The sequence below is a fragment of the Salvia splendens genome, chromosome 3 (genome assembly GCF_004379255.2).
Source record: "Salvia splendens isolate huo1 chromosome 3, SspV2, whole genome shotgun sequence".
In the NCBI taxonomy this organism is placed as follows: Eukaryota; Viridiplantae; Streptophyta; class Magnoliopsida; order Lamiales; family Lamiaceae; genus Salvia; species Salvia splendens.
Window position 1 is genome coordinate 27485467 of NC_056034.1, and position 144179 is coordinate 27629645.

At 37.9% G+C, this 144179-nt stretch overlaps 4 protein-coding genes, 3 long non-coding RNA genes and 2 pseudogenes across 7 annotated transcripts; 5 read left to right on the plus strand and 4 right to left on the minus strand.

Annotated features, from left to right (window-relative positions):
- Positions 1 to 6605: 6605 nt before the first annotated feature.
- LOC121795184 lies at positions 6606 to 8605 on the plus strand (annotated as a pseudogene).
- On the plus strand, positions 8569 to 9522 carry LOC121796808. The gene has a single exon (XM_042195588.1). It carries the CDS (start codon positions 8569 to 8571, stop codon positions 9520 to 9522), a length of 954 nt encoding a protein of 317 aa, XP_042051522.1.
- A 17907-nt stretch (positions 9523 to 27429) lies between these two features.
- On the minus strand, positions 27430 to 31387 carry LOC121795585. The gene is made up of 4 exons (XR_006049582.1): positions 30426 to 31387; positions 28970 to 29036; positions 27649 to 28781; positions 27430 to 27564 (listed from the first exon to the last, which is right to left on the minus strand). It is a non-coding gene; the product is annotated as an uncharacterized LOC121795585 (long non-coding RNA).
- Positions 31388 to 36031: 4644 nt separating this feature from the next.
- On the plus strand, positions 36032 to 37086 carry LOC121796809 (serine/arginine repetitive matrix protein 1-like). Its single transcript, XM_042195590.1, has 3 exons — positions 36032 to 36460; positions 36653 to 36949; positions 37054 to 37086. Exons 1-3 carry the CDS (start codon positions 36032 to 36034, stop codon positions 37084 to 37086), a joined length of 759 nt encoding a protein of 252 aa, XP_042051524.1.
- A 12254-nt stretch (positions 37087 to 49340) lies between these two features.
- On the minus strand, positions 49341 to 50655 carry LOC121796810 (annotated as a pseudogene).
- A 16005-nt stretch (positions 50656 to 66660) lies between these two features.
- On the minus strand, positions 66661 to 68086 carry LOC121796811. The gene is made up of 4 exons (XM_042195591.1): positions 67583 to 68086; positions 67373 to 67501; positions 67068 to 67268; positions 66661 to 66756 (listed from the first exon to the last, which is right to left on the minus strand). Exons 1-4 carry the CDS (start codon positions 68084 to 68086, stop codon positions 66661 to 66663), a joined length of 930 nt encoding a protein of 309 aa, XP_042051525.1.
- A 1314-nt stretch (positions 68087 to 69400) lies between these two features.
- LOC121796812 lies at positions 69401 to 70039 on the minus strand. The gene has a single exon (XM_042195592.1). The coding sequence runs from the start codon at positions 70037 to 70039 to the stop codon at positions 69401 to 69403; it is 639 nt and encodes a 212-aa protein (XP_042051526.1).
- A 22449-nt stretch (positions 70040 to 92488) lies between these two features.
- LOC121793817 lies at positions 92489 to 94487 on the plus strand. The gene is made up of 2 exons (XR_006049172.1): positions 92489 to 93290; positions 94313 to 94487. It is a non-coding gene; the product is annotated as an uncharacterized LOC121793817 (long non-coding RNA).
- A 31766-nt stretch (positions 94488 to 126253) lies between these two features.
- Positions 126254 to 127263, plus strand: LOC121794949. Its single transcript, XR_006049378.1, has 2 exons — positions 126254 to 126439; positions 127063 to 127263. It is a non-coding gene; the product is annotated as an uncharacterized LOC121794949 (long non-coding RNA).
- Positions 127264 to 144179: the final 16916 nt, after the last annotated feature.

Sequence of the window (144179 nt, forward strand, 5' to 3'; positions counted from 1 at the left end):
CCCATGATCAAGATGTCATCTACATATATGATAAGGTATACGACGTTTCCATTTTCGCGTTTACTATAAACCCATGAATCCTCTTTGCTTCTGACAAAACCAAACGATTTAATTGTTCTGTCAAAACAAATATTCCAACTCCTCGAAGCTTTCTTAAGTCCATAGATGGACTTCTTTAGCTTGCACACTGCATTTGACCTTTCTTTCGATACAAAACCTTCAGGCTGTGTCATATAGACATCACCTTCTAATTCTCCATTGAGAAATGCGGTTTTGACATCCATTTGCCAAATGTCAAAATTGTAGTATGCAGCAATTGCAAGTAATATCCTAATGGACTTGATCTTAGCAACTGGTGAAAAGGTTTCATCATAGTCAATGCCTTCGCGCTGACTATAACCCTTTGCCACTAACCTAGCCTTGTAGGTTTGTACTTTGCCATCTGCATCTCTCTTCTTTTTGAAGATCCATTTGCAACCTATGGGGTAAACCCCATCTGGCAAGTCAACTAGTTCCCAGACTAAGTTGAAGTACATCGAGTCCATTTCAGATATCAAGGCTTCAAGCCACTTCTCTCGATCGGTGTCTGACACCACCTCGGTATAGGTCTTAAGCTCATCATCATCTAAATCAACTTCATCATCTTGGTTCTCAACCATTAGATTCAGTCTCTCAGGTGCACGGCGAATCCTTCTAGGCCTATTGAGTTGGTTTTGCTCTGGTTCAGGCTGTTCATTCTGAAAGTGAGTAGGTTCAGGAATATTACTGTGATCTTCTTGAGGTAGAGGTGATGCAACTATTGTATCATCTTGTCTTTGATGCATCTCATTGTCTTGAGAAGGTTCTTCGAGACTCCCTCTAAGGTCTCCTCTAATAGTAATTTCCCCTTCCAATAGATCATCAAAAACTCCCACTGAGTTATTGTTCAAACCATTTGATAATACCTCATTTTCAATGTTATCTTGTGGTTCTTGAATTTCTGCAAGATCTACAATGTTGTGACTTTGTTTCTTTAAGACATAATTGTTTTCAAGAAACTTCACATTCCTAGAGATTATCACCTTGTGATCTCCAGGGCAGTAGAATTCATATCCTCTAGTTTGTTTAGGATATCCCACAAGGTAACACTTCTCACTTTTAGATTCCAACTTATCAGTCATTTATTTCTTAATAAAAGCTGGACAACCCCAGGTCTGCATATAGTTAAGACCAGACTTTTTGCCATACCATAACTCATATGGTGTTTTCTCAACTGATTTAGATGGAACTCTATTCAGAATGTAAATAGCAGTCAATAAAGCATGACCCCAGAGAAATAAAGGAAGACTAGCTAAACTCATCATGGATCGAACCATATCTAATAATGTTTGGTTTCTCCTTTCAAATACTCCATTCATTTGTGGTGTACCAGGAGGTGTCCAGTTTGACTGAATTCCATCTAATTTCAAGTAATCAAGAACTTCTCGGCTCAAGTATTCTCCTCCTCGATCTGGTCGAAGAGTTTTGATACTTTTCCCAAATTGTTTCTCAACTTCACACTTAAACTCTTTAAATTTCTCAAAGGCCTCAGATTTGTGTTTCATAAGATACACATATCCATACCTTGTCAAATCATCATTGAAAGTAATGAAGTACGAATAACCACCTTTTGCTTGAGTTGGAAATGGTCCGCACACATCTGTGTGGATCAACTCTAGTACATCATTAGCACGCACCCCTTTCCCAGAAAGTGGCTTATTAGTCATCTTTCCTTTGAGACAGAATTCACAAGCACCATATGATTCAAAATCAAATGAATTTAGATAGTCTAACTTTCTCAATCTCGCTATCCTTTTTTCATTGATATGACCAAGTCTACAATGCCAAAGATAAGTAGCATTATCCGTATTACATAACTTAAGTCTTTTATTTTGCACATTGAGAATATCCCATTTGCATTCAAGCATATATAATCCATTTTCTAAAGAGGCATTTTCATAAAACAATCCATTATTAGAAAACGAGCATCTGTTGTTTGTAAAATGGAAGGAAAAACCTTCGATGTCCAACATCGGAATGGAAATAATATTCTTTGAAATAGTTGGAACAAAATAACAATTATGTAAATCTAGTCTATGTCCTGAGGGAAGATCTAATATATAAGTTCCCACGCGTTTGGCAGCAACTTTTGCTCCATTTCCAACACGTGGTCTAGTTCCCCATGCCTCACTTTCCTGTTGTCAATTAAACCTTGCACATTATTACAAATGTGTGAACCACAATCGGTATCCAATACCCAGGATTGTGAGTTATTAATAGACATATTTATTTCAATGACAAACATAGCTGAGCTCCCACTCATTGCACCTTGTGCCTTGAGTTTTGGGCTGTCGCTCTGCCACTCCGTGAAATTTGACCTAGTCAATTTGTTTGTTTCCATCATACACTCGTAAGATAAGTTTGACATATTATCTAAACAGAAAATAAAACGAAAAACAAATTAGAAAAGCATACAAAAGATCACATTCACATCACTAATCAAACAAAGGTTTATTGTATTGATTAGCTCCCACTAATTTTAACATATATTATGCCCCCAAACATAAAATACGAAATTTATATCAAATATAAATTTTAGTGGTCCAAGATCCAAGTTTATATAGTTGTAGCTTCTGCGAGAGCTGATGACTACAATAATATCACCAGGTAGGCCTCCAAGCCAATTGTAACGACAATTTTACAATTCTTGGTTTATTAATCTAATTGATATACGTCCATAAATTATTTTGGTTGCGAGGGCTACTCAAAATAATTTAAGCAAGTCAACCCCATCACACGATGCCAAATATGCATCTATGAATGAGCCTTAACCTTGTGGATTTAGAGTAAACACGAGGGCGCAAAACTCATGGTAAAAAAGGCTAGGAGCATCAAACAATTGTGATGGACGACGTGTTTGTTTCAAAAACAAGACTTATATTTTGTGGGGAATAATTTTGTGATACTACTTGTCAATTTAATATCTAATATTAAAATCTTAAACAATTACTGGGCGCCGCCTACCCAGACATAGTATAACACAGACTACAAATACTGGGCGCCGCCTACCCAAACATAATATAACACGGTCTCTAACTACTATAGTTAAATAAAACAAGCATAAATCAAATAACATGCTTATCACATAGGATATCAAATAATGCTCAACAAATAAAATTAAATTTTATTCTTTAATTAAATGTGGATTTAATTATATTAATTCTAAATTAATATAATTACACATATTTAATATTAATTCCAAATTAATATTGTGATGTGGAGTATATATTATCATTTCCAGATGATAACTATGTCCCAAATTGTTAATCTAATTAACGAAATTAATCCAATCTATATTAATTCTAAATTAATAAATTTGTAAATCAAGTAATAACTCCAAATCATCATCAAACATATATATTATTTATTATTCCAAAATAATAATATTAACAAATTCTTGCTCATTAATCCATTAATCTAATTAATAAATTTATCATCTGATCTATATCAATTCCAAACTACTATAAACAGATATTTAATATTAATTCTAAAATAATATTAAAACACATTTATTATTATTATTCAAAATAATGATAGTAAATAATTTATTGGCTTGATTAATATTATTAATTCTAAATTAATAATGTGATTTACGGTGACCAAAATCACTATTCGGATCCGACCCGGATCTTCAAAACCCGCTAGGGTTCAAAAAGAACTGTCGCCACCTCCGACGACGCCACATCCATGACTGAAGGGGCTGAAACCGGAAGAGAGAGGATTGTATCTGATCCATCTACTCCTCAACTGCTCCAACTTCGTCGCCGCTGGCAACCATGAGAGCGTGAACAGTGCCCTCGATCAAATCTCCGGCCTCGCCTCGCCACAAGGCGACATGATGCAGCGCATCGCCGCCTACTTCTCCGAAGCCCTCGCCGACCGGATCCTGCGATCCTGGCCCGGCGTGTACAAGGCCTTCAATTCGACTAGGATTCCGGCAACGGTGACAGAGGAGATCGCGATAAGGCGGATGTTCTTCGAGCTGCTTCCGTTTATGAAGGTCGCTTTTGTGATCAGCAATCAGGCGATCGTCGAGGCAATGGAAGGGTAGAAGGTTGTCCATCTGATCGATCTCAATGCTGTGAATTTGAGGCTCCATCCTCTCATCAATATTTAAATAATATTGGTGAATCATCATAACCATTTTGTCAAAATCGTGGATTTTAAATGTCCCAACAACATTCTAGTAGTACAAATCCAGAAGCTGATCAAACACATGAAAATCCCGTGGAGGGCTACGAAACTCCGACGTCGAAGGAGCACAAGATTTTGTAAGAATTTTGAAATCCAATTTCAGAATTTTGATTTCCAAAATCATGCACAAATTAATTAGGAAACAAAATTAATTATGAATCAAATACCGGGCTCTGATACCACTGTTAGGAATTCTTGTATTCATCTAATGAGCGCAGCGAAAATTGCAGTCAAGAATAACAGATCTAGATTCATAATTATATTGTAAGTTGAGCACGTAATACACAACGAAACTAAATCTTACTTGTTGTGTTGTTTTCTTCTACGATTGTGTCCTGCAAGTTGAATCCACTGCTATCGAGGTCCACGTGTATTCTGATCCGATGCGGGAACAATCCCTCGGTACAATCGCTCCGTAGAAGAAAGCTAAGAATTCTCTCTATAAAGCTTTGCGTATTTTCTCTTTAATGTTACGCTATTTCTCCTCTCCCACAATGGAGAATAAATAACCATTATATAGATAGTGAGTCACTAGGGTTCCATGAATGTTGGGCTTATGGACAATTATAATTGTAGCCCAACAATAATTATTTAATCCATATTAATCTAATCTAGCCCATATCATTCCATAAAGGAGTGTGCTTGGGGAAATTGTGGTTTACGTTTTATGCTTCTAAAGATGAATCATGAAAGAGAGAAAAAAGAATGTGATTACTGAATTCATCTAGGACTTAGCATGCTTTTTAAGACTTCTAAGTTTGGGTTAGCGATTCTTGTTCACAGAAAGTCTCTAGAGTCCTCACTCACTCCCTCTGAATTTCTAATTGAATTGTTGAGGTAAAGGAGTGAGACTAGGTTTGGAAGGAAAATCTGGTTGGTCAAAGATTTGGCAAGCTGATAACTTTCAGCTCTTGGTCCTTTGTTGAGGATTCGATGGCAGCTTACTTGTAGAACATGGTGTGTACTCGTGGTAATTAAGTTTAACTTAATGCAGTTTGGTGTTTAGCTTGGGTTTGAAGGACTCCTCATTTACTCATTTTGTTTGATTGTGCAAGTAGATACAGGTGAGGAGAATAACGTGGCTGTTGGTAGTGGATTTCAGGAGCTGACTTGCCATTTTTGGCAAAGCTTTAAGGTATTGTTGTCCCTTTCCTTAAGAGTAGGCTGTTGTTTTACTTGTACCTTGAGATAACTAAAGGCTTTGTTTTCTTGTTGCAGGTGTCGATATGAGAGAGTGAGAGCATCCTTAGCCACGGCCTAGATCCAGACCCAAGTCCCCTCCACGTTATTATTCCTTTAATTTTCTGTGTCAGGCCATAACTCCTATAACTCTACAGACCCCAACAACTATTAAATTTCCCTACAGGCCCCATCCAGACACCAACTATTAAATTGCACTATTCACAACTACAACCTATTTTACTCGTAGAATAAAACACACTGAACATTTAGAACACATAATAAAATAAATTGACCAACTGATTGGAATCAATAAAAAAGTTTATTACTATTAATTAAGAATTAATCTACATCATCATCTCTTCTATTTTAATATGGATTCATCTTACTTCTAATCTCTGCCAACCTTTTTTATCTGATTGTCTCTATCTCCAATAGCCTCCTTTACCGTTCATCATCTCTAGCACTTTCATCGTCGTATGCCGATGTCATCTTCTCCATCATGTCGGATTGCCTCCAGCTATATAAGAACTTCAAAAAAAATAACAAAAATCACCTTTTATAACCCTACCATTTTGTCATGGAACACACACCAATGGCAATTGATTTGTCATCGGGCTTGGCCATCTAAAAAATGCGTACATATCTCACTTTGATGACCGATGGAGTATTGCTAGGCTATATAATTCATTAAGGAATTTGATATTCATATGGAAAACAATGTCTTGTTGGAGAAAATCCAATAATGGAAGAAAAAGTGAGCAAGAAGGTAGCAAATTAGACATATTTAGGGGCGGATCTATTGCATATAGACAAGGGGCAATTGCCCCACCTCAACATTTCATTTATACATAGGTATAGATATAATATTATTATAAAATGTGTATTATGTAATAGCTTTGCCCCCTTAGTTTGTTAATAGAAAAATCTTTATTGCCCCACCTTGAAAAAAAAAACGGAAGTCAAACATGTATTTTAAATAATATTTAATAAAACTTACTAGTTGTGTTTTAGATGGAAGATAAAAAGTCATTTGATTGAGTGTTGAAGAAGCCAAACGTGAGTCTCTCTATCTGCTCTTGAACTTGCAGAGAAAAATGAGAAGAAAGTTATACAAAAGAAATATCACAATCCAAATAGATATTATAGAAAGTTCTTGCCGGTCGTGACTTGGCTCTTGGAGGAAACGAAATTCATTCAATCTAAATCCAAACAGAGATTGACCCGCCGTCCACCGCTGCTGGATTGTGGGAGTGGAGGAGAAGCTGCTCAGCTCCCGGAGAAGAAGCCGAGAGGCGAGAAGGTATATATATTTAATATAATAAAATGTCATCTCTTAGTTTAATCGTTGATCTGCAATAGTGCTGGTTGAATTATTTTTTTCATCCTCCTTATAATTTTGTGAAATTTAGAGATTGAGATTTACTGTTGATCTGATCCGAGTTTGTGTAAATTATTTGTGGTAACAAATCTGAGTGTTCATTGTAGGAATGTTGTTTATGCGGATAAATTTATGTGTGGTTATGCTGTAAATCTTATTGAATTACTGTCTCTAATTTATCATACTTTATCATACACTGCACAAATACAATCCTAAATTCTTTAACTTTTCTTGTTCTCTATTAGAGTGTTAGTTATTAGTAATATTCATCATTTGATTAAACCTATGACTGAATCAATTTTAAAATTTGATTTTCAAGTAACAGATGGAGAAATTTCTCAAAAGAAAGAATTTAATAGTAGAAGGAATACCATCAATTGGAGAAGGAGCAAGTGATGATCACTCTAAAAGAAGACACGTGGAAATCAATTTGGAAGGACTTCCTTCTGATCCTGGGCTTAGAAAGAATATTTTCAGTTATCATCCTAATGACCGTGATAGAATTAGAAGACATTATCTGCAACAAGGCCCGTGTCAACCTAAGGGACACGATTTTCCTCAGAAAAAAATTGGCAACATATATCGACGCTTTGTTCCAAAATGGTTTGAGGAACATGGAAATTGGATGGAATATAGTGTTTCAAAAGATGCTGCATTTTGCTTGTGTTGCTATCTTTATAGGCCTAATACTAGAGCACAATCAAGTGGTGAAGTGTTTGTATCAGATGGATATACTAATTGGAAGAAAAAAAATTCAACGAGCACGTTGGAGGTCCAGATAGTGCCCACAATAGAGCATGGAGAAGTTGTGAGGATTTGATGCAGCAACAATAACATATCCAATTTGCTTTTGCAAAGCAATCAACACAAGCACGAAAGGATTATCGCATTCGCTTGACGGCTTCACTTGACTGTACCCGTTTTCTTCTATCTCAAGGTATGGCATTCCGTGGTCATGATGAATCAATAGAGTCTACAAATCAAGGCAATTTTCTTATGCTCCTACGTTTTCTTGCTGGTCATAATGATGATATAAAGAAGGTTGTCTTGAATAATGCTCCGGGAAATCAAAAAATGATAGCTCCTGATATTCAAAAAGATCTTGTCCGTGCTTGTGCTATGGAGACAACTAATGTTATTCTTCATGAGGTAGGTGGTGAATACTTTTCTATATTAGTTGATGAATCTCGTGATATATCAGTCAAGGAACAAATGGTGCTTGCTATAAGATTTGTCAATTCAAAAGGATGTGTGGTTGAACGGTTTATTGGTATTGTTCATGTGAGAGACACCAAAGCTTCCTCATTAAAAGTGGCTATAGAAGTTTTGTTTTTGAAGCATAATTTGAGCTTGTCTAAAGTGCGAGGGCAAGGTTATGATGGAGCAAGTAACATGCGAGGTGAATTTAATGGACTCAAGGCATTGATCCTGCAAGAGAACTCTTCTGCCTATTATGTTCATTGTTTTGCTCATCAATTACAACTAGCTCTTGTTGCTGTGGCAAAGAAAAACCACAAGTTGCTGCTTTTTTTAACTTGGTGAACAATATAACTACTATAGTTGGAGCTTCATGCAAGCGCAAAGATTTACTTCAGGAGAAGCAAATAGAAAGACTTTTGGGAGCATTTGATTGTGGTGAACTCTCAACGGGCACAGGTTCTAATCAAGAAAGAAGTCTTCAAAGAGCTGGTGATACACGTTGGGGGTCTCATTATAGGTCACTGATAAATTTGTCGATGGTGTTCACTCCAGTTATTGAGGTTCTCCAAATCGTTGAAGAAGATGGTTTTGCAGAACAAAGTGGTGACGCATGTTTGTTATTAGGTGTTGTGCCAACTTTTGAGTTTGCATTCATTTTGCACTTGATGACGATAATCTTGGCAATCACGAATCAACTATCTTTGGCATTGCAAAGGAAAGATCAGGATATTGTGAATGCGATGGCCTTAGTTGAAGTAGCAAAACAACATCTACAAGATATGCGGGATGAAGGATGGGAGTCTCTGATCAGCGAAGTATCTATATTTTGTGAGAAAAATGATACTGAAATCTTAGATATGAAGGACATGTATAAGACTCCTGGTCGAGGTCGTCCTCGAAGGAAAGGTGAAGTTTTGACGAACTTGACTTATTTCAGGTTTGAGCTTTTTAATGGTGTGATCGATTGGCAACTACAAGAACTCAACAATCGCTTCAATGAGGCTAACACAAATTTGCTTCTTTGCTTGTCTTGCTTAAGCCCAAAGAGTTCCTTTACTGCTTTTAACAAATCCAAATTGATTGAACGTGCTCATTGTTATCCTTTGGAGTTCTCTGAAGTTAGTTTTCGGTTGCTTGACAAACAACTCGAGACTTATATCCGCGACATGAGATCACATGAAGAGTTCTCAAATCTTGAAAGTATTGGAGATCTTTCTCAAAGGTTAGTTGCTACAGGAAGACATATTGTCTATCCATTGGTTTATTTGCTTGTGAAGTTGGCTTTGGTTCTACCTGTTGCGACCGCATCATTTGAAAGGTATTTTTCGGCTATGAAAATTGTGAAAAGCCGTCTTCGTAATAAGATGGGAGACTCTTGGATGAATGATTGTTTGGTTACATATATTGAGAGAGATATATTTTGTAAGATTGATGCTGAAAGAATTTTGCGTAGTTTTCAAGTCATGAGACCTCATCGGGAACAATTGTAATTGTTTTGTCCATGCTTAATATATTTTAGTATCTTTTTGTTTTATGTCTATTCATTTATTTGTATATATTTATATTTTTGCCCCCTTTGGTACAATTTTCTGGCTCCACCCCTGGTTTAGGGTAGGTGTTCACGGTTCACCATTTTCATGAACCGGAACCGGCCAGCCAAGGGTCCCGGCGGTTCCGGTTCAAAAAACCGCCGGATCACGAGGCGGTTCGAAACCGCCAGTTCGGCGGTTCAAAATTTTTAATTTTTTTTTCTTCTCGTTTTAGTGTTTATTTTAACGAGACTACAAGTCACAAGTCACAACTTATAAGTTACAATTTACACTTAATGTTGGACTTGAGCCTTTGGGTTGAAAGAGAGTGTATTGGATGATTCTCTTTTATAGTTACATGTTCTTGGATGTGTTGCTCTTTCTTTCAATGTGGGATAAAACTCCTTATTTATAACTACATGATACATTTTCATCATCTTTGTTTATATTAGTTTATATCTTAACTATCTTCTATTATTACAACTTAACAACAAATATAATTACATAAAGTATTATTCTTTAATTCTTTATCATTATCGATTTGTTTGTGTATAAGTTTATGTGTATGTTAACTAATAAATACCATTATACACATTAAGAAGATAATTATTATACAAATTGTATTAATCTAGTGATAACTATAATATGAATAATTATTTATCTATATACAAATCATATTACTCAATAATTGTTTATTCTTATCTATCTTATATTCACAAATAATAATTTTATTTATATAAATAATAATTTTATTTATATAAATAATAATTTTATTTATATAAATTATAAATTTATTTGTATAAATTATACTACATCTATTAGAATAACAACTATTATACAAAATCATACTATTAGTCTACTACTAATATATAAATATATAAACTATATTATACCACTAAACAAATCATTCTTTTGTTATCTATTTTTATCATTATTATACCAATTATATTAATTGTTATTTTTTTCACATTTTAATCAATATATTGAGAAAAATTAGCAACATGCTTACATTTAAATCCAATTATTTGAACACGTTCACATTCTATAAATATACAAATTATTAGCAACATGCAACATTCAAATTTAATTAAACTAATGTAGTTGATGCTATTATTATCTATAAAATTGTCTTAGAAAAAAAATCATAACAAAAATAAAGATAAAGTTAGTGAATAATAAAATTAGTAAAAAATAAAGAAAAGTAGAAAATAAAAGAAAGTTTTGTATCCCACATTGGAAAAAGATGAATGAATGATCTAAACATGTAGTTATAAAAGAAAATACTTCAACATATTTTGTCTCACATTGAAAGTGAAACAAAAAATATTCAAGGATGTCTCTATAAAAGAGAAACAACCAAGAATGGTTTCTTAGAATTCTTAAAAGTGAGCACATTTAAATCCAATTATTATTATTATTTGAACACATCCACATTCTATAAATATACAAATTATGAGCAACATGCAATATTTAAATTTAATTGAACTATTCTATTGATTCTATTATTATCTATAAATTTGTCTTAGAAAATGAATCATAACAAAAATAAAGATAAAGGTAGTGAATAATAAAATGTAGTAAAAAATAAAGAAAAGTAGAAAGCAAAAGAAAGTTTTGTATACCACATTGGAAAAAGATGAATGAATGATCTAAACGTGTAGTTATACAAGAAAATATTTCAATATATTTTGTCCCACATTAAAAGTGAAACACAAAATATTCAAGGATGTCTCTATAAAAGAGAAACAACAAAGAATGGTTCTTAGAATCATATGCCTAACAAATAAATATGAGTTATTATGAAATTATTGTATTTATTTATTTGTGAAAATTGATTTTTATATATATAAGTTGATTTTTATAAATAATAATTTTTTTTAATGTTATGAACTGGTGGTTTGAACTGGCGAACCGCCGGTTCCGGTTCGCGATATTTCTGGACTTGAACCGGCCAGCTTGAACCGCCGACGCCGGTTCCGGTTCCGATTCATGAACCGGCGCCACCTGTTTGTGCATGCCTAGTTTAGGGTAATTAGGCTAATGAACTTATTTGGGCATTTCACTAATAATTAGTTACTTTACAAAGTCTTGATTTGAATTAAATTAAATTAAATTAATTTTCATGAATGGAATCATTGTGTAATTGCTTACTCATTGATACACACTATAATTTGTACAATAATTATAATAAATTCACTTAATTTAAATTAGTGCCTAAAATTGTATAACTTCCCATTAGTAACAGCATTACTTGAAATTAAATTGAGTAGTAATAGTACTATTATTCTTTATGATTCTTTCAACACAATTAGTAACGTCTATATATATGAATTTCAAACCCTGATACTATGATTCTTTTAAGAGTAGTGATTTAGAGACATAATGTCTCTATGACATAATGCCCCTATGTCACTTTGCCATAACCTTAATTTAAATATGTACTAATATACCCTTATTTTAGATAAAAGGAATATTAGTAGTTATGTATAATTGATTATTAGGGAAGGGAAGTCAAATCTAATCAAATTAACTATCTATAACTAATTAATACATAGTAGTATCAATTAAGATTCACGTTTATTAGCAAAATTTTAACAAAATTTCAACTATTTTCACTACTTAGTTTCTTATTGATATCCAACAAAATAATATTTATATTCAATTATTTTATTATTAAATAATTCTTAAAATTCTAAATAAAAAAACTAAATTTAATTTTATCAAAATTAGAAGTAAATTATAATTATACTAGTCACTGTCATCTAATTATTTTATTATCAAATATTTATAAAATTTGCAAGTTATAAAAAATACTTCATGTCTAATATAAAATAAATTAAAATGATACTCCATTAAATAGTAACATTTAAATTTTAAGTCATATAAACGATTATATAAACTCTATGATTTTATCCACCATTTTCGGATGGTAAGATGTAAACTTTTGAAACTAATGCATTTGTCAAATTAATTCACTAGTATTGTAAAGATATGAACATTTCAAATCAATGCTCTAATTTTGCAATTGTCTATATTTTCTGATTCTAAGCGCTAGCCAATAAATTGGTAAGATACTCCATATCATAAATTGACTTTCTACAAAATTTGCATTATATAAAAACATTTGAATTCAATCATCTAATAGTCATATAGGAATACTTAATTTCTTAATATTATCCTCCAATGAAATAAAAATATTCATTCGCATCCAATTATTTTATTATTAAATAATCATTAAAGTTCTAGAATGTAAAAAGTATATACGTACAGAAATATATTTAATTTTTAATTAGTATTAAATAATTACTAAAATTCTGAATCGTAAAAATGATTGCATGCATATACATACTTAATTTCTTAGTGTTATCGTTCAACGAAATAGTAATTGTCACCCACATCAACTTTTTTTTCTTCTATAACAATGTTTAAATTTCTAAATTGTAAAATAGTACTCCAGTAGTATACATATGTTATATACTTAATTTATACTTGCACCATCTAATGAAAGGATAAAGTCATTTGCGTCAAATTATTTTATTAGTATTAAATAATTACTAAAATTCTGAATCATAAAAATGATTGCATGCATATACATACTTAATTTCTTAGTGTCATCGTTCAACGAAATAGTAATTGTCACTCACATCAACTTTTTTTTTCTTCTATAACAATGTTTAAATTTCTAAATTGTAAAATAGTACTCCAGTAGTATACATATGTTATATACTTAATTTATATTTGCACCATCTAATGAAAGGATAAAGTCATTTGCGTCAAATTATTTTATTAGTATTAAATAATTACTAAAACTCTGAATCAGAAAAATGATTGCATGCATATACATACTTAATTTCTTAGTGTCATCGTTCAACGAAATAGTAATTGTCACTCATATCAACTTTTTTTTTCTTCTATAACAATGTTTAAATTTCTAAATTGTAAAATAGTACTCCAGTAGTATACATATGTTATATACTTAATTTCTACTTGTACCATCTAATGAAAGGATAAAGTCATTTGCGTCAAATTATTTTATTAGTATTAAATAATTACTAAAATTCTGAATCATAAAAATGATTGCATGCATATACATACTTAATTTCTTAGTGTCATAGTTCAACGAAATAGTAATAGTCACTCACAACAACTTTTTTTTTTCTATAACAATGTTTAAATTTCTAAATTGTAAAATTCTAAAACACATTATTTTGACACCATGTAACAATTTAATTCTAGTATACAAATTTAAATTGTTGTTCCCTAACATTTTGTCCATTAATAAAATAAAGCATAAATAAATTTCGAATCTTTATTTGATGCTATAAGAACTCAAGCAATTAAATTGATTTATTAATTTTATAAATAGCTAAAAATGGATAAACTTTTACTTATACATTCATTAATTTATTTTTCCAGCAAATTAAAAAAAAATCAACTACTTATAAAAATTACTCCCTTAGACAAATAATCTTCGAACTTATAGGAATGTATTTGAATATTAATCCATATCTTCCATATACATTTCCCATAATGAAGCAATCTTATTGATATCATACGTAATTAATACCCCTTATTCAAAATTTCCATTTTCTAGATGTAAGGGGCAAAAAGGTACCTTTATAAAATTCAAATTTTATTAAAAGTAGAATATAATGTAATATTACTATTTAACCCTCATTATGTCTTAGATATTATGTCTCCAAAACATTTTTCTTCTTTTAATTCATTCAATCAGTACGTGTATATATATTATGATAAATTCATAAGGTCCATAACAAATAACTATTTGAAATCTTGCCTCAAATTTATAAATATTTAAAATAATGACCAAAACTTGCTTTTTATATATGCATAGATAGATTACAAACCCTAGAAATAAAAAATTGCAAATTCTAGAAAATAAAAATTAAAAACCGTAGTAATCAAAGATTACAAACTCCCCCCAACAAAAAAAAAATAGATAGGATAGAGAGAGAATATAGAGCTAGAAATTATTGGAAAAATGTTTAAGATATGGTATATAAATAGGTAAAAAAACTGAAAGTAATAAAAAATAAATTGGTTAGGGGTTCTGGGTCCGGCCCGAACACCCCATAACCCTAGGCTGGGTCGTAACCCATCGCGTCCTGGGAGCCTTAAACCCAGGGTCGGGACTCAACCGGGCGCAACCCCGGAACTCTCCCCAGTCCTCAGGCGCGGCCTGAGCCGGAACTCCCTCCCCTCCAACGCTGCAGGCTGCAGGCGGGGACCCAGGTGCGGTCCAGCCCGCAGCGTTAAGGATGCTCTGAGAGAGATGGGCTGCTATGGGTGGGAAAATTGGCTTTGCCCTTTGGGTAAGGTCCTTGGTCTCCATTGTTAAAGAAGGGTGTCTCTTTTCTTCTAATTCTCCTCTACCTATTAGTACATTAGGATTTAATTTGCTTTGTTTCATATTGCAGGTCCTAGAGAAAAAGAGCTGGGCTGCCAAGCAAGCTGTCCGAGACTTGAGTTGATTGCCCTTAGAGCATCCACTATGGGACCGCCGCGCCTATAGCCCCGGCGGGGGCGGTCCCGAGGCGGTTTATAGTGGGGGAGATGTCCGCCCCCAGGGTGGACGAGGAACAGTGCGGTGAGAGGCGGCGGACGAGCATCAGGCGAAAGGAGGGAAAGGACGCGTCGGGCGTCCTTTCGCAGCGCCTATAGGCGCGTCGGTGGTCCTCGGTGCAATTATTTTTTTTATTACCTCTATAAATACCACTCTCCACCACCTATTTTTTCACCATTTTCACACAATCCCTCATTCACTATCTACACTTTCACTCTAAAAAAATGCACGGTGGAGATGATGAATCACCCGACTCGCAGAAATCGGGTTACGGCGGCAATCCTTCACACCCATCGGGATATGGCTGCTATCCTTATCAGCTGTCGGGATACGGCGGGCCTCCGTCCCAGCCGCGGATTTGGAGTCAATCTCCCCCGCCGTGAGCATCGAGTTCAACCCTTCCTCCATCTCAGTCGCGGAGGTCTTCTCCAACGCCTCCACCTTTTCAGCGGAATCTGAGTCGCTCCGCATTTGGAGATTACAGACCCAACCTCGACGTGCTTAACCAGCCACGTCCGGAGTCCTCTTTCCAATCCAGCCAATCACCTTTCACCGAAGCAGATCAAGACGCATTGGATACTATGATGGGTCTGCTCAGTTCTGGCATCCCGGATACGCCGGCAGCACGGGCGGAACGCCTGTTCTAACCCGAGGCATTGGCGGCAGAGGCAGAGGTGGCGGCGGCGTCAGTGGTATGGGCGGCAGCCGTGGCTCGGGCAGCGGCGTCGGCAGTGGCGTCGGCGGTAGCGGTGGCTCTGGCTCCAAACGGGGCAAGCTCTACACCAAAGCAGAGCCAATTGCCGTGGCGAGGGCGTGGGATGCCATCACATCAGACCCCATAATGGGCACCGATTAGACTGAGGGGAGCTTTTGGAGGCGCGTCATGATGGTATACGACGAGTTTAAACCCGCTGGCGCCGATAAGCGCGACCCAGAACAGATCTGCAAAAAATGGGGTAGGATTCTGCTGGCTACCAAGCGGTTCGCGTGCATATACCAGAACAACCTTCTCCACGCTGAGAGTGGCCGATACGGGACAGACGTGATTGCCCTGTCGATGGGCCAGTACCACACGGATGGCTGGCCGAAGTTCACAATGTGAGAGGAGTATCAAATCCTCGCGGATTGTCCGAAATTCAAGGCCATCTGCGCGCAAGAGGTCAATACAGCTCCTGGTCCGAAGCGTACAAGGCACAACCTTGCCGGGGACTACAGCAGCGGAAGCGGCTCGCACTCATTCGAGCAGCCCGACGAGCAAGTCGAAGAGTCAGCCGCTACACACACTAGGCGAGGACGGCCCCTGGGACAACATGCCTCTATCCGCAGCGCCGGAGGGGCTAGAAGTGCCTCCCCCAGCCTGCCCCAATCCCACAGCACATGGTGCAAGATCCCCACGAGGTCTTGAGGGATAACATAGATGTGCAGTTGATGCAACAACTGCAAGACGTATGCAGCAAATACGTAGCCACCGATGACCCGTACGTCAGGAACATCTACAAGAAGCTCATCACTCGGTATGAGCGTCGGCTAGGGTTGGCTGATAACGCTCCTGGGGAAACCGCGGCCGGCAGCAGCGAGGGAGGAGGAGGAGGAGAAGAAGAAGAAGAAGACGACGAGAAAGCCGACTCCGACACCGAGTAGACGGTGGCGGAGTTTTTAGCTGTATTTTATTTTAAATATTCGTTGTATATTTTTACCCTTTTGCAATATAACGAATATTCGACCCCAATTACCTCGTCTTCTAATTATTTACATTTTATAATGAAAATTGATTATAAAATTTGGGGGCTATTGGAAGTGTCCACCATAGTGGCGGAAATAAAATTTGGGGCTATGGACAAAAACTGGGGCGGGGCTATTGAGGTGTCCGCCTTATAGTGGACACTCTTAGCCAAAGGGGCTGAACTAAACGGGCAGTGAAGGGTGTGGCGTGGGCTTGCGAAGAAGAGGCCCAAAAGCAGGATTTTTATAAATTGCCTTCTTAAATTCTTTTTTCTAAACTATTAAATATAGATTCTAAAATGAGATGTGCACTCAGTATTATTTTATACCGTGCATCGTGTTTATTAATCGTATATGCAAACATAAATCATTCGTCGTTCCCTTTGCCTTTGTACTCCTTCGGTCCAACCGAAAGATGATCTACTTTTCATCCGTCCCAACCAAGACGAGCCATTTCTTATTTAAGAAATAATTTAAATATCCAATTATCTTTTTTTCTTACTTTATTCCCCCTGCTACTTTTAAATACCCAACAACTTTTTCTCTCTCCTACTTTTAAACATTCAACAATCTTTTATCTCCATTTTAAACACTTTAAAATAAATATGCATAAAATCCCGTGTCATCCCAGGAAGGGGTCTTCTTCCCTAGAACGGAGGGAGTAGTTCGCAGATTAACATTACTAAGGCAAGTCGACACAAATAGCAACAAATTCCCTTGATTCAAACGTAACTAGATAGTGATGTGCGTTCTTTAGTTCGATGAAAACCTTAAAAGAAGATAATTAAAAGAGGAGGAATGATATGTTACATATCTTATATGGGCTCTTTATGTGAGCATTACTCTTGTTTGACACACATTTAAGATTGTTCGTTTCCATTTATCTATTTAGTTTGACTCTAATACATTAAAAAATGTTATTATAATTTTTAAATTTACAAAATTCATAAAAATCAAAGCTCGATTTGCTCGTTTTCTCTATAATTTCAAATAAATAAATAAAATAATAAATCAAGCTTTGATTTTTATGAATTTTGTGAAATTAAAAATTACAATAACATTTTTTAATGTATTAGAATTAAACTAAATAGATAAATCGAAACGAACAACGCTAAACGTGTGTCAAACGAGAGTGGTGCTCACGTAAGGAGCTCACATAAGATATGTAGCATATCATTCCTCATTAAAAGAGTGGGTATTACATATCATCATTTGCTGTTATCTTTGTCATTATGTTGTATAATAAAGTAAAAAATAAATCTTGCAACCACATTAAGAATTTATACATATATAAAATGTGAGTTTTAGGCCATTTTTAAAAATATTTATGAAGTCTGGGCATCGTTTTAAATATTTATAATAGTATATAATCAATGTATCATTATACGTTTTGCATAGTTTGAATTGATCTTAGGTATTTTTCTTACTCTTCGTTAATATTGCTTTAACATGAAACCAGTTTTCTATATGATGATTGATACGCTCGGATTTTGCACTATTTAAAGGCCATTTTGTGGTCCGTTTTGAGTGTCAAAGTTGCATTACATATTCCTCTATTTGCCTGATTCTATCTTATTTGTTTTATGCTTTTACTTTATTTATTTTTGTTTAGTTTCAAACCCAAAACTCTTGTTTCTGTAGATAGTATATGATACTTAGTACATGATAGCCAGTTGCAATTCTATTCCCTAAGTTCAATATCTCGGTACTGACCTACAACTATATTATTTCTGCCTTGTATACTTGCAAGTAGTTGTAGTGCTAAAAAATAGTGCATCAAGTCTTTGGCTCCGTTGCCGGAGAATATTCTTGCTTTAAGCTGATATTGTAGAAATGTTGATAATACTAATTTAGAGTGTAATATTATTTAATTTTAGTTTTCTTTCTTTTGATTTTTTTGAGGTACTTGAGGAGAGCAAGGAGCGCAACAACGGAGGTGTTCCAATATTACTTTAATTTTCTTTTTTTTAGGTTTTAATTTTTGTTTTTGGTTTTCTAAAAAAATAATTTTTTCTGTTAAGTTTATTTTTGTTTTTCTTAAAAAAAATAAAAAATTTACTGGAGCAGGGTCAGCGGTCCGCTGAGTTATTTTCAGTGGCCCGCCAAGAGAAGAACGATGAGGATAGACCATCCACAGTGGTCCGCTGAGGCGAGTCAGACTTGGCATTTTACTTAAGGTATGTTTCCTCTTTTCCTTTTTTCATTCTTTTTCTTTCTAACCCTAGCATCCACTTCTCCTCTCTCTTTAAATTTTATATCTCCACATTATTCACAAACCCACACTTCAAATTTGCTCACTTACTCAAATTCTTTGGATTCTATCAAATTGTTATTGTGCTCAACTGTCAACCAATGCAAGGTACGTTCTTCTTGTAATTTCTGTGTATTGATCTTGAATTCTTCCATTGAATGATTTTGTTGTTGGTATAAATTTTGGTAGTTTGAATTGGAGTTTGATGGGGGATGATATACTTGTGATAAATTGTTGAATTGAATTTGTTGGAATTAATCATTGTTGTGTATCATTGTTGGGTGTGCTTGAATTAACCTCTTTTTGTGGATGAAATTTGAACACCCCGTTGACTTGATTGTTGATAGGCATAGTTCATGTTCAGAGCATTGTGAGGCTATTTTATCTTGCATGGCTTGTGTATATTCTTGAGCTTATATTGTTTTGCATGATCTTGGTCTATTATTGAAAATTCCTGTAAATTACACCTTGATTTAGTTCAAGTTTGGGGGATTGCCAAATATTTTGTGTTGTATCATACTACAATTTTCTTCATTCTATGCTCACATTGCGAATTTGTAGGTACAAAGGCATCCCAACGGAATTCCCACGATGGGGGATAACTCATGAGCTTCAAAGAACGTCAAGCTAAAGACGAAAAATAAGTGCTTGTTGGGAGGCAACCCAGCCATTATTTCCAGTTTTTAAAGTACTTTTTATGTTTATTTTCGTTTTGTGTTGATTGAAAATTTTCGCAGGTTCTGGACTCTCACCAGCGACAGCTGCAGAGTGCCCAGCGGCCCGCTGGGCACTCACTGGAAAAACGTTCTGACTCGTTGCCAGCGACCGCTGGAGGGCTCCCAGCGGCCGCTGCCCAATTGCAGATTTCCAGCGTGAATTTTCAAATTTTTCTAATTTTTGCCCCGTCTAGCTACTATGCGAAAAATTTCCAATGTATTTTTTTTAGTAATTTACTCACGTCCCTACTGACTCTACAAACTTATTTTACACTTTGTTGTTGATATGTTTGGGGGATGAAGTGGTGGACAATGAGTTTAGGTTTTAGGTTTTTGTTTTTAGTTTTTGTTTTTGTTTTTAAAACCCGAGGTGAATTGTGTCATGAGCATAACATGAAGACCTTAGAAACACGTATGTTTAGGGATACATTAGACCGAGTTGCCAATATTATTAAGTTCTTTTCATCTTTGATTAAGTATGGCTTGTCATTTTAATTTGATGGTTTGGTGAAAAGGTGCATAATTAGTGAATTGCTTGTTCGCCTTGAATCATGCTTATACCTTGTGAGATTTGAGCCGAATTTATTTCTTGTGTGATTTATCTGCATGCATGTATATGTTTCTAGAACTTGCTCATCGTCTGCCTAAGTTTACATAGTGTTTAAGTTGATAAGGGAAGATGTTAGGCCATCTTTTCATAGCCTACTTTTATATCCAAAATTTTTGACCATTTCTCAAAAATCTCTTTTACCCCTTGGAGACAATTTTGAGCATTTAATCCTATTCTTTGGAAGCCAAATCAATGGGGACAATTAATTGAGTTAGTATAGTTATTTTATTCTATATTTTGTAAAGAAATTGGAGAGATAAAGGAAATTTATGAAAATTGAAAAGTAGTGTGCTTAAAGTTGTAAAAGTGCAAGTTGTGAAATAGAAGATTCAAAAATGTACTTGATCTAGAAAGGATGCTTATAAAAAAAAGAAAAGAAAAGTTGTGAAGAAAAGAAAAAAAAATGAAAGGATTGGAAAGTGAGTTGAAGGAGAAAAATAAGTGTTAAAAGTGTCTTGGTTTATAAGAAAAGTGGAGCCTATTTTACTCTAATTGAGATATTTTTATCTTTGAGTCACTTCTTAGCCAAATATTCCTCACCTACCAAAGAGCCTATATTACAACCATAGATAAAGACCTTTCGGACTTTTGATGTTTAATCACATCTAGTAGATGAGTGATTAGACTTTGAGCAAGCCTATGTAAACTTTGCATGATGCATGATTTGAGAGCTTATACACATTAACCTTATACACTTTGAGAGTGAGAGACAAATCACTTCCCATCTTTGGAAGTTTGTCACATGTGAGTGCATGATTTCAAGGTGTTCCACGAGTTAGTAATGAAAGTGCACTAGTAAGCCTTGCTTGATTTGATTATGTTAATTCATGCTTAATCTATCTTTTTCATACTTTGAAGCAATTACGACGTCTAGTCCTTATGCAATCCGTGCGTCTATTTTATGTTTCTTTGTTATTTTGTTTGAGAACAAACAAATATTCAAGTTTGGGGGTATGATACGCTCGGATTTTGCACTATTTAAAGGTCATTTTGTGGTCCGTTTTGAGTGTCAAAGTTGCATTACATGTCCATTATATGCATATTTTATCCATTTTGGTATTTCGATGTGTTTTGTGAGAAATGTGTAAAATAGAGCAAAAAAAAGGCAAAAAACGTCAAAGTTCGGAAGCTGGAGCAGAAGGCAACCCCACGGACCGCTGGCGTGTGCCAGCGGTTGCTAAAAATCACTTCAGAAGGTTCTGACTCTCTCCAGCGCCCGCTGGGACCATGCCAGCACCCGTTGGGCATGTTTGCGCACGACAACCTCTGTTCAAACTCAATTTACTGGCGATCCAGAACTCCGATTAGGGCGATCTATATTTCATTCTCTTTGTCTTTGAAATTTCTTCGCGTTGGTACCTTGATCATCTCAATCGGAGTTCTTTGGAGAAATGTATGGTCGTTCTACCAAAGTCGCGTAAAGCTGTCAATTGCAGAATTTTAGGCGGAAATTCAAAGAAGGAAAGAAGACATTACCTTGTGAAGCCAAATCTTTTCCTTAACCTATGGGGCACGAAAATTCTATGTTTACTATTGCTTGGAGGAAACTTTTTACCAAATTTAAATCCTTTTCAAACATATATATACCCCATAACCTAATTCATAATATTCACCAATTCATAGCCCCCAAAAGGGGAGCCTCCAAGGCTCCTCCCTCTCCACTCCTTAACCTCATTCTTCCATCATTCTTGGAGATTGAAGCAAGACAAGAGGAACATGAATACTTCAAGATTCAATCTTGGGTTTTGTTTGTTTATTTCATGTCTCGTACTTTAATTATTATTTTAGTTCATCTGTCTACGGATAACTAAACAATAGAATTTTGAGGTTTGATAGTAATTAATATTTATGTAGTTCTTTTTATGTTTAATGTTCAGAACTCATTCCACTTGATTTTTCTTAAACTTTTGTTCGACTAATGGGTCGTTACCTTGATTATTGTCAATCTTTGATCGGTGATAGCTTTGATTGGTTTATCTTATATGTTCATACAATAATTGTGACATGAGTATTGAGAAATCGTGGTAAAACTTGAGTCGGATAAACGTAGAACTAATTAGAATAACAAAAGAGTTAGTGAAATCATTATCCTTGAAATTCCTCTATTTGCCTGATTTTATCTTATTTGTTTTATGCTTTTACTTTATTTATTTTTGTTTAGTTTCAAACCCAAAACTCTTATTTCTCTAGGTAGTATATGATGCTTAGTACATGATAGCCGGTTGCAATTCTATTCCATGAGTTTGATATCCCGGTACTAACCTTTAGCTATACTATTTCTGCCTTGTATACTTACAAGTAGTTGCAGTGCTAAAAAATAGTGCATCAATGATATTGCTTTAACATGAAATCAGTTTTCTATATGATGATATTTTTTTTCCATTTGTGTATTAATAATGTTTGTTTTGCAACCCCAATTCATCCATTTTTTCTAATTTTTTATGATTGGAGAATTGTTTTTTTCTTTTGTTTTATTAATAGTATGCTTTTTGCTATTCTAAATTCACAATGTCTCCTTTAATTTCCCAATGACTTTATGCACTCTTTATTTTATTTTTTTAATAATGTATTTGATGATGTTGCTGAGAATTTTGATCTTATATCTTTAAATCTACTAATTTTGAGAATTTTAATTTTTTTTAATCTCTTTCAAACCTACTAATTTTAGTAGATTATATTTAATATAGTCTATGAGTTTCTTCTTTCGATTTTCCTTGACAATTGTAGAACTATAACTATGTTTTATCTTACAAGAAATCGAAAGATTTTTATATATACAAGCTCTAACGGTTGGTTAGGGTGTAAAATATCATTGGATGTTCTGTAATCTTTACACTCTTCTATTTCAGGAATAAAAATCACACCTCTAAGAAATGGTATACTAAAAAGTTGAAGAAGCGAAAAAAAATCTAACCTGCTGTACGAGGAAGAAAAACAAGCGTGGATATAGGGAAAACAAAAATATAGCATTAAACATTTAGTTTATTATTAGTTTATATTTCTTTATTTAAGTGTAGTGAGCTAAAGGTTATTTTTTTTAGCTTTAACAATCTGCTTTGATATAAAATATTGTTATATTCTTATTGATTTTTTTTATAAAATTAATTTGTGATATATTTTGACTATTTTAATATTTATCACTAATTTAAGTTTGGCATGTTAAGTTCAACTTTAATTTTATTAATTTTGTATTTTTATCTTGATGTTCGCTTGGAATTTTTACTAATAACTATTTTATTAATACTAATGAGGAGCTTACGAAATAAAGTAATTTTAAAGTAAATAACCAATTTGCCTTTTCAGTGTTTAATTGTGTTCATTTGTTTCCTTACTATCGTTTTTACATATTTTATGATATTTTTGGAACTCTCATGAGCCATTTAATTTATTTTGTGAATGTACTCAAGATAGCCACAATGAACATGCTTAGAGGACTAAATTCGGTGAGAAAAACGGGGCCCCTTTCCTTCATTACAACTCCTTGTATGTAATAAGCAAATCCCGAACCAAATACACCCTGCAACCCACGCACGATAAATATATAGTTAGTTTTCACTCACTTATTTATGCATTACCGAGCGAATTATAGATGCATGGAGATAAATCATTATGTAAACTTAGACAGACTAGGAGCAAGTTCTAAAAACATATAGATGCATATAGATAAATCACACAAGAAATAATTATGGCTCAAATCTCACAAGGTATAAGCTTGATTAAAGGCGAACAAGCAATTCAGTTGAATATTTTTCCTTACTATCATTTTTACATATTTTATGATATTTTTGGAACTCTCATGAGCCATTTAATTTATTTTGTAATATAAGAATATTATAATATTATATCATTGAATATTTCAATGTGTAAAATAAAACTTAGGAGCTCCTACAATAAAATTTAGGAGCTGAACAATTATATTTTTCATATCTTGGTGTTGTGTTTTACTATTGAACTAAATATGTTCAGAGTGTATGTTAACTTTGTTAACATAATTTGATATAATTATAAAATAATACTCCCTCCGTCCCATGCTACTCGCACTTTTCATTTTAGGCCGTAAATTTGGGATTGATTTTTTTGTGTAATTAAAAAAGAATTTTAGGTGTAATGAGACATCACTTAATAAAAGAGCTCTTAACTTAAACTAACATATTAATTAAATGCATTAATTCTAACTTAAATTATAAATAGTGTAAGGACTTTGTGACGAGCCGAAAAGCAAACGTGCGAGTAGCACGGGACGGAGGGAGTATATATATATATATATATAGGGGTGTGATAAACTACAAACCTTCTATAATACAAATTATACAAACTTTAATGCTACTTACTTAATACAATTAATCAACGGTTAATATAAGAGATTTTTCTAATGTCAACATTTCCTACAATCTGTACACTCCGTTGACATCGAACAATCAGAATTTGTACACCCCCGTTAACATAATTTGTACACCCTATTGACATCAGCCCCCGTTGACAGAATTTGTACACTCCGTTGACATCAGCCCCCCGTTGACAGAATTTGTACACTCCGTTGACATCAGCCCCTGTTGACATTATCCCCCGTTGACAGAATTTGTACACTCCGTAGACATCAGCGCCCGTTGACAAAATTTGTACACTCCGTTGACCTCTCTATATAGGATTATATATATATATATATATATATATAGGATTTTGATCAAAACAAGAATCCCTTTAAATCAAGAAATAAAGGCCGAATGTCAACCATAGGATTAGGTGAGATCATCTTAAAATTAGAATATCTAATTGTTGGATTAATTTCTGAAATATTATTATTTTAATCACTAATAATCCTATAAGGTTACTTATGTCATATCATCTAATCGGCTGTTATGGAAAATCCTATAATGTTGCCTCTCACTAACAAATCATATGCGTGGGTGATGAATCAACATTCCATAACTTCAACTCCTTCATATCTTCTATATTCTTCACACAATCTTCCAGTCATCTTCCATTAAACTTAATTCCAAGGAGATTTATTATTCTTGAGCAATTAGTTTCCAAATTTCGTGGTTGTCGTGTTCCAGATCAATCTGTTCCATTTTCAATTCTATACCATCGTCGTTGGCAGATCCCACATTACTGTCATCGTTTCTCATATCATTTTTCATTTCAGCTGGCGGTCAGAATCGTAACCTACAATTCTACTTTATGAATCTTCATTGTTTTTGTTTAATGTTTTGATAACAAAACCCATTGTTTTTTGCTTTGTATAGATTTTCGTATCCTAACTCCAAAAATGGAATCCGACACACATTCTACTTCACACGTAGATAATCAATCATACTTCATTCTTGAGAATACAGGTTATGGTTATGTTTTTTATTTTCATTTGTTTGTTATGCTCCGATTCATATTTTTGTATTTGTGATTGTCACTGTCTTTTGTTTTATGAATCTTTTCACCTATATTATCTTATCGATTTTTTTGCTATGCTTCGATTTGTATTTAGTATGCCCCATTTTCATGGAAGATAGTTTGTACGCTTTGTATGCCGCGATTTATCTTTATTATGACATATTATCATTCTAAATCCAGTAGATGGAAACTTGTCTTTACTTCATCGTTAGTTTTTAGGAGTGTTCTAATTAAGAATTTTTACAGATTTAAATACACCAGAATGCCTTGTAGAGCTTAAACCATTTGTTGGTCGTAGCTTCCCAACATTGGACAACGCCATTGAGTTTGAAATCTCCTCTAGTTAAGGTTGTTCATGTTGTCCAATGCCAAGATGTAGCAACGCATGTTTATGTTGATGAGAAGAAGAAGGCACAACCAATTTTGTAGGGAGAGATTTTGGGTTTGTACCAGGGCTGTATGTGTCGATATTGATCAAATTCATGAGCTGACATCTATAGTTCGTGAAGCAAGACAAAAGATTTTCGCCGACGACGTAGTAACATCTACAGCCCAAATGAAGAAACTAATTGAGGAATTTTATGGGGCTGACGCACCCAAGGAAGTAGATGTTCAACCACTTGAAGTCGTCAGCACGAAGGGATCTGGTAGTAGACTCCCCTCAAGAGTGGAGAAGGATTTGAAGCTTAAGAACAAGCCTTTGCGTCAATGCAAGAAATGTCAGGAGTGGGGTCACCACGATTCAAGGAATTAGGACAAATTCAAAGAGAAAGAAAAGCGGCGGTCTAGAAGAAATTCTGAAGTTTGATACCATGTATTATGTTTTTTGATGTAACGTCAATTTTAGTTTTTTTTTGGAGTCCATTTTATTTGCAATGTCACGTTGTTTGAAATTACTCACTTCGTTCAGATTTGTATTAGGCATTCTGGTACTCAGTAGTTTTTTGTCATGGCTCGAATAATGGATTATTATGACTCAATTTACCCATAAGTTTCCATGACCCAAATATTCATCTAGTATGACCCAAAAGAATAGATGATGTTTTGGGCATTATAACGGTATTCTTGTACTCAGTAGTTTTATGTCATGTCTCGAATATTCGATTATTATGACCCAATTTACCCATATGTTTCCATGACTCAAATATTCGTTTAGTATGACCCAAAAACATAGATGATGTTTTAGGTTATTGTTTGTGTATTCTTCTGTCGTACTAATATTTGGTTTTTTTAATATGTTTAAAACATGAGAACAATCTTGTATTTGGTTTTTTTAATATGTTCAAAACATAAGAATATTCTTCAGTCGTACTAATATTCAGTTTGTTTGATACGAACATTTCGATCAAATTGTGTGAGACATTTTGGTACTCAGTAGTTATATTCCATGCCTCGAATGTGGGTATATTATGACACAAATTAACCTAACAATGCTATGACACAAATATTCATTTACTATGACCCAATGTATCGAGTAATGCTCATCACATGGGCTATCGTCTACAAGAAACAAGAGGAAAGCATTCCAAGGTCATTGTAATGGAAGTTTATCTCATCTTACAGATGAAATAATATATAGTAACAATGACATCCAGCCGACATATAAACATGGTTTAAAAAACGAGAATTACAAGCTCTAAACATCGTTTCATTAAAATAGTGGTAATCTAAAATCCTTTCGGTGCTTTTGGGATCGGCGGTATCTTCTTCATCACCGTCATTCTCTGATACACTACGTGACATCCAACCAATTGAAGTGAAAATTTTACCAGATTTTGTCAATTTTAAGTCAATCGTTGTACGAAATCTTACTAACCTTTTCCGTCATGCCTCGCCGATCCAGAAGCTCGAGTGTCGACCATTGTTGAAGTAGGCTTTTGGTTCCCCCTCCTCGTCGATTTCAGAATCGAAAATTAGGATGAAGGTTTTTGTAGAGTAGCCAATTTTGTGGAGTAGCCGCTTTGTGTGGAGGTAGGGATTTTCTTGATTTTGTGGAAGAAGAAGAAGATTTGAGGGAAAGTGGAAGAGTTTAGCGTGTGGAGTAATGACTCCCAATTAATCCGCACTAAAAAAATGGAACAACGGTTCCTAGTTTTTTTGATTCCTAATTTACCCCTCACATGACACAAATCCATCTTATTATGACCCAACAAAAACGAGGAGTCATTCTAGATCGTCGCCATTAATGTCCGAATCTAACGGTCCATATATGGTCTGTATTTCTATACTTAGGGACTTATTTTGGTAGATGAAAACCCTATATATATAAATATATCTTTTGTCACGATCGCATTTTGCTAAGGATAGCGAAAGCGGGTAAACCGCGAGTAATAAAAGGATTTAAAGAAATAGGGAAGAAATGATAATAGAACTTGCACATTGAAAAGTCAAACAATATCATAAGATATCATCCAAGTATTCGATTACAAGGATTTAAATGACAATAGCATTTCATCAAAATGAATCAGAGTTACGATGATGAGAGTTCACTATTCTCTCTTAACAAACTGCAGCGGAAAAAGTCCAGAAAACGACTTCGCGTATGAAGACACGAAGCATCAAAAGATCCACACTTATTTACTTAAGTAGCATCGACTCTGATCAGCATGCCTCCACCCATTTCTTAATTTGCACATTTATAAATACATGCAGGGATGAGTACAAGAGTACTCAGTGGACACTTGTCGAAAATCAAAACATACATCATATATATAGTTGTCATCCATCACAGTAACACACATGGGTTTTTCTTAAAAGTCCCGAGCTTACTAAATTCTTTTGTGAGCTAAAAGTTCATCTGCGCATACTATGTTCTTTCATCATTCATCATTCCATCGTTCATCATTCATCATTCATCATTCATCGTTCCATCGTGCCGGGAAGGTGGCAACCTTCCGTGGACACCATAGCCGGCCAACCCTCTTGGATGGCTCACAACCCTCGCGCGCTCTATTCCAAACGCAAAAACCAACAAACATATAGTCCAACAGATAGTCCTCAAAAACAAACATTTTATGGCATGACAACAACTTGAAAAATAATCACAACTCCATTTTGAGAAAAGATGGTATTTCATAATTTCACAAGTATTTGATTTATATCCACACTAATGTGCTGGATATTAAAAGAAAGCCCACCTGATACGTTTACTCCTCAATTAAAATTCTTGCGTCAGCCTTACTTTGCCTCCGAGCCAAAAATAGCCTTTTTAAAAAAACAGCGTAACACGCTCAATTAGTACTTGAAATATTTTTCTTGAGAAAAGAATGCATGCATCCTATTGGATAGCACCTATATCTTAGTCTCGGCTTATAGGATTTTTCTTAATCCTACCTCGGGCTTCACTACTCTACAGAATTTAATTATTCACTTTTCTAATTTCGAAGAACTTTTTATTTTCTCTAAAATAATTACCTGGGAACTTACTTAAAAACAATGTGGATTCTTGGAAAATTCCTTCTATTTCTTTCTTCGAATTTTATTAAGGTCAGCAAGATTCTCACAATTCCCCTTTGAAAATGAAACTATTTACTCACGACTTTACTTAGTTAAGCTCCCAACGCTCAACTTTTAAAAAAATTACCATTCGCAATCCATCTTCTCTTAATTTAATTATGAGGTCCAAGTCCTAATTAAATTAATTGGCTCAAACCCACTCAACACTTTAAAATCTCGGCCCAATCTCGAGAGGGACGGCACACAACTTTCATCACTAAAATCAACCCAAATTTCTCAATTAATTAAAAGGCCCAAATCAGTGAAATAAAATAGCCTACCTATTACTCAAATTGCCTTGAGTCCATTTTATTCCATTAATTCACTAAGACCCAACAACTAAAATGTATCCACTTTCTCCCTCAACTTCTTTATTTTCCTTTCCTCTTCTTCTCACTTCCAATCTACTTTCCCCCAAATCACATTCTTCACAAAACTCCCCTTTTCCATCGTCTCCTTCTTCTCCAGATCACCTTTCCTCTCAATTTCACATCTTAAATCCCAAATCTGAAAATCCTCAAAATTGAAGATGGAGAGGCAGCGCCTCCCTTCTTCTCTCTCGATTCAACGCCGCCCTACTCCCTCCGGCTGGTTTCTCAATGACTCTGCAGCCAGCCTCCGACGCCTTCCCTGCGGCGATTCCGTGCCGAACCAGGAGCCGCTGCCGCCACCGCCGTCGCACCCTTACGGCGGCAGGTTCCTTCTCGGTGGCATCGCTGTCTCCGTCGCTATGCTCAGCTCGGCATCGCACAGTCGGTTGGCGCTGCTCTCCGCCGCCTTTCTGCTCGTTGCTGCCGCCGAGGAGTCAGCACGGCTGCCCTCGTGGCTTAGCCGCTGTCGGAGGTCGTGGGGCAGCCCTTCGGCTTAAAGCTAAGCCCTCTAACTTCTATTAAAACTTTATTCTTTATGTTCGAGTTGCTGGCAGCAACTATGTGTGATCTCAGAAGCATGGCTATGGTTGTGATTAAAGGCTTGATCTTGATGTTGGTACTAACTGTTGATTGATGCTACTTCTATGTTCTCTATGTCCTATCTTACATTTGCTATGTTGGGATCTTTATGGATGCTATTTTCATAAATGATGTTGGGGAGAATTACCTTGCTTTGGTGATTCCTTAATTGTTGTGATGTTCGAGTACTTCCTCCATCTCCTCTCACTCCTTGCTGATTCTCCGATGAAATTTTGTAAGTGATAAAGAGGGTGAAGGAAATGTGGATTGGTGCTGTTTATATAGCCGATTCTTTGTCCTTTTGTGGCAAGTTTATGGGAGTATAACTTGCTACTTTGAGCTAGTTGTTCATCTTTCTTTTGAATTTGTTAAAAAGTCCTTCTTGCCTTCTTGATGAAAATCTTGGAAAGAGTTATACTTGATGATCTCGTTCCTTAATTGCTCATGTGGGAGAAAAGGACTTTCACTCTTTTGGTTAAGGAGATGATCTCACCATTCTCCATCCAATTGTCATTACTTCCACTTTGGAAAGATTTGGGATATCTCATTCCTTGTCTCCTTCTTGGCTTGCTTTGTAGGAGAGTAGTGACAGACACTCTTGCAAGATCTTAGATGGCTTCTTACCATTTTCTTGAATAACATTTTCCCTTGTTTTTGTTGAAGAAGAAATCTAACTATTTTTGGGAATTTCCTTGGCAGGTGGAAGGACAACTCATGCTATCTCTAGTAGACTACAAATTGACCTCTTGGCTATCTCTAGTAGACTACAAATTGACCTCTTGGCATAGAGTGGTGTATGGAATCGAGATGGGTGTGGAGAAAATCCTCAAGGATTTGTGTAGTTATGGCAATTGTTTCCTTGCCCCTTTATAGCTCTCTATGTAGGATAGCTTTTGTAAAGTAGATATGTCTTCTTTCCCAAAATTCTTATGTAACCTTTTTCCATGAAAGATGGACTTCTTCCTTGTAATGTGTGTCTCTAGAATTTCTTGTTTGGGAAAGAGTTAAATTAGGACTTGCAAATTCTCATGCATACATAAACATTATACACGTCCATACATTCCCTTATGTATATGTGTAGTATATCATTTGATAACTCTTAGCATCTTCTCTTATTTCTATTTACAATTGGAGATCCTTTTGACTTTCTTTCAATTGCAATTTATTGGGAATTTCCTCTCCCAACGTTTGTATTTTCCAAGGTGATATCTTGATTCACAAATTCCAAGTACTTTGTCCAACGTGATAAAATGAGATGCTACTTAAGTCTTCCTTTGAAATTGAATTCAACTAGTTGCTTGCTAAAAAAATCCATTGAGCTCCATGTCAAAAATTATTATTGTCTCCGACGCAAAAATTCCTTCATTTCCATAGAAAAAGAAATTTTGCTTCTAATCCTGGCGCGAAATTTCTGGGGCGTCACATTCCACCCTCCTTAAAAAAAATTCGTCCCGAAATTTGCGCGGCTCTACTTGTATGATTCGAGATAATCCTCCTCCACATTGCCCCTTATTTCCTCTATGGTGTTTCCCTAACACCTTCATCAAAAATAATACTTACTTCTCCATTATTGTATTCTTTGAAATTGTTTTTGACTCCTCCTTGCAATTCCTAGTCCATATTTATGATTATCTCTTCTTGATAGAATACACGTATTAAATTAAACTCGTACTTTCTGGACAAGGGCATGTCGTACTTTATGATCATCAGTTATTAAAGGATAATTATGAATTATAAATGTTATAGTATTGAGTATCATACCCAATTAACTATCTATATTCAAAATTGTGCCCAAAACTCATAAATATTTAAAATGATGGTTAAAATTTACCTTTTAAATAATGATGATAAATACTGGACTATTTAATTATTAAGGCATTCCTCATTAAACATCCAATATTATATAATTCGAAATTATCTTATCATATTATCTAAATGCACGACATACATATTATTAATTAATAAACTATTAAAGGCAAAAAATGAAATTGATCACAAAAATCATGAACATGCACTAAAATTGGTCAGAAAAATCATGAATTTTCACTAAAATTTGGTATTTCTGATAGTTTTTTAAAGTAGTCATAAAAATCATCATATTTTCAAATTGTGCTGATTTTCCCACACTAAAGTTTCAAGCGTAAATTTTACCTACGTTGAATGCCGATAATAATTCTAGAGCATCTATATCATCATCAGTTTCATCTTCCCTACAATATGGAATAAAGCTCTGACTATTTGATGAGTCTCGTTCTCGGCCTTGGTTACTGGTCAGTATAAGGTGCTTTATCGGATAATATCTGCAAAATAGTTGTTAAAGTGTGCAGGTTGAAGTACTAAATCAGGAGGAAAGGTTCAGAAGGAATTCGAGTGAAAAAGCTGCGAAAAGTGTGCAAACTGGTTAGTATGAGCAGAAAATACGCAAACTGGTCAGGATGGATGCTACAGAACTGGACACGAGAAGGAAGGACTTGCTTGGAATAATCACCTATCTAAAGAAGGGCAAAATTGCCATTCCACATGAAGAGAAAGCCCTAGAAATTAGGGCAAGCCACCCTATAAATAGGAGCTGAACATAAAGAAAATGAAGGAATTTTGACACCACTTCACTTAGGACTTATCATCACTACTACATCACTTTTGAGGAGAATAGCTCCACTAGCTCTTAATTCCATCTAAATCCAGCAACCTGACTTGAAGATTTCGGCCACCTGCCGACAGGGAGCATCATGCCTGATTCATTCCAGCCGCCGTAGTTCCAGAAATTCCTCCAGTTTCAGTTTCCGATGAGCTAAACAATCTTTTACTTGCTTTGTTTTTAAGATTTCTTAGTTTAAGTACTCGTTTTTGCTTGCCTTTGACTTGGATTCCAGTAGCTACTTAGTTGGAACATCTTTTGGGTGATAATCTTGAATGCAATGAAGTTTATTGTGGTTTTATTTTGTGTTTAAGCTTGCTTATTATCTCCTTCTGCATAGTAGCTAGATCTGGTAGTTATACGTTGATTTATGTTGTTTAAGTGCTTGAATCTGCTTTGCTTAGTTAGATCAAGTTTTTCCTCAAGTGCTTACAAGTTTTAATCGGGTTAAGTTCCTCAAAAAATGCATGTGAATCGTTTCTGCTTGCTTCTGTCACCTTGTCCCGCTGACCAGTTTGCGTAGATCTCAGTTTTCTTAGCTTTCGTTCTCAATTTCAAGTTAAATATTGCATTTATGAATTTTCAAGCTTGATCATTCATCAATGGAGTTTGTTAGATCTTGTTTGTTTAGCTTGGTGAAGAAGATAATGTCACAATCAAATAATGAGACCACTTGTGTTGCTTTTGTACTTCCACTTTTTCAGCTTTTCTGCACACCCAGGAGACAGTCTGCCAGTATGTCCTTTGATTCTCTTTACCTTTTGTCTAGCCATTTTTCAGCTTTTCTCACATGCACACTCGTACCCTAATTTACACACGCACTTTAATTTCTTTTAGCACGCAACATTTAGAGCCCACCCTGACCTACTGGTCAGGAGGGGTATAGGTTCCATTTCATTTTCCGACTAGGTAAAACTCAACCCCAAAAAAGCATGGTAGCTAACCAACCGCTCCCAGAATGTCATCGCAAGTGTATCTCGCCTACATCCATCTATGTGGGATTCGACCCTTACTCCACTATACTAGCCAGTAGAAGTGGGTTGAGGTATTTTTTTGTTGATAGGGAAGATAGACACAGACCCAACGACACAGCTAGGTCTAGGTACCCTCCTGGCCAGTTGACACGCACAAACAGAGTCATAGTCTCATCTTTTCCCTCCATCAAATGGCGCTGTTCCCGAGGATGGATGGCGTTTTTGCATACATTTGTTGCATGACACTTTGGTGTACATATAGTTAATTGTTTTTCTTTTCTTTTGTTTCTTAGTTTATGAGGAGTTTTGTTAAGAATTTTGGTGTGAATATTGTAGATAAACTTTTCTTTATTTTTTGTGTTCCGCAGTTAAATGAAACTGAGTCCAACTGGCCAAGGGAAGATGGGGTAAATCCAGTCACCACTCATTCAGAATTAACCACTGCCTTGCCTGTTGACTTGGATGCGAGCGGTGAGAAGGATCGCAACACAACCATCAAGAGTGAACCAAAATCAATATCCGCAAGTGAAGAGGAGAAAGCCAACATGGCTGACCAGGAAAATGATCCCGAGATAAGCTCGTTGTACGCTCACTTAGATGGCAATCGTCACGACCCTAGGACAAGAAGCAATCTACGTGGATCCCCACATTATGGCCATCTTGCTTGTGTTCTTGGGAAGGAGTTGTGACAGCCCATACTAGTTCTTGCATGAATTTTGCAAAATCTGCAAGGCTCTAAAGCGGCCAGCGGGGTCGAGCGAAGACGACTACAGCCTGAAGGCCCTTCCCTTTGCCCTTAAAGGGGAGACGAGTACTTGGTTCGAGAGGCTGCAACCAAATTGTATCAGAACTTGGTCTGACTTCAAGATGATGTTCTTGGATCAGTTCTTCCCAGCGGCCAGGACAAGTGCACTAAGAGATAAAATCCGAGGAGTTACACAAGGTTATGATGAGACCCTGAGTCAGTACTGGTCAAGATACATGGGTCTGCTGGACGCATGCCCAAACCACCACATGTTGGAAGTAGAAATTTACTCGATTTTCTATGAGAGGATGAATGCGGAGAGCAAGGACTTAGTGAACTCATCAAGTGGAGGAAGTTTTTCCAAACTACGAGTTAGTGAGGCCAAGAGAATCATGGAAAGACTTCTCTACGCGAAAAGAGCCTATGACAATCCACGTACTCTCCCGTCCAGAAGAGGTATGGCGAATGCTGCAGCAGTAGGAAATAATGATCAATTAGAGAGTTGGATTGACAAGCTCGAGAGGGCACTTTTGTCAGCAATTGAGAAGAGTAAACCGCAAGTTCCTCCAGTTAATGCCACCATGGTAACTGCCCAAGAGGATCACTATTCAAATACGATTGGGCTTTGGAATTCAAATAGGAACTGGAATCCTGAAAAGCAGGAGGACACGCCTTGGAGAGAACACCTAGACTTTAGATGGGGAGAGGGAAACTCTAACCAGCCCAACCCACCTCAAAATGCATACGATGGACCCCCAGCCCAAGATTCACAGCCGAACTGGTCAGGAAGAAACTAGCATAATCCGCACCCACCAAATCCATATCAAAATACCACATATGTGCCACAATATCAGATGGGAAACAAGAATTACCAATCCCACTCACCCCAACATTGCCAAAATCACCCATGCCCTAACCCTAACCAGCATCACCACCCCAACCAGTTCAGTCAGTACCCTTCACACCAAAATCAGCCAAACTACCCTTATAATCAAAACCATCCCATCTACCAGTCGCATCCCAACGGCCAGTATAACTCCCATCACCAGCAAAATCCCTACCTGCACCACCTGAATCCCAATCACAGTCAACCCCACAACTCTAACCAATTCGGCCAGTACCCCTCTCATCAAAATCAGCCAAGCTATACCAACCACCAATACCCTAACACCCAGTATAATCCCCACCATCAGCAAAATCCTAACTATTACCTACACCAAAATAAGTCAGGAAGATCTATGGAAGAGATGATGGGAGAGATGCTTGCTTACCAGCAAACCATGAGGGGCGAATTTCAGTCAAATAATGAAGTGGTGCAAGGTATGCAAAACGCCCAGAAAGAGCATAAGGAAAATATGGACATGCTGAATAAGCAACTGTCCTACCTGGCCAGTTCGATGAACGAGATTTGTGGGAATGCGAAAAGGCTCCCAGTTACGGTGCACATACCTGGCAAGGCTAATGTGAGCAAGGTGACATTGTGGTCAGGAACATCCTACAAGGAGCCTGAACGGAATGAGTCATTTGGGGAATCAAGCAAGACGAAGGATAAGGGGGACATACTGACCAAGAGGAGTGGTCCTGATGAAACTGAACCAGTTGCTGAACCTCAAATCAATCAAGGTTCGGAAGAGAATTCAAGGGAAACCACTAAAGAACCTGATGAAGAGGATATTGAAGAGACTATTTGTCAGAAGTCAAGATTCGCTAGAGCCACTAGGGCTCACCAACTGGCCGAGAAGAAGGCAGAGAGAAAACAAGGGCCGAAGCGCGCATCGAGGCGAATCATCGGGCCTAGGATTGAGAAAAAGAAGGGGCACAACAAGGTTCATGATCTTGTAGAGATCTCAAGCGAGGAGGACAAGACTCCTTGCAACAAAAAGAAGAGCAAGGACACTGATACTGGCCAGGAAGATAGTGGACCTCCTACAAAACCTGGGGAGGATCCAAAACATGCTACAACCAAGTCAGAGACCCCTGCTGTTGCTGGACATCCGTCATCGACCCTTACTATCCAGGAAGGGGGTTCTCCTACAAAACCTGGGGAGAACCCGACTGCAACTTTCTCCCAGCCAGTACAGGAGGCCAACATCGACAATCCACTTGCCATCCCTGCTGCCCAGAAAGAGACACCTGTACCGAAAACTGACTTACAGGAAAATCAAGACAAAGAAGGAAAATGCAACCAAGAAAGAAAGAGGAAAGACAATAGGGCAGCGAAGCAAAAGAAGGAGACCAAGAAGCCCAGGGTGGTCCTATCGGCGGCCATTATCATCAAGAAGCTGGGACAAGTGCCCAAACTGATCGGGAGCAAGGTCCCCAGCAACCATCATCTGCGGCCCATGGAAAAGAGGAAAATCAAGGGGACTTTCAAGAATCATAAGAAAAAGAGTGACACCCCTGATGTGTACCAACAAAGGAACCCGAGAAGGAAACTGCACAAGGCTCCTGACCAAAGAGGATCCAGAGGAGAAGATGACCGACCCTACCAACTGACCAGTTAGCTTTCTTTTTATTTTCAGTAAACTTGAGTTTTTTTTCTAGTTGTGTTGTCTCTATTTTTTTTGTACATGTTTTAGCATGCGTATACCCTCATTCATAACACTTAGCCTATTCCATAGTCTAAGTGTAAGAAGACGAGGGTTTACAACGTAATTGTGTTTAGGATGTTAGAAGTTGTCTTTGTTTTGTGTTTTTTTATGTGAGTCCTATACCTTCTCCCATTTAACCTATTGCATAGTCTAAGTGTGAAAAGTTTTTGTTGACATAGTATGTTTTTCATATTAGTTCTTGTTCCACATTGTCTATGTGTTCTCTATGTTCGTTATTCTTCTCCCACTTAGCCTATTGCATAGTCTAAGTGTGAGATGTTTCATATATAATATGTTTTCCATGTGTTATGTGTTTTCTGGTTTTTTGTGCGTCTATGTGTTGGATACTGGTCATCCTGTTTTCCACTTCACTAAACTTGCGTGAAGGCAAGCAAGGATGAAGTGGGAGGAGGAGATAATGGCCAGTATAATTGTATATGTGTGTTGTCATGTGTAGAGTCAGTCCCTAGTAAGTCAGTTTAGGTTAAGTTTTATTTTTTTAGGACATGTGTTAAAACACGGGCTTAAAACTCAACTGATCCAATCTTAAGGCGAGATGATCGATGGAAATAAAACACACCAAGAGTAGAAACCACCTTTCTTAGATCCAGGCTAGTCTAGAGGATGCAAGTATGAAAGAAAAACTCGATTAGAAGCCAATTATGAAAGCCCTCTTAAAATGGTGAGTTAAAAGCCTAAAGTGGAACTACTTTCCGCTAAACATTTAGAAAAAAGAAAAGAAAAGCGTGGCTGCCACATGATGCCTAGGGTAAGGTGACCGCGGGTAGCAAGTCCTGAAGGCATTAGGAAAACCCCCATCCTAAAAAAAAACCATCCCTTAGAACCTCTCTTTCTAGCCAAATCTATACCCAGATATAACCCACTAGCCACTGGACTGTGTGTGTGCGAGGAATAAGGCAAGAAGTCGACTGGCCAGGAGGACGTACAAGAAAAATCAACTGGAGAAAGAAATCGAGAGGTAAGGAGAAAATCGACTAGGAAAAATTCTGGGTCCAAAAAAAATAAGAAGGAATAAGGGTGGCAAAGCCACATTAAAAAAATATGTTGAAGAAAATGGTCGAAAACACTTGACCACAAAAAAGAAGGAAGAAGGAATAAGGGTGGCGAAGCCACAAAGAAGCTACTGACCAGTTGGAGGTCAATATCAAGAAACGCCCAGCCAAAGAGAAGCAACAACCAAAAGCCCAGATACACACAGTTCCCCCACATCAAAATAAAGTAGTAGTTTTTGAACCTTAGAGCCTTAGGAACACCCACCCCAAACACTACAAACCAATAGCCCCATTACAAGCCTTAAAGCCCTTCAGGAGCCGCACGTGAGATCTGAGTCTGAAGCATCTGTGGTTCAGCAATTTGAGAGAATAGTCCTAACATTTCTAGTGAGGAATGAGTGACTGAGCGAACCTAGCTTTTGGCTTATAAGAGTGGCGATCTTGACAAGCGGATACACTAGCTAGTGAAGGGGAGGGTGGTAGAATTTCGAAGTTGTTTACAATCGGATTAATTCAACCCAAGGGGGAGGATTGATTGAAAATATAGCCTGTGTAATGTGTTTATGAGTTTTTTTTTCTTTTATCCATTTTCTTGTTTTTTAATTTCTGTGAGTCATCTATGTGTTGAAGAGTCTTTTAAGTTTTAGAGTCTTAGGTCGGTGAAGGGAGGTAACCAGGCATGCGAACTCAACTCATTATTTTTATTTAGCTTGTTTCTTCATACTTGAGGAAAAGTATGTGTTAAGTGTGAGCAGTTTGATGAGTTTCGTTCTCGGCCTTGGTTACTGGTCAGTATAAGGTGCTTTATCAGATAATATCTGCAAAATAGTTGTTAAAGTGTGCAGGTTGAAGTACTAATCAGGAGGAAAGGTTCAGAAGGAATTCGAGTGAAAAAGCTGCGAAAAGTGTGCAAACTGGTTAGTATGAGCAGAAAATACGCAAACTGGCCAGGATGGATGCTACAGAAATGGACACGAGAAGGAAGGACTTGCTTGGAATAATCACCTATCTAAAGAAGGGCAAAATTGTCATTCCACATGAAGAGAAAGCCCTAGAAATTAGGGCAAGCCACCCTATAAATAGGAGCTGAACATAAAGAAAATGGAGGAATTTTGACACCACTTCACTTAGGACTTGTCATCACCACTACATCACTTTTGAGGAGAATAGCTCCACTAGCTCTTAATTCCATCTAAATCCAGCAGCCTGACTTGAAGATTCCGGCCACCTGCCGGCAAGGAGCATCATGCCTGATTCATTCCAGCCGCCGTAGTTCCAAAAATTCCTCCAGTTTCAGTTTCCGATGAGCCAAACAATCTTTTACTTGCTTTGTTTTTAAGATTTCTTAGTTTAAGTACTCGTTTTTGCTTGCCTTTGACTTGGATTCCAGTAGCTACTTAGTTGGAGCATCTTTTGGGTGATAATCTTGAATGCAATGAAGTTTATTGTGGTTTTATTTTGTGTTTAAGCTTGCTTATTATCTCCTTCTGCCTAGTAGCTAGATCTGGTAGTTATACGTTGATTTCTGTTGTTTAAGTGTTTGAATCTACTTTGCTTAGTTAGATCTAGTTTTTCCTCAAGTGCTTACAAGTTTTAATCGGGTTAAGTTCCTCAAAAAATGCATGGGAATCGTTTCTGCTTGCTTCTGTCACCTTGTCCCGCTGACCAGTTTGCGTAGATCTCAGTTTTCTTAGCTTTCGTTCTCAATTTCAAGTTAAATATTGCATTTACGAATTTTCAAGCTTGATCATTCATCAATGGAGTTTGTTAGATCTTGTTGGTTTAGTTTGGTGAAGAAGATAATGTCACAATCAAAGAATGGGACCACTTGTGTTGCTTTTGTTGCTTTTTGCTTTTTGTATTTGCACTTTTTCAGCTTTTCTGCACACCCAGGAGACAGTCATCCAGCATGTCCTTTGATTCTCTTTACCTTTTGTCTAGCCATTTTTAGTAAGTTTCGTCTAGTAGCTTCTCACATGCACACTCGTACCCTAATTTACACACGCACTTTAATTTCTTTTAGCACGCAGCATTTAGAGCCCACCCTGTCCTACTGGTCAGGAGGGGTATAGGTTCCATTTCATTTTCCGACTAGGTAAAACTCAACCTCAAAAAAGCGTGGTAGCTAACCAACCGCTCCCAGAATGTCATCGCAAGTGTATCTCGCCTACATCCATCTCTGTGGGATTCGACCCTTACTCCACTATACTAGCCAGTAGAAGTGGGTTGAGGTATTTTTTTGTTGATATGGAAGATAGACACAAACCCAACGACACAGCTAGGTCTAGGTACCCTCCTGGCAGTTGACACGCACACACAGAGTCATAGTCTCATCTTTTCCCTCCATCACTATTACACATAGGTTTTTTAGCATTCAACGTAGGAAAAATTTATGCTGAAAACTTTAATGTGGGAATTCCTCACAATTTGAAAAGTTGATGATTTTTAAGATAATTTTTAAAGCATGTGGAAAATACTAAATTTTTGTGAAATTTTTGTGAAAGTTCCCAAGGCAAAAAATGAAATAAACTAAGATAATATAGTCTCCAACATTTATGCATCATTTAGTTGTAGTGGTGTCTCTTCTTCCATGGAAGGGATTTATTGTCTTTTTGTTCGCCCCATTTCACAAAGTAAAGCCCTATTATGATTACAATCGCACTGCAATTATCATAATCATAACTATTAGTATTAAAATACATCATAGCAAACCAATTCTTATCTTTTACTATGTAAATACCTTCCTACATACATTATCTCAGAGAAAATGAATGTACTCAAGATAGCCACAATGACCATGCTTAGAAGACTAAATCCGGTGAGAAAAACGGGGCCCCTTTCCTTCATTACAACTCCTTGTATGTAATAAGCAAATACCGAGCCAAATACACCCTGCAACCCACACACGATAAATATATAGTTAGTTTTCACTCACTTATTTATGCATTACCGAGCGAATTATAGATGCATGTAGATAAATCACTATGTAAACTTAGACACACTAGGAGCAAGTTCTAAAAACATATAGATGCATGTAGATAAATCACACAAGAAATAATTAAGGCTCAAATCTCACAAGGTATAAGCTTGATTAAAGGCGAACAAGCAATTCACTAATTATGCACCTTTTCACCAAACCATCAAATCAAAACGTTAAACCATATTTAATCAAAGATGAAAAGAATTTAATATCATAGGCAACTTAGTCTAATGTGTCCCTATACATGCGCGATTCTAAGTTCTTCATGCTATGTTCATGACATGTTCTTAACCTTTGGGTTCATTTAAAACAAAACAAAACTAAAAACAAAAACAATCTAAACTCATAGTCCACCACGTCATCCCTCCAAACTTATTTACAAAAAAGTGTAAAATGAGTTTGTAGAGTCGGTTGGGACGTGAGTAAACTATGAAAGCAATAAAGATACCTTGAAATTTCGCGTTGAGGCTGGACTGGGCAAGTATTCGAAAAATTTGAAAAATTGCGGCTGGAGTGCGGTGAAAGGCCAGCGGGCCGCTGTAGATCTCCAGTGGTCGCTGGGAAAGGTCAGAACTGTTCTAGTGAGCAGCTAGCGGACCGCTGCTGTCACGACCGCCCATACAAGGGGTACCACAGACGCGGCGATCGTGACCGACATGCATGGATAACAATTTAAAAGAACAACTTAATTAATTTAAAGAAAGTAAAACAACTTAGTTTAAGGAGTTTAAGGTTATGATTTTTTTTTGAAGAGACATGAAGTAAAACAACAATTAATAACTAAAGCAAAACAACATTTAACTTAAATCTCGGAGAATACCATTTTCAAAAGGCAACGTAAATACTTGTTTAAAACCTATCACCACCATGCATGTTCAAACACAAAACATAAAGAAAAGATTAAGGTCTTGAGACATAGTTCAAATTATAGCAGCAGAAAAAAAAGGTTTAAGGAGAGTCAAGGATAACGCCTATGTATGAAGACACAACGCATCCTAGGTACTTAAGGAAGCTCAACATCCACCGCAACATCCCACTCAACCTGCACATAAGAAAAATAATATGCAGGACTGAGTACTTGTTGTACTCAATGGGCTCATGCCGAAAATATTTTAATAAGTTATGTCATCCATACCAGTGATCACGAGTTTTATGTAGTAAGAAAATATCACGAGAACACAAAAATATTCAAGTCTGGCCAGACAATTTATCTCCCCACTTTTCACATCAATCCATCAATAATAATCATCATATCACAGTGCAACGAAAGTGTGGCCACACTATTCGCCCACGAGACCGGCCGACTAGCAAGGACGGCTCACGATCCCACCAGTGTACACAGCCTGATAGGGTTTGCGGCCCTACTCAGACCCGAATTCGTTTCACAACACAACCCTATAGCCTAACGGAGCAAGCTTAGATGAACTAGGCATCAGGCAACAATCTCATAAACAAACACAATATGGCATGACATAACAAGTTAAACCACCCTTATAACGCCACATAGTATTTTCGTAAAATAAAGAGATTTGAAAAGAAAGCCCACCTCGTTCGCTTAGCAAATCACAACCCAACTTATAGCAACTCTCGATCCTCGAGTTCACGAATATACAACACCCTTGTCAACGACAACACAAGTCAGCTTTCCACAACAACATTTTATTATGCATGTCCTATCATTTTCTCTCTCATCGTTTTTCTCAAATTCCCGATCCAACATACGTCACAAAGATGGAAGGACACACCGTAACACATTTCAACTTATCCCACGTGATCCCATCATTTAAACACGTTCCTTGGACATACATGCATCATATAATACTTTTAAACTTGAAAATAAGTGTCATTTTAACAGGCAGAAAACTAGCAGAAAATTAGCAGAACTGCGCGACCGTTTTGTAAAAATCACTATAAATTTACCCGACCTCAAAAGAAGCTAAATTTTGGCCACAAAATAGAGGACACATTCAAGTTCATCCATAAAAACTTTCACACCGAAATCACGTCATTTAGTCAGTCATATCACACATTAAACTCTCTGGTCGGAACACACAATTTCTGACAGCACTGCGCAGTTCATTGGAAAAATTCACCATAAATTCATCCAATGCCCAAAAAGGCTGAAAATTTAACACGACTCAGAAGACACTTCAAATTTTCATATAGTTCAAGAATAACATCAATCGGAGGTCATTTGGTCGGTCAAACAGAAAACGAAACATTCTGGGCGAGAACACAAGTTTCTGACAGATTTGCGCAGTCAATTTCAAAAATTTATTAAAAAGTCATTTTTTGATAAAAAGGGCTGAAATTCCCACGAGACACAAGAAACACCTTGAAGTTTACTCAATAAAAATTTCTTATTGAAATCCGTTCGTTTGGTGGGTCAATTACAGATCATAATTTACTGGTCGTGCACCACAGATTTCAGGTTCATAGTTCGTAAATAGAGTTTTCATCTTCCATCAAACAAACACCGATTTTTCATGCTCGAAAACACATAATCATGCTTACAAGTTTCTCATACACATATTTGCACATAAACTCACATCATTCACCAATATTCCAATCCAATATCACATGATTTCGATCAAACACATAATACCATCCAAGTTCTTACGAAAACACACTTCCCCCCTGTTAAAACTTGCGATCTATCAATCCTACAACCACTACATGCATGTAGGACTCAAGAACATGGTTCAAACAGAAAAGGATGAGGAAAAGTGAGCAAATATACCTTCTTTGACAAAAATAAATCGGTAGAAGCAAAGAACGAAGCGATCCGTCGGAGACTCTAGAAAAATACCTTCAATGGTTGCAAGAATAAGCTTGAATGGGAGATTTTTGTAGATGGGAGAGTGGGAGAAGAGGGAAGACGTGTGGGAGAGAATGCGGGAGAGGGGGTGGCGAAAATTTGAGAGAATTAGGGCTAGGGTTTGTTTAAGTGGTAAATATATTCTAGGTTTAGGTCCATGAGTAAATTAAATAAATAAATTTTGGAGAATTAAAATATAGGCTAATGAATAAAAATTCCACAATTATAAGGGTCATGATTTTCGAAAATTATGGCTGCAAATTAACAAGGGATTATTTGATATTTACTTGGAGAGAAATAAATCCACAATTTAGGAAATAAGGAAAATGAATATTCCATAACCAAGGGAACAAAATAAATTAAATCTCCAAGTAGGAAACATGGGGTAGGGGCCGAAAATTTGAGGGGGAATGCACAAGGAAATTATTTAAATCCTCAATTAAATAGAACAGGATTTAAATTTGGTAATTTCTTTTATGGGAAAAGGCTCCCATAAAATAGGTAACAAATAATTAAATTCCCACAAAGAAAAATAAGGCATAGGGGGCGTGTGGGATTGAGACAAAAATAGAAGGACAATATTTCACATCCCCAATTAATTAGACATAGGTATTTATTTGAATAAAAAAGGATTCCACAAAATAGGAAACAATTAAATTATTCTCCAAAAATTAGTGAAGGGGCCGAAAATTATTAGGCTCAAATAGCCAAGGAAATATTTCAACTCTCCATTTAGTTTAGGTGAAGAAATAATATGTGACATGATTTAATTGGATTTAATTCACAAGAGGGGAGTCAACAAAGCACCAATTAAATCAAAGAAAATAATTCATTCTCCTAAAATAGGAGATTTTCGAAACTCCCAAAGATAATAGGCTAGAGTTCGAATTTCATGTAGTACCACTTATGGGTCATTTGGTTTTGATTTAATTTGGATAAATACCCCAAAACAATTAATTAAATCCATGAAATGAAATACTATTTCAATAATTAAGAAGAGCCGAAAATTTCCACGAATAGTTTGAAAAATATAAATGCATGACCCTATTGATTATTTCCCCACATTGGAAAATATAAAATATCAAACACTTCCTTCCACATCACTCGCGATAATTATTTCGCGCAATTCACTTAATCACAAAGAACAAAAGTTTCATAATCGAAATTTCACATAAACATACAAAAAGAGTCACAAAAAAAATTTGGGATGTTACAGCTGCGCGAGCGCCAGCGGTCACTGGGATTGGTCCAAAAGCTGCGAAATTTCAATACTAACAAAAACAGAGCAAAAATAAGTTTAAAATAAGTTAGAAAACAAAATAAAACATGATAAAGTGTTGGGTTGCCTCCCAACAAGCGCTTGTTTTATGTCTTTAGCTTGACATCTCTTTCTTGCTCAAGGTGGTCTTGTGGAAGTGCATGTGTGCTCTTGAATTTTTCCAATTACCACTCCCATTTTTCCTTCAATCTTTTTCATCCACCATTCAGCCATGTCTAAATGTTGTCCCACCAGAGTTGTTAGCATCTTTTCTTTGCTCTTTTTCTTAGCCCTTCTCTTTTTCTTCGGTGGTTCCTGCATTGAAGCACAATTATTAGAAACATTCAAGTCATGCACAATGTGGTTAACATCTGAAACTACTAGTGAAGGGTCAGAGTTTATTGGATTTGTAATACTTGACTTTCGTAGTCTCTGATCCTCTTTCCAGGTCCTTCTTCTTGCATCTTTTCATGTTCTATCATAACCCTTTGAATGCGGCAAATGTACTTTTCCTCTTTCTCACTTATTGGAATCTTTTCTTGCACTCTATCAATTACTTCTTTGCACATGTCTAAGAAAGGTTTCCCAAGGATAAGTGGAACACTCTTGTGTGCCTGCATGTACCACCAAAAAATCTATAGGAAAAATAAAATTGTCAACTTTTACCAAGACATCTTCAACTATACCAACATTATGCACAATTGTTTCATCCCCCATTTTCAGCTTGATTGTTGATGGTTTTAGATTCTCTATGTTAAACTGCACAAAAACAGACAAATGCATTAAATTAATCTTCTCACGTAAAACACATAAAGCCTTATATGTTGGTGTTTCCCCAAGTGAACACTGTCACGACCACACTTTGCTAAGGATAGCAAACGCGGTTTATCGCGACTAGGGGAGGATTAAAGAAGCGGGGAAGAAAGGAGAATCTCGAAAAAAAACTGAAATTTGAATGAAATCAACTTGGGATAGCTTGGAAAATATATCAGAGTGTGTAATACAAAAGAACATAAGCTCGTTATTTACATTGCAGTGGAAGAGTCAAGAGAGAATGACACCATGTATGGAGACACAATGCATCCAAGCATTTATCAAATAGAAACACATTTGCCATCTCTGCTCAACATCGCCCCTCGTCGTCACCGCTTAACCTGCATATTTAGAAATATATGCAGGGCTGAGTACAAAGGTACTCAGTGAACACATTGCTGAAAAATACACATATACATTTGAAAATATTGTCAAGCCATCATCACAGTAACACTTAGGGGTTTTATTGAAAAGACCTGAGCTTACTAAAAATCTTTGGTCGACGGCACAGTCTAAGTTATTTCTGTACTTAGCCATATCTGAACATCTTGTGCCACAGAGATGGTGTTCTCCTACGGTCACCTTCTTTGCCCATCATGTTAGAGGTATCCTTGTTCCGGGAAGGTGGCTGCCTTCCACAGTCACCTTCTCTGTCGTTCACGGTCAGAGGTATCCCGTGTACACTAGTCCGAGCAGGGACACCACCCTCACTGGGACCCGAATTTGAATTATATATCATCATTCATAATTCACTTGGCCTTAGCCAACAGATAGGCATCATACACAAAACATTTATGGCAAGACAACATCATTAAAATCACGAACATGTGTTCGAGTTTTCACAAAATATAATTTGTATTTTAAGTATAAGAAAGCTCACCTCATTCGTTTAGTTTTCTTAAATTGAAATTTTCGCTCCAACGTTAACTTGCAAAGATAACCTTTTTGGAAACATCAAAAATATAATATAATATACTAATCAGACTTCAAGAAATTCTTAAACTTTAATAGGAATGCATGCCTCCTAGTTAATGCCTTTTATTTTCCACTTATCCTTAAAAAATTTCAAAAAGTATATATTATTATTTAGTACTCCTTTCGCTATTCCCGAACTCCGACTAAATTGGTACTCCATACATTACTAGAAATGTTACGCAAAACTATAGCAACTTGGATCACAACTAATTATTCTAGCTTACTTAACCAATTTATTTTAAGCCCCAAGTAATTAAATTCGGAATTGGGCGGTTCTAATTTATATACTTTTAGCACCAATTATTTAAATAGCAGTTGGGCTCAGATTATTTACTCCACTCCTTAGCTCAAACAAATAAAATGTTAGCCCAACAACAAATTAAAAAAAAATAACCCACACAGATTATTGACTAGTCATTAAAGTGTATGCTTCCTTCCTTTCATCATTTGTCTTACTGTTATGGATGGCTTAGTGGTGGAAGATGATGTTAAACTTTCTTTGTATTTTTGTTAATGTTACTTGGGCAGATTCTACTTTCAAATTATATATGCATATGCTTGTACATATATGAAAGAAAAGAACAAAGTGTTGTTGGATTGGGGGACTTGATCCTACAATTATCTGCAACTCTCCCTTCTCGTACCCCTTTTATTCTATGTGGGTGTGAAGAGAATGTTTGATGGTGATGGTTGCTTGAAAGTGCAAAGAGCTAGGGTTTATATACATGTCGATCCTTTGCAAGTTGCTATGCAAGTTGGATAAAGGTTTATCTTGGGGAGGTTGGATGTATGTCAGAGATATTTTGTTCTTCTTGATGATCCTATGGCCAATATGAGTTTTGAGAATTGAGGGACTATCTGAGACGTTAATTATTCTTGGTTGAAATCTGCTCAAAGATTTGATCTGATGTGGAGATAAATCTCCTCTGTTACTCATATTTGTATTGTGATCTTAGTTTGATTTTCCCACATTTTAGTAATAGTTTATTGTATATATATATATCTATTATTTTCTCTAATTACCATTTTATGTAGGAGAACTCATTTGGAGAACATGGGACCTATTTGGAGAGCATCCGCGGTTCACATGATGTATTGTACTTCCTTGGAGCGCGAGCACAAAACATTGAGCGAGCTGCCCGAGACTTGCACGTCTCTCTCTAATTGTACTAGATTAGGAATTTGATAAATTTGTATAATAGTACTTTAGCGGACTTCGGAGAGGTGCCGGACGTTATAAACTTTTATTTGGTGTTACTCTTTTAGTCGTACTTGAAATGTTCGTTTGAGAACAAATCAACTATTATTTATAATTCCAAAATCGATTATTATAAACGTAAAGGGATGGTTTCGAATAATACAACGATCGCTTATATTTTTTTTTGGCCAATAATAATAATAATAATAATAATAAGGTTCGAAAGGAATTTGAAGTGGGTGCCTTTACAATGAGGCAGATTCATCTGGTTCTAAAGAATTAAGCTCAACTCATTGTTCTTATTGCCTTTAGTCCTTGCTAGCTTATGTCATTTCCCTCTAAGCATCAATGACAGCCTCTCTATTTTTTATTTCAACTGACTTTTAACTCACATTTTAGAGAGCTTCACAGAGGGATTAGATTAAAGATACTTCTATCTTCCTCACATCTTCCAAGCAGATTTTGGTTTATTAAAGAAGGGAAACTCACAAATCAACATGTATCATATCTTCAATCACTCTTACTAAGGAAATCTTGCCTTTATTTTCTTAAACCAATTCATATCTAAAAACACATAAAGCAAAACAACTAACAAAAGATTCCTAACTAATTGACACATAACTTTGACACTAAGGCCATCTCCAACCATTTACACCAAACCCAAACCCATTTTTCCAGTTCGGTCACATCAAACAGTAATTCTATTCCAACCATTTACACTAAACTCAAAATCCAAAAGAATATTCCATATTCACCTACTTCTTTTACTTTTTCAATCTTAACTACATATTTATTTAAATTACACATTCACCCCACAACACTTTGTCAATAATTTTCTAAATATAATTAAATAATTTGATACAATTATTTATAATAATATATTTATATCTATATATTAAATATATTATTCATTCAATAAAATATACTCTAACTTCAAATTATAATACATCAAACGTACTATAATAACATTCAAATATAAATTAAAATACATTCAAAGACACCATGATGATATAAAACATAGGACAATACAGAAAAAGTAGCTAAAATTCAAGACTGCGTATTTGAGAAATTTTCCCACAAATGATCAACTATTGCATTTCGAAGTTCTAGATGTGCATTTTAATTTCTTATTGCGGCATACCGAGTCAAGTACTCTTGAAATCGAACATCTTCATTTGTCGTCATCTCAACTTCTGGTTGCGGTGCGTGTCTCGCAACTTCGATTGGAGAACTCAGGTAACGCTCATCTTCAACTATCATATTATGCAAAATTATACATGTAATCATTATGTCATGCAACACTTCTTTATCCCAATACCGCACTGGTCATGCTTCAATTGAGAAACGTGATTGGAGAACACCAAATGCACGTTCTACATCTTTTCTACAAGCCTCTTGCCTCATAAAAAAATATTTATCTTTTGGGTACTAGGCTCATGAATTTTTTGCACAATACTAGACCATTTTGGGTATATTCCATCAGCTAGGTAATAACTCATATTGTATTCTTTGGCTTGAATAACATATTGAGCAGGAGGAACAATACCTTGAGTGAGATTATAGAAAAGATGAGAGGAATCTAACACATTGATGTCGTTGTTGCTGCTGGGAAATCCAAAATAAGCATGTCATATCCAAAGATCATAATCGGCCACAACTTCAAGGATAATTGTAGGACTTCCACTACGACCTGAATATGAACCGCTCCACTCTGTAGGACAATTTTTCCATTTCCAATGCATACAATCTAAACTACCTAGCATCCCTGGAAATCCACGTTGTTCACCAATATATAAAAGTCTAGCAATATCATTAGTTGTCGGGCTTCTCAAATATTGCGTTGAAAAAACTTCTATTATTGCACGACAAAAACGTTTTAGACTTTTGATCGCACTGCTCTCACTTATTTTTACATAATCATCACAAGCATCAGCTGGTACACCGTATGCCAATATACGAATAGCAGTTGTTACCTTTTGAAGAGATGATAGTCCGAGCCTTCCGGTTCCATCTGGTCGTTGCACGAAGTAGTCATCGTGTTCCTTAACTGCATCCACAATACGAAAGAACAATGGACGAGACATCCGGAATCTCCTACGAAACATGGTTTCATTATACAATGGATTATCAGCAAAATAATCATTGTACAATATAGCGTGAGCACCCTCTCGGTCACGGTTGATGACAATATGCCTTGGAACTGATCCACGATATATTTGTGGACTTTGATGGTCACGAAGGTATTGAATCAACATGTTGTTGTTGTCGATTCTACGTTGCATATCTTGCATAAATTTGTTGTAAGTGTATATCATATAAGAATCTTCATCGTCTTCATCAGAAGATGAAGAACTAGAAATAAAATTGGGATTCATGGTGAAAGATAGATGAATTTGAGTGATTGATTGATATGATAAATGATCAAAATATGCCTTCAATTTATAATGATTTTACAAAAGCACAATCCGTGTGCTTTCAATCTTAGCCACTCATCGCAAAAGTAGATCTAAATCCTAGCCATCCATTCAAAATCCGAAAACAAAAAAAGCACAATCCGCGTGCTTTCAATCGTAGCCACCCATCGCAAAAGTAGATTTAAATCCTAGCCATCCATTCAAAATCCGAAAACAAAAAAGCACAATCCGCGTGATTTCAATCACAACCACTCATCGCAAAAGTAGATTTAAATCATAGCCATCCATTCAAAATCCGGAAACAAAAAAGGCACAATCCGCGTGCTTTCAATCGTAGCCATTCATCGCAAAAGTAGATTTAAATCCAAGCCATCCATTCAAAAAGTAGAAAAATCATTTCATATCTATAAATATAAGAAACCACAACATCACAATTATCTCATCTCAGTTTTCATCTTTATCTTTTCCTCAAAAAATGTCAGTTCGTAAAGAAAGTTATACAGAGAATGAAGACATACTTTTGTGTAAAGTTTATATGGAAATTTCACAAGATCCTAGCATAGGCACATCACAATCAGCACAACGATTCTGGCAACGCGTGGAAGATGGATTCAATCAAGCTGAAGAAAGAGATCCGACTTGGCCAGAGCGTACGCAAAGATCTATGCAGGCTCATATTCAAGCCATCGAGAAAGCAACAAAAAAATTCCATGGATGTATCTGAGCTGCTGAAGCAAGAAATCGAAGCGGTGCTTCAAATGCAGACATAGTGAGTGTTTAATCATATTTTAATGTTTCATTTTCCTTTGTACGTGCGATTAATTGATTATAATTATTTGTAGATGAATGAAGCCATGCAAATGCTCAAGACAGATTCTAAATACAAATCGGGTTGGAAATTTTCTCATGTTTGGGAAATGATTAAAAATTTTGAAAATTTTAAAGATTGTGCAGGGAGCTCTAGACAACAAGCATCACGTGGGATGCAAAGTTCTGATTCGGAAAGTCAGGCTCATACTTTGCATGGCTCACAAACTTTGTCTTCATTTCCTATGAGCTGTGATGATAGCGAGGAACAAATCCTTGGCGGTTCTTCTTCATCAAGGCCTATAGGGGTGAAGAGGGCTAAACTGAAGAAAAAACAGTCGAATAACTCGGAATCAATTATTGCTACTCTAGAAAAATAAAATGAGCAATATACTGCAGGCATGAAACAAGCAAATGATAATATGTCTATGTTTTTGAAACAACAAAAGAATAACCATGATCTCAAAACTATGAAGGAAGAAAATAAAATCATGGCTATGGACTTGAGCTCCATAGTCGATCCTGATAGTCGTGCTTATTTTCAAGCCGAGAGAAGACGCATTTTACAAAAAAGAGCTCAGCAACTAGAACAACCAAATGACTATGAAACTGGAACATATCCCTCGTACTTCGATAATATAGGAGGTTCTGGTTCTGGTTTACCGGATTATTAGATTATGTTTTTCATTTTGTTATTGTAATTTGTCGTTTGTCTTTATTTTAGTTTTATGTCATTGTAACGTAATTTCCATTTGTCGGACATGTTATGTAATAGGAGTACTTTTATTACTAAATATTGTACTATTATTGTATTATAATATTAAATACTACTAATACAATTCATACTCAATAAAATAACTAATACTCAACAAATTATTTTCAATCTTACCTACATATTTATTTAAATTATATATTAAACTCACAACATAATGATTTAATAAAATAAAATAGACTTATTGATATATTATAAATATACTAACATATTTATTTAAAAAATACACTAACTTCAAAAATTAACATACATTAATTGTACTATGAAAACATTATAGTATAAATTAAAATGTATTTTTTTTCAACAAAAACGCCCTTTGTGGGCGGGAGGTTTAGGCAGACCTCCAACCCGTAAATAGAATCAAAATAAAATGTTCTAACAGCATGATTTTAGCCCACAGTTCCGCCTCAAAGCTCGATGATGCGGCTATTGGAGCACAGAAGGCACACAGAAGTCCTCCATCAGAGCCTCGAACCAATCCTACCTCCCCCACCTCCATTGTCGATGTAGAGAAGGCACCATCAGTGTTTAGCTTCACCCAAGGGGCATCAGGTGGATGCCATAGGACCATGAGTGACCGCAGAACACGCTGTCTGGGGGAGAAAGACATGAAATCAACCGACGGCGAGCATCCCCTCCAGTGGGTCGGGGTGATCTTGCCGGCCAAGACAAGCACGTGCAGGTGGTTGGTGACCTGCCAAATAACATGAGAATGACGAAAAGGACGACCGCCATGCTTGCAGCCGTTCCTCTCCGTCCAAAGAAACCAAGCAATCAAACAGGGAACAAGAAAACTAATATGTAAGGCGGGAGCCCTCTGGAAAGAGGACCTCCGCCAGTGACCTAGTCTAAGTACAATATCAGTGCTCGTGTGAATCGGTGTGTGCGAGGAAGGAAACCAGGCATCAAAATACTCCCATGCAGAAAAAGCCGATTGACTCAAGAAAAAGACATGACTAAGAGACTCGACTGAAGGAGACCGACAGCACTGACATCTAGACGCTAACTCAATCCCTCTCCTCTGCAACTTTTCATCCACCGACAACCTACCAAATAACAACCTCCAAATGAACACCGAGATGGTAGGGGTCAACCCTTGGTTCCAGATAAGCCCTAAAATCTCCCTCTTCGGCAATCTAGTCCGGATGCTTTCCCAGGCTGAGGTCATAGAGAACTCGCCATGGCTAGTCAGACTCCACCGCCTCACATCCTTCGCCCCCAACTCGATCGGCGTGGCTCTGATCTGGTCGTACGCCAAACCTGAAAGATAAACTATGCAGCATATACTCATCCCATGCATAATCACGCCAATATGATGCAATGACCTGAGATTGAGGATGATCATTTCCCGGTACGCACAGACTTCGAATGGGGCTAGCCCCAAGCCAGACATCATCCCAGAAGTTGATCTTTCCCTCACCCCAAGGACCAACGGATAAACTCATGCATGTATGACCAAATACGTCACAAACGATGAAATTTCTGTTTAGAGGGGAAGGATGTAACATCCCAAACTTTTGTGACCCTTTTTATTATGTTTTTGGAATTTTGGAATTTTGAAACGTTTGATTTCATGTGATTAAGTGCCTTGCGTGGAATGAATTATCGTGTTTAATGTGATTGATGAGCTTGAGTTTTATATTTTTCCAATGATGGGAAATAACTAATAAGATCATGCATTTATTCTTTCACGAGTCAATTCATTGAAATATACGGCCCTTCCTAATTATTGAAATAGTACTTCTTTTGTGGATTTAATTAATTATTTTGGGACTTTAATCCAAATTAAATCCAAACTAATGACCCCTAAATTGTACTACATGAAATTCGAACTCCATTTTATTTTTCCTTGGGAGTTTTCGAAAATCTCCTATAGGAGAAAGAATTAATTCCTTTGATTTAATTGGTGCTTTATTGACTCCCTTCCTTTGAATTTAATCCAATTAAATCATGTGATAATTTATTTCTTCACCCAAATTAAATAGAGAGTTGGGATATTTCTTTGGCTATTTAGCCTTGCAATTTTCGGCCCTCTCCAATAAATTTTGGAGAATATTTTATTTGTTTCATAATTTGAGGAATCCCTTTTTATTCAAATAAATTCCTATGTCTAATTAATTGGGGATGTGAATACTTTTCTTCTATTGTTCCTCCATATCACACGCCCCCTATGCATTATTTTCCTTGTGGGAATTTAATTAATTATTGCCTATTTTATGGGAGCCTTTTTCCATAAAGAAATTACCTAATTTAAATCCTATTCTATTTAATTGGGGATTTAAATAATTTCCTTGTACAAATTCCTCTTGAAATTTTCAGCCCCCACCATATTATTTCCTACTTGGAGATTTAATTTATTTGTTTCCTTGTATCCATTATTTTATTTCCTAAGTTGTGGATTTATTTCTCTCCAAGTAAAAAAAATCAAATAATTCCTTGTTAATTTTCAGCCATAATTTTCAAAAATTTGGCTCTTCATAATTGTGGGATTTTTATTCATTAGTCTATATTTTAATCCTCCACAATTTATTTATTTAAATTACCCATGGATTAAACCTAGCAAATAAATAGCACCTAAACAAACCCTAGCCCCCATTTCCCTACAATTTTCGCCCCCTCTCTTCTCTCCCTCTCCCAAACGGTTTTCTCTCCTCTCCCACTCTCCCATCTCCAAAAATCTTCCATTAAAGCCTATTCTTGCAACCATTGAAAGTATCTTCAAGAGTTTCCGACGGATCGCTTCGTTCTTCGCTTCTACCGATTCGTTTTGTGTCAAAGAAGGTATATTGCTCACTTTTCTCATCCTATCCGTTTTAACCATGTTCTTGAGTCCTACATGCATGTAGTGGAGGTAGGATTGATAGATCGCAAGATTTAACGGGGGGAAAGTGTGTTTTCGTAAGAACTTGGATGATATTGTATGTTTGATTGAAATCATGTGATATTGGATTGAATTAATTGGTGAACAATATGAGTTTATGTGAAAATATGTGTATGAGGAACGTGTAAGCATGATTAGGTGTTTTCGAGCATGAAGAATCGGTGTTTTCGTTGTGGAAATTTAAAAGCCCTATTTTCGAATTTGAACCAGAATTCTGTGATGCTCGACCAGTGACTTATGATCTGTATTCGACCCATCAAACGAACGAATTTTGCTACGAAATTTTTACTGAGTAAACTTCAAGATGATTTCTGTGTCTCGTGTGAATTTCAGCCTGTTTTATCGAAAAATGAATTTTAAATAAATTTTTGAAGTCGACTGCGCGAATCTGCCAGAAACGTGAGTTCTCGCCATGAATGTTTCGTTTTCTGTTTGACTGACCAAATGAACTCCGATTGACGTAATTCTTGAACTATATTAAAATTTGAAGTTTTCTCTGAGTCGTGTTAAATGTTCAGCCTTTTTGGGCATCGTATGAATTTATGGTGAATTTTGCAAATGAACTGCGCAATACTGTCAGATATTGTATGTTCCGACCAGAGAGTTCAATACGTGACATGACTGACTAAATGATATGATTTTGATATGAAAATTTTCATGGATGAACTTGAATGTGTCCTCTGTGTTGTGACCAAAATTTAGCATGTTTTGAGGTCGGGTGAATTTATAGTGATTTTTACAAAACGGTCTCGCATTTCTGCCAGTTTCTGCCTTGATTTAAATGACACTTACTTTCAAGTTTAAAAGTATTGTATGATGCATGTATGTCCAAGGAACGTGTTTAAATGTTGAAATCACTTGCGATAAGTTGAAATGTGTTACGTGTGTTTTATACCCTTGTGATGTATGTTGGGTTTTGGGATTGAGGAGAACGATGAGAGTTAAACGATAGGACATGCATAGTAGTATGTTGTTGTGTGAGGCTGACTTGTGTTGTCGTTGACAAGGGTGTTGTGTTTTCGTGAACTCGAGGATCGAGAGTTGCTAAGTTGGGTTGTGGTTTTGCTAAGAGAACGAGGTGGGCTTTCTTTCAAACCTCTTTACTTTTTCGAAAAATATCATGTGGAGATACAAGGGTGGTTTAACTGTTATGTCATACCATGGACTGTTTTTGTTATGAGTTTGTGTGCCTGATGCCTAGTTCGTATGAGTTTACTCCGTTAGGCTACATGGCTGCGTTGTGAAACGAATTCGGGTCCGAGTAGGGCCGTAAACCCTATCGGGCTGTGTACACTGGTGGGATCGTGAGCCGTCCTTGCAAGTCGGCCGGTCTCGTGGGCGAAGAGTGTGGCCACACTTTCGTCGCACTGTGGTTGTGACTGTTGGATTGATGTGAAAAGTGGGGAGATTATTTGACTGGCCAGTCTATGAAACATTTTTTTGGTGTTCTCGTGATAATTTCTTTACTGCGTATAAAACTCGAGATCACTGGTATGGATGACATAACTTGATAAATGTTTTCGGCATGAGCCCATTGAGTACAACAAGTACTCAGCCCTGCAATTTCTTTTAAAAATTTTGCAGGTTGAGCGGGATGTTGCGGTGGATGTTGAGCTGGCTAGAGACCTTAGGATACGTTGTGTCGTCATACATAGGCGTGATCCTTGACTCTCCTTGAACCTTATTTATCCGCTGCTATGTTTTAATTTATGTCTTAAGACCTTAAGCTGTTCGTTTTGGTGTTGGAACATGTATGGTGGTGTTAGGATTTAAACGTGCATCTACGTTGTCTTTTGAAAATGGTATTCTCTGAGATTTAAGATAAGTGCTTGTTCTACTTTAGTTTTAGTTGTTATATTTCTTAAGTCTAATTTTTCCCATTATATTTTTAAAAGTATTTTATCTTATGTCTTTTCAAAAAAAATATAACCTTAAAATCTTTAAACTAAGTTGTTTTCCTTTCTTCAAATTAATTAAGTTGTTCTTTTTAAATTGTAATCCATGCATGTCGGTCACGATCGCCGCATTTGTGGTACCCCTTGTATGGGCGGTCGTGACAGAGTGGTATCAGAGCTTTGTTCTTTCGCTCTGGTCCGAGAGTCTTCTTTCACTTTAAGTCTAAGTAGTAAACTGTTATGGACTAGAAATGTCACGAAGGCTCAACATCCAAAGCATCACGCTCAACCGATGAAAGTGAGGTATGTGTACATTGTTGGAAGTATGCGAGATTGATGTATGAAATGTATGATGATATGATATGACGTTTGACTAGTTTATGTATGTGAATGAATGATATGATGAGGATGGTTTGGGCAAATGAATGCATGAGCATTTAATTACGTGATGCTGTGATGTGATTCTCATGTTGAAATTCGTGAATAAATGATGTGATGACATAAAGAAGTTGAATGTGAGCATGAGTTGCGTGATGATCTAAACGCATGCTTTATGTGGAAATAATGTTGTGATAGTATGATTTTGTTGAGTATGAGCATGATTGTCAAGATGACCTAAACATGTGTTGTATGTAAGAATGTGATATTGTTCTGGTATGCTTATGTGAAACATGAGCATGAGTGACATAATGTCGTAATTATGTGTTATGTGTGAAAGTTCTACGATGTAAGCATGCGAACATAGGAAGATGGAGTGTTTTACATCAAAAATGGAAATTGATGAGTTGTTTTGTGAATGTTGGAATTTTTGAAAAAAAAAGAGTAATCTAAAAATGTTGTTTCAAACACATATGTGAAGTGCATGAGTGTTTTGTCTGGAATACAAATGCGTTATGAGTTTTGAAAGATTTGCATGGTGTTTGACATGTAGAAAAAAAAATGGGAGAATGATTTTGAGGTTGATTGTTTTGCGATATTAATGACTATTTGTTCTAGTGGAGTTTGATTAAGGAAAAAAGTTTATGTTGTAGAAAGTTGTCGGAATTTTTGAAAAAAAAAAATATCTTTGAACTTTAAATGAAAACATGTTAGTTCTTGCTTTTGGGAAAATTTATTGATCAACGGAAAATGCTGTGTTTATGAATGGTTCAAAAAAAAATTTTGAGTTTCGAAAAAAAATATAATTAACTTTTCGTTTGGAAAATTTAGCTACGAAAGTGTGATGTTATGTATGCTATGAGGTGCGAAATATGATGCGTTGTTCTACGGTTTGTTTTATACGCATGATGAAAGTTGATGCAAAAGTATGTTTTAGTTTGAGTCAAAGCTTTTACTTTAAAAGTGAGATGCAGAAAAAAATTTGGGGAACATGTGAAAGTTTAAAGAAATTTTGTTTCTAAAGTTTTGAATATAATTGTGAAGTTCGAAAGTGTTTTGCGATGGAATGTGAAAATATGGTGTGTTTATCTTGAGGTATGAATGACGTAAATTGTGGTAGATGATGATCTATGAGATGATGAATTGTGTTGTGAACTTAGAGTACCTAAAATATAAGCCTAGTTGACCGCGCGAATCGTAGTTCTAAGTTGAAAACTTAACTATTGCTTCTCTGAGCAATGAAACGTACGAGAATATGAAAGTTAAGGCAAACCCTTAAGTCAAGGTGCGAGACAAGAAGAGCTGAAGCTAAGTGATATTTTCATGCAACGACGAGCGATCATACTCGCGATTTAAATTAGTATAGTTTAATCTTGCGTAAGTGGAAGCACGATGGAGATGATCTCCATACCCTGCTAAGGAGCACGAGGATGATAACCATGTCCTACGAGGATAGTCATTATGACAGGCAAAGAATTTTATGAAGATATGGATTCCAACTATCGTTATTAGCGGCAATGACACGAAGAATCTCAGCGTGGAATCCACGGTTCTTAGAGCGATGTTACCAGTTTCGGCTTGCGAATGATGAACAAGGAGGTGCGACTTTAATAGCTGGAACAAACTATTCTAATCTACAGTTCTTACTTGGATTATAAGAAGTTATCTTTCAGGACCTTTCAAATAGCCGTGAGCCATTGTCTATTTAACAGCTTGTTTCATTCACCCCTTGCAAGTGATGTATATTGTTTCTTTTCCTCCATTGAGTCATAACTCACTTTCAGTTCTTGGAAAGTGGTGTTGCCTTCATAACTTTGGACACTTGGGTTGATTGTAGTCTTCTTTGACCTATTATTTATACGGATCATATTTTGACTTTGTGAGCCTTTGCTATTGACCTTCATTCCTAAGATTGCTTGCAGTTATGTCCTTCAATACGATCACGTTTCGTAGACATGTTTTTTCTGTGGGATATTTCTCTTGGAACTTTTGTTCAACTTTTATTTTGTCACCATGTTTGTGTCAAGTTCTTTCTTACAGAGTGAAATTCTTTTTGGTTCAGTTCATGTATCCTTTCCGTAATAGAACCTTTCTTTCTACAAAATGAAGTTAAGGCCTATATTTTGTTCCTTGCCTTAACAAACTTAATCCACTTGATTTTTGTTTTCAATAGCCCATTTGACTTTGATTGCCTTTCACAAACTTATGAACCCATTGATGTTATTCTATCAATCCATATTATGATTTTCGTTGAACCATGATCAGTACCGCCTTGTGACAAATGCCTACATTTCTAACTCCTCATGCAACTGATCATTTCTTTTCCCTCAACCCTTTAAGTCATTATCCATTGATGTGTGGACCTTTCAAATTTGGTCGAGCAACTGAATTGTCTTTTGGTAGCCTACTATGAGAGTTGACATTAATTTGATTTCATCCCATATTCATGACCTATCTTATGTTCTTTCAAGCTCCGAGGGGATGATCATAACCAATTGTTACAATTCAAAAATCGGTTCATATCCAAGTTAAGACTGTTTGACTAAAGTTTGTGTTAGGAGAGTTAGGAGTAGTAGCTCGACTTTTACACGTCATGCCTTTGGGGAATGTAGACATAATCTTGGGAACGGATTGGCTTACCGAGAACCACGTAACGATTTACTGTAAAGAGAGGCAGATTTCCTTTCAAGCCCCGGGCGAAGAGTCGACTATCTTGTATGGGATCTCCATGAACCGACGAACCTCCAAAATCTCCGCATTGCAAGCAATTACAATGATAAGGAAAGGACGTCCGGCGTATCTGGTATACTTGAATGGGGAAGAAAAGAAAGAATTGAGGGTGGAAGACGTGGCAGTGGTGCGAGATTTTCCCGAGGTGTTCCCCGAAGCTTTACCAGGACCGTCACCCCACAGACAGGTGGAGTTCACCATTGATTTAGAACCAGGATCAGCGCCAGTATCAAAGGCGCCATACCGAATGGCCCCTAAGGAGTTGGCCGAGTTGAAGGTCCAGTTGCAGGAACTGTTGGACTTGGGTTTCATTCGACCCAGTGTGTCACCATGGGGAGCACCAGTTCTGTTCGTTAAGAAGAAGGACGGAACGATGAGAATGTGCATCGACTATCGTGAGCTTAACAAGATGACTTTGAAGAATAAGTACCCACTGCCAAGGATTGATGACTTATTTGACCAGCTACGAGGAGCGGGCGTATTCTCGAAAATGGATTTGAGATCAGGGTATCATCAACTAAAGGTCCGACGAGAGGATGTGCCTAAGACTGCTTTTCGCACTCGTTATGGCCATTATGAGTTCGTCGTGATGCCGTTTGGTCTGACCAACGCCCCAGCCGTTTTCATGGACTCAATGAACCGAGTTTTCCACGAGTATCTTGACAAGTTTGTGTTAGTCTTCATCGACGACGTGTTGGTATACTCGAAGAACGAGGAGGAGCATGGACAGCACCTACAAACAGTGTTGGAAACGTTGCAAAGAGAGAAACTTTATGCCAAGTTTAGTAAGTGTGAGTTTTGGTTGACTCGAGTGAACTTCCTTGGTCATATTGTGACGGCAAATGGGATTCAAGTAGACCCAGCAAAGGTCGAGGCCGTACAGAATTGGAAATCGCCGAAAATGCCAAGTGAAATCCGCAGTTTCTTGGGATTGGTGGGATATTATCGACGCTTCATTGAAGGATTCTCTAAGATTGCGAGACCGATGACGCAACTACTAAAGAAGGGAATCAAGGTAGTTTGGACGCCAGAGTGCGAGGCGAGTTTCCAACTGTTGAAGGAGAAATTGACTATAGCACCAGTCCTAGCGGTACCAGAACCCAACAAGGACTTCGCCGTCTACACGGACGCGTCGAAAGTAGGACTAGGATGCGTGTTGATGCAAGATGGGAAGGTGATAGCATATGCTTCCCGACAGTTGAGACCAAATGAATTGAATTTTCTGACGCATGATTTGGAGTTAGCTGCAGTGGGTGCAAGATTGGCGACCCTAGTGATTGAGCCAGATTTGAGAACCAAGCTCATAGAAGCCCAGCGACGTGATGGAAAGTTGGAGGAATTACGTGCGAAGGTAAGAGCCGAGAAGCTTGATCATTACCGTGAGGAGGCGGATAATGCTTTGACGTATGATGGACAATTGTGTGTGTCGAGCGATGAGGTGCTAAAAGAGGAGATTTTGAGTGAAGCGCACGACACGCCTTACACCGCACACCCCGGAAGCACGAAGATGTATCGGGATTTGAAGCAACGGTTTTGGTGGAATGGAATGAAAGGGGACGTCGCGTCATTTGTGGAACGATGTCTAGCACGCCAACAAGTGAAGGCCTTACACCAACGGCCATATGGGAAGTTACAACCGCTAGAGATTCTCGAGTGGAAGTGGGAGCATCTAGCTATGGATTTCGTGACGGGTTTTCCAAAGTCACAAAGGGGCAACACCGCAATCTGGGTAATCATTGATCGACTTACTAAAAGCGCGCACTTCTTACCGATTAAGATTACTTATGGCGCGGACAAACTGGCAAAGCTCTACGTGAGCGAGATTGTGCGATTGCATGGAGTGCCAAAGACCATCGTGTCCGACCGCGATACGAAGTTCACATCGAAGTTTTGGATGAGTTTGCAAAGGGAATTGGGTACACAGTTGAACTTTAGTACTGCTTATCACCCGCAAACAGACGGGCAATCGGAGAGGACGATTCAGACACTTGAAGATATGTTGCGAGCCGTTGTCTTAGATCGAGGGGAAAATTGGGAAACGGTTCTACCTTTGGTTGAATTCGCCTACAACAATAGCTATCAAGCGACGATCGATATGGCCCCGTACGAAGCTTTGTATGGCAGGAAGTGTCAATCCCCACTTTTTTGGGATGAAGTCGGCGAGAGGAAGATGTTAGGACCCCGATGCTATAAAGGAGATGACTGAAAGTGTGCATCAAATCCGCGTAAGGATCAAGGAAGCTCAAGATAGACAGAAGTCGTATGCCGACGTGCGTCGAACGGAAATCAAATTCAACGTTGGTGACAAAGTGTTCTTGAAAGTGTCCCCGACAAGAGGAGTTGTGAGATTTGGAGTGAAGGGCAAGCTGAAACCGCGTTTTGTAGGACCGTACGAGATCATCGACGAAGTAGGTCCTGTAGCGTATCGTTTGGCGTTACCTCCCAGCTTTGGGAACGTGCACAACGTGTTCCACGTGTCGCAGTTGCGCAAGTACGTGTTTGACCCCAAACATGTGATTCACCAAGAGGAAGTGATCCTAAGCCCCGACATGAGCTATGAGGAAAGGCCCGAAGCAATCCTAGATCGGAAGGTACAAGAGCAACGAAACAAGACGATAGCGTCTGTGAAGGTGTTGTGGAAGCACCATGGTCCCGAGGAAGCTACGTGGGAGTTAGAAGATAAGATGAAAGGAAAGTTTCCCGAGTTGTTTGTGTGAGACGATTAAATTTCGGGACGAAATTTCTGTTTAGAGGGGAAGGATGTAACATCCCAAACTTTTGTGACCCTTTTTATTATGTTTTTGGAATTTTGGAATTTTGAAACGTTTGATTTCATGTGATTAAGTGCCTTGCGTGGAATGAATTATCGTGTTTAATGTGATTGATGAGCTTGAGTTTTATATTTTTCCAATGATGGGAAATAACTAATAAGATCATGCATTTATTCTTTCACGAGTCAATTCATTGAAATATACGGCCCTTCCTAATTATTGAAATAGTACTTCTTTTGTGGATTTAATTAATTATTTTGGGACTTTAATCCAAATTAAATCCAAACTAATGACCCCTAAATTGTACTACATGAAATTCGAACTCCATTTTATTTTTCCTTGGGAGTTTTCGAAAATCTCCTATAGGAGAAAGAATTAATTCCTTTGATTTAATTGGTGCTTTATTGACTCCCTTCCTTTGAATTTAATCCAATTAAATCATGTGATAATTTATTTCTTCACCCAAATTAAATAGAGAGTTGGGATATTTCTTTGGCTATTTAGCCTTGCAATTTTCGGCCCTCTCCAATAAATTTTGGAGAATATTTTATTTGTTTCCTAATTTGAGGAATCCCTTTTTATTCAAATAAATTCATATGTCTAATTAATTGGGGATGTGAATATTTTTCTTCTATTGTTCCTCCATATCACACGCCCCCTATGCATTATTTTCCTTGTGGGAATTTAATTAATTATTGCCTATTTTATGGGAGCCTTTTTCCATAAAGAAATTACCTAATTTAAATCCTATTCTATTTAATTGGGGATTTAAATAATTTCCTTGTACAAATTCCTCTTGAAATTTTCGGCCCCCACCATATTATTTCCTACTTGGAGATTTAATTTATTTGTTTCCTTGTATCCATTATTTTATTTCCTAAGTTGTGGATTTATTTCTCTCCAAGTAAAAAAAATCAAATAATTCCTTGTTAATTTTCAGCCATAATTTTCAAAAATTTGGCTCTTCATAATTGTGGGATTTTTATTCATTAGTCTATATTTTAATCCTCCACAATTTATTTATTTAAATTACCCATGGATTAAACCTAGCAAATAAATAGCACCTAAACAAACCCTAGCCCCCATTTCCCTACAATTTTCGCCCCCTCTCTTCTCTCCCTCTCCCAAACGGTTTTCTCTCCTCTCCCACTCTCCCATCTCCAAAAATCTTCCATTAAAGCCTATTCTTGCAACCATTGAAAGTATCTTCAAGAGTTTCCGACGGATCGCTTCGTTCTTTGCTTCTACCGATTCGTTTTGTGTCAAAGAAGGTATATTGCTCACTTTTCTCATCCTATCCGTTTTAACCATGTTCTTGAGTCCTACATGCATGTAGTGGAGGTAGGATTGATAGATCGCAAGATTTAACGGGGGGAAAGTGTGTTTTCGTAAGAACTTGGATGATATTGTATGTTTGATTGAAATCATGTGATATTGGATTGAATTAATTGGTGAACAATATGAGTTTATGTGAAAATATGTGTATGAGGAACGTGTAAGCATGATTAGGTGTTTTCGAGCATGAAGAATCGGTGTTTTCGATGTGGAAATTTAAAAACCCTATTTTCGAATTTGAACCAGAATTCTGTGATGCTCGACCAGTGACTTATGATCTGTATTCGACCCATCAAACGAACGAATTTTGCTACGAAATTTTTACTGAGTAAACTTCAAGATGATTTCTGTGTCTCGTGTGAATTTCAGCCTGTTTTATCGAAAAATGAATTTTAAATAAATGTTTGAAGTCGACTGCGCGAATCTGCCAGAAACGTGAGTTCTCGCCATGAATGTTTCGTTTTCTGTTTAACTGACCAAATGAACTCCGATTGACGTAATTCTTGAACTATATTAAAATTTGAAGTTTTCTCTGAGTCGTGTTAAATGTTCAGCCTTTTTGGGCATCGTATGAATTTATGGTGAATTTTGCAAATGAACTGCGCAATACTGTCAGAAATTGTATGTTCCGACCAGAGAGTTCAATACGTGACATGACTGACTAAATGATATGATTTTGATATGAAAATTTTCATGGATGAACTTGAATGTGTCCTCTGTGTTGTGACCAAAATTTAGCATGTTTTGAGGTCGGGTGAATTTATAGTGATTTTTACAAAACGGTCTCGCATTTCTGCCAGTTTCTGCCTTGATTTAAATGACACTTACTTTCAAGTTTAAAAGTATTGTATGATGCATGTATGTCCAAGGAACGTGTTTAAATGTTGAAATCACTTGCGATAAGTTGAAATGTGTTACGTGTGTTTTATACCCTTGTGATGTATGTTGGGTTTTGGGATTGAGGAGAACGATGAGAGTTAAACGATAGGACATGCATAGTAGTATGTTGTTGTGTGAGGCTGACTTGTGTTGTCGTTGACAAGGGTGTTGTGTTTTCGTGAACTCGAGGATCGAGAGTTGCTAAGTTGGGTTGTGGTTTTGCTAAGAGAACGAGGTGGGCTTTCTTTCAAACCTCTTTACTTTTTCGAAAAATATCATGTGGAGATACAAGGGTGGTTTAACTGTTATGTCATGCCATGGACTGTTTTTGTTATGAGTTTGTGTGCCTGATGCCTAGTTCGTATGAGTTTACTCCGTTAGGCTACATGGCTGCGTTGTGAAACGAATTCGGGTCCGAGTAGGGCCGTAAACCCTATCGGGCTGTGTACACTGGTGGGATCGTGAGCCGTCCTTGCAAGTCGGCCGGTCTCGTGGGCGAAGAGTGTGGCCACACTTTCGTCGCACTGTGGTTGTGACTGTTGGATTGATGTGAAAAGTGGGGAGATTATTTGACTGGCCAGTCTATGAAACATTTTTTTGGTGTTCTCGTGATAATTTCTTTACTGCGTATAAAACTCGAGATCACTGGTATGGATGACATAACTTGATAAATGTTTTCGGCATGAGCCCATTGAGTACAACAAGTACTCAGCCCTGCAATTTCTTTTAAAAATTTTGCAGGTTGAGCGGGATGTTGCGGTGGATGTTGAGCTGGCTAGAGACCTTAGGATACGTTGTGTCGTCATACATAGGCGTGATCCTTGACTCCCCTTGAACCTTATTTATCCGCTGCTATGTTTTAATTTATGTCTTAAGACCTTGAGCTGTTCGTTTTGGTGTTGGAACATGTATGGTGGTGTTAGGATTTAAACGTGCATCTACGTTGTCTTTTGAAAATGGTATTCTCTGAGATTTAAGATAAGTGCTTATTCTACTTTAGTTTTAGTTGTTATATTTCTTAAGTCTAATTTTTCCCATTATCTTTTTAAAAGTATTTTATCTTATGTCTTTTCAAAAAAAATATAACCTTAAAATCTTTAAACTAAGTTGTTTTCCTTTCTTCAAATTAATTAAGTTGTTCTTTTTAAATTGTAATCCATGCATGTCGGTCACGATCGCCGCATTTGTGGTACCCCTTGTATGGGCGGTCGTGACACAAACAAATCTGTCTCCAAGAAATCCAATGTAACTTCCTCTTTTCTCCAACTGTACCCCAAAAATATCTAGCCAGAATCTGCTCCAACTCGTCCAGAAAGCCAAGCAGAGGATTCATGACCTGTAAGATGTTAAGCGGGATGGCGGCGAGGGTGCTCTTAATCAAAGCAAGCCGACCCCCAAAAGCAAGGTGTCGATGGGACCAACTGTGGATTCTGTCCATGAGCTTCTGCCTGAGGGGCAAGAGATGATCTGCTTTCCTTGCTCCTCTGAAGATCGGGACCCCAAGGTATGTGAATGGCATCACCCCTCTTTGAAAGCCTCCAACCTCCTCAACAATGCTAGCAAACTCCATGTGCTCAGTCGCCAAAAAAAATGTGTCTTCCCATTATTCACCTTCTGCCCAGTTACAACAATGTAGTGATCCAGACATCCAACCAATCTTTCCACTGCCTCTCTATGTGCCCTCCCGCGTAGGAGAGATGAGTGATAATAGGGGCTTTTTTTTGGCATCTGTATATCATCTCTCTATTCCCCTTGATCAGCCTATCCAGACATCTTGAAAGGTAGTCTGCCGCTAACACAAAGAGGGAAGGCGATAAGGGATCCCCTTGTCTTAGCCCCCTTGAGGACTGAAAGAAACCCGCCGGACCCCCGTTCACCAAGACCGAGAACCAACATGAAGAGATGCATCTACTAATCATACTCACCCAGGCTATTGAGAATCCCATCGTTTCTAAGACCTTGAGCAAAAACGGCCACTGGACTCTATCATACGCCTTTGCCATATCCAGCTTGAGTGCCAGATTGGGCAATCTCCCTCTACTCGAAAGCTCCTTCCCCAGGTCATGTATCAACTCTTGGGCCAGAAGAGCATTGTCACTAAGCAGGCGGCACTTGATGAATCCACTCTGATTCGGTGCAATGACAAGGGGAAGTAAAGGTGCAAGTCTTGAAGCAATGATCTTTGTGATGATCTTATTCGTAATATTGCAGAGGTTGATCGGTCTATTACCACCCACGTGATCGGGTTAGGCTTCTTCGGAATGAGGACTATCATGGTAGCCGTTAAGCTTCGGGGCATAAACGCCCCACTGAAAAAGTCTGCCACAGCTGCAATCACATCCCTCCCCACAGTGTCCCACTAGTGCTGAAAAAATAAAGAAGTGAACCCATCCGGCCAGGACACACTATCACCACTGATCCCAAAAACTACATCCCTAACCTCCTTCTCCTGCGGTGGCGCACACAGGGCCTCCTGATCCACTAAATCTGGAAGTGTATGGATGAGAGATAAGTCAGGCTCTACAAGGTCCCCAACGTCCGATGTCAGAAGCTGCTGAAAGAAGGCTGCCGCTGACTCCCTGATCTCTGTCTCCTCTGTCAGTGCCTGCCCCCCAAACTCGACCGTGTGTATCCTCGACTTAATTCTCTTCTGTCTGACCCAGCCATGAAAGAATTTGGAGTTCCTTTCTCCGTCAGCAGCCCATCTAATTGCCACCTTTTGCCTCCAAAATTCTTCCTCCATCTTTGCCGTGATGATGAGCTCTGCAGACACTCGACTGAATTCAGCTCTATGTGCTGGTGTCGGGTCACTATCATATAAAATTTGTGCCTCAAGCACTGCCTGCTCTGCATCCTTTAGGTTCTGGATGATGTTGCCAAAAACTTCTCTGTTCCAAACCTTTAGGAGCTTCTTGGTCCTGATGAGCTTGAGTTGGAGGTTCATCATGCCATTATATCATGTCTCTGCCTCCCAGACTCTGGCAATCTCGCCCCTAAAAGTCTCATGTCTCACTGGCGGGCTCGGAAACGCGCGGATTAAGATTTGATCAAGTTATATGGAGGATAACTGAATCGGTTGGACCAGTTAGCAAATTGTCGTTGCCACTTAATCGAATCAATCCTTGAACCGAAACGCGCCAAAGATAATATTTATAACTCCCGATTTCGCACTACTTTAACAGTAAAGCGGCAAGTTCGGGGTCGATCCCACAGAGAAGTTGGTGTGTCGAGTGTGTGAGTAGTGAACAGAGGGTTGGCTGCTGCCACGCTTTAACTTGGGAGTTTTAACTATGGTTTTTATCTAGGCAGAATTCAAACTAGCTAGCTTGATCAACGGAAATTTAAACACTGGGTCAAGTAAATTGCAGGTAATAACTGAAAAGTAAATGCGTGATTTAAAAGAGAGAATAACTTCGATTAAACTAAGATACGATTACAGCGTGAAAATAAACTAAGCTAACACTTCGAAAATAAAGAAAGCGGTAAACTAAGAAGAATCTCAGCGGGAAACTTAAGTTACGCCGACAGAAATGGTTATTCTGCAGTGCTCCCTTCGGTCGCCCTTTTAACTACGCTATCTAAGCTAAACTAGAGATCTGAACTAAACTAAGCTAAGAGAGCAGAACTAAGCTAAACTAAGATAAACTAAGCTAAACTAGGCAGAAAGTAAAGTCTCGGATACTTTCTTGTGGTGGCACAACCTCTATTTATAAGCTCGATTCGGCCTCCAGCTGGATAACGATCTTGACAGGGAATATTCACTCATGCAGAGGATGAGCGACTCATTGATTGCTACGTTATCTTTCTTCTAGAATAACGACGCTTTTAGATAACAAATTTCTGATCGGTTCGTCCTGGCTTCTTCACAAGCTGGCACGTGTCCCTTTCTAGAACGTCGTCCTGGGTAACAGAATGGTGCGCCACATCCAGCTCATTTCCTCACGTTTTCCTTCTAGATAACAGCGGTCCCCACTTTAACTGCTTGACCTCGCCCCTTGATCAATTCCCCCGATTTTTGGCCTTTTTCACTTTTTGTACGTGCTTGATCAGTTCGGCCTTGCTGCCTTGGACAAGTAGCATTTCTGCACATTTTAACACTTGTTTGCGCGATAAACCGATCAAGTAGTATATGTTTTACCCCCAAAACCGATGCATAAAATGAGCCTTATCACTCACGCACATATTCTGAAATGTGAACGCCGGTCTCGTGGTCTGGATAGAGAATTGACATCCCACCAAAAGTGGCGCATGATCAGAGCTAAATCTCGGCAAATGTGTCACTCTCGTCATAGCAAACACCGATGTCCAATGCTCTCCAATCAAGATGCGGTCCAACCTCTCCCAAAGCCCCCCTGTGCCACGTGAAGATCGGTCCATCGAAACCTGGGTCAATCAGCTGGCACTCGGCAATAGCATCGGCAAAGTCCATCATGTCTCTTTGCCTGTCCGTGTCACTCCCCTGTCTCTCTTCATTGGTCAGGAACATGTTGAAATCCCCTCCCACAAGCCACGACCTTCCCTCCATAGCCAGCGAGATGTCTCCCAACTTCTCCCAAAGTGCCTGTCTCGTCTCTCTCGTGTGTCGCCCATATACTATGGTGATGTAGATCGGGAAAGGGAAGACTGCGGCAGAGATCTTAACGTGTAAGGCCTGTCTCGAGTCATCAACCACTTCCACTATCCAATCCTCATGGGCAAGAATCCAAATATGACCACTTTCATTGGATCCCGCAAACCGAAGGCCTTGAAAGTTCCTCCCAAAAGCTGGTGGCGTCCTCTGTGGTTCAATCACTGCCGCAAACAAAATCTTGTGTTCTCGAATCAGATATCTCAGATGTCTCTTAGTGCGGGCATTCGCCACACCCTGAGCGTTCCACACTAGGAACTGGCTCGTCATGGGAAACAAATCAGGTTTTGAGCGAGGTAGAAACCCTCGCTTTCTTCATCGCTGCTTCAATCACAGGTCGACGATCCCCATCACTAGCGATCTCCATCGGTGAGCTCCCATTTCTAGCAACCCCAATCCGTATTCCTTTTGCCCTTCTAGTCTCGTGAATAATCTGAGCATCTGCGGTCCCGTCGTGCAGAACCAAGGCCATGGACTCCTCTGTCTCAAGCTCCTTATCCTCCAAAATAACAAACATGTTACTATGGATCCCTAGTCCCATGTGATTCTCTCTACCCGACAAAAGGCTTTGTAATACCCCGTAAAAAAAGAGAAAAAAAATTAATTATTTATTCCAAATTTGTAGTCATCTACTTGGTCAAATATATTTCTCCAAACCCCATCACCAAACGATTTCTCCATATCTCCTCCTCTCCTTAAAAATCTCCAACCAAATACTCTCTGTTAACTCTATTTATCCATCTCCTTCCACAATCTAGCAAAACCGTCGTTCCTACCGTTTTCTTCCTTTCATTGAAGTTTGAAGGAGACCAAGAGAGTTGCAATTTTTCAATACCTTCTCTTCTGCAAGTCTTGCCTCTTTCGGAAGGTATATACACAAATCTTGATAGTCTCTGCATTCAATTCCATGATTTAGTTTCACATAATCACACACGGGAATGAATCCCTTTTGAAATTCTCAAAACTGTTGAATGATGGATTCGTGTGAAAGCCTCGATCTTTAACACTATTAGAAGCTACCCTTTTGTTTTCCCTTCAATTCAATTCTTGGAAAATATTTATGCCTACCTACTAAAAATTGGAATCGGATAATCAGAAATTTAATAAAGGTGAGAATGGGGAAAAGGGGATGGAACTTACCTGTTGTGCGAACGATGCTGCTCGGCGACGAAGGAGCAGTGACGGCTGTGAATTGCAACGGCTATGGACGGCGGCTGCTGGTACAATAGCGAACGAGAGGGAGAGAATCTGTTTTAGGGGTTTTTCTGTATACTTGGATGATATAGAGACGAGAACCTGAGCTTGTTGTGAGGAATTGTTGTGGTGAATTTGTGGAAGAATGGCAGAGGGAGAGAGAGACGTGAGATTGAGAGAGAGGAATTTTAATAAAATTGAATGAAGAAGAAAGAGGCTGGGAGACGTGTTTGGAGGCTGGGAGTACTTTAGTTCATTTGTTTAAAGGCCTGGGCCATTTAATTCATTTACAAATTTTGGGCCTGTGGTTTTTAGTGGTTTTTAAAAGAATTGGGCCTCATTAATTAAAATTGGATGTTTTGTTTGGCTCTTTTATTTTGTTTGGGGCTTCATAATTAAATTGGAGATATAAGGTGGGGGAATAATTAAGTTTTGGGCCGATAATTAATCGTGATGAATTATTTAATAAATCCCAGAGTATTTCGAAGGATGAATAATCTTTATCCTAAGTCCAAAATAAATATATTTTCAAAGGAAAATGGTCGCGATAATTTAATTATGCACTTTTCTAATTTTTGGGAATTTATTTCGATATCATGATGGAAAATACGACGAGTCAATGGAGGAACGCGGCCGCCGAATAATCGAAAACCGAGATAAACGATTTTAATTAGGGTGCATGCATCTTATTTATTTACTTGATTCATTGTGTTGATTTATGTGTTATTTAAATGTTAAAGGTGATTCCTTGCAAGAGAGACATGATATCAAGGGAAAGGAAATAATTTCGGATTAAGAACTTGAGGTGGGCTTTCTTTTTAAATAAGGGCAATGCCCTAAGTATATTTTTATGCGAAAATGATATGAATATTTGTCATGCCGTGTTTTGTTTTATTCTATGGAACCTATCTGATGTGGCTTTTTCCATCAATGGATAATCGAATTCGTGTCTGTCTAAGAAGTGAGTCCCTATTCAGGCTAGTGTACACCTATGGAGATCGTGAGCCGTCTTTTGGGTCGGCCGGTCTAGTGACTTGGAATGTGGCCACGTTCCTTGTCATCAATGGATCAGATATGGGAGATAGCTATGGGAAAATGGTTGATCAACCGAATTCTACAATGGAAATGATTTTAGTGTCTTGGGCGATTTCTAATGTTAAAACCCCAAGGTCACTCAATGGTGGCATGATAAATACTTTTTATAAAATGTTTTCGGCATGAGTCCACTGAGTGCATCAAGTACTCAACCCTGCATTTCTTTTTAAAAAATGTGCAGGTTGAGCAGTGACGAGTGCGGTGGGTGTTGAGCATAAAAGTGAAGAATGACTATCAAATGTCTAGAATATGTTGTGTCTTAATACATAGCATTATTCTACTCTCGAAATGCTTCCGCTAAATATTGTTTCTTTTGAGTTGTCGATTGTTGAGATACTATGATTTTATTCGAGCTATTCCCATTTGTTTCGGGCTATGGTTGAGTTGTGTTGTTTTCCCCTTTCTTCCCCGCTTCTTTAATCCTCCCCTAGTCGCGATAAATCGTGTTTTCTATCCTTAGAAAATGCGGGCATGACAGGCTCCCTCTAAAGGTGGGTGAGAGTGATCTTGGTCTGTTCTGCGATTCCCCACCGTCATCCATCTTAAACTCCGAGCCCTCGGTATCTGACATGGCTCGACCATCGACCTCCTCTAGCCGCCTCAGCCTTCTTTTCTCTCTATATCTGGCTCTGCTTTCCGGACTTCTCTTCTTCCTCTGTTTATGTCCCTGTCCAGAAGGGTGTGGGACAAGCATGCCCGAGTTCGGGACAACAGGAGGCTCTCGAGTCTGAAGACTGCTACTATGGTTGTCGTTTCGGTTCGCCACCACTCTGTATTCATACCTGGCTGCCTGACCTCTCTTATTCTGTCCCTGCGCCGCTGAGTCCCTCATAACATTGCCATTCTTACCTACACGGTTCCAGCCTGATTCTTCCTCTGTCTGCGCGGCTTGTTGCTTTCCCCGGTTCTGTCCCCCTTGTTCTCCTCTCTTCTCATTCTGATACTGTTGTGCCGGTCTGGAGAAGTCTTTTTTGGGTGGGGCCAGATTATTTCCAAGAGCGTAGCAATGATCCTCTAAATGTCCCACGTGCTTGCAGGCTGAACAGTAGTGTGGGATCTTATCCCATCTCTCCTGCAATGTCACATCCTTTCCCCCAAGTCGGAGTATGTATTTTCCTGGCACAAGCTTGGAGATGTCTATTTCAATGCAAATGCGTGCATATGACAGTCGTGCACATGTGATAGTGTTATGATCAATCTGTATGGGTTCACCAAACAATTTACTAATGGAAAAAAGCATAGATTCTTCAAATAGATGTATAGGTAATGCATGCAGATTACACCAAACAGCAGCGATGGGAGTCTCAAAATATAGGTCGAAATCAACAGTACATTTAAACATTCTCATTGGATGATGTTCAATAAACCAAGTATTATTGTTACTGGCTCCACATAAAACGTTCACATAATCATCAATCTCAGAAAGGGTAGTGAGGATATGCTTTGCATTAATAAAATTACAACTTAGCGTACCTTTCAGTTAGAAATTTGAGGGGGCCTTGCAAATCAAGTGGGGGGCTGGGATGGAGTGTGAGAACTTCCCAATCAGGGAGAGTCCCATGCGATCTGCAAGCTCAGAGTTATCAGTATCAGGTAAATGAAGGCAAGGGATACCGTCCTCCTGGGTTGCCGTGCCTCTTTGCTTCAGTTTATTGGGATCTAAGATGAATGGCACATTCGATGGCTTTGACTGACCATCCTTAAGCCTATCCGCCATGGTCTTATTTGTCTTCACCCAAGGATTTGTCTTGTCTTTCTCGGACCCCTGGGAAGTATGGGACGAGCCTTCTTGGCTAGGTTCCTATATGATGGAGCGATGCATCATCGCCATCCATTCCGGGGAGGGTGTGGGAAGGGTGTCTTTCTGTTTGGATTTTCGGCTTTGGGAGGGGGGTTTGAGAGTGCGGGTATTTTTGGATGGCCGAGAAGGCCGGGAGGAAATAGGTTTGGTCATGTATACTTTTTTAGGTGACGGCTCGGAAGAGGGTAATAAAAGGTGAGCAGTTTTAGGGTTGAAAAAGGGTTTCCGGGGTTTGGGTGAAGCTTGGTTGGAGGATGGGTTAATATTTAGGCCTTCTTGGGTATGGGTTTTTCGAAAATCACGTGTCGTGAGTTTAGAAGCCGGCCTAGATATGGGTGCGTTTTTAGCCCCCGGGATGGATGCTAGGATTAGCTCGATCTTCTCCCACGTGCCGAGATGTCTGTCAATTGAGCTCGAGCCCGCCACCGTTGATATTTCACGATAGATCTCGAAGTTTGCAACTTTCACTTCTTCAACTTGAAGTACACGCAATTCTTCCAAGTCAAAGGTAGCATGTGTTCCATGAGCAAAAGTAGTATTATGGAAAGATGTTATTCTTGATACCTCCAAATCCCCCGAGTTGTCAAAACGATCCCCCGAGTTGTCAAGATGATCCCCCGAGTTGTCAAGACAATCCCCTGAGTTGTCAAGACAATCAGTACCAGCCCTTTTATTTTCTTTCTCCATGGAATCTGGCGATCTAGCCGGCGATTCGACGGGAAGAAGCGCCGGTGCATGCACCTCGCTATCGCAATACTCCAAACCTCCCACAAACCGGGAAGGTATTTCCCCGTCATCCCCTTCGTCGCCACCAGTCAGCTGATGTGGTTGCTCTTTCTTCTCCGCCCACACGCTGCTGCGGTTAGCCCCTCCGCCATTCGGATCCGCCATGGCGGAGCCCTAAAGAAACAGGGCAGGCCGCCACACAACCTTAGCCGCCGCCCCCACTCTCATTCAACCCCTTACACTCTGACCTTCCCCAACCACCAGACTCCCAGAACTCCGACGTGACCGAAAACAGTTGGGTCTAGTCAGACAAGCCAGCTCCGGCGAACGACGGGAGAGAGAAAATGAAAAATCCTAAAACAACCCTAGTTTGCGCCGCCGGCTACAGCCGCCGCCACAGGCCTCCGTCGCCCAAACCCTGACCACCACTCGACTCAGCAACCCCTCCCCGACACAACCACGACCGCCCCTTGCAGGAAGGAGGGCCGACGACTAGAGCGAACACAAAAACAACAGAAAACGACCACACGCTTAAAACCGACGGGAATACGCTAAACCTAATCAAAATAAGAAAATAAAAATGGTAGAAATGAAGAACAAGACACAAGGAATCCAAAGAAACAAACTGTGATCAATTCCGACGAGTAAAACTCAAGAAATCAGCGATTTCTGCATGACAGAAACCGAAAGCCCTAGAGAGCATTTTTTTTCGATATGGATAATTTGTTTCTTAATTTTTTATTAATTAAAATGTATTTAAAAATACCACAATTGCTTAAAATATACCGTAATAATTATCAAAAATAAAAAAAATATCGAAAAGTTGAAAATTTACAATTATAGTTATTAATTGAAGTAATGATTTCAAATTTTACATGGGCATATTTATAGAAATTTGTAGCTAATTAATGTACTTAATTATGAAATTAATCTATTTACCTATTTGAACATTTTAAAATAAAATTATTAGCCCAAGTTTATTTACTTATGAAGCCCATTTACACCCCCAATTATAGTTTAAAACCGCCGTTCTCACTTCTATCTTCGTCCCCAAATATTCTACATTTCTCGTCATACTGCAAGTTCTTCCTCCCAAACTATGTTTGTCGCCAAAATTGGACCAGGTATGCATTTCTTTTGCTCGATTTAAAAATACACTAACAGAGGGGGATATAACTGCAATATCAGAAATTGTAAAAGCAATTTTGTGTTTGCTACATTGCAACGTCATATTTAAGTCATTGTTGTACATAAACGCAAAAAAGGACAAAATAGAATGCGATTTGCAGTATGGCTGGAGGTATTTTTACCAGCAAAAATGGGATTTGTAGTATTGTTGGAGATGCCCTAACTACACCAACTGTTTCCCCCTCCCACTTCATTACAGCTTGTCCTCATTGACTTGATGAAGTGGAAAACAGGGTGGTTGGTGTCAAAAGTATGAAAACAAACTTCTCACATTTAGACCAAGCAGTGGGCTAAGTGTGAGATGATCAGACAGAAAATCAAAACTGCACAAACATAACTTAACAAAAACTTCTCACACTTAGACCATGCAATTGGTTAAGTGTGGGAATAACACAAAACATACACAAACATAATAGAAAGGGAAACAGATAAACTTCTCACACTTAGAGGCTAAGTGGGAGAAGAGTACATATACATAGGCAGGAGCATGCGAATATTTTAGCAGGAGCATAAACAGAAATTATCTCATGAGGCATAGGCCACCATTGATCAGACCAGACAAAAACTTTTCACACTTAGACCAAACAGTTGGCTAAGTGGGAGAAGAACATAAAATTCATCAACCAACATATATACACGGGCAGAAAGTAGCATGCTCAAGCCGAAAGAGGTAAAATTGAACCAAAAACTAAAGTTTACTTGGTTCTGCTAGTTTAGTCCTTTTTCTGGCACCCTTAGGAGCCAGAGGGCCTAGTCGTCTTTGCCGTAGATGTGGCAGGATCGGCAGAGGGTGGTTGACTGGTGGTGGTGGTTGGTTTCCTTTTCCTTGAGGTTCCCACAATATTGGTATCTGGGATATTCTGCTGAGGTGCATTATGTCTTGCTGCTGAGGTCGTTGGGGAGGGTTGATATGAAGACTGCTACTATGGTTGTCGTTTCGGTTCGCCACCACTCTGTATTCATACCTGGCTGCCTGACCTCTCTTATTCTGTCCCTGCGCCGCTGAGTCCCTCATAACATTGCCATTCTTACCTACACGGTTCCAGCCTGATTCTTCCTCTGTCTGCGCGGCTTGTTGCTTTCCCCGGTTCTGTCCCCCTTGTTCTCCTCTCTTCTCATTCTGATACTGTTGTGCCGGTCTGGAGAAGTCTTTCTTGGGTGGGGCCGGATTATTTCCAAGAGCGTAGCAATGATCCTCTAAATGTCCCACGTGCTTTGAAGTGGAGGATGTAATCGCTCGACTCTAATGTCGAATGACTAGACTCAGGAGTAAGCGAGTGTGCACATATGAGAATTAATGCAAAGCTCGGTCCAGACACAACGCTCCTTAAATCCGCTGGATCACTGGGTCCAGGAACTCTAGAGAACTACAGTGTTTTTGTCGTTGGACACACTCGACTCCTCTTCAAAAATAAATCCCTCAACCCGAATACTATGAATTAGTATAGGGAAGTGGGGTCGATCCCACAGAGATGGATTCGCAAAGTAGTGCTAAGAGGCTATGGGAACAAACGGCTGCTGCCACACAAAGGGGTTGAGATTTAAACTACCACTAGATTTAGGCAAGAAATGTAAACGCTAGACCTAGGACACAGAAAACTTACTGGAGTCAAACATCAATACCGACAGACCCAATTACCCCCTAGACTGAGTAAACGACTACCTAATCTAGCTAAACAGTAAGCAACTAACAGTGGGGACCATCTTTCCAAAAATAGCAAGTACGGTAAAAAGCTGCAGATAACCAACCCATTCTCCAGCTAACTACGACATGCACCTTCGCAACTAAATTAAACTCGCAGATGAAGAAAACAGAGCACACTCCTAAATTCAAACAGAATATAAAGATTTAGACTCCGGAAACTTGCTATGAATCGGAAATACATCAGATCTACGTAAACTAGGCGAAATGAAATGAAAACACGTAAGCTAGGCATAAAATTAAAACACTCCTGCTCAGAATTACTTCAGACGCTCAATCCACTCCGGATCCAAGCCATCCGAACTCAACAACCAACAAAATCAACTCCATAACTCCGATTCTCACAGATCTGCTCCGATCAACTCCAGATTCCACAATCACAAACAACTCCACAACATCAGCAAAACAAAACCCCGATTCATCCACAAACAAACTCCATTCTTCCAGATCTCACCGTTAACCTGCAGTAATCCAGAAAATAACCACGAAAACAACCAACTCCAACAATCCAACTCCAAAATTCAAGTAAACACAATCAATCATCAAATGTCATCACGATCTACGTAAGGGAAAAAGAAACTTGCATAAAAGTAGAGAAATATCCAGAAACAAAAGAGGACCGAGCTTCGAACAGCGAAGCTCGGTGAATTCAGCAGAAACGAAAAGAAAACAGAAATAAATTGTTTCTTCGCCCCAGAGAAGGACGGTGTTACAACCCACAACACTATCGGAAAGCTAAATATGAACCCCAGCGCGAATTAGAACCAAGTATGTGAAAAGCGAACTTAGCAACAGGCTGTTCGTGAGGCCTCCACCGAGAAGGTCCCTCCAGCTTGCATGCTTCTTCCTTTTATAGATGCGGACATAGCCTTCTAGAGTCTTCGTAGAAATCCCTATTCTACCCTTCAACTCCGAGGCTTCCTCCGTCAAGCAATTTCTTTCATAATGTCCGCTCTTTCGCCAGTTCCCTAGGACTATGCAAGCGTCCTCTTCTTTTCCTGGATCTAGCGAAAACCTTCACACACCTGGCTTAAAACATGCGTTAGACCCAGTAATTTCACGAAGTAAAACCCCTAGACTGATGCATGAAATTAGCCTTATCATGCTTGCAGGCTGAACAGTAGTGTGGGATCTTATCCCATCTCTCCTGCAATGTCACATCCTTTCCCCCAGGTCGGAGTATGTATTTTCCTGGCACAGGCTTGGAGATGTCTATTTCAATGCAAATGCGTGCATATGACAGTCGTGCACATGTGATAGTGTTATGATCAATCTGTATGGGTTCACCAAACAATTTACTAATGAAAAAGGCATAGATTCTTCAAATAGATGTATAGGTAATGCATGCAGATTACACCAAACAGCAGCGATGGGAGTCTCAAAATATAGGTCGAAATCAACAGTCCATTTAAACATTCTCATTGGATGATGTTCAATAAACCAAGTATTATTGTTACTGGCTCCACATAAAACTTTCACATAATCATCAATCTCAGAAAGGGTAGTGAGGATATGCTTTGCATTAATAAAATTCCAACGTAGCGTACCTTTCAGTTTGAAATTTGAGAGGGCCTTGCAAATCAAGTGGGGGGCTGGGATGGAGTGTGAGAACTTCCCAATCAGGGCGAGTCCCATGCGATCTGCAAGCTCAGAGTTATCAGTATCAGGTAAATGAAGGCAACAGATACCGTCCTCCTGGGTTGTCGTGCCTCTTTGCTTCAGTTTATTGGGATCTAAGATGAATGGCACATTCGATGGCTTTGACTGACCATCCTTAAGCCAATCCGCCATGGTCTTATTTGTCTTCACCCAAGGATTTGTCTTGTCTTTCCCGGACCCCTGGGAAGTATGGGACGAGCCTTCTTGGCTAGGTTCCTATATGATGGAGCGATGCATCATCGCCATCCATTCCGGGGAGGGTGTGGGAAGGGTGTCTTTCTGTTTGGATTTTCGGCTTTGGGAGGAGGTTTGAGAGTGCAGGTATTTTTGGATAGCCGAAAAGGCCGGGAGGAAATAGGTTTGGTCATGTATACTTTTTTAGGTGACGGCTCGGAAGAGGGTAATGAAAGGTGAACAGTTCTGGGGTTGAAAAAGGGTTTCCGGGGTTTGGGTGAAGCTTGGTTGGAGGATGGGTTAATATTTAGGCCTTCTTGGGTATGGGTCTTTGGAAAATCACGTGTTGTGAGTTTAGAAGCCGGCCTAGATATGGGTGCATTTTTAGCCCCCGGGATGGATGCTAGGATTAGCTCGATCTTCTCCCACGTGCCGATATGTCTGTCAATTGAGCTCGAGCCCGCCACAGTTGATATTTCACGACTGATCTCGAAGTTTGGAACTTTCACTTCTTCAACTTGAAGTACACGCAATTCTTCCAAGTCAAAGGTAGCATGTGTTCCATGAGCAAAAGTAGTATTATGGAAAGATGTTATTCTTGATACCTCCAAATCCCCCGAGTTGTCAAAACGATCCCCGGAGTTGTCAAGATGATCCCCCGAGTTGTCAAGACAATCCCCTGAGTTGTCAAGACAATAAGTACCAGCCCTTTTATTTTCTTTCTCCATGGAATCTGGCGATCTAGCCGGCGATTCGACGGGAAGAAGCGCCGGTGCATGCACCTCGCTATCGCAATACTCCAAACCTCCCACAAACCGGGAAGGTATTTCCCCGTCATCCCCTTCGTCGCCACCAGTCAGCTGATGTGGTTGCTCTTTCTTCTCCGCCCACACGCTGCTGCGGTCAGCCCCTCCGCCATTCGGATCCGCCATGGCGGAGCCCTAAAGAAACAGGGCAGGCCGCCACACAACCTTAGCCGCCGCCCCCACTCTCATTCAACCCCTTACACTCCGACCTTCCCCAACCACCAGACTCCCAGAACTCCGACGTGACCGAAAACAGCCGGGTCTAGTCAGACAAGCCAGCTCCGGCGAACGACGGGAGAGAGAAAATGAAAAATCCTAAAACAACCCTAGTTTGCGCCGCCGGCTACAGCCGCCGCCACAGGCCTCCGTAGCCCAAACCCCGACCACCACTTAACTCAGCAACCCCTCCCCGACACAACCACGACCGCCCCTTGCCGGAAGGAGGGCCGGCGACTAGAGCGAACACAAAAACGACGGAAGACGACCAGACGCTTAAAACCGACGGGAATACGCTAAACCTAATCAAAATCAGAAAATAAAAATGGTAGAAATGAAGAACAAGACACAAGGAATCCAAAGAAACAAACTGTGATAAATTCCGACGAGTAAAACTCAAGAAATCAGCGATTTCTGCATGACAGAAACCGAAAGCCCTAGAGAGCATTTTTTTTCATATGGATAATTTGTTTCTTAATTTTTTATTAATTAAAATGTATTTAAAAATACCACAATTGCTTAAAATATACCGTAATAATTATCAAAAATAAAAAAATATCGAAAAGTTGAAAATTTACAATTATAGTTATTAATTGAAGTAATGATTTCAAATTTTACATGGGCATATTTATAGAAATTTGTAGCTAATTAATGTACTTAATTATGAAATTAATCCATTTACCTATTTGAACATTTTAAAATAAAATTATTAGCCCAAGTTTATTTACTTATGAAGCCCATTTACACCCCCAATTATAGTTTAAAACCGCCGTTCTCACTTCTATCTTTGTCCCCAAATATTCTACATTTCTCGTCATACTGAAAGTTCTTTCTCCCAAACTATGTTTGTCGCCAAAATTGGACCAGGTATGCATTTCTTTTGCTCGATTTAAAAATACACTAACAGAGGGGGATATAACTGCAATATCAGAAATTGTAAAAGCAATTTTGTGTTTGCTACAGTGCAACGCCATATTTGAGTCATTGTTGTACATAAATGCAAAAAAAGGACAAAATGGAATGCGATTTGTAGTATGGCTGGAGGTATTTTTACCAGCAAAAATGGGATTTGCAGTATTGTTGGAGATGCCCTAACTACACTAACTGTTTCCCCCTCCCACTTCTTTACAGCTTGTCCTCAAGTGACTTGATGAAGTGGAAAACAGGGTGGTTGGTGTCAAAAGTATGAAAACAAACTTCTCACACTTAGACCAAGCAGTGGTCTAAGTGTGAGATGATCAGACAGAAAATCAAAACTGCACAAACATAACTTAACAAAAACTTCTCACACTTAGACCATGCAATTGGTTAAGTGTGGGAATAACACAAAACATACACAAACATAATAGCAAGGGAAACAGATAAACTTCTCACACTTAGACCAGTCACTGGGCTAAGTGGGAGAAGAGTACATATACATAGGCAGGAGCATGCGAATATTTTAGCAGGAGCATAAACAGAAATTATCTCATGAGGCATAGGCCACCATTGATCAGACCAGACAAAAACTTCTCACACTTAGACCAAACAGTGGGCTAAGTGGGAAAAGAACATAAAATTCATCAACCAACATATATACACGGGCAGAAAGTAGCATGCTCAAGCCGAAAGAGGTAAAATTGAACCAAAAACTAAAGTTTACTTGGTTCTGCTAGTCTAGTCCTTTTTCTGGCACCCTTAGGAGCCAGAGGGCCTGGTCGTCTTTGCCATAGATGAGGCAGGATCGGCAGAGGGTGGTTGACTGGTGGTGGTGGTTGGTTTCCTTTTCCTTGAGGTTCCCACAATATTGGTATCTGGGATATTCTGCTGAGGTGCATTATGTCTTGCTGCTAAGGTCGTCGGGGAGGGTTGGTTGGATGATTGAGTCTCCCTGTCCATCCAGGAGATAACTCTTTCCACCAGGTTGACCATCTTGGTCATTTGCTCCATTTGAGCCTTCAGCATAGCATTTTTTTAAAAAAACATTAACTCTTATATAAGGGAGGAAATTATAAATAAACTCTTATACTATAGATAGGAAGAAATTACAACTGATGTCAAGAGGGCTCGAACTCGGCACCTCATGCAATAATGTCTAAGCTCATTGCCGCTAGGACAAAGGCTCTGGACAGCCTTCAACATAGCATTTTGCTCTGCATTCTCTCCTATCAGTAAATTCACCGTGTCCTCCATTTGGCTCTTCCAGTCGTCGACGCAGCTACCCCCTCATCATTTATCTCTGTCAGGTCGTGAATTTCTCTAATGGGATTCTCTTGGTGTTACCTATTGGCCGCTTCTGCAGGAATTTGGAGTGGCTCCCCGGCCCCTTACTTTTCTTTTGAATTTTCCTCCCCCCTCTCTTCAGCTTCGCGCATCTCCCTAATTACTTCAGAAGCAATTTCTTCGAAAGTTCGACCTGTCCTCTTCCTTCCCTAGCTTTCCTCCGATTCGTCTTCGTCGTCCATGCTGAATCTGAGTGAGGACAACGAGGTAGAGCTAGTCTGGGTGCCCGATGGGGTTACAGCCTCACATGAACTCTCGTTGAGAGTTTGTCTCGCCCTCATTGACTCCTTCACGATTGAGCCTAGCCATCGCCTCCTCAATGATCCTAGAGTACAAATTGCCCTTGGGCGTCTCCGGTGGCTGAGATGTACCGACAGTGGGGAGTGGCCTCGGTTGTGGTGTAGGAAGAGCTATGCCCTCTAGCCTAGGGATTGCAGGGATCATTCAAACTCGTCGTCCGGCGGAAGGTTTCTGTAGTGGACCGGAGGTAGAAGGTTTGTCCATTTCTGGCTGAAAAGGTGCTTTGTAGAAGGTTGAGAGTAAGGGGATTAGGGTTCGAGGTTTATTCTTTTCTTTGAGAATAGGTGGTCCAACTTTTGGGTGAGATATGAAATGATGGGGGGATGAAGTACGTTTAGATATCTATGGAGGAATGGAAGGTGAAACGATCTTCTTGATGTCAGCGCTTGTTCGCCTTCCTGCGCCAAAATTCAAAATTCGAGGATTTATAATATTCCTTTTATTTTTTTCCTTTTTTTAGCTTTTTCCCGGTTAAAAGGCAAAAGTTGCACAGTAACTTTCTTTTTCACTTAATTGCTAAAACCGTGCTAAAAATAAAGTGAAATTGAAAGGTTTTGTGAAACTATGGTAGAAAATCTTCAAGATTGAGTTTCATTTAAATCCCTACCAGGTACGTCCAAAAATTTTATAAATATTTTTGTTATTTTCGAACCTTAGATAAAACGAGGAACAAATAAAAACTTTATTTAAGGTTGTAGGCAAATTCTCAGAATTAACTTGATCAAGTACCCTTGGTCACACATGTGTATTGAGCTTAAGCAATTCCCGAGAATTGTCTAGTGACCACTTATTTATTTGATCAAGCTGAGTGTGCATAGTGGGATTTCTCCCACTACACATACTACTTACTTATTTCTTTCTTTTCTTTTCAGATGGATTGACAAAGAGAGCGTTATAAGGTAGGATACTGACTAAAACTTTGTAGCTTCTAGGATGTGGTGGATCACTTGAGTTGCAAGTGGGCACTTGCTCTTCTGAATCTAACTTGCTTCGACTTCCACCAAAACTTAAGAAGTAGTACTTTCTGCCAAATTATCATCCTTGTACCTCTGTACTTTTGGTTTGGCAGTTTCCTTTCCTCCTCACACTCATCCATCCTCTGGTTCCCGTTGCTACTCTCGCAATTGATTGGATCAAGTGGTTTTGATGTCTTTTCCAACTTAATCAGCTCAGAAGTCGGGAAACCATTATGGGAATAATCTTCAACTGGAGTTCCTGAATTAACTTTTCTTCCTTCTATCCACTGATTTTTCTGAAGGTACATCACCCTCGTGGCACCCCACTTTTTCTTGTGCTTCTTGTACGTCCCCTGAATCTTTTTATTTTCCTAGGACGTAATCCAGGATTAGGAGGTTTTTCCATCCTAAGCGGTTCAGGCCATGGTTGTAGTTGTACCTAGTAGATGATGTTAGGTTTAGTATACTGAAAAGCATGTTTCGAGGAAGTTCGCGCAAGTTCGCCCGAATAGAATCCTGCTTGCATACGGAAAAACTCTACAATCCACGTTTAACCCGATTCAGTATTATTCGAGCAATATCGCACGAATAGGATCAGTATAATATTACATTGTATTAGCTTGTGCATTTATCTGTGTCATTAGATTGCTAGAAAAAGAATGTATGTTTTCTTAAAGAATCCTACGTCTACACAATACTTAGACACTTTAGCATTGAAAATTCCAAGAAAAATTTTTTCTTTTTCTAGGCGGAATTATTTTGTCTCTAGTCAAGTGTTTTTCGACATTGAATGAGATCAAGAAGAATGAGACAAGTTCCATAATTGGAAGTCTCATATATGTTATGATGTGTATTAAATTAGATATCAGCTTTGCCGTTGGCATAGAAGCATGATATTATTTTAACCATGGCCAAGGACATTGGATTGGGTAAAGAATATACTATAGTACTTGAAGAAGACTAAACGGTATGCTCTAGTTTACCAGACATCCATGTTATGTCCTTTAGGTTACATCGACTCGATTTTATAATTGATTGATGATCGAGTTATCCTTTGACTATGTGTTAACGTTAGGAGTTGAAAACTGAGTCATGAAGGAGTGTGATTACATTACAGACTCTATCATGAAAATTACAAGTGTGGTTTCATCAGAAACTACTAAGGTAGTTGTTTATCTCGGTAACTTCCTAATAACTTTGACCGTGATTCTAAGTATGTGTATGAGTATTATATTTTGTTATAATTACTCTAGTCATATGTCTAACTCGAGGGAAACACGATCTAAAGCTAAGCAATCACATAGAGATGAAGTATGAAATTAATTAAGGATTAAGTGCGTAGGAAGACGTTATGGTTTCCAAGATATCATTAGAGAACAACGTGGCAGAACTTTTCACAAAATGCCTATATGGCAACATGTTTTACACATGAGGTGAAAAGTACGGTAGTTCGATGTATCATGGCCCGAGACCTGCTTAGAGTATAAGTGGGAGAGTTTTGGCAATGGGTATACTCGAAAGCATGATTTTGAGTATAAGTGGAAGATTGTTAGGATTGGTATACTGAAAAGCATATTTCGAGCATGTTGCACGGATAGAATTGCTTGTATACAATAAACTCTATAATCCACTTTTAACCCAAGGCGAGAAGAATTAATTTTATCGCATTGGTGTTTGCTTATGCATTTATAAGATGTTTCTCAAACATTTAAATGTATAAGAAGCAAATAAGTCTAATTCTTCTGCATAGTAGACTGATCGTGAACGACGTTCACAGAAGGTGACGCAGTCGGTCCTTTGTAGAAGGGAAATAGAATTTCACAACCTAGATAGGCTTTGGCTACCTATCGTGAGAGGTTGCAGTGTCAGTCCGCATGTGTCCTTACCTTAGGAAATAAACGACACTGGTGTGGTATAGCACTGAAGGATCTAACAGTTGAGATAAGTCTTTCTTGCTATTTACTAAAATATGAGGTCTCGGTGATTGTTATTTCTTAATCATTGTTTATATAACATTGAGCATACGATATTGATTATGCACTACTTTGATTTATCAAATGGTGCGGATTTTTCTCAATCCAAGAATCCTGATATCTTGGCTAGTGGTGATTAATGTCTAGAGGTGCTAGTATTGTTATTGCAATAAATCGTGTGCTGGTGAGTCCAGTTTGATAATATCCTCAAGAGGTGTTCGAAAAAGGTTTTATTATTCAGAAACCCGACCGGTTGGAATTTATTCCAGAATAATAAATAAAGATTTTGAACTAGACAACTCTTGGAAAAAGATATTAATTAATTAAAGTCAATTAGCAGACTTAAATTAATTAATGGATATTTATATCTTAAACACGAGAAATAATAAATTAAAGAGGTAAAGCCCGGATTACTCGTAATTTGGGAATGGACGGGCCGTCAATATTATTATACTATAGTGGATGATAATAATATTCTATTGGACTTGTATTAAATTGGGGCTCAATTTAATTAGTAAAAGTCCAACAGGTTTGGCCCAAGTCCAACCTCCATGGATCCCTAATCTGGTCCATAATAACTCTATATAAAAGGAGATTAGAAAGAAGATTAAGAGAGATTAACACATTAATTTTCGTGCTCCCCTCTGGGAGTGGACGAAAAACGGTTTTTGATAAAACTGATACTATGTCTTCTTTCTAATCAAGCCATTTTTATTTTGACAAGCTTTGCCCACCCAAAGGTCATTATCTGAGTTCGGGATACAGATTAGAAGGTTCGTGGTTGAGTACGAAGAACATCACATGGAGAAGGCGCAAGCAATCTACGATTCTTTGGAGAATCAGATCGGTAATTTTAAACCGTAGGAATTCATGTTTTAGGTTTTAATTCCTTTTACATGAATTATGTGCGTCTTGGATGCAATTCTGTGTTTAACATGTAGTTATTAATCTCATAATCGGTCAAATAGATCTGTATGTATGATTTATTTGTGAATGCATGATTTTCGCTGTGCAAGGGGCTCCAAACCCCAACAATTGGTATCAAAGTTTTTGGCTCTGATTATGTGGATTAATTTTATGTTATGTGAATTGCTTGAATGCATCTTTTCTTCGTTTGGTTTGTGTTACTGTTTCACGTCGATATTGAAAAACATGATGTACGAAGAAAAACAGAGAATCTGTCACGCAAGGCTGCGATAGTATCTTTTGTGCGATTATGAATTCTAATTATTTGAGTAATCATTACGGATGATTTAAGAATCATATTCATGTACTTGTATCATTTTGAAATCATTATGATTGATTGTATGTGGACCTTTTTGTGCTCGTGGTTTTTTTTTTGCTTGCGACTTTGGTGATTTTGGTGGATTGAATCGTGAGATGTGACAATCGAATCACGATGTTCATTCGAGATGTCGCAACAAGATCGCGTTGGCCGTTCGAGTGGGAACCCTTCGTGTGCAGTTCCCGGACTTGAAAGAAGGTCGATGGAGAAGAGGCTATGGCGCAGCAGCCGCTGCGAAGGCAGCGTCGCAGCAGCTGCGCCGGAAACGCATCAGCACCAGTCGGGCAGCAGGAGGTGATAACGCAGCAGCTGCAGCAGCAACCATGAAGACGACAATGCAGCAGCCGTGAATTGGGCTAGCTCCGGATTAGGGCAGTTTGGGTGCAGGCTGGGCAGTTTCATTTCAGCCGAGAGCAGCCCAAGAGACTGCCCTGGCTGTCCGATCAACGACTCAAATGGTGTGGTCCGAGTGGGAGCCCGTTGGCGGTTCCCGGGCTTGTGTGACTGCGTTGAAATTTTCAAAAATTAGTTAGGGTTTTCCTAAACATAGAACTAATTTTGGAGAAATTTTCTAAATTTGTTAGGTTTTCCTAAACCTTAGTAACTAAATTTGGAAAGATTCAAGATTAATTTTGAATAAAATTTGAATATATCTTAAGTGGATTATCTAAATTTTAATTTTTATTTAAATTATGGATTAATTAAATTTTTATCCTTATTTTATGGATTTGGATAGATTAAATTCTATCTAGATAAATCCTAGATAAATTAGGATAATTATAATAACTTTTATTTTGTCTTATGGATTTATATAGATTTAATTCTATGTGAATAAATCCTAGATAGACTAGATAAATAATCAATTAAATTTGGATTTTGTCCTTATTTTATGAATTCAGAGATATTTAATTATATCTAGAGAAATCCTAGATAAATTTGGATGAATAATTAAATTTATTTATGTCATATGGATTTAGATAGATTTGATTCTATCTTGTTGAATCCTTGATTGACTAAGTTAAATATTAATTAAGTTTATCCATATCTCATAGATATTGATAGATCTATATCTATCTAGAATATATCTTAGTAGATTTGGATAATTAAAATCCATGTTTATCTTTATCTTGTGGATATTTATAGAATTAATTCTATTTAGAAAATATCCTAGTAGATTTAGATAATTAAATGTATCTCTATCTTATAGATATTGATAGATTTATATCTATCTAGAATATATCTTAGAAGATTTAAATAATTGTTAATCCAGTATTGTAATTATCTTTTGGATTTAAGATAGATTTAGTTCTATCAAGTTAAATCATAGTTGAATTAATTAATATTAATTCTAGTTTATCCTGATTTTATGGATATAAATATATTTATTTCTATTTAGAAATTATCCTATATAAATTTGGATAAAGATAATACAAGATAATCCTAATCTAATTCGATTTTGATAAAGTTAATTTTATCTAGAATAAATCCTAATAGATATGATATATTATAGTTTCTTATTCTAAATAATTTAAGATTTTCTTAAATCTTAGAGTGATTGGATTTTATCTTATGGATTTGGATAGATTTGTTTCTATCCTGAAATATCCTAGTACGATTTTGATAATAATAATCCAAGATCAGTCTTATCTTGAATTTAAGGATTTGATTTTATTCTTATAAAATCTAGAATAATCCCAAAAAGGATTTAGATAGATTCAACTCTATCTAGATAAATCATAAATTAATTTGGATAGTCATTATCCAAGATAAATTTATCAAATCCGAAATTCATATTTTGGATAAGATGAGGAATTAATTATTTATTTAAATCTCCCTAGATTTATTAAATAATTTCAATAATTATCCAGTGTGATTAATTACCATGAAGTAAATGGACTTATCTACTTATTTGGTGTTAATCTGTTTTAAGTGGATTATCTGCTGTATCTGCTTGTGTGATAATTATGCAAAAACCATGTTTAAAATGACTTAGCGATAATTACAACAGTGTGTTGTATACGGTCTCCATAAATTGGTCTATATATGAAGCAGTTTCTAATATTATCGCGACCCACCTTAGTGGGAGCAATAATCCTACGAAATAGCAAGTTCATATGATTAGACTTCTTTATAGTAGGTTGCTTAAACTAGAAGCTTGTTTCTAATATTATCGCGACCCACCCTAGTGGGAGCCATAATCCTACGAAATTGCAAGTTCATATGTTTAAGCATATTTATAAGATAGATATGGAATTTTGTTAGTGGCGTATGACCTTCCCTAGAAGGAGTATCAAAACAGAAATGAAATTGCTAGATGCAAATATTTATGGTAAATGCTTAGGCAATATTTGGCGGTCATGCCACCTTAGTGGTCTCTGGACAATCCGTCGGTATTGTGACCAGGAATTTGTTGGAATCCGAATTTGTATGACCTCCATAGAGGCGTACTTATTTTGATTTTCACGGTTGCGAGATACATAAATTGTTTTGTGGTTGTTTGCGATTATGTATTAAGCATAGTATGTGATAAACAGTTTTATTTCTTCTCAGCCAAATTCTTAATAATGTCTGCGAACCTTAAAGAAATCAAACTCGAAGGCCAAAATTATGTAGACTGGAAATATTAAATGGATAAGATTCTCATTGTTGAAAACTTAAAGTTTGTACTCACTAATTCATGTCCTCCATTTCCTCGACAAAATTCTACAAAGAAAGTTTGAGAATGCATTTTATGCATGTACTCGATAAGTTGTTTGAGGAAGAAGGTCAAACTACTTTCTTTTAAATAGTGAGAAAAGTCTTGGTTTATACCGATGATAAAGGAATATCCAATGAGGACGTTGTCCAGATTCTATTGGAACATCCAAAAGAGAGAGAAAGTTTTGATGAACCTTCTGATTCAGTTACTCAAATAGTTTCTACACTCAGTTCATCGCCAAATGTAATAGGAAGTGATTATATGAAGGTTGTTACTGAAAAGTTGAAAACCTTTGGCATTATATTCACTTTATTACTATTGGAGGAAGATACATGATACTTGCCGAATTCATTAAGATTGTATCTTTCATATGTCTTAGTTCAATCGAACAGAAAACTAGCAATGGAAAGAGGGAAGAGTTGAATTGTCATCAATGCCTGCTGAAAGCAAGAAAGACAAGAAAAAGTTGGTGAAAAGGCAAAGAGAAGATGCATTGTAAGTCGGATTGACCTCTTATATAGAAGGACAATGGCTTAGATAACAATGAAACTTCTAAAGGAGAGATCTACATCCAGTTGGGCAGTTGTTGCACTGGGAGCTATTTATTTATGGTCACTTTATTGTTTTGTTTTGATGTTAGAGATTTTGTTTTATTGATACAGTCTTGTTTAGAATGAATTTATATTCAGTTTCTTAACCCATTTATGATTCTACGATGTTCAATTTCATTTTATAATGCTTGCATTATTGAGAGATGTGGATCGAATATCTATCATAGTACCATAGAAAAACAATTTATACATCATAGTATTTAAACAATATAATTGCAAAAAGATTGAGTTTAACACGACAGTTCAACTTCTTAAACAATTAATGATAAAGTATTTATGGTACTTAAACATAAGGCCAAGAAAATACTTAGTAATTGTTCAAACTAATTTTGTCTAACTCAAGTGACTATCAAGATTTTAACAACTTGTTTATTAAATAGCTTAAAGGTCAAGTAAGTCTGGTTGATGCACTATAAGTTAGAATCCTTTGGTGGTTCAAGGGATTCAGAATACTTATAGAGATGCAACATAGAAAGACTAGTAAGTCTCAATGGTTTACACCATAGGAGACGAGCAAATGAGTTAAGATCAGTAGTGGGAGTTAAATCCTAGTTGACTACTCCAAGCATTCTTCTAAAGAATGGGATAGTCATATAAGAAGATATCGAAGTCTCTCGAAGACAAGTTCGATAAGTGAACAGTTTTACTCAATAACACCTTATCATTGATGGGATATACGTTGGAAACAATTAGTTATACCTTAAAGAAACTACCATAACATCAGTACCTTCTACAACACGGGAGTTGTGGACTAGAGGCAAGTTTAGTCCAGCACATCTCAAGGTGTGGAGTTATTCCAACACATGTTTTGGAAAAGGTATCCAAGTAATTGGAATTGTGTACTGAGGTATGTTTTAAGGTTATCCCAAATGATAGAGAAGGTACAGGTTCTATAATCTTCACACCAAGATATGTGTTTGTTTACACGAATACTAGATTCTTTGATGAAGATTACGAGGAGAACTACAAGCGTAACAAACATGATAATTCTCAAGATAATGAGAATATCTATTTTCCATCTTAACCAAGAAGTCATATCATTAGAAACTTATGCACTAAGAAAATCAACGTTTGTACCTAAGATTGTAAGAGTCGTGTCGTAGTGGGAGTGTTCTTTGCGAACATAATAAGTTCATGGGTCTAAAAGAGTCTTAAGACTCAGTCTTAGATCAACTTGAACATAATCCCTGTAACTACAAGGACGCAATGACTTATTCAGATAATCATTCTTGATAAGATGATAGATTCTGAATAACAATCTTAAATAGACAAGAATGTTTGCAAGACTTGCGATACTACCCATAGATTATATCAGTCAGTGGGAGCTAGTGGACCTGCAAGTATAAGCATGGATCTCAAAAGGCTAGAATAATGGCAAAGGGTTATACCCAGAGAGAATTATATTCTCGCCTGCCATTTTTGCCTAAGTCGATCTGTATATTGTCTATTGTAGCATACATAAATTAGAATGTATGTACTATGATTGTAACGGCCCGAATAAAATTAAAAAAATTAATTAGTTCAAATGCGTCGGAAGTCGTAAATAAATTTCTAGAAGTGTGTAGATGGTTTCTTATTATGTGAATTATTTGTTTGTGTGGTGTTTATTATTAGAAATAGAGAAAGAATAAAAGAAAAGAAGGAAATGAAATAGAGAATAAGAAAAAGAGGAGGTTGGAAGGGTGAAAGATTTTTATCTCTACTCCCTTTTAGAAGCCACGTAACAAAAAAATCATCTCCCACCCCCATTCTACATTTTTTTTTTTCACTCTCTTTTGCACAAAGGCACACACTCTAATACGCAAGGTGAGAACTCTCCCTTCGGACGATTCGCTGCTCCTCTGGCGACAGCGAGGAAGCTCCCCTCATCTCCTCCCTGTCTGGATACCTCTCTACTCACCTACACTCAACACCATCTCTCTCTGCTGAATTGTCGTCGTTGTCGACTGCTCGGCAGTTTCCGTCACCGGTTTCCGACAAGATTAGAGTAGACTTGTCTTCCCTTTGAGTAAGCAAGTCCCTCACCTTTCGAATTTGTTCAATTTCTGCATCATCTTAAACCTAGGGTTCTTAAATTGGTTTCTTTCCGATTTGAATTTAAATAAAATTAGAGTATATAGTTGGATTATCTTAGATAGTAGGTTTTTGGAGGTTGCAAATATATATTATGTTGTGGTGAAAGAAACAAAGGAGATAGCCTTTTGTGTCATGTTCTGGCCGAATTTGTCAACTCCAGTTTAACCAAGTAAACGATCTCTTTTTCTTGCGAAATTTTAACTGAACATACTTATAGGTGTCTTCTGCTATGTGGCCAAATTTCAGCTTCATCCGAATTGAAATGAATTTATAATGAATTTTGAAAGGGGACTGCGCAGTTCAGCTAGGTTTGGATATTTTTTTTTTGCTGTTTTCAGCTGCTGGTTTTGAAGTTTTCGACACCCTTAGGGTGTTGCAAATTGTATTTTCAAATTTTCTGTATGAACCTTGATGTGTTGGAGAGCTCTCTGTAAAATTTCAACTGATTTGAATGTCATTTACTATTTTTAGAAAATCTCCAAACACAGCTGCTAGAACCTGTCGGGTAGTGATAGACAGTGGGAAAATGGCCATATCTCCCAACCTACTTGGAAATTTTGAGAGAACTTTGTTTTAAAATTTAACTAGACACCAAGGGGATTCTTTTGGTATAGGGCTTGACCTCTTATACTCCGTGCAAAAGAAGTAACTAAAGAGAACTTGTTTATTGCTTAAGCTATTTTTTGGTGTTGTGTTGATAAGAATTATTTATTGAAAGGTAATCCTGGCCTGAGGGATAGCACGGGCAAGGAGAAGGCGAATGAGTAAAGTGATCTAGTACGGCATTTTGGATTTTAAGGTAGGGTATTCACAACCTATTAACTTATTGCTCTTAATAGAGATGATATTATACTCTGCATATGGTTTTTATTAAATGTAATTTTTATATATGGGAAAATGTTCGATAATGAGTGGAAGTTGTTAATGTACTATGGTTAAAATTGTTAGAAATAAGTGTTGATATATGTGTACTCTGAATAAATCAATTATTATATGGTGTTGAATAATTATGCATTATATGATATCAATTTGGGTATGACTTTAAATGCTAGTGTATTGTTTAATATGAAAAATATGAATGAATGTGTTTATGTCTCGTGCTTGAGTATGTTCTGTGAGTACAATTGTCATGTCAGGACGGCAGTGTTGCATCATCTGAGATCGCTAGAGTTCTGGAAAACCGAAGCGGGATCATTCTGTTATCTGAATATCTGTCTGCACCCTAAAGGGGTGATCTAATCTTCTGTCTGCACCCTAAATGGGTGATCTGATCTTCTGTCTGCACCCTAAATGGGTGATCTGAATATCTGTCTGCACCCTAAATGGGTGATCTGAATATCTGTCTGAAATACCTGTCTGCACCCTAAAGGGGTGATCTGATCTTCTGTCTGCACCCTAAATGGGTGATCTGAATATCTTTCTGAAATATCTGTCCGCACCCTAAAAGGGTGATCCGATCTTCTGTCTGCACCCTGAATGGGTGATTTGTGCGGAGTTCCTTGAGGACAAAAATCTGCTTATGTTTCTGATCTGTTCCGAGTACCCTAGTCTGTCACTAAGCACTTAATGGGGATATATGTGTTATGATTAGTGAATGTGTAAAACCTCTGTTATAACTCTGATATATTTGGTACACGAGATCAGGTTTCGTTATACGTGTTTTGGATATGTGGAAGGTTGATGATATGTATATGTGTTGGTGTGTAGATATTAGTGTAAATGAATAGGTTGCATAATGTTTACTCAACTCCGGAAATTAGACTCTAATGTTGAGTATACTACTGGGCTTGTTGAAGCTCATTCTTTTCTTTCCCCCTGCAGATTAGGTGATCAGACTAGCTCTTTTGCTGTACAGCTGCTCAAGTCGGGTCACTAGCCAAGCTTTTGCGTTGGGTAAATCTTTTGGATTTGATAAATGTGGCATGTAGTAGGAGTGTAATGTACCTTGGACGTTATATTACTTCATAAACTTTTGCTAAGCATGTATATTTTGTGAGTAATGTCCAGGTTGTGTGTATGTATATATATATAGACTTTTGGAGACAGGTTTATGGTTTAATTCTAGACGTTATATAGCAGTTTCTCCGTTTGCCAAGGAAAAAAAAAATATATATATATAATTTATCTATAAACAAAAAAAAATTAAAAATTTTTATGGACTTATATGACATCACTTATTCGATTATTAAATTGAATGGGGTAAGGGATGTTACAATGATTGTCAAGACAGTTTTCTTTAAGTAGAAGTCTTGAGGAGATCATCTGCATGGAACATCTTAATGGTTATGTAATACAGGGCAAGAAAGTTGAAAGTGCACTATATTTGGTATTCTTGGTACTCTACAATGATGACATCTATAAAAGTTGATAAACAACTAAGAGGGTTATCTAGCGTAGGAAACTGGTCATCTACCCAGTTTAAGGATGATGGATTTAAGATAATCTAGTTACATTCTAAGCATCTGTGTCATTAGATTGCTAGAAAAAGAATGTATGTTTTCTTAAAGAATCCTACGTCTACACAATACTTAGACACTTTAGCATTGAAAATTCCAAGAAAAAGTTTTTCTTTTTCTAGACGGAATTATTTTGTCTCTAGTCAAGTGTTTTTCAACATTGAATGAGATCAAGAAGAATGAGACAAGTTCCATAATTGGAAGTCTCATATATGCTATGATGTGTATTAAGTTAGATATCAGTTTTGCCGTTGGCATAGAAGCATGATATCATTTTAACCATGGTCAAGGACATTGGATTGGGTAAAGAATATACTATAGTACTTGAAGAACACTAAACGATATGCTCTAGTTTACCAGACATCCATGTTATGTCCTTTAGGTTACATCGACTCGATTTTATAATTGATTGATGATCGAGTTATCCTTTGACTATGTGTTAACGTTAGGAGTTGAAAACTGAGTCATGAAGGAGTGTGATTACATCACAAACTCTATCATGAAAATTACAAGTGTGGTTTCTTCAGAAACTACTAAGGTAGTTGTTAATCTCAGTAACTTCCTAATAGCTTTGACCGTGATTCTGAGTATGTGTATCAGTATTATATTTTGTTATAATTACTCTAGTCATATGTCTAACTCGAGGTAAACACGATCTAAAGCTAAGCAATCACATAGAGATGAAGTATGAAATTAATTAAGGATTAAGTGCACAGCAAGACGTTATGGTTTCCAAGATATTATCAGAGAACAACGTGGCAGAACTTTTCACAAAATGCCTATATGGCAACATGTTTTACACATGAGGTGAAAAGTACGGTAGTTCGATGTATCATGGCCGAGACCTGCTTAGAGTATAAGTGGGAGAGTTTTGGCAGTGGGTATACTCGAAAGCATGATTTTGAGTATAAGTGGGAGATTGTTAGGATTGGTATACTGAAAAGCATATTTCGAGCATGTTGCACTGATAGAATTGCTTGTATACAATAAACTCTACAATCCACTTTTAACCCAAGGCGATAAGAATTAATTTTATCGCATTGGTGTTTGCTTATGCATTTATAAGATGTTTCTCAAATATTTAAATGTATAAGAAGCAAATAAGTCTAATTCTTCTGCATAGTAGACTGGTCGTGATCGACGTTCACAGAAGGTGACGCAGTCGGTCGTTTGTAGAAGGGAAATAGAATTTCACAACCTAGATAGGCTTTGGCTACCTATCGTGAAAGGTTGCAAGGTCAGTCCGCATGTTTCCTTACCTTAGGAAATAGCACTGAAGGATCTAACAGTTGAGATAACTCTTTCTTGCTATTTACCGAAAGACGAGGTCTCGGTGATTGTTATTTCTTAATCATTGTTGATATAACATTGAGCATACGATATTGATTATGCACTACTTTGATTTATCAAATGGTGCGAATTTTTCGCAATCCAAGAATCCTGATATCTTGGGTAGTGGTGATTAATGTCTAGAGGTGCTAGTATTGTTATTGCAATGAATCGTGTGCTGGTGAGTCCAGTTTGATAATATCCTCAAGAGGTGTTCGAAAAAGGTTTTATTATTCAGAAACCCGGCCGGTTGGAATTTATTCCAAAATAATAAATAAAGATTTTGAACTAGACAACTCTTGGAAAAAGATATTAATTAATTAAAGTCAAATAGCAGACTTAAATTAATTAATGGATATTTATGTCTTAAACACGGGAAATAATAAATTAAAGAGGTAAAACCCGGATTACTCGCAATTTGGGAATGGACGGGCAGTCAATATTATTATACTATAGTGGATGATAATAATATTCTATTGGATTTATATTAAATTGGGGCTTAATTTAATTAGTAAAAGTCCAACAGGTTTGGCCCAAGTCCAACCTCCATGGATCCCTAATCTGGCCCATAATAACTCTATATAAAAGTAGATTGGAAAGAAGATTAAGATAGATTAACACATTAATTTTCGTGCTCCCCTCTGGGAGTGGACGAAAAATCGGTTTTTAACAAAACTGATATTCTGTCTTCTTTCTAATCAAGTCCTTTTTGATTCTGACAAGCTTTGCCCACCCAAAGGTCATTATCTGAGTTCGGGATACAGATTAGAAGGTTCATGGTTGAGTACGAAGAACATCACGTGGAGAAGGCGCAAGCAATCGACGATTCTTTGGAGAATCAGATCGGTAATTCTAAACCGTAGGAATTCATGTTTTAGGTTTTAATTCCTTTTACATGAATTATGTGTGTTATTGGATGCAATTCTGTGTTTAACATGTAGTTAATTAATCCCATAATCGGTCAAATAGATCTGTATGTATGATTTATTTGTGAATGCATGACTTTCGTTGTGCAAGGAGCTCCAAATCCCTGAAAATAAAGGAGACAGAAAAGACAATTTAATTATGAGAGAGAAAATTACATCCCTCTCCTCTCTGCAGTAGGGGGCGAAAATTTCAGCTCTCCTCCGTGAGTTTTTCAGCTCCTCCTCCGTGAGAAAGTTCTGTCTCTTTATTCAAGTCCTAGTATTTTGATAAGATCAGCCCACCCTGATATTGAGATACAGTTTGGGAACCAGTTAGAAGATCCGTGGTCTAGTATTGAAGATCATTGTAGAGAAGGCGCAAGCAATCGATGATTCTTTGTACAATCAAATCAGTAACTTTAAATCGTAGAATTCTAGTTTTAGGATTAATATCCTTGAGCATGAATTATTTGCGTTCTAGCATGCAATTCTGTGTTAACATGTGAATAGATTAATCGCATAATCTGTCAAATAGATCATACGTCTGATTTATTTGTTTTGTACAAGTCTTCCGCTGTGCAAGGGGCTCCAAACCCCAACAATTGATATCAGAGCCAATTTTTGGCTCTGATTATGTGGATTAATTTCATGTTATATGAATTGTTTGAATGGAAGATGTCAATTACATATGCGATGGTGTTCTCAAATTTGCGTGAATTATTTGTGGCATGTTCAAGAATCATTCGATTCTTATTATAATTCGCATGATTTTGTACAAACAAATATGTAATGATGACGTGTTTGCTTCATTAATTATATACGTGTGCAATTGTCAATGATTGCATGTATATTGGCCATTGAATTAAACATCACCAACTTATTAAAGTGTCCATAGGCGCAGTAGGAGGCGCGCCTATAGGCGCGGCGGTCATAGTGACCGCAGCTTCCGGCGCGGCGGTCGACGCATGCAAAATTTTTTATTTTTAAAATGAAAATTGATTATAAAATTTGGGGGCTATTGGAGGTGTCCACTATAGTGGCGGAAATAGAATTTTGAGGCTATGGACAAAAATCCGGGGCTATGGACAAAAAACTGGGGCGGGGCTATTGGGCGTGTCCACCTTATAGTGGACACCATTAAATCGCGCCTTGTGCAACGATCATGATCACGGCGCTGGCTGATTGGGTTAATCGTGGCAGTAGAAACAGGCGAATCCGTGCAGCAGCTTCGATAGCAGCGACTACAGGCGGCAGAAGCGGCGGTCTGACGGCGACGGGTGCGACAGCAGCGTCTGAGATCGCCAAGACAGCAGCTGCTGCGCAGGCAGCGTCGCAGCAGCAGGCATGGATGGAGAGGATTTCCCCGGCTCCGTCGCAGCAGCAAGTTCGCCCGAATAGAATCTTGCTTGTATACGGAAAAACTCTATAATCCACTTTTAACCCGATTCAGTATTATTCGAGCAGTATTGCTTGTGCATTTATAAGATGTTTTATAAACATTTAAATGCATAAGAAGTAAACAAAGCCTAAGTCTTTTTCTTAGTATACTGGTTGTGGGCGTCGTCCACTTTAAGGTAACTACAGTCAGTTCTATGCGATGCTTTGGAAAAGAAAAAGAAGAATTTCACAACCTAGATAGGCTTTGGCTCCCTATCGCGAAAGGTTACAATGTCAGTCCGATTATTTCTATGCCATATTGAAATAAGATAACGTTGGTGTGGTATAGCAATGAATGGATCTAACAGCAATACGTGTCTTCATGCTATCTACTGAAAGACTAGGTCTTGATAAAATACTATTTCTTAATCTACATAAGTTAGCATTGAGCATATGATATTGATTATGCACTACTTTGACTTATCAAAAGGTGCGGGTTTTTCGCAACCCAAGAATCCTGATATATTGGGTATTGGTGATTAATATCTAGCGGTGCTAGGATTGCTATTATGTTGAATCTTGCGCGAGGTGAGTCTCGTTTGATAATGTCCTCAAGAGGAACTTTATCAAGGTTTCATTATTCGGAAACTGGGAGAAAGAATCCAACGGCTCCACATGCAGTATCCCAATGTTCGAAGATAAACACGAGTAGAACGAAGTTCGTGCGAAGTCATAACAAAGTGGATTGCGAAAGGCACAAAAGTATCCTGAAAGCTGTGGAAGTAGACTACCCCAGCTAAGCGAGAGGTTATGAGGTCAATCGGCTAGCATTGGAAACGATTACGATCGATGCAAGCATTAGAGAACTCAATATCTGACGATGAAATCTAAGATTAGAAATGGCTTCATCAGCCAGACGAAATGAATTAGTCAAGGACTACGATTGCGGTATAAATTACCACCCAGGTAAAGCCAACGCGGTAGCAGATCCCTTGAGCAGGAAGACTGCACCTCAAGTGGCTACTTTCCTCACACAAGAGGAAGAGCTCCCCCGTGAATTCGCCTAGATGCGACTGGAGATAGTAAGAGCCTCGGAGACAGTGGACAGCAGAATTTCCACTTTGATCATTGAACCAGACTTAAGAGCCAGAATCATCGATGCCCAAAGACGCGATGAGGCGTTAGAAAAGATTAGTCTCAAAGTGAGGACCGGAAAAGGGGACAGTTACTGCGAAGAGGCGGATAACGCCCTCACTTTTGAAGGAAGACTGTGCGTACCCAGTAATGAGGCACTCAGGAACGAGATCATGAGTGAAGCTCATGAGACGCCCTACACTGCCCATCCTCGAAGTACGAAGATGTACCAAGATTTGAAGAAGCAATTCTGGTGGGATGGCATGAAGAGAAGCATAGCGTCGTTTGTAGAAAGGTGTCTGGCGTGCCAGCAAGTGAATGCCTTATATCAACGACCCTATGGAAATTGCAATCTCTCGAGATTCCAGAATGGAAATGGGAGCACATTGCAATGGATTTTGTGATAGGATTGCCAAAATCCCAGCGAGGAAATACTGCCATCTGGGTGATTATAGATCGCCTCACCAAGAGTGCTCACTTCATACCAATTCGTATCACATACGGATCAGAAAAGTTGGCACTGATCTATGTGCAAGAGATCATACGCTTACATGGCGTACCAGTAACGATCACTTCAGATCGAGATTCAAAGTTTACTTCTAGATTTAGGATAAGCATGCAGCGAGAGGTAGGCACTCGACTAAATTTCTGCATAGCATTCCATCCACAAACGGACGGGCAGTCCGAAAGAACAATTCAGACGCTAGAGGATATGTTGAGAGCCGTAGTGCTCGACCGTGGAGTAAACTGGGAGCCAGTACTTCCACTTATAGAGTTTGCCTATAACAACAGTTACCAGACAACTATAAATATGGCCCCATATGAAGCACTTTATGGGAAGAAGTGTAGATCACCGCTTTACTGGGATGAAGTTGGTGAGAGAAGGATTCTCGGACCAGACTCCATAGAGGAAATGATAGAAATTGTCTGAAAGATCCGAGAGAGGATCGAAGAAGCTCAGAATAGACAGAAATCTTACGCAGATGCTCACAGAACCGATCTACAGTTCAAAGCGGGAGACAAAGTCTTTCTGAAAGTATCCCCGTCAAAAGGGATAACTAGATTTGGCGTCAAGGGCAAGCTAAAACCGCGTTTCGTCGAACCCTATGAGATCCGAGAAACAGTCGGCCCTGTGGCGTACAGATTAGCACTTCCATCGAGTTTTGGAAATGTGCACAATGTGTTTCATGTATCACAGTTGAGGAAATATGTGTTCGATCCCAAACACATAGTACACCAAGAAGAAATGGTGTTAGAACCAGATTTGAGCTATGAAGAAAAGCCAGAAGCAATTTTAGACAGAAAGGTAAAAGAATTGAGAAATAAACTATTGTAACAGTGAAAGTCCTATGGAAGCACCACGGCCTCGAGGAGCCGACGTGGGAGCTTGAGGACCAGATGAAAGAGAAATACCCAGATGTTTTTGCCTGACCGAAACAAAATTTCGGGACGAAATTTTTGTTAAGGGGGGTAGAATGTAATAGCTGAGATCAAATTCCTCGGAAAGTGTGAAATAAATACTAGAAAGCTAAAGAAGAAAGAGTATTTGTTTAATTCTTGAGTAAACAAAACACAACATTTAGCATCGAGCTAAGTCTTAAATTACAAATGTTGACAGTGAAAACAAAGGAAACAAAATACACATTAAATATTAGAGAGACTTGTCTACATGTAAAACGAAAACAGAAAAATTTAAAGTCGAACTATGCTATTACAAATTCAGAATCCCTAGCAACTACTTCGGCCTTCATCACCGGGCCGTCTCGGCCAAAATTGCAGAAAGCCCGAGAGGGCGAGACCACGGGGAAAAGCAGCCTCGGCAGCTAGCCTTAGACACTTCCAACACGGAGCAAAATAAGTTGAAACCGAAACAGGGTGAGGGGCCGTGCCTACAACATCCCTCGGGCTGAATAAAGACTGCAGCAAGACAGCTGCACAGCTCCTCTAAACAGCCACAGCAACTCCTGCAACCCTCTGAATCCCATAACCGAAGGCTGCTCCGAGCCCAAGAGAAAGGAAAGGGTACAGCCGCTGCACCTCTGCAGATCCATAGCTAAACAAACCCTGCATCCCAGCTTTAGCCGAAAGGTGTCGGAGGACACAAAGTCAGACCCGTTTCAACTGCAACGGACCCCAGATACCAGCCTCTGCACAACCTTGTGGTGCACCTGCAATAATCACCATCAAGGACATTCAGTTAAAGTGGCAAGGACTTGCAGTTAAACTGACTGCACTAGCCTAGAAGAAGAGTGAGTTCTGCGGGAAGAAACAAAGTATACAGCATCCCAAATTAATTCTTCACGAGTACACGTTCTTGCCTATAAAAGCCACCCCACATTCCACAACTTTCCCCTTTCCCTCATACTTTGAAACCTCTAGTAAAAACAGAGTGTAAGTTGAGAGTAAGGAGAAGCAAGAAGTGGAGAGGCAATGGCAACTTCCACAGACAGCAAGGTAACCAACATACTTTCCTCTGCATCACATTAGATGTCATCCGACGAGTTTTGACCAGTAAAACAATCTTATTTTAACGTGAATTTATAACTGGATGAAGTTTTAGATGTTTCTGTGTTGTGTCAAAATTTCAGCTTCATTTGATGACGGATGAATTTTTAACAAATTTTTCAAGTGAACTGCGCAGTCCTGCCAGAATTTGTGTCTCGTCCAGTGAGTTTCATTTTTGTTTTGACCGATCAAAAGATATGATTTTGGTGTGAAATTTTAACTGGATAAACCTTTATGTGTCTACTGTGTGGTGACCAAATTTAGCTTCATATGAGATCAGATGGAATTTTAATGATTTTTACAAAAAGATTGCACTGTTCTGCCAGATTCTGGTTTTGTTGAAATGGTCTTTGTTGACATGTTTTGGACGAATTACATGATACATGTGTGATTAAGGAACGTATCCTATGATGTGGTTATGTGTTGCTCGTTGATGTATGCTAGAGTGTTCGTTTCGTTTATGTTGGCGAACGTTTGGGATGGGCAATATAAGAAAATGATGAAAGGAACGATAGGGCATTCATGATAAATGTGTTGATGGAAAAACTGATCGTGTTATGGTGTTGACAAGGGTTGTTGTGCGTACGTGGGTACAAAGAGCAAGGGTTGCATTACAGTTGTAAATTGTGTTATATAAGCAAGCGAGGTGGGATTTCTTTTACTAAACTCTTTTATGCTTTCAAAAGTATGATTATGGTGTTATAAGGGTGGTTTAAAGTGTTATGTCATGCCACGATAGTTTTGATGTTGAGATTGTTGCCTTATGCCTAGTTCGTTGATCTTGCTTCGTTAGGCTATAGGGCTATGTTAAACCAATTCGGGTCTAAGTAGGGCCGCAAACCCTATCAGGCTGTGTACATAGGTGGGATCGTGAGCCGTCCTTGCTAGTCGTCTGGTCTCGTGGGCGAAAAGTGTGGCCACACTTTCGTCCCACTATGGTATGAGGATGTGAATGTTTGATTGTTGAGAAAGCGGGGAGATTGTTTGCCTGGCCAGGCTATGAAACTGTTTTTGTGATACTCGATGATATTTCGTTTCTAAATGTAAAACTCAAGTTCACTATAGTATGGATGACATAACTTTTATAAAATGTTTTCGGGATGAGCCCATTGAGTATATTAAGTACTTAGCCCTGCATGTGTTTTCCCTATGTGCAGGTTGAGCAGTGATGTTGCGGCGGATGTTGAGTCGGGCTTTAAGAATTTATGTATGCGTCTGGTCTGCATACATGGGCTTCATCCTATGACTCTCTTTAGATAACTTGTTTCTGCTGCCTTGTTTGAATTTGTTTATCTAAAAGTCTTTCGTTTTACTCCATATTGTTTTATGATATTAAGTACCTTGAGACATTAATCCGCAGCTTAACCATGCAATACATTAAAATATTTTCTCTTGAAGTTTAGTCGAGCTTTGCGTTAAATGTCGTCTTTTATTGTTTCCCCAATTTCTTCCCCGCTTCTTAGTTCCTCTCCTAGTCACGAGTTCCCCGTCTTTACTATCCTTAGTAAGGGCGGTCGTGACAGAGTGGTATCAGAGCTTCGTTCGTTCGCTCTGGTCCGAGAGTCTTCTTTCAGATTAAGTCTAGATTAGTACCCCTAGACTAAAAGTGTCACGAATGCTCAACATCCGAAGCATCACGCTCAACCAAAAGAAAATGAGGTATGTTTTAAGTTGTTGAAAGAATATGAAATTGATGATGAGATGATAAGGATGTGTTGGCAAGAGTATGCATGTGTATGAAGGTTATTTGTGAATATGATAATGTGATGGTATTATTATGTTGAAACATGAGCATGAGTGACATTGTCATGACCGCCCATACTAGGGGTACTACAAACGCGGCGATCGTGATACAACATGCAAGGATAGCCTTTTATGAAAACTTAATTAACTTAAAGGATGAAAAACCCTTTTTTTTGTTTTAAAGAAGCTTAAAGTTATAATTTTACTATTAAATAAAAACGACTTATGATAAACACTTTTAAAAGAAGCAGCGGAGAAACAATAAATATTAAAACTCAATCAACTCCTAAGAAAACATTTAGTTTAAAGAGCGGGAAACATCATTTTCAAGTAACATTGTAAATACTCGTTTCAAGCCTGACACAACCAAAACATACTCAAACATAGTACGGAAAAGATTAAAGTAGTGAAACATAGTTCAAAAAAAAACATAGCAGCGGAAATAAGGTTTAAACAGAGTCAAGGATAACGCCTATGTATGAAGACACAACGTATCCTAAGGCCAACTCAACATCCTCCGCAAGATCCCGCTCAACCTGCACATAAGAAAAATAATATGCAGGGCTGAGTACTTGTTGTACTCAATGGGCTCATGCCGAAAACATTTTATATTAGTTATGTCATCCATACCAGTGATCTCGAGTTTTATATGTAGTAAGAAATATCACGAGAACACAAAAACATTTCAAGTCTGGCCAGACAATTTATCTCCCCACTTTTCACATCATTCCATCAATCACAATCATCATATCACAGTGCGACGAAAGTGTGGCCACACTATTCGCCCACGAGACCGGCCGACTACCAAGGACGGCTCACGATCCCACCAGTGTACACAGCCTGATAGGGTTTGCGGCCCTACTCAGACCCGAATTCATTTCACAACACAACCATATAGCCTAACGGAGCAAGCTCAGACGAAATAGGCATCAGGCAACAAACTCACAAACAAAAACAACATGGCATGACATAATAAGTTAAACCACCCTTATAACACCACATCATATTTTCGAAAAAAGTAAAAGGTTTGTAAAAGAAAGCCCACATTGGAAAATATAAAAATATCAACCACTTCATTCCACATCACCCACGGTAATTATTTCACATAATTCACTTAATCGCATAGAAACAAAAGTTTCATAATTGAAATTTCAAATTAACTTATTAAATAAATATCACAAATTTTTGGGATGTTACATCCTTCCCCTCTTAACAGAAATTTCGTCCCGAAATTTGATCGTCTCACATAAACAACTCGGGGAACTTTTCTTTCAATTTATCTTCTAACTCCCACGTGGCTTCCTCGGGACCATGGTGTTTCCACAACACCTTCACGGACGTTATTGACTTGTTTCGCAACTCTTGTACCTTCCGATCTAGGATTATCTCGTGCCTTTCCTCGTAGCTCATGTCGGGGGTTAGGATCACTTCCTCTTGATGAATCACATGCTTGGGGTCGAACACGTACTTGCGTAACTATGACACATGGAACACGTTGTGCACGTTCCCAAAGCTGGGAGGTAACGCCAAGCGGTAAGCTACAGGACCTACTTCATCGATAATCTCGTACGGTCCTACAAAATGCGGTTCCAGCTTGCCTTTCACTCCAAACCTCACAACTCCTCTCGTCAGGGATAATTTCAAGAACACTTTGTCACCAACGTCGAATTTGATTTCCGTTCGACGCACGTCAGCATACGACTTATGCCTATCTTGAGCTTCCTTGATCCTTGCGCGGATTTGATGCATAATTTCGGTCATCTCCTTTATAACGCCGGGTCCTAACATCTTCTCTCGCCAACTTCATCCCAATAGAGTGGGGATTGACACTTCCTGCCATACAAGGCTTCATACGGAGCCATATCGATCGTCGCTTGGTAGCTATTGTTGTAGGCGAATTCAACCAACGGTGGAACAGTTTCATAACTTTCCCCTCGATCTAAGACAACGGCTCGCAGCATATCCTCAAGTGTTTGAATCGTCCTCTCTGACTGTCTATCCGATTGCGGGTGATAAGCAGTGTTGAAGTTCAGTTGTGTGCCCAATTCACGTTGCAAACTCATCCAAAACTTTGATGTGAACTTCGTATCGCGGTCGGACACAATGGTCTTTGGCACTCCATGCAAACGCACAATCTCATTCACGTAGAGTTTTGCTAATTTGTCCGCGCCATAAGTAATTCGAATTGGTAAAAAGTGCGCGCTTTTAGTTAGTTGATCGATGATCACCCAAATCGCAGTGTTGCCCTTCTGTGACTTTAGCAAACCTGTCACGAAATCCATAGCTAGATGCTCCCACTTCCATTCGGGGATTTCGAGTGGTTGCAACTTCTCATATGGCTGTTGGTGTATGGCCTTCACTTGTTGGCATGCTAGACATTGTTCCACATATGATGCTAGGTCTCCTTTCATTCCATTCCACCAAAAACGTTGCTTCAAATCTCGATACATCTTCGTGCTTCCGGGGTGTGCAGTGTAAGGCGTGTCGTGCGCTTCACTCAAAATCTCATCTTTTAGCGTCTCATCGCTCGGCACACATAATCGCCCATCGTACGTCAAAGCATTATCTGCCTCCTCACGATAATGATCAAGCTTCTCGGCTCTCACCTTCACACGTAATTCTTCCAACTTCTCATCACGTCGTTGGGCTTCTATGAGCTTGGTTCTCAAATCTGGCTCAATCACTAGCGTCGCTATTCGTCCTTCTACTGGCTCGGGCACTTTTACTATTTCCAATCTCATTCTGTCGAATTCGCGAATCAATGCTTCCTCTTGCGTTAGGAAATAAGTCAATTGAGGTTGGTTCTTCCTACTCAAAGCATCGGCTACTACGTTTGCCTTGTCCGGATGATAGTGAATACCACAGTCATAATCTTTCACGATCTCCAACCAACGTCGTTGTTGCATGTTCAGCTCCTTCTGCTCGAAGAAGTACTTGAGACTCTTGTTATCCGTATAGATCTCGCATCTCACTCCATAGAGATGGTGTCTCCAAATTTTCAGTGCATGCACCACTGCTGCTAACTCCAAATCATGAGTCGAAAAATTCAATTCATTCGGTCTCAACTGTCGAGAAGCGAATGCTATCACTTTTCCATCTTGCATTAACACACATCCTAGTCCTACTTTCGACTCATCTGTATAGACGGTGAAGTCCTTGTCGGCTTCGGGTACCCCTAGGACTGGTGCTGTAGTCAATTTCTCTTTCAATAGTTGGAAACTCGCCTCGCACTCCGGCGTCCAAACCACTTTGATTCCTTTCTTCAACAGTTGTGTCATGGGTCTCGCGATTTTAGAGAATCCTTCAATGAAACGTCGATAGTATCCCGCCAATCCCAAGAAACTGCGGATTTCACTCGGCGTTTTCGGTGCTTTCCAATTCTGCACGGCCTTGACCTTTGCTGGGTCTACTTGGATTCCATTTGCCGTCACAATATGACCAAGAAAGTTCACTCGAGTCAACCAAAACTCGCACTTACTAAACTTGGCATAAAGTTTCTCCTTTCGCAACGTTTCTAACACTGTTTGTAGATGCCATCCATGTTCCTCCTCGTTCTTCGAGTACACTAAAACATCATCGATGAAGACTAACATGAACTTGTCGAGATACTCATGGAAAACTCGGTTCATCAAGTCCATGAAGACAGCCGGGGCGTTGGTCAGCCCAAATGGCATCACGATGAATTCATAATGGCCATAACGAGTGCGAAAAACAGTCTTAGGAACATCCTCTCGTAGGACCTTTAGTTGATGATATCCCGACCTCAAGTCCATTTTTGAAAATACGCCCGCTCCTCGAAGTTGGTCAAATAAATCATCAATCCTCGGCAGTGGGTACTAGTTCTTCAAGGTCATCTTGTTGAGCTCACGATAGTCGATGCACATCCTCATCGTTCCATCCTTCTTCTTAACGAACAACACTGGCGCTCCCCACGGTGACACATTGGGTCGAATAAAACCCAAGTCTAACAGTTCTTGCAACTATATCTTCAACTCGGCCAATTCCTTAGTGGCCATTCGGTATGGCGCCTTCGATACTGGCGCAGACCCTGGTTCCAAAATAATAGTGAAATCTAATTGTCTGTCGGGTGGCGGTCCAGATAAAGCTTCGAGAAACACATCGGGAAAATCTCGTACTTTTGCCACGTCTTCCACTCTCAAATCCTTATTTTCCTCTCCGTTCAAGTACACAAGATGCGTCGTACGCCATTTTCTTATCATCGTGGTTGCTTGTAAAGCAGAGATTATGGGGGGTTTCATCGGTTCATGGAAATTCCATACAAGATAGTCGGCTCTTTGCTAGAGGCTCGAAAAGAAATTTGCCTCTTCTTGCAATGTTGCATCAAAAACTCAGAATATGTATCAAGAACGTGAACTTTAATCAAACGGACTTAACTTGGATATGAACCAATTTTGAAATATAACAATTGGTTATGATCATCCCCACGGAACATGAAAGAACAAAAGATAGGTCATGAATATGGGATGAAATCAAATAAATGTCAATTCTCATAGTTGGCTACCAAAAGATAATTCAGTTGTCCGACCAAATTTGAAAAGTCCACACATCAATGGATAATGACTTAAAGGGTTGAGGGAAAAGAAATGATCAGTTGCATGAGGATTGAGAAATGTAGGCATTTGTCACAAGGCGGTACTGATCATGGTTCAACGAAAATCATAATATGGATTGATAGAATAACATCAATGGGTTCATAAGTTTGTGAAGGCAACCAAAGTCAAAGGGGCTTTTTGAAAAAAAATCAAGTGGATTAAGTTTGTTAAGGCAAGGTATAAAATGTAGGCCTTAACTTCGTTTTGTAGAAAGGAAGGTTCTATTATGAAAAGGATACATATAGTGGAACTGAACCAAAAAGAATTTCACTCTGTAAGAAAGAACTTGACACAGACATGGTTACAAAATGAAAAGCTGAACAAAAGTTCAAGGAAGAATATCCCATAGAAAAAAAATGTCTGCGAAACGTGATTATATTGAAGGACATAACTGCAAGCAGCTTTAGGAATGAAGTTCAATAGCAAAGGCTCACAAAGTCAAAAAATTGTGCTTATAAATAATAAGTCATAGAAGACTACAATCAATCCAAGTGTCCAAAGTTATGAAGGCAACACCACTTTCCAAGAACTGAAAGTGAGTTAAGACTTAATGGAGGAAAAGAAATAATATGCATCACTTGCAAGGGGTGAACCAAACAAGCTGTCAAGTAGACAAGGGTCCACGGTTATTTGAAAGGTCCTGAAAAATAACTTCTTAGAATCCAAGTAAGAGCTGTTGATTAAAATAGTTTGTTCTAGCTATTAAAGTCGCACTCCCTCGTTCATCTTTCGCAAGCCAAGACTGGTAACATCGCTCTAAGAACCGTGGATTCCACGCTGGGATTCTTCGTGTCATCGCCACTAATAATGATAGTCGGAATCCACATCTTCATAAAATTCTTTGCATGTCATAATGACTATCCTAGTAGAACATTGTTATCATCCTCGTGCTCCTTAGCAGGGTTTGAAGATCATCTCCATCGTGTTGTCACTTACGCAAGATTACACTATACTAATTTAATCGCCAGTATGATCGCTCGCCGTTGCATGAAAATATCACTTAGCTTCAGCTCTTCTTGTCTCGCACCTTGACTTAAGGGTTTGCCTCACTTTCATATTCTCGTACGTTTCATTGCTCAGAGAAGCAATAGTTAAGTTTTCAACTTAGAACTACGATTCACGCGGTCAACTAGGCTTATATTTTAGGTACTCTAAGTTCACAACACAATTCATCATCTCATAGATCATCATCTCATAGATCATCATCTACCACAATTTACGGAATTCATACCTCAAGATAAACACACCACATTTTCACATCTCATAGCAAAACACTTTCGAACTTTACAACTATATTCAAAACTTTTGAAATAAAATTTCTTTACACTTTCACACTTTCCAAAAGAATTTCCACATCTCACTTTTAAAATAAAAGTTTTGACTCAACTAAAACGTACTTTCACATCAACTTTCATCATTCGTATAAAACACTCCATAGAATAAGGTATCATACTTCGCACCTCATAACATACATAACATCACACTTCCATAGCTCAATTTTCCAAACGAAAAAGTCATTTCTCTTTTTTTTAAACTTTTTTTTTGTCGAAACTCAAATTTTTTTCTTCTTTTGGACAATTCAAACTCACAACATTTTCCATTGATCAATTAATTTTCCTGAAAGAAAGAACTAACATGATCAATTAAGTTCAAAGATTTTTTTTTTCAAAAATTCCAACAACTTTCCACAACATAAATATTTTTCCTCAATCATACTCCACTAGAACAACTAGTCATTAATATTGTAAAACAATCAACCTCAAAATCATTTTCCCATTTTTTTTTCTACATGTCAAACACCATGCAAATCTTTCAAAACTCATAACGCATTTGTATTCCAGACAAAACACTCATGCACTTCGCATATATGTTTGAAACAACATTTTTAGTTACTCATCTTTTCTCATAAATTTCAACGTTCTCAAAACAACTCATCAATTTCCATTTTTGATGTAAAACACTCCATCTTCCTATGTTTGCATGCTTACATCGTAGAACTTTCACACATAACACATATTTACGACATTATGTCACTCATGCTCATGTTTCATATAAGCATACCAGAACAATATCACATTCTTACATACAAAAAGTGTTTAGATCATCTTGACAATCATGCACATACTCAACAAAATCATACTATCACAACATCGTACTCATATATATATCACGCGCTTAGATTATCATGGCAATCATGCTCATATTTCACATAATCATGTCATTACAATTCATCTTCATGCATAACGTTCATTCACATGCATACACTTGCCAAACACCCTCATCATATCATCATCAATTACATGCATCGATCTCACATGCTTTCAACAACTTAAAACATACCTCACTTTCTTTGGTTGAGCGCGATGCTTTGGATGTTGAGCCTTCGTTACCCTTCTAGTCAATAAGGATTCACTAATCTAGACTTAAGACAAAAGAAGACTCTCGGACCAGAGCGAAACACTAAGCTCCGATACCACTCTGTCACGACCGCCCATACTAGGGGTACTACAAACGCGGCTATCGTGATACAACATGCAAGGATAGCCTTTTATGAAAACTTAATTATCTTAAAGGATGAAAAACCTTTTTTTTGTTTTAAAGAAGCTTAAAGTTATAATTTTACTATTGAATAAAAACGACTTATGATAAACACTTTTAAAAGAAGCAGCGAAGAAACAATAAATATTAAAACTCAATCAACTCCTAAGAAAACATTTAGTTTAAAGAGCGGGAAACATCATTTTCAAGTAACATTGTAAATACTCGTTTCAAGTCTGACACAACCAAAACATACTCAAACATAGTACGGAAAAGATTAAAGTAGTGAAACATAGTTCAAAAAAAAAACAAAGCAGCGGAAATAAGGTTTAAAGAGAGTCAAGGATAACGCCTATGTATGAAGACACAACGTATCCTAAGGCCAACTCAACATCCTCCGCAACATCCCGCTCAACCTGCACATAAGAAAAATAATATGCAGGGTTGAGTACTTGTTGTACTCAATGGACTCATGCCGAAAACATTTTATATTAGTTATGTCATCCATACAAGTGATCTCGAGTTTTATATGAAGTAAGAAATATCACGAGAACACAAAAACATTTCAAGTCTGGCCAGACAATTTATCTCCCCACTTTTCACATCATTCCATCAATCACAATCATCATATCACAGTGCGACGAAAGTGTGGCCACACTATTCGCCCACGAGACCGGCCGACTAGCAAGAACGGCTCACGATCCCACCAGTGTACACAGCCTGATAAGGTTTACGGCCCTACTCATACCCGAATTCATTTCACAACACAACCATATAGCCTAACGGAGCAAGCTCAGACGAACTAGGCATCAGGAAACAAACTCACAAACAAAAACAACATGGCAAGACATAACAAGTTAAACTACCCTTATAACACCACATCATATTTTCGAAAAAAGTAAAAGGTTTGTAAAAGAAAGCCCACATTGGAAAATATAAAAATATCAACCACTTCATTCCACATCATCCACGACAATTATTTCACATAATTCACTTAATCGCATAGAAACAAAAGTTTCATAATTGAAATTTCAAATCAACTTATTAAATAAACATCACAAATTTTTGGGTTGTTACAGACATGATGTCATAAATAGGTGTTATGTGTGAAAGTGCTACGACATAAGCAGGTGAACATATGAAGCCTTAAGATGATATCAAACTTGATAATACGTGACGAACTTTAGATCTATCACAAACAACGAGATAAAAGATATTTTGAGGAAGTTGCTATAGAAAAGGAAGAATTATTTTGTTGTGTGGAGAAAAGAACAAGTTATGAGTTTCCATGGTGTTTGGTATGTAAAAAAAAAGGGAAAAGGATTTTGAGGTTGATGTTTTGCAATGGTAAAGACTAGTTGTGTTGGTGGAGTTTGATTGAGGAAAAATATTTATGTTATGGAAAGTTGTTGGAAATTTTTGAAAGAAAAAAAATATATCTTTGAACTTTAAATGAAAGCATGTTAGTTCTTTTCTTTTGGGAAATTGAGATCTTGAAGTGAACGAGAAGTATGATGTGGTTATGTATAGCGATATACATTTATGCATGTTTAATTACGTAGTATGTGAATAAAGATTTAAGTGATGGTTTGTGAACGTTGAAGTGTGTGGTATTTTATGAAAGTGTTGATAGAAGAAATAATGATGCTATGAACTTTGTATGCAAACATAGGTGTTTGGTAGATCGAACGATATCGAACTTTTCGAGTGATAAGACTAATGGAAATATGTGGTGCGAATTCGAACTTCATTGAAAAATTAAAAATTCACTATTGTCTTCCTGAACAATAAGAATAAGGAGAATGCGAAGAGACATTACATACGATAATGAGCTCAAGAGGAGAAGGTGTGCAAATTGAAGAGAATTTCCGAATGAGAAAAAGTACGAGACAAGAGGAGATGCCAAATGATGTAATCCTACAACGAGGAGAGAGATCGTACCTGCGATCTGATAAGCTAAACCTATTCTTACGTGGCGATGCGACGCAAACGACTATTATTGCGTGTAGAGAGCGCGAGTATAATTACAATGTTTTTAAGAGAATGATTGTTATGGCATGCAAGGAATATTATGAAGATGTGGATTCCGACTATCATTATTAGTGGCAATGACACGATGAATCTCAGCGTGGAATCCATAGTTTCACTCACTCTTTGCAAGTAAGAAATATTATTTCCTTTCCTCCATTGAGTCATAACTCACTTTCAGTTCTTGGAAAGTGGTGTTGCCTTCATAACTTTGGACACTTGGAATGAATGTAGTCTTCTTTGACTTATTATTTATATGAACAATATTTTGACTTTGTGAGCCTTTGCTATTGAACTTCATTCCTAAGGCTGCTTGCAGTTATGTCCTTCAATATAATCACGTTTAGCAGACATGTTTTCTATGGGATATTCTTCTTCGAACTTTTGTTCAGCTTTTCATTTTGTAACCATGTCCGTGTCAAGTTCTTTCTTACAGAGTGAAATTCTTTTTAGTTCAGTCCCACTATATGTATCATTTCCATATTAGAACTTTTCTTTCTACAAGACGAAGTTAATGCCTACATTTTGTACCTTGCCTTAACAAATTTAATCCATTTGATTTTTTTTCAAAAGTTCCTTCGACCTTGGTTTCCTTTCATAAACTTATGAACCAATTGATGTGATTTTATTGTTCCATATTATGATTTTCGTTGAACCGTGATCAATGCTGCTTTGTGACAACTGCCTACATTTCTAAAACCTCATGCAACTGATCATTTTTTGCCGTGACATGTTTAAGTCCTTATCCATTGATGTGTGGACCTTTCAAATTTGGTCTAACAACTGAATTATCTTGTTTGGTAGCCTACCATGAGAATTGAGATTTAATTCGATTCCATCTTATGTTCATGACCTATCTTATATTCTTTCAAGCTCCGTGGGGATGATCCTAACCAATTGTTGCAAGTTAGTGAGATTCAAAACAAAAGTCAGGCTGAAATTGTAATTCTAGTTCCCTTGAGAGATTTTAGAACCTTTCAAATTTAAAGCATTTTTTTACAGTGTTTGTATAATTCGAAATTGGTTCATATCCAAGTTAAGACTGTTTGATTAAATTTTGAGTTCTTGATTCATATTCTGAGTTCTTGATGCAACACTTTAAGGAAAGGCAAAAGCTTGATCTTTTAACATACAAATGGAGTTTACCATTGACTTAGAACCTGGATCTGCGCCAGTATCGAAAGCACCATACCGAATGGCCCCTAAGGAGTTGGCAGAATTGAAGATTCAGTTGCAAGAACTACTAGTTTTGGGATTCATTCGACCTAGTGTGTCACCGTGGGGAGCGCCTGTTTTATTCGTGAAGAAGAAGGATGGGACGATGAGGATGTGCGTCGACTACCGTGAGCTCAACAAGTTGACCTTGAAGAATAAGTACCATCTGCCAAGAATTGATGACTTATTTGACCAACTTCGAGGAGCTGGTGTATTTTCGAAAATGGACTTGAGGTCGGGATATCATCAACTAAAGGTCCGACGAGAGAATGTACCTAAGACTGCTTTTCGCACTCGTTATGGCCATTACGAGTTCGTCGTGATGCCGTTTAGACTGACTAAAGCCCCGGCAGTTTTCATGGACTTGATGAACCGAGTTTTCCACGAGTATCTCGACAAATTTGTACTAGTCTTCATCGATGATGTATTGGTATACTCGAAGAATGAGGAGGAGCATGCATGGCACCTGTGAACCGTGTTGGAAACATTGCGGAAGGAACAGATTTATGCCAAGTTTAGTAAGTGTGAATTTTGGTTGAATAAAGTGAACTTTCTTGGTCATATAGTGACGGCCGATGGAATTCAAGTGGACCCAGCGAAGGTTGAGGCTGTGCAAAACTGGAAATCGCCGAAAATGCCGAGTGAAATTCGCAGTTTCTTGGGATTGGCGGGATACTACCGATGCTTGATTTAGGGATTCTCTAAAATTGCGAGACCGATGATGCAACTGTTGAAGAAGGGAGTCAAAGTGGATTGGACGCCGGAATGCGAGGCGAGTTTCCAACTTTTGAAAGAGAAATTGACTACAACCCCTGTTCTAGCGGTGCCGGAACCCGACAAGGACTTCGCCGTCTATACTGACGCGTCGAAAGTAGGACTTGGATGCGTGTTGATGCAAGATGGGAAGGTGATAGCATATGCTTCCCGGCAATTGAGATCGAACGAGCTGAACTTCCCGACTCATGACTTGGAGCTACCAGCAGTAGTGCATGCACTAAAGATTTGGAGACATCATCTCTATGGAGTGAGATGGGAGATTTATACGGATCACAAGAGTCTCAAGTACTTCTTTGAGCAGAAGGAGCTGAATATGCGACAACGACGTTGGCTGGAGATCGTGAAGGATTATGACTGCGGTATTCACTATCACCCGGGCAAGGCAAACCTAGTAGCTGATGCTTTGAGTAGGAAGAACCAACCGCAACTGGCTTCTTTTCTAACTCAAGAGGAAGCGTTGATCCGTGATTTCGCTAGGATGCAATTGGAGATAGTGAAAGCGCCCGAGATAGTAGGAGGAAGGATAGCGACGCTAGTGATTGCGCCAGACTTAAGAACCAAGATCATAGAAGCTCAACGACGTGATGATAAGTTGGAAGAGACACATGCGAAGGTGAGAACCAAGAAACATGACCACTTTCGTGAGGAGGTGGACAATGCTTTGACGTTCGATGGACGATTGTGTGTGTCGTACGACGAGGCGCTGAAAGATGAGATTTTGAGTGAAGCACACGACACGCCTTGCACTGCTCACCCTGGAAGCACAAAGATGTATCGAGACTTGAAGCAACGTTTTTGATGGAATGGAATGAAAGGGGATGTAGCATCGTTTGTGGAACGATGTCTAGCATGTCAACAAGTGAAGGCCTTACACCAACGACCATATGGGAAATTGCAACCTCTCGAAATTCCCGAATGGAAATGGGAGCATTTAGCCATGGACTTCGTAACGGGATTACCGAAGTCACAAAAGGGGAATACTGCGATTTGGGTGATCATCGATCGACTCACTAAAAGCGCGTACTTCTTACCGATTAGGATTACCAATGGTTCGGACAAGTTAGCAAAGCTCTACGTGAGTGAGATTGTACGTTTGCATGGAGTGCCAAAGACCATTGTGTCCAATCACGACACGAAGTTCACGTCAAAATTTTGAATGAGTTTGCAACGGGAGCTAGGCACGAAGTTGAACTTTAGCACTGCTTATCACCCGTAATCTGACGGGCAGTCGGAGAGGACGATTCAAACACTTGAAGATATGCTGCGAGCCGTTGTCCTAGACCGGGGGGAAAGTTGGAAAACTGTTCTGCCATTGGTTGAATTCGCCTACAACAATATCTATCAAGTGACGATCGACATGGCGACGTATGAAGCCCTGTATGGTAGGAAATGTCGATCCCCACTCTACTGGGATGAGGTTGGTGAAAGAAGGATGTTAGGACCCGACGCTATCAAAGAGATGACCAAAATTGTGCATCAAGTCCGTGCAAGGATCAAAGAAACTCAAGATAGGCAGAAGTCGTATGCTGACGTGCGCCGAGAGCGGAGATCAAATTCGATGTTGGTGACAAAGTCTTCTTGAAAGTCTCCCCGACGATAGGAGTTGTAAGGTTTGGAGTGAATGGCAAATTGAAACCAAGTTTTGTAGGACCGTACGAGATCGTTGATGAAGTAGGTCATGTACCATATCGTCTGGTGTTACCTCCTAGTTTTAAGAATATGCACAACGTGTTCCACGTGTCACAGTTGCGCAAGAACGTGTTTGATCCCAAGCATGTGATTCATCAAGAAGAGGTTGCCCTGACCCCCGACATGAGCTACGAGGAGAGACCCGAAGCAATCCTAAATCGAAAGGTGCAAGAGTTACGAAATAAGTCAATAGCATCCGTGAAAGTGTTGTGGAAACACCATGGTCCCGAGGAAGCCACGTGGGAGTTAGAAGATAGGATGAAAGAAAGTACCCCCATTGTTTTTGTGAAATGACCAAATTTCAGGACGAAATTTCTGTTAAGAGGGGAAGGATGTAGCACCCCGAAATTTTGTGACTTACTTTTGTTTTTATTAATGTGGATGTTAATTGGGAAATTATTTATGGAGTTTGATTTGTATGCGATTGAGTTAACGATGTGAAATTAATTGATGTGAGTTATGTGGAATAATGTGATATATTTTCCAATGTGAGAATTTAATTTAAATTGGATCATGCATTTTTGTTCTGGCCATTTTATTGGAATTTTCAGCCCTCCTATTTATTGGAAATAATATTTTCTCTCTTGGATTTAATTAATTGTTTTGGGATATTTATCCAAATTAAGTCCAAACCAAATTGTCCCTATGTTATTCTACATAATTTTCAACCTTTGCCCCATTCCTTGAAATTTTCAAAAATCTCATATTAATTAGGAGAAGAAATTATTTTGTAGATTTAATTGGTACTTTGTTTTATTTCCTTCCTTGAATTTAAATCCAATTAAATCTTACCATACCTTTCCTTAGCCTATTTAAATTGGGATTTAAATAATTTCCTTGTGGAAATAATCCCCCAAATTTTCGACCCCTTTCTTGTTTTTAAGGGAATTAATATTTTGTTCCTATCTTGTGGGATCCCTTCTATTCAAATAAATATCAAATTAATTCATATGCCTAATTCATTGGGGATTTGAATATTTTTCTATTATTTCTTCCCATATTACACGCCCTCTTCCTTTCCTACTTGGAGATTTTTGAATTGTCTTGTTACCTTATTTATAGGATACTCAATATCTTTTTACCTATCTTGTGAGTATATTTCTCTCCAAGTAAATGCCAAATCAATTTCTATGCTAATTAAATAACCAAATTTTTGAAAATCCCTCCCCCACACTACACGCCTATTTTGTTTAATTGTGAGATTTATTCATTGACCTCTATTTTATTCTCCCATAATTTTAATTGTATTATTAAGTGTGGGATTTAACCTAGACTATAAAAAGAGAAAACCCTAACCCTAGCCCCTATTTTCAACGCCACCCTCCCTCTCCCTCTCCTCCCACACGCCTCTCCCCCTCTCAATCACTCCTTCACAATTTCTTTGTTCTTGCTTCTCTTTGGAGTTGGAAACTCAAGGATTCATCGAAGAAATCAATCAATTGTCATTCCTACCGATTGTTTTCAAGAGAAAGGTATAATTTTTTATCCACCTTTCCCCTTCTTATCATTGAATTCAAGATTCTTGAACCCCTCATGCATATAGTGAGTGGAGAATCGTAAATCTAAGAATTAATTGGTTTGGAAGGATGGTTGCACAAGAATATATGTGTGTGTGTGCACGTATGTACGAGTGTGTGTAAGTGTATGGATGAATCGTTTGTGAATGTTATGTGTGAAAAGGAAAGCATGGTTGTAATCTCATTTTTGAAGCATGAATATGTGTTGGATGCATGAATATGTATGTGTGAATGCATGATAGATAAACTAGGGTTTGTGAATGTTGAGCATGAAAGCTGTTGTGTTCGGACAGTAGGTTCCGATGAGTTTTGACCAGTCAAACGATCTTATTTTAACGTTAATTTTTAACTGGATGAATTTTTAGATGTCTTTTGTGTTGTGTCAAAATATCAGCTTCATTTGATAACGGATGAAATTTTAACGAATTTTTCAAGTGAACTGCGCAGTCCTTCCAGAATTTATGTCTCGTCCAGTGAGTTTCGTTTTTGGTTTGACTGGTCAAAAGATATGATTTTGGTGTGACATTTTAACTGGATAAACCTTTATGTGTCTACTGTGTGGTGACCAAATTTTTGCTTCATATGAGATCAGATGGAATTTTAATGATTTTTACAAAAAGACTGCGCTATTCTACCAGATTCTGGTTTTGTTGAAATGGTCTTTGTTGACAAGTTTTGGACGAATTACATGATACATGTGTGATTAAAGAACGTATCCTATGATGTGGTTATGTGTTGCTCGTTGATGTATGCTAGAGTGTTCGTTTCGTTTATGTTGGTGAACATTTGGGATGGGCAATATAAGAAAACGATGAAAGGAACGATAGGGCATGCATGATAAATGTGTTGATGGAAAAACTGATCGTGTTATGGTGTTGACAAGGGTTGTTGTGCATATGTGGGTACAAAGAGCAAGGGTTTCATTACAGTTGTAAATTGTGTTGTATAAGCAAGCGAGGTGGGCTTTCTTTTACTAAACTCTTTTATGCTTTCAAAAGTATGATTATGGTGTTATAAGGGTGGCTTAAAGTATTATGTCATGCCATGATTGTTTTGATGTTGAGATTGTTGTCTGATGCCTAGTTCGTTGAGCTTGCTCTGTTAGGCTATAGGGCTATGTTAAACGAATTCGGGTCTGAGTAGGGCCGCAAACCAACCCTATCAGGCTGTGTACACAGGTGGGATCGTGAGCCGTCCTTGCTAGTCGGCCGGTCTCGTGGGCGAAAAGTGTGGCCACACTTTCGTCGCACTATGGTATGAGGATGTGAATGTTTGATTGTTGAGAAAGTGGGGAGATTGTTTGCCTGGCCAGGCTACGAAACTGTTTTTGTGATACTCGATGATATTTCCTTTCTAAATGTAAAACTCGAGTTCACTATGGTATGGATGACATAATCTTTATAAAATATTTTCGGCATGAGCCCACTGAGTATATTAAGTACTCAGCCCTGCATGTGTTTTCCCTATGTGCAGGTTGAGCAGTGATGTTGCGGCGGATGTTGAGTCGGGCTTTAAGAATTTATGGATGCGTCGTGTCTCCATACATGGGCGTCATCCTATGACTCTCTTTAGATAACTTGTTTACGCTGCCTTGTTTGAATATGTTTTTCTAAAAGTCTTTCGTTTTACTCCTTACAGTTTTATTATATTAAGTACCTTGAGACATTAATCCGCTGCTTAACCATGCAATACATTAAAATATTTTCTCTTGAAGTTTATTCGAGCTTTGTGTTAAATGTCGTCTTTTATTGTTTCCCCTATTTCTTCCCCGCTTCTTAGTTCCTCCCCTAGTCACGAGTTCCACGTCTTTACTATCCTTAGTAAGGGCGGTTGTGACAAGTACGTTTCAGAATATTTTGAAATGTGTACTTGATAAATGTTGGTTTTGAACTTATATAATATGTGTGTTTCATTTACTTGACGTGTGGGTAATTTATTTTAAAATTTGAATTAATTTTTATAAGTAGTTACGTCAGGAGAAAAGATCTGCTGCATAACAATTATGAGCGTACGTGAGCTACTAATAATCCCACGTAGGCTAATTTCCTTAATTTTAGATGTTTGTTAACAGAAAGTCAATTATCCTTAATTTTAGATGCTTGTTAACAGAAAACCAATTATCGTATATTATTTTCCAAAGTCATCAATATCATTAAATTTCTTATTATCTTTTCTTTTCGGATTTTCTACTTCTTGTTCTTATCTTTCTTCATGTAAATAAGTTTTTCTACCACAACATCAATACTTCTTATTAATTTTCTCTCTCTTCACCTACATTACACTATTTCATTGTTAGTTTCTGATAAAGTAAAATAACATTTTTTTATTACTCTCTACTTTTGATGATAAAATAGTGTAAAAGAATAAAAAAATGAGAATTTTATGATAAAGCAAAGGTTTTTAATTGGTAAAATTAAAAGCATAGATTTAATCAAGAGACAATTAAAATGCAAAGAAACAAATTATTACATACTAGTCCTATATACTATGTAAAAAAGTGAATCAAAAGCATAATGATATAAACAAAGTAGAAAAATAAACAAGTAAATTGTATTAGCATTTCCAAGCATATATGAACAAAGGATAAAAAACTAACCTCAAACAAGCATATGTGAAAATTATAATAAAAAAACCTAAGGAAACACATTTATTAAGAATTTATGATGCATATACTATAAGAAAGGATACAAGAAGTAAATAAAGGAAAAAAGGAAAGATAAAAAAGAAAATAAATGATATTGATGAAATGATTATTGATAAAAAAGAAAATAAATGATTATATTTGCATATGTGATTATTGATGGGTAGAATCACGAAAATATAGTGACCACTTCTTCAGTCCTTGATAAACACGGGTTTTGCATGTTTTTAATATCTAACTTTGGCTTGTTTTAAATGTCAATCATGTAAATTATGTTCTTAAATTGCATATTTTATACATTTTGGTATTTTGACATGTTTGTTGAGAAATGATAGAAAAAAACAGAAAAATGGGTAAAAAGGCCAAGGTGCAGCAGCCTCAGTTCAATCCGATTTTCTCAGAGTTTTTTAAGTTCAATCAGTGATTATTGCTTACCATTCTCTTAGTCTTTGAAAGAGATTTTCTTGAATATCTCGCACATCTCAATCGGAATTTTGTAAAGAAAGTTATGACCATTCTACGAACATTGCGTAGTGTCGTCAAAAGCTTACGGAAATTAGGCAGAAATTCAAGGAAATAAATCGTTGCATTGTGAAGCCAAATCTCTCAAAAATACCATATTTTCTATTACTTGGAGGACACTTTTTTACCTTGTGTAAACCTTTTTCAAGCCTATATAAACCATATAACCTAATTCATAATATTTATCTTAGAGCTTCCCATCCTTCTCCCTCTCTATAATTCTTCCATCCCATATTCCCCACATAATTCATCCATCTTCCAATGGATTGAGCTCTGCAGATCCAGGCAAGAGAAGACTGGTTTGTTTTGTTTTACTTTGATGTCTAGTACTTTATTTGCTATTTTTCCTATTTGTCTATGAGTAGTAAACATCTTTTATGGAATTCTTGGAAAGCATGTTATGATTATGAGTGATTTATTCAATTGATTTTCCTTGTTAGCTCTTGTAGTTGTTCCAATTTCTCTTGTGCTTATACGTTTGTTTGATTGACTATCTTATAAATGCATGTGGATTCTACTACAATAATAGGGAGATGAGTAGTTAATTTGAAAGATGAGAAATTGACGTCATTGCCAATAAAATCGAAAGATTTTAGGAGTTGTACATTATCTTGTGAGCTTTTATGAGTTGTACACTAATGCGACTTCGGTTCTAGGAAGCTGTCTACAAATTGTGTCTTCGAGAGAAGATATGATTTTACATCTGTGATAGTTTCATAACTCTAGAGATAGTAATTCAAGGAAGTCAATTGGATATAATTAGCTTGTGACTGTAGACCCTAAAACTCTACATTCATTAGCTTGCTTTGCATTATTTGTTTTTAAGATTTCTGTATTTGTTTATTTATTTCTTTCTAGTTTATAAATTAATTCAAAAACCATGTCTCTAAATAGTGTGTGACTCTAAATAGTGTGTGACTCTAAATAGTATATGCTGCTTAGTATATAATAGTCAGTTGCAATCTTATTCAATGTGTTCGATATCCCGATGATGACCTTTAGCTATACTAGATCTACGTTATATACTTGCAAGTATTTTTAGTGCTATTAAATAGTGCATCAAGTATCTTTAGTCCTACACTGATATGGTTGATAATAAAATTGTTCGAGAATACACTAGATGATAGCTTATTAGAGCGCTCATTCGGTTTGTACACACTCATTACGTATTGCTCAGGTGAGAGATTGTTAGAAATTTAGGCTTCTACGTGACTGATTTAATGTGTATGATTTTCTTTCGGTTGCTCAATTAAAGTGATCTACTACTAAAGATTAGGTTTGGGTTAAAGTGTATAGTGTAGATACTATAATGGATTTTCTATTTGTTGAGGGACCAAATAGAAAATAAAGGGACTGATATTTATATAAATATAAGCTAGGGTTATAGTCTCCAAATGTCAGAAGATCGATTCGATATCTTGGCATTCTCTACAAAGGGTATTTTCCTGCTTGTTTGACGTAATTAATTGAGTAAATGGCAAAAAAAATCATAAAATTTAATCAAATTCTGTAATTCTAATAAATGTCAATTATATCATAATTTTTTACATTTTTCTTAGTTCTCCTATAGTCTTTGGGGAAATTATATATACTTTTGGCAAACGAAAAATACTCTTTTGCGAACAAATCATTCAACTATTTAACGACGTCGTTAAATATATTTAGTCAATTATATCATTAATTTTACATATGTATGCATTACGTTGATAGATTTAGATGCATAAAATGATGTATTTTTTTTCTATGAGACAATTGAGAAAAATATCAAAATTATGATATAATTAACTTTTTTTTAATTGTGCAATAAACAGAATTTGACTAAATTTTAAGAATTTGTTTTTGGCTATTTACCCTAATTAATTTGTAGTGTACCAGCTATCATACATGTTTGTTGCTCTCATTCATTTGATTTGTTTTTGTATCTTGCATTGATTTTTAAGCCAAATTGTAAAAGATACTACTAGTAAAGATACTACTAGTATTCATTCTTATATTGCTTTCCAGAGGCATTAGCCCATCCACAACGCTGTCACTATACCGTCTCTTAAAACACTATTTGCGGGCCCCACTGTACTTTTTTACTCCATCCCTTAACTAAGGGACGAAACCTGCAACCCTCCGTCCCTTAAATTACTATTCATTCAATTTTATTTTTTTATTTTTTTCCACCAAATTCAATTAATAAAAACACACTTCATTAAAAATAAAATAACATTACAACATAAAATTTGTAAAAAATTAAAAAAAAACATAATTAAAAATCCTAAAAAAAATTAAAAATACATAATTTAATTTCATCCACCAAAGTTTGCCCAAATGTGCTCGCTGAGATCATCTTGGAGTTAGGCGTGGGCGGAAGAGTCACGTGTCATTGCCCGAATAGACAACCGTTCTTGTATAGACGGATGCACTCCACTTCGAGGCAGACTACTGGTGTTTGAGCTTCCGGGGGCTTCGGGGTCGAACCAATTTCCCGCCTCGGATCTTTCATCTTGGACAATCATGTTGTGCAAGATTATACACGTATACATGATGTCGACCATGTTCTCCATGAACCACGAGCGAGCCGGGGCTTTGATAATGTTGAAGCGCACTTGGAGAACCCCGAACGCCCGCTCCGCATCCTTCCGAGCAGCCTCCTGCTTCTGCGCAAAAAGCGTCTGCTTTGCTTTCACAGGCCTAGCACACGTCTTCACGAAGGCTAGCCACTTCGGATAGATGCTTTCGGCAAGATAGTACCCCATTCTATAGCGCTGGTTGTTAGCGATGAAGTTGATGGCCGGCGCTTTACCATCCAAAACTTCGGCGAAGAGGTCGGATTGCTGGAGCACGTTTATGTCGTTGTTCGAGCCGGGGACCCCGAAGTACGCATGTCAGATCCATAGCCGGTAGTCGGCGACGACCTTGAGTATAACGGTGGGGTGGGTACCTTTGTGGCCGCTCGTGTACGACCCCCTCCACGCCACCGGGCAATTCTTCCATTGCTAGTGCATGCAATCGACGCTGCCAAGCATCCCGGGGAATCCGTGCACTTCTTCGTGAAGGCGGAGCAGGAACTGGCAATCTGTCGTGCTTGGCTTCCGGAGAAATTCGTCGGTGAAGGCTGCCCGGAGGCCTTTGCAGAATTGGAGCAAGCACATTCTCCCAGTGTTGTCTCCAATGTGGAGGTATTCGTCAAACGCATCCGCTGTTTGTCCAGTCGCAAGCTGACGGATTGTTGTAGTACATTTCTGCAGCGTCGTGTGGCTGAGACGGCCAATGTATTTGCAATGTGGAGAAATAGCGGTCGCCGCATGAGGAAACGGCGACGGGAGTAGGTATCACCCCACACCGGGTTATCGCAGAAGTAGTCGCGGACTAACCTTGCGGCGACTTCCTCCCAATTACGATGGATGTAAGTCCGGGAGCGTCTTTGGGGCGGCACGGCTTCCTCCGCCTCCCGGCGACGATCTTCTTCAAGTGATTCTTCCATTATTTGACTCATTTGCTCATACGGATCCATGAGATCGATTAAATTTGGGGGAAGAATAAAAGAGAGATGATTTGAGATGAAAATTGGAGAGGAAATGGAGATGATTTGGGAAGAATAGATGTGTAATTGTGTGTGAAATGAGGATGAATTAGGAATATTTATAAAGTAAAAAAAAATTGAAACGACTATAAAAATGGTAACATTACCGTTTGCCAATTTTTTATTTTTTATTTTTTTTAATTTTAATTTGAATTTTTTAAAAAAATGATTTATTGCGTCAGCGTGACGAATCCCACTCGCGAGCTGGCGAGTGGGCGTCACGCATGGCCTGGGAGCTCGCCACGTCACCTCGGCGCGTGGCGAGCCGTCCAGCGTTTCGTCACGGCAGAACGGGACTAGTGACGGGCTGGGGGCGGCCTAGTGACGGGACAAGACGCTGCAACGCGTGCCGCCCCGGTTCCGTCACGCAGGAACGAAATACGGGCCACCCGCGTAACGCGTTCCGGGTGGCCTTATTTGACGTTGTACTATTTTTATTTATTTTTTCGGTGGACTATGGTTATGGCGATACGCGCTATTTTTAATTGGTGTTGTTAGTGTCGCTAGCATAAGATAATTTTATTATAATGACATAGATGGATATAAAAATATAATATTTCTTGAGTAAATAAATTTATAATATATGCAATAAAAGAAAAAAACACGGTAGAAAGCGTGTTATTTTGTTATTTTGACTTTTGCCTGATCCCCAAATTGTAATATTTTTTTTTGCACCCAATATAGATAGATTACTTAACATCGCAACGAAGCTTCTTTAACAATATTGATAAGCCAAATAAGTCTCTGAAAACAAATTGGCGTAATACTCCCTCCGTTCCCGATTAATTGTCACTATTTTTCATTTCGATCCGTCCCTCAATAATTGTCGCACTTTTCCATTTCGGTCCGTCCCTCAATAATTGTCACACATCATTTTTACCATAAATGGTAAATAGATCCTACATTCCACTAACTCACTTCACTCACATTTTATTAGAAAACCAATATAAAAAAGTGGGTCACACATTCCACTAACTTTTTCAACCAACTTTTCTTTACATTTCTTAAAATCCGTGCCCGGTTAAAGAGTGACAATTAATCGGGACGGAGGGAGTATTAAATATGAGGAAGGTTCCAAATAGAAAGGGGCATGTAAGAATATGTGTTGTCTGGATTCTGCTTCTAGAAATAGTGGCTCTCTAGAAGTTAATAAAAGACCCGTAGAGAAATCGACTTGCTTTATAATTACATCAAAATTCAAATCACTCACACCACCACAACGACTCAAACTCATAAATATTTTTAAGACAAAAACCCCAATCCAGAATCTATGGGCTTGTTTCAGACAAGGAGGAGCTTCTATTTGATTTTGCTTGTAGCATGTTTAGCAATTCCAGAAACCAGCAGAGGTGAAGCAATACGGACAATTCCCTTCCGATTTCAACAAGGTAACAACTTCTCTCTCTCTTGTAAGTATATACTTCCCTATCAACCATTTAAATAACCATTTTGCAATTTTGAGTTGTCCATGATCTATTACGTGGACCTCACATTCCACCAACTTTTTATATAAAACTAATACTCCATCCGTCCATTAAAAATAGTCACATTTGTGAAAAACACGAGTGTTAATGAAAAAATTGATAAAGTAAGAAAGACGGAGAAAAAGTAGGTAGAGTAAGAAAGATGTGGAGAAAAAATGGGTAAAGTATAGGAGAAAGGAGAAAAAGTGGTAAAGTATGAGAAAAACTTTTCATTTTTAGAAATAGAACTATTTTTTATGGACAATATAAAATAGCAAAATGAGACTATTAGTCATGGACGGGGGGAGTATTTTAAATGGGTCTCACATTTCACTCACTTTCTCTATTTATTTTTTTTTCACAAAGTTAAATAATTTCTTAAAATTTGTGCCTAATCAAAAAGGTAGTTTAAATGGCGGACGGAGGAAATATATTCCAGGATCAGTAAGTAAAGCCCAAACATTGTCTTGTAGATATAAATAACTATGGTGCTCCTTATTTTTGTTAAATAATCCCAACATGATGATGATGACGACGACGATGAACAGGTGATAAGAGAACATTTGCAACACTGGGAGTGGTATGCAAGTGTTGTGATGGCGCAGAAGAATCATGTACATCTTCGTGGAACGGATCATGCTCCAAACTTCATTGTGTTCCTTGGAAATTTCAATAACATATTTCGATATATATATATGATATATGTATAGTTTTCTTTCAGTTGTAATGATATATGTATAGTTTTCTTACTTCTTGTCTATTTTTTCAAATTTTGATGGTGATTTGGCTCGAGTTATTTGGTGAACGGAAGAAAGCGTGAATAGTAAGAAAATTGAATTTGATATGGGATAAAAATTGTTACGGCAGAATAGAGCAATTGTGTAATCGACAAACGAAAGAATGTAAAGAGACACTGAATTTACGTGCTTCGCCAATTGGCTACATCCACGGGCAAGAGCGGAGAACAAATTGTATTATGACTGCAGTTACAGATTTCAGATCTAAGATCACGATCACACAGAATTATGTGCTCTACTCATATATAAATATGCACACATGAGATCCTATCCTAATTCGGAAACATAATCATATCCCAATTAGGAAGCATAATCTTATTCCAATTAGGAAACAAATTCAAGACATACTAACAAATCTCCACCTTGACTTGAATCCTCCTTCCAGATGCATCATCATAATACCAAAGAAACAAACTTTTTCATCCTTGCCTCAAATTTGCCCTCCACGGGCAACTAACAGCTCATGACATTAAGCAAGTCCAAACAATATTGAAACTTGCTCTGTGGGACTGGCTTGGTGAACATATCAGCAGGATTATCAGCAGTGCCAACTTTCTTCACCTCAATTCTTTTCTCATTCTTCAGAAAATGATACCTCACATCAATATGTTTAGTCCTCTCATGGTGGACTTGATCTTTGGCTAAACAAATAGCACTCTGACTATCGCAGAACACAACAGCTTGATCTTGATTTAAACCAAGATCACCAACTAGCCCTTTCAACCATATTCCCTCTTTAGCAGCTTCTGTCAACGCATCTCTCAAGTAGCGAAAAATTCTCTTCACGGCATGCCAGTGCTCCTTTCCCGGATGTCCCATTAACATGTTGACAACACTAACAGCCTGTGCTATGTCTGGTCTAGTACAGACCATAGCGTACATCAAACTCCCTACTGCATTAGAGTACGGGACTTGAGACATGTACTCCTCCTCAACTTCAGATTTCGGTGCATTATCCGATGACAGATGAATATTTGTAGCACTTGGAGTATCAATAGGTTTAGCTCCAGACATGCCAAATCTTGACAGAATCTTCTCAATGTAGCTCTTCTGTGACAAACAGATCTTCTTCTTTGCTCTTTCCCTAGATATCTCCATGCCCAGAATTTTCTTCGCAACACCCAAATCCTTCATATCAAATTCAGCACTGAGATGAGCTTTCAACTTCTGAATTTTGGACTTCGACTTTGCAGCTATAAGCATATCATCTACATACAGAACGAGATAGATCACGGAACCATCATCAGCTTTGTTATGATACACACAACAATCATACGGACTCCTGTTGTATCCCAACTGGACCATGTAGCTGTCAAATCTCTTATACCATTGCCTCGGAGACTGCTTTAGTCCATACAAGGACTTCTTCAGCTTGCAAACATAATCCTCCTTGCCAGGAACCACGAATCCCTCTGGCTGAGTCATGTAGATATCTTCTTCAAGCAATCAGTGTAGGAAAGTTGTCTTCACGTCTAGTTGCTCAAGTTCCAGATCATTATGTGCAACTATTGCTAGTAACACTCTGATGGAAGTGTGTCTGACCACTGGCGAGAAAATCTCATTGTAGTCAACCCCCTTCCTTCTGCGTAAACCCTCTTGCAACTAGTCGAGCTTTGTATCTAATACCCTCATCTACTGTGGTCTCTTCCTTCTTCTTGAAGATACATTTGCAAGTAACAATCATTCTCCCCTTAGGCCGTTTGACTAGCTCCCATGTCAGATTCTTCCATAGTGATTTCATTTCTTCTTCCATTGCAGCGAGCTATTTAGCACGCTCACTGCTCGAAACAGCTTCCTTATAGGTGGATGGTTCTTCAGTAAATGGTTCATCTTCCACCTCACTGGAAACTTATAGTGCATATGCCATCATGTCCTCAAAGCCGTACTTCAACGGATGCTTCACACCTGTCCTCCTAGCTCTGTCAATAGCAATGCTTCTCTGACGAGCTTTTGGATGAACATCAGAACTAGTAGTATCAATAGTAGCTTCAGCAGTAGTGTGTTGATCTTCTCCACCTTGGAGTTGTGATTCACTCTCATCGTGAGTGACTTGCAGCTCCACCTGTTTATGAACACCTTCCAAATCCTCTGCAGCAATAGACTTCACAGTAGAGTTAAGCATAGAATTTTCATCAAACACCACATTCCGACTGAGAATAATTCTATCCTCTGAAGGCGACCAGATTATGTATCCCTTAACTCCATTCCCATAACTAATACCCTTCTTAGCTCTCGGTTCTAGTTTACCCTCACTGACATGATAATAAACAGTACAACCAAAAACTCTAAGCGAAGAATAATCTGCAGGCATATCATTAGACCTACCTTGTAAGGTATCTTACAGTCAATGACAGTGTGAGGACCACGGTTGATCTGATAACACGTCGTGTTTACTGCCTCTGCCCAAAACTTCCTAGTCAAACCAGCATGAAAGAGCATGCATCTTGCTCTCTCCAACAATATCTGATTCATGCGTTCTGCCACACCATTCTGCTGTGGTGTATGTCTAACGGTGTGATGTCGAACGATCCCTTCACTCCTGCAGAACTCATTGAACTCAGACGAACAAAATTCCAGACCGTTATCTGTTCTCAATCGCTTGATCTTCTTCTTTGTCTGGTTTTCAATCAGAGTCTTCCACTCTTTGAACTTATTGAATGCTTTCACCTTTACGTTTCATCATAATCACCCAAGTCATCCTCGAGTAGTCATCAATCATCGACACAAAATACTTGTGTCTTCCAATAGATTCAACACGTGAGGGACCCCAACAATCCATATGAATGTAGTCAAATGTCCCTTTCGTTCGATGAACACCCTTCTTTGGAAACTTGTTGCGATGAAGCTTCCCAAATACACAGTGTTCGCAGAAATCAAGTTTCTGCACTTTATGCCCAGAAAGAAAATCACGATTTGACATGATTCTCATGCCACGTTCTCCCATATGACCGAACCTCATATGCCACAGCTTGGTCATATCCTTGGTTGCAACCGCGGAATTCAAAACCCTAGTCCGAAAACCAGGCTCTAATACCAGTTTGTTATGGCAGAATAGAGCAATTGTGTAATCGACAAATGAAATAACATAAAGAGACACAGAATTTACGTGGTTCGCCAATTGGCTACATCTACGGGCAAGAACGGAGAACAAATTGTATTATGACTGCAGTTACTGATTTCAGATCTAAGATCACGATCACACAGAATTATATGCTCTACTCATATATAAATCGGCACACATTAGATCATATCCTAATTCGGAAACATTATCCTATCCCAATTAGGAAGCATAATCTTATCCCAATTAGGAAACAAATTCAAGGCATACTAACAAAAATGAAAATGGATATTACAAAACTAAAATTAAGATCTCATACGTTTTCTTGAGGCGATATCATCTGAATTTATTATAGAGTTTGAAAGCACAGGGAGATTATTTATCATCTAATATTTTGTTTAAGAAAGAGTTATTTACTATACAATGAGTAGTGAGAAATCAGATCTGTGGGCTTAGTTTAAAATTGGTAAAAACGCTCATAAAATTTCACTCAATGGCCCAATATCCATAGTCGATGATGATATAACATTACAGTTTAATGAGGTTAGATACAAGTTGGGAAATAAGCTCATAAAATTTCACTCAATGGCCTAATATACAAAGTCGATGATATAACATTTTAGTTAATGAGGTTAGATACAAGTTAATTAAATGGTGATTGATGTCACATCCTAATCAGAATAAAGGTTTGTTACAGACTTGTCCAAATTCGAGAATATTACGTAAAATATAATCTAAAGAATTTACATTTCCCCCTTTTCTCTCTCTCAATATATTGGTTCAAATTTCATCGAACACATTTCTTTCAAGATAAAATTGTGCAAATATTCGTCTTAATAACTTTAATTTCAGTAGTAGATGAATGGTGGATTAGTTATATTTGAGTTTTTTCGAATTCAAAATTTCTTGTGATTCAATTTGTTGTTGATGCCGAATTTTAGCGTGATTCACGTCATTTTTATAATTTATGAGTTATGATTGTGATAAATCAGTATTATTACAATCAGTCAAATTAGGTTTTTGACCGGGCCCTTCATACAACGGTACATTTAATTTCACAATTGTGAAATTATATGATGCCTCCTTCGTCCCATAAAATTAGAAATTTTTAGATGGCTCGAGTTTTAATACAAAATTGTTAAAATAAGAGAGAAATATAAAAGAATAAGAGTATTATTAGTGGAGAATGAGCCCACCTTATTAGAAAGAAGAAAAGTTATCAAAAATATAATTGTGTTATTTTTATAGAACGGACTAAAATGGAAAGAGTTTCTATTTTTATGGGACAGATGAAGTATAAGAGATCAATGTACGTTCAAAGTAGAAGATCGTGGTATATTGTCCCGACCGCCTTTTCTAATGATAGAAAGCACGGTGTATCGCGATTAATGGGGGATTTAAGAAGCAGGGAAGAGGGGGGGACGATCAAAGGGTATGAGTACGACATATGGATCAAAAGATGAAACTTTAACACCAAATCAAAGTCTGAAATCACGAAGCAACAAAGTCTATTTGAAAATAGTTCAACAATTCTAGGAAACATAAGAGTTTAAAACTTAGAGTAGCGGAAGCATTTGAGAGTTTGACCACTACTATGTATGAAGACACAAATAGCAGTCGAAACATTTATTGAATACGGTCTTCGTCTCAATGCTCAACATTCTTGTCCTCGTCACGTCTCAACCTGCACTTATGGAAAACACATCCAGGGCTGAGTACTTGATGCACTAAGTGAACTCATGCCAAAAAAAATATTTTCATCAATAAAGTTAGGTCAAACCATCATTGAGTGAACCTCGGGTTTTATTTTAAAATGCCGAAAAACACTAAAATCATTTCCATCGTAAACAGAAAATACGACATGACATAACATTTAAACCTCCCTTATATCACCATATTCATATACATTGAAAATAAAAGAGTTTAAGTAATAGACCCCACCTCGATAGCTAAGTAATTTCCTTAAACAAACTTCTAGATCCGACCTTAACGAGCGTGCTAACAACCTTCTTAAAAAAATAATTAAAGTACACATCAATCTTGAGAAAATAAACATTTAGAATGCATACATCTTAAGGTTCAATATTTCTAGTTTTTCTTTAGGAATTTCTTTGGAACTTAAAATTTTAATTAAATCGTTTGATTTAATTAATCCTCGTTCCTTCCTTGGGCGTCGTTAATTTCGATTGTTCGCGGCCGCCCGAGGCATCGTTGGGCGATGCCGGCCGGCCGCTCGCATCTTTGAACTTGTACCGACAATCTCGTACTTCTTCATCCTCTTTGAAAATCGTTTGGGAATTAATTAAAATAAATACCGCTCTTTCTCGCGTGAAACCCAATCAATGAAATAAAAATTCAACGGGATTTCCCTTAAAAGAAATTAAATTTAGACCCCAAAACATTTTATAAACCATTGTTCCAACCTTTCCTAATTTATTAAGGCCAAAAGAAATTTAAAAACAAACCTACTTACACACTTCATCACTCCCAATTCCTGTCCGTACTCTCCCTCCCATTCATGGTGTCCTCACACTCTCCGGCAGGCTTTTTTCGATATATGTACGTGGTGCGAGTAATTATCCGCCGCTAGTACCCATAAATTTAAATATTCCATCTCTGTTGCTGCCATTGCTCCGTTATCAAATCGCCGCCGAGTTCTGGCAGAAATGCTGACTCGGACAACCCTGGTTCAGCCGCTGTGCACCGCCACGCCGCCGAGTGATGCCGCCTGCTGCTCTACCCAGCCATCACTGTCGCCGTCGTTGCAGCCGTTGTCCGCCGCCGAGTGATGCAGCCTGCTGCTCTACCGCCATCACCTCTGTTCCAAACTCTCTCTCGGACGTCTCAATTAGGCAGCCCCGAACTTCGATTAAAGGTAAGTTCTTTCTAAAGTTCGATTATTTTTTCTTATTTCTCTTCAAGAACCTCGTGTTATTCGAGTTATGTTATTGGTAAAGATTAGGCAATTTTATGCGGGTTCTATGCATCATGTTCTAAATCTGCCAGATGTTTAACTTTGGCTGTTAAACTGTGATTTGGTAATGAGAACTTCTTTTCTTGCTGAAAATTCTGCCATGAAAAACTTCTTGAGTTCAAAAACAATGAACGAGAATTACCTCCAACAAATGTAGGATTGACTGAAACAACTTCTCTTTCGTTGCGATGAAGATGTGAATTTTGGAGCAGATTGTGTATGTGGTGTGTAGGCGTAAATTTCACTTTGAGGGGTGAAGAAATAACACACGTAATTGAGGTATTAAAACAGTGACTTTTGGATGCAGGAGAAGAAACATGATCTGGGAGGGAATAAAATTTGGGCTAGGAGAAAATAATTGAAGCATTGGGCTTCATTTTGTATAAAGAACATAGGATATAGCCCAATTTCTAAATAAACTGGACATTTAGATATTGATTTATTTTTACTTGGGTCAGCCCAAGTTTATATATATTTATTTTGGTCAATTGCTCTCGCTTAGACAAATTATTATTTGTCTTGTAGTAACTTGGTGTTATTCCAAGTACTATAAAATCCATTTCAACCACTTCACTCGACGAGCAACAAATTCAACGACACTTTCCTCGCGAATTACAACTTTCAAACTTGTCTCATAGCAACTCCATTATTTAGTAAAAAGAGACGTCTCACTTCATATCAAACGCATTCCAAAGACGCCACTTTCATCGAAACAAGTTCCAAAAAAAATAATCCCCAAACACATAATTACTATACTCATTTACTTAATAATAAACGAGAAGCATAGGATGACGACACAAATTTCACTTTAACTATTTCACGATACATTTTATTTAGTACTTAAAAAGTACGGGTGTTACGTATATTCATTTTCTCTAAGCCGATTTTCGGTGAGTGACAAATAATGGATTAAAGTTGATCACTAAAACAGGGTTATAAAGGAGCTATCAGAAAAATCATGGGATCAATTAATAATGTTAATTATTACACATTGGTGGTGAGAGTCTCATAGGCATGTATTTAATTGGCTAAATTTTTACATGTAATAGTTACAGTGGACTAAGATGGGTGGTAGAGCCCGCCTGACTCGGCCGCGGCCTCGAGCTACGTATCGCGTGCCGTTTGCGTTGGACTTAGATCATGGCAATTATTATTTGGGCTTGGCTTAGGCTTTATCTGAGCCCAGTCTTGACCACCTCACCTCGGCCGTTAAAGTCAAACCATAATGTAAAACATAAAGTCTGTTGACTTCAACAACTCCAAATACAGAGGACTAGGTCTATAAATAGGCTAGTCATTCCATGCATTCCACACACCAAAGCATTATCTGCATTCGCAAAGCATAGACTATATCTCTGCATAATTTTATGTCGAAGCTCTGCTCTCACTTTCATCCATTTTGTTGAAGCTTGTTCTCTCTGTGGTGCTACAATGAACAAACGTAGTCGTTTTATCTATGGGGACGACACACAATCCGAGAGCACTACCTGAATGTATCTCGTCTTGTGGAAAGCAGAGACGGACCCACATGGGGTCATGGGGGACCCATGGGACCCCGACCCATTTTTAAAATTCCTATATACTCCATCCGTCTCACTCTAAGTGGAGTATTTCTATTCCGGCTTGGGATTTTATGTCGGGTTATTTTGTGAGTTAAGTGGGGAGAATAAAGTAAAAGAGAGGAAAAAAGTAGAGAGAGTGATGTTTCTGTTTTAAGATATATATCATTTAGAGTGGAACATCCCAAAAAGGAAAATGATTCACTTAGAGTGGGACGGGACGGAGGGAGTATATAAATTCATTCAAAATGTAGCATGTGGTTATATAGCTTAGTTGATTCACAAGTTGGACTTATAACCTCTAGGCTGCTGGATCGAATCGTGTTGCCTAAATAATTTTATTTTTCTCTTAATTTTTTTATTGTTATTTTATAGTAGTAGAGTTTCCTATATCTATATTAATTGATGTGTCTAGCAATTAATTCATGTAATTCTAATAGTTAATTTATTATCTAGTAATTAATTCATAGATATTTTTTCACAAGAAATTTTATACACCATAAATATGTTTATATATGCTCCCTCCGTTCTCAGTAGTAAAGACGTTTCTTTTCAGCACAGGATTTAAGAAAAATTGTGTTAAGTGACGTAAGTAAATGAATAATAAAGTAGAAAAGGAAAAAGGTAAAAAGATGAAGAGAGAATAAAGTAAGAGAGAGTTAAGTAAGAGAGTAGAAAAGTTGTTGCTTTTTGCCAAAAAAGAATACGACTCAGCTACAGAGAGACAGGGGGAGTATTATATAACATTAGTAACTTTAATTTTAAAGTTATGCTTTTTATCTAAAAAAATATTTATTCTTCAATTATTTCAACGTTGACATTGTCATCATCAGTAGTTTAATTTGTATTTCTTAGCTCCACACTGTTAATTTCGTGGTTGTTTCTAGCGTCATTAACGCGAAAAATATACAATAATTGTAAACATTAATTTATATCAAAATCATGCATCCGCCACTGGTGGAAAGTGTTCTCCTCGAATCAGTTTACACCTTTACGGGTGTGTCGTTTCTGTTATAGTTCAATTTATTTTTGTGTACTATAATTTCTCCATTCTTCTTTTGGGTTATATTACATCCGACTAGAGTTTAAGATATACGTGTCGTTGAAGAAGGCGTTCTGATTAAACTGTACTAATAGCTTTCGAAACTAATCACCCTTATGTAAAGATGCCCATGGTAACCAGCGGTTATGGTTCGGAACCGCCAGTTCCGATTTTAGAAATTGCCTACCCAAAACCGATCTGCGAAGTTGTTTTGCGGTACGGTTCCAGTTCCAAAACTGCCAGTTTCGGTTTCGGTTTTAAATCGGCGGTTTTTTTTTATAGTTTTTCACGGTTCTAAATAGACGGTTTCCGATGATTTTTGGTTTCGGCTCGGTTTCACAGTTTTCCAATGGTTTTTTGCAGTTCTGTTTGGAACCGGCAGTTCCGGCACTGTGTCAGTTATGGAATTTTGGAACGTGAACTGGCCCACAGTTCCAAAAAGTGATGGCTTTGACTCCTTTTAAATCTCACGGTTCTGGTTTGGAATAGTAACCTCCGGTTATGGTTTTACGTTAAACCGCCAGTACCATAAACCTTGAGCATCTCTAACCTTATGATGACGATTGGACAATTTACTATTGCTACCGTTGTTCCATCCACCATGCCTATCGTTGTGTTGGCCAACAAATTATCGATCCTCAACGTCGACGGTTCAAGTACTTCATCAATACCACTTTGGTCTTAGTAAACCCCTTTATGCCCTCTAATGGATCTACCTCGAGTGGATCAGTTGGTTCCACTTTTAATGGTTCTATAGGATCCTTGATTGGATCGAGTCTGAGGACCTTAGGGCTCAACACAAATCTTGAATCATTCAGGCTCAACATGAATGTGGGGCCCTCTATCGTCAACACGAATATGGGGCCCTTTGTGGTTAACACAAATGTTAGCTCTTATCATGGGGTGACGTTAGTACCAATGACACCAAGAACGATGTCGTCTACCGAGAAGCCATGGAAGTTGGATAAACTGACTGCAAGAGGTGGCGGCAGAAGAGGTTGTATTACTTAACAACATTAGGCATTATTAATTTCCTCAAAGAAGACGAGCCACTTGCACCAAGTGATAGAGAGACAAGAATTGTTGTCTTGCTCGACTATGACGCTTGGCAAAAAAATCATTCTAAGTGGATTGATGATAGTTTGTACAATTTAAAATCGTTGTAACCACATCGAAACAAATGTGCGAAAATCAAAAGAATAGGTATCGTAGTGATGATGAAGTGATACTTGATGTAAATCAAATTGAAGTGCTTTATTGCATTATGTTAACACATATTTTTAAGTAAAAAATGGACTCATTTTGTGATTCGAAGCAGCCCAACTACTCCTGCCTATGCCCAACGTCGCCGCTCAATCCATAACCCACGAAGGCCCAACTATGTGAAAGACTTCATCTAGGGCTATTGACCAAGTCGTTAGCTGCAAAGTTGTTAGATTAATTAGCATATCTCCACTTCTCCATTATCTCCACTTCCATCTGCATTAGCTCTCGTTTCCCATTTAGCTAATTAGTTGCAAACTGTTGTCTTTGTTCTCTATAAATAAGGTAGGATTTTATGGCATTAATTTCATCAAGCAAGTAAAAAGCATATTTCCATTTCATTTATATTGTCAAGTTCTTTCAATTTTCATACGTCTTCTTCTTTGGAGTTAGAATCAACTCAAAGGGATTCAAGTTTATATCAAATGGTGCTTTCATTGCTCACTTTCCTCCCAGAATGCATACCAATACTCCTCTTCCTCCTCACAAACATACTTCTTCCCCCTCTTCTATCATATAACCTGCCACTACTACCCCAAATATCGATCACTTTCCCTCTCTTCCCCTCCCAATCCAACAACAATTTGATCGTCCACAACTCACAACTCACAACAATTTGATCAACTCCTCACCGTACTTCATTCTCCCCACACATTTCCCCCCATACCAGCCACCACTTTTTCTCCAGCTCTTTCGCTACCCCCTCCACATACACTTTCCATGCCACCAAATTTCCGACCACCACCTTTCGGCACTATCCCCGCCTTCCCCCACCGCCCCCATTTCGCCCTATGTCGGAGGCACTCGACATTCCCAACTCCCGTGATCTCCAACTCCGCCTCGACCTTCCCAAATTTGATGGACAAGACTCCGTCGGGGTGGATGTATCATATAGAGGAATATTTTTCCTTCTATAACACACCCCATGATGAGCGGCAAAGCCTGGTCGGCCTCTGCTTGGAAGTTTCTGCCTCCGAATGGTTCCGGTGGATGCATGGAAATGGACTTCTAGTCTCATGGGATGACATCGTGTCTCACGTTCGTGTACACTTTGACCCTGATCACTTTGAAGATTACTTTAGTTCCCTTTCAAAGTTGCGTCAATTCACCATTGTCCTTGCCTATCAAATAGATTTTGAGAGATTGCTCAATAAAATCACAGGGGGAGGTCTCTGAATCTACACTGTTGTCTGTCTTATCTCCGGCCTCAAGCCACACCTCCGACAAGAACTTAATCTTCGTCGACCAGTTACTCATACCATGGCTTAGTTGTCCTTCTAACACGCAAACCTCCTCTCACGATTATGTTGCAAGTCAATAGATCATCATAGAATGTGTCACTCAAACGTGAAGCAATTATCCAACACGTAGAATAGAAGTGAAGTAATGAACAAAACAGATATTAAATAAATAAGAATTGTATAACCAAAGTCGTTACTAACACATCCCTAAAATTCTATGAGTTTAGTTACACATGATTGAATTGTTGGTTTTGCAGCGGAAATCTATTTAGTTTGATTGAAAGATTTACATCTAAACATGCTTTTATCAGATTGTAAACTAGAAATATGTTCATAAGCATATTTGAAGGACTTGGAAAGAGGTCGAAAACAAGAATAGAATGCGGATCAAGTTAAATGGAATGATAACCGAACCGATTGGATCAGTTAGCAAATGTCGTTGCCACTTAATCAATGCAATCTAGCTCTCGTCCTTTCCGCCTTGCCAAAGTAATTTATAACTCCCAATTTTGCACAACTTTAATAGTAAAGCAGCAAGTTCGGGGTCGATCCCACAGAGAAGTTGGTGTGTCAAGTGTGTGAGTAGTGAACAGGGGGGTTGGCTGCTGCCACGCTTTAACTTGGGAGTTTTTAACTACTGTTTTTAATCTAGACAGAATTAAACTAGCTAACTTGATCAATGGAAATTAAATACTGGATCAAGTGAATTGCAAGTAATAACAGAAAAGTAAATGCGCGGATTAAAGCGAAAATAACTTTGATTAAACTAAAAGCTGAGTACAACGTGAAATTTAAACTAAGCTAACACTTTGGAATCTAAGAAAGCGGTAAAAACTGAGAAAAATCTCAGCGGGGAACTTAAGATAACGCTAACAGAAATGAGTATTCTGCAGCGCTCCCTTTCGGTCGCCCTTTAAACTAAGCTATCTAACTAAGCTAGAGAGTTGAACTAAACTAAGCTAGAGAGCCGAACTAAACTAAGCTAGAGAGCTGAACTAAACTACGCTAAATAACTAAGCCAAGCTAAACTAGACGGAAAGTAAAGTCTCGGATGCCTTCTTGTGGTGGCACACTATAAGCTCGATTCGGCCGCCAGCTGGATAACGATCTTGACAGGGAATATTCGCTCATTCTGAGAGTGAGCGACTCATTGATTGCTACGTGCTGTTCTTCTAGAATGACGACGCTTTTTGGTAACAGATTCTGACTCAGCTCCGTCCTTGCGTCTCATATTCCAGCACGTGTCCCCTTCTAGAACGTCGTCCTAGATAACAAAGTGGTGCGATATATCCAGCTCATTTCCTCACGTGTTCTTCTTCTAGAAGCCAGCGGTGCCCACCTAACTGCTTGATCGCTCCCCCTTGATCAACTCCCCCGATTCTTGGCCTTTTATCGCCTTTTTTACTTGCTTGATCAGTTCGGCCTTGCTGCCTTGGTTAAGTGGTATTTCTGCACATTTAACACTTATTTTGCGCGATAAACCGATCAAGTAACATGTATTTCACCCTTAAACCGATGCATGAAATGAGTCTTATCACATATAATCACAGATCATACTGAATATATATGAAATTAAATAGAACGATTTACCGTATGAATTCAAGTAATTGAATTCGAACTCCTTCAATCGATCTCTACCACGGATCTTCTGATATGTTCCCTTTAACTCGGAATTAACCTTTGTGTGGGCAAAACTTGTCAAATCCTCAAAAGCTGGAGAAGAATTGAAGACAAAAATCTGGAACCTTAGTTTTGAATATGTTGATATTTTGCTCTCTCTCTCAAAACGCAGAGAATGAAAAAATATCGGTAGAATAATAATCTGTCTTCTCTTCTTCTCCCTTTTATATTAAGCTAATTATTTTGGGCCAGACCAGGGATCTGTGGAGGATTGGATTGGGCCACAGTTAAGGCTTTCACTAATTAAATTAAAAACAATATAATTCAAGCTCAAACTTAAATATTATTATCATCCACTATAGATATAATATTCACTGCCCGTCCAAACCGAAATTAAGAGTATTCTGGGACTTCCTCTTTAATTAAATCATTTCCCGTGTATAAGATCTAAATATCCATTAATTAATATCAAGTCTGCTATCTGACTTTTATTAATTAAATACTTTTTCCAAGAGTGGTCTAGTTTAGAAACATTATTTATTATTCATGGAATAAATTCCAACTGACCAGTTTTCTGAATAATAAAGCCTTTTTCTAAACACCTCTTGAGTTTTCAATTTATTCATGGAATAAATTCCAACTGACCACATAGACATTAATGATCACTACCCAATCTATCAAGATTCTTGGGCAACGAAATCCCCTCACCATTTGATAAGTCAACATAGTTTTCAATTAATATCGTATGCTCAGTGTTATGTCAACAATGATTAAGAAATGACAATCACTGAGACCTCGTCTTTTAGTAAATAGCCTAGAAAGACTTATCTCACTGTTTAATCCTTTCAGTGCTATACCACACCGACGCCGTTCATTTCCTTAGGTAAGGAAACTTTCGGACTGACGTCGTAACCTTTCTCGATAGGTAGTCAAAGTCAATCTAGGTTGTGAAACAGTTTTCCTTCTGCAAGAACTGACAAGTTACCTACTGTGAACGCCACTCACAACTCGTCTACTATGCAGAAGACTTAGACTCGTTTTGCTTAAGCTATGTATTTAAATGGAAAACACATTTCAACATCTCATAAATACATAAGCAACACATAAGCAAAACACATTGTAACAAAATATTCTTTCTCATTAAATGGTAAAAATGGATAGAAGAGTTATTATATATACAAACATTCGAAAGATGATTTCAGTATACTAAACTCTAACATGAATAAGCTAAAAATATAGTTTGTAGCAGTGTTTTAAAAACCGAACCGGCCGGTTCGACCGGTCTGACCGCGAACCAGTAGGTAGTCCGGTCCGCTTTACCTATTTAGACCAGTGTGAGGTTGAGCCACCGAGAATCGTTTGAACCGGTCTGGCCGGAAACCGGTTTTTGCTTTTTCTGTTCAAAATTTTAAAAACTTGTTGTTGGAAGGGCTTGAACTCATGACCTCCACTCAAATTAACAAGAGCTTAACCACTCCACCACAAGCCCCACATGGAAAAATAAGAACACATAGAATATTAATATTTTTATTTAAACCAACTAATAATTCATTTATTTTATATTTTTTTATGTAATTATTTATTATGATACATATAATTATCATCCTCTAAATTTTATCTATACTTTCCTAGTTACTATATTATTACTATAACGCTTATTACTATCGTTATATTATACTCCCTCCGTCTCATGTTACTTGCACTGTTGCTTTTCGGCTCGTCACAAATCCTTACACTATTTATAGTTTAAGTTAGAATTAATGCATTCAATTAATATGTTAGTTTAAGTTAAGAGCTCCTTTATTAAGTGATGTCTCATTACACTTAAAATTCTAATTTAATTACACTAAAAAATCAATCCCAAATTTACGGCCTAAAATGAAAAGTGCGAACAACATTGAACGGAGGGAGTAAGATTCGATTTTTTCAATATATTTATTTATTATAGTTTATTATTTACTAAATATATATTTTTATAGCATATATTTAATTTATGTAGCCTAACTATTGATATTAAAGTATTCTTTTGTTTAAACTAACTAATAATTTGTATTCGATTATTCCACCACATACATGTTTTTTGAATTAATATAAATTTGGTTTATTTTTATATGTAAAATATTTAATTTTTATTCACACTAACTAACAATTTGTATATTTTATTATATTCACTAAATTTTAATGTTTTATATTTGTATATATACTAATTATTTGTAAGATTGAATGTTTTTGTGATACATTATTGATCATATTTTATTATTTATTATATTGGACACTATATTTTACATTATAAATTGAATTATACATATTTGTAACAGTAAAACGGTTCGACCAGTGATTAAACAGGTCCGACCGGTTGAACCATGAACCAGTAGCTTCACCGGTTCGCTTACTGGTCCGGTTTTTAAAACATTGGTTTGTAGGGAAAACAAAAAAAAACATAAGAACTAAAATGATATAGCCCAAAGGTTGAATCTTGTAGCCTTGATCTTATCTTGAGTCCTTCAAACGCCTTTGAACTTGATGAACAATGGAAGAACTCTTAAAATATTTAACTCTGGAAAATATGCAGCAAAAGGTCCAATTGATGAAGCTTGAGGGGGTATTTATAGCCTTAATTTTCGTGTCCCTTAATATGGAAAATATTCAGCACAGTATGGTAAATTTTGGAAAGAAAGTAGATTATTTCTGTGCGCCGCATTTTCCCAGGTGGGCCGTTGCACTTTGTTCAACGGTCGCTGCAAATTATTCTGTAGCTTTTGTCTCGTGATCAACGGTCGCTACACTTTGTTTAAGCTGTCGGTGGCAATCATCCCGTAGCTACTGGATCTCCCAGAGCGGTCGCTGCACACAACCCAACGGTCCCTGGCGTGTTCCTCTTTTCAGCTCAACACTTTCGAAGCGGATTGCTACCTGTTCAGCGGTCGTTGGCGGCCAGTAGACCGCTGGACGGCTCGAATACTCGAGATTTCCATCTTCGACTTTTTGCTATCTCTTTAGGCTCTATTTTGCACATGTCTCACAAAATACGTCAAATTATCAAAATAGATAAAAAAATATGTAATTAATGGACATGTAATGCAACATTGGCACTAAAAATTGACCAAATAATGCCCTCAAAACAGTGCAAAATCTGAGCGTATCACTTATTCAGATGACGTCCAAATCCTCTTCCATGGCTACCCGTGTCTTTACCTTTGAAAGAGCTTTGCGTGAGTACCTTGCACGCCTCAATCGAGATTTATGGCCAATTTATGAAAGTCGTGCATTGAAGACCAGCTGACTCTAGAGGATTCGCAAAGGTTGGGCGAAATGTGAAGTTGAAAACACACGATCAGTCATTATGCACGATTTTTACGAGTGAATTGATGCACGATTTATTAGCATTAAAACTACTTGCATGCATAAAAGTTATAAATAGCATAGTTAAATGTAAGCACATGGTATCGAACAAAGAGAATATGAATGAAATTGGTTGTCATATACTAAACGTCACATACTATCTAGGGACACAAGAGTTTTGGAATAAAACAAATAATATAAATCAACCAAATGATGTAATTCCAATGATATTGATTTCACAACTTAGTCTACTAATTAACAATATAATATTGATTTCCTAATTCCAACCCTTAAAAGCCCTCACTCTCATCCTTCTCTATTACATTCTCAAACAAGAAGAAGAGAAAGAGAGGCTAATCTGGGCTTAAGTAAAGAATCAAAAGGTAATAGAGATTGGGTAATGAAATGAAAATCTAAAAGAAATTAAAAGAAATGGCATATAAGAACTCAAGACAGAGTATGAAATTGCACATATGTGAGATCCTACAAAGATTGGGTAATGAAATGCAAATCTGTCAGATATATACTCCCTTCATCCCACAATAAATGTCACATTTTTCCATAGCGATCTGTCCCACAATAAGAGTCACATTTCACTTTTACCATAAATGGTAAGTAGGTCTCACAATCCACTAACTCACTTCACTCACATTCTATATTAAAACCAATATAAATAAGTGGACCTCATATTCCACTAACTTTTCCAACCAACTATTCTTTATATTTCTTGAAATTCGTGCTCACACCAAATGTGACTCGTATTGTGCGA

Excerpts from the sequence above, each read along its gene's own strand:
- LOC121796809 (XM_042195590.1), top strand. The coding sequence starts at position 36,032 with ATGAACGAGATTTGTGGGAATGCGAAAAGGCTCCCAGTTACGGTGCAC. Across the intron at positions 36,461-36,652 it reads AAAAGAAGGGGCACAACAAG|GAAGGGGGTTCTCCTACAAA; the intron begins GTTCATGATCTT and ends CTTACTATCCAG. Across the intron at positions 36,950-37,053 it reads CCAAACTGATCGGGAGCAAG|GAACCCGAGAAGGAAACTGC; the intron begins GTCCCCAGCAAC and ends GTACCAACAAAG.
- LOC121796812 (XM_042195592.1), bottom strand. The coding sequence starts at position 70,039 with ATGACGAGCCAGTTCCTAGTGTGGAACGCTCAGGGTGTGGCGAATGCC.
- LOC121796808 (XM_042195588.1), top strand. The coding sequence starts at position 8,569 with ATGGTGTTCACTCCAGTTATTGAGGTTCTCCAAATCGTTGAAGAAGAT.
- LOC121796811 (XM_042195591.1), bottom strand. The coding sequence starts at position 68,086 with ATGAACCTCCAACTCAAGCTCATCAGGACCAAGAAGCTCCTAAAGGTT. Across the intron at positions 67,502-67,582 it reads CGCCACCGCAGGAGAAGGAG|TGGGACACTGTGGGGAGGGA; the intron begins GTTAGGGATGTA and ends TTTCAGCACTAG. Across the intron at positions 66,757-67,067 it reads TGGGATTCTCAATAGCCTGG|AAGGTGAATAATGGGAAGAC; the intron begins GTGAGTATGATT and ends GTAACTGGGCAG.